We start from the raw sequence: 144,179 nt of genomic DNA on the forward strand, positions 1-144,179 counted from the left end.
CCACATGAGGTCTGCACTGCCTGGCTGCTCATTCTCCCTGGCTCTATCATAAAGATGGCTGCTGGCAAACTGTTAGCAGCTGCTGGTCGCATGCCACCCTAGATGATCAGCGAGTGACAAAGAAGGTGGGTGTTTGTTAGGGATGTGCAAAAAATTTCGGGCACAGAACGATCTGTGCCCGAAACGAACAATTTCGGGTGATTCGGGGCCGAACCGAATCACCCCAATGCCCCCCGAATTTTTTTGGGCACGAGCCGAATCACCCGAATTTCAGGCACAAAAAATTTGGGTGATTCGGTTCATGGTTGATTTTTGGCGATTTTTTAAAGTTTTAGTGACTTTGGGGCAGTTTGGGGGCATAGCATGGGATTTGGGCAAAAGGAGTGGGGTGGGGTGGTAGGGCCTAATGGGTGCAGGCTACCACCCCAATTTCAGGGGGATTGGGCAAAGGGCTGATTTTTGGTGAATTTCTGAAAATTTCATGTCTTTGGGGCAGATTGGGGCATATTGGGGCAGAAAGTGGGGGCTGGGGCAGAATAGTGGGGTGGGGTGGTAGTGCCTCATGGGTGCAGGCTACCACCCCAATTTCAGGGGGTTTGGACAAAGGGGTGATTTTTTGAGAATTTTTGAAGTTTTGGTGACTTTGGGGCAGTTTGGGGGCAGAAAGTGGATCTGCCCCAAAATAGTGGGGTGGGGTGGTAGTGCCTCATGGGTGGAGGCTACCACACCAATTTCAGGGGGATTGGGCAGAGGGCTGATTTTTTGAGAATTTTTGAAGTTTGGGTGTCTTTGGGGCAGATTGGGGGCAGAAAGTGGATCTGCCCCAAAGGAGTGGGGTGGGCTGGTAGATAGTGCCTGATGGCTGGAGGCTACCACCCACCCCCAATTTAAGAGTGATTGGGCAGAGGGGTGAACTATGGTGAATTTATTTGTATGAGGTTTGTCTTCATAAGGTGAAGTGTGCTAAATTGATTACTTCCTCATATTATTCATAGTAAAGGAAAGTGTGAAAAAGTGAAAGTGGGGTCATGAGAGTTGTTTAATTGAGAAAAATCTCATTTGCTATGATAGAATGAGAATTCACACCTCAGAAAAAACTTCTGAGGTGTGAATTCTCATTCTATCATAGCAAATGAGATATTTTTCAATTAAACAACTCTCATGACCCCACTTTCACTTTTTCACACTTTCCTTTACTATGAATAATATGAGGAAGTAATCAGTTTAGCACACTTCACCTTATGAAGACAAACCTCATACAAATAAATTCACCATAGTTCACCCCTCTGCCCAATCACTCTTAAATTGGGGGTGGGTGGTAGCCTCCAGCCATCAGGCACTATCTACCAGCCCACCCCACTCCTTTGGGGCAGATCCACTTTCTGCCCCCAATCTGCCCCAAAGACACCCAAACTTCAAAAATTCTCAAAAAATCAGCCCTCTGCCCAATCCCCCTGAAATTGGTGTGGTAGCCTCCACCCATGAGGCACTACCACCCAACCCCACTATTTTGGGGCAGATCCACTTTCTGCCCCCAAACTGCCCCAAAGTCACCAAAACTTCAAAAATTCTCAAAAAATCACCCCTTTGTCCAAACCCCCTGAAATTGGGGTGGTAGCCTGCACCCATGAGGCACTACCACCCCACCCCACTATTCTGCCCCAGCCCCCACTTTCTGCCCCAATATGCCCCAATCTGCCCCAAAGACATGAAATTTTCAGAAATTTACCAAAAATCAGCCCTTTGCCCAATCCCCCTGAAATTGGGGTGGTAGCCTGCACCCATTAGGCACTACCACCCCACCCCACTCCTTTTGCCCAAATCCCATGCTATGCTCCCGAACTGCCCCAAAGTCACTAAAACTTTAAAAATTCACAAAAAATCAGGACTTTGCCCAATCCCCCTGAAATTGGGGTGGTAGACTCTACCCATTGGGCACTACCACCCCACCCCAAAATTTTGCCCCTGGGCCCCTTTTTACCCCCCCCGAATCGATTCGGATTCGGATTCGGATTAAATCCAAATCCGAACCGAATCAAGGGTGATTCGGGTGACCCAGATTCGGGCACAAAACAGAACGGGGGTGATTCGGCTCGGGTCCGAGCCGAATCACCCGAAAATCCGAATTGCACACCCCTAGTGTTTGTCTTCCTACCTCATTTGAAACCTGGGTAGCCAATTAGGGCTACCCAGGAGAAGAGCAGTGGGATTTGGAGTGACCCTGCAGCCCTAGACAACCAGTCCTAAGTGGGTAGGACAGGGCTGGCCCAGGTAGGGCTGGTCATGAGCATGCAGTCTTTTTCTAAGAATTTTTGGTGATAATTTTTAGGAATATTGGCCAACTTGATGTTCATTGGCAATGGTGGTATTTGCAGTGCTGTTGTTGCAGACCCTGAAGCAGTGGTGCTGCTGCTGCTGCAGAGAATTGGCAGTGGTGCTACCAGTATTACCATATTTATCCCTATTGTCATGAATGCCAAAACCTGCAGTAAAATTCCTATAGCAACCACCTGTTCTTTACAGCAGTGCCCCTCATTCCCAGTATCCAGCAGAGGCAGCACCACAAGTCCCACCATCATAATTAGGATTGCAGATCATGTTGTCCACTGTAAGAGAACGGGGTGTTTTCTTGCTGAGAAGAAAGAACAGAATAAAACTATTTTGTCAAGATGGTTACAACCATCTTGGACATATTGCTCATGTACTCTGATAAAATCAAGATGATAACATCAGGGGATCACCTGGAAATAAGGCATTGCCATCAGTTGCTTCAGTCCAGTATCGAAGATCCAGGTACAGGAAAAGACTTCTTCATGCACCAGCAAAGTGTTAATGTGCATCTGGAGGTGCACTGACGTTGCTCATTTGGTTCCCATTGAATTGGTTGACTGAATCTTTTGATGACAAGAATGCACATTCCCACTGAAGCCCCACTAGTTGAACTTAGCTAGAACTGATGGAGGCAGTTCTAGCTGATCTCAGTGAACGTATATTGTGGAGTACATGTATGAGCACATACTTGTATATTGTGACGTACATGCACATGCATGTACATACATGTACAATGTGGCATGTACATGTACATTCGTGAAAATTTCAAAGAAGGCTGCAAACATGGGACAGAAGTTACTTACACTTGCACTCAAGACCATCACACTCAGTCTTCAGTCTTCATGAATGAATGTAGGGGTTCCTAACCTTGGGGCCCCAAATGTTGTTGGACTACAACTCCCATTGTTCCTAGTCATAATGGCTTCCAGCAATTTTGACTAGTTTGGGAACTGTTGAGAAGGTACATGAGAAGATGACACCTCCTAGTGATTCATGGCTGGCAAGATCAGTTGGAAATCTCTGGGGTTGAGCATGTTTGGTATGGAAATTGTGACAAACATTAATCAAGGTTTGTTCAGAGTCCGCACAATATAGCTTATAACAAGAAATACATTCAAAAGCATAATGTTGGACTAGGACTGGGGAGATCCAAGTTCAAATCCCCACTCAGCCATGAAACTCACCACGTAACTCTGGGCCAGTCATTTATCTCTAGCTTAACCTACCTTACAGGATTGTTATGAGGATAAATGTAATCTCTGTGGGCTCCGTGAAGGAAGAGCAAGCTATAAATGTAAAAATAAATAAATAAGTAGATGTGTTGCATTGAGTTTACATCACCAAGAAGTGTTACTTATGTGAAGGCAAAGATTCACTGAATAGTTATTAAGGAATATTAAATTAGATGGTTGAGTCCAGAGTGACAAAATATAACTAAGCCAAATATAGGTATAGATCTGTGGTCACCCAATAATTACAACAGCACCAGATCTGGATGGGAGACAGGAAGAACAGCTGAAAAATAAAGACTCTTTTCTTGTCCTTTGACATCACAAATAGACCAATCTGGAGACACATAATGGTCAAAATTCAAACTAATATTGCACTTATGGAAGAACATTTATGTCATGCAAAGGGAAGGGGTAGTTTTCAGTAATCCTTTTCCCCCTCTGCAGTCATCTGTGCCTCCTGAAAATATGTCCCTGAGGACCCCGCAATCCTCAGGGCCATATATATTTTTGGGGGGAAAGGTGGCAGGTCACCAAAAATCAAACACCCCAGCCAACATAAAACACGTCTTTATGAATGTGACATTAGTCTGGATGTCAGCCAATGACTCAAGTCATGCACGTGATTGATGAGATATAAGAAGCCTAACTGAGAATGGCTGTAACCAATATATCTTGGTCTTTGGGTATCTAGGTTTCATATTTAGAGTTTAATGATAAACTCACACAATGAATATTTCTGGCTATCTTTCTAAGCTTTGTTAGCTGGTATTTGGAGCAAATATTGGTAGCTTCAGATTTTAAATGTGCTTCTTCTGTTTGGGAAAATGTGAGTCTTTACTCCCACCTTTTGATGGTGTTGTAATTATTGTGCCCTGCCACAAGATGATGGTGTTTTAATAATGTTTACTTGAGCACACACAGAAAAAGAAAAATGTGCATGAGCTACAAGCCTAGTGGGCTGAATTTGTCTCGATCTTCAGTGAAGAAGAACCCATTCAACAACATGGGTTTCAAAACAATCCTGCATGAACCTTACATGGTGTAGTGATGTGCCGAAATGTGATTCAGCTTCTGAATCACCAGCACCATCCCTTTAAAAATGATGGCTTTCACTGTCCCTTTAACAAGGAGGAGAGCAGGTCCATACCTGCTCCTCCTCTATTCGCCATTGCTGTAAACCCAGTGCTGATCCTGGATATTTCCAGGTGCAGGCCTGTCCTTAGGGCAGGGCAATCAGGGCGATTGACCCAGGCCCCGTGCTGGGGCAGGCCCTGCAGGGGAGCAGCCTGCCCTGCAAATAAATAAATAAATAACAATTACCTTCCTCCCCTCTCCCAGCTCGACCAACTTGTAGAGCTGCAGCCTGCAGGAGCCTTGCGCAGGCTAGCCTGCTATCCAAAGGCTCACTGCACAAGAGGAGATGCTGCTACAGCTCCCTTCCCCTGACTGACTCTCAGCTGTTTGGTGGGTAGGTGGGTGGGGCTTCCAAGGGCTTCTCTGCTAGAGCAGGCCTCTCTGAAGGCCTCCCAGTTTTCTGAAGCTCTCTCCAGTCCCTGAAGCTCTCCAGCCAGGAGGCAGAGTGGCCAGCACTGGCTATTCACCAGAGCACTGTGCACACCCTGTCCTACAGCCCTGGGCTGTGCAGAGAGCTTGTGCCTTCCTCCTCCTTCTCAGAGCCAGCAATGAAAAGTATGGGATTTCCCTTTTTTCATAATTCCCCACCCCCTTGAATATTTATGGAATGGCTTCCTATAGGGCTTTGATATCGGGCATAGATATTGGGCAGGGTGGGAGGGCTCTGAATATTGAAATTGAAATGGATTGCAAAAATTGCTCATTTTAAATATTTTTTAACTTAAAATTGTTTTTAGAAAGTCCTACAAGCGGCTTGTTTCATGGCAGAAAATATTGCAGTAAAGCTGCCAGAAAGAGTTCTCTCTATCCATAGAGCACAACTAGCGGAAGTAGGGCTAACTGTTAACATCTAAATAAACTTTATTTATTTTATTTGTACAGCACTGTGCTCAAGTTGGTTTGCAATCCAGAATGTCAGAGTGAGAACTGTGAAGCAAGGGGGATGTGTTGTGCTTTTAACTCCCCCCCCCCCTCAACAAATGAAGTAATGAACTATACAACCAAGCTGGTTGGACATGTCCAAAAACCTCATTCACTTACTCACTCACAGTATGTACACAGTATGTCATCAGTCAGTATAATTTTGTAATCATACAAAATGTTAAGGGGGCCCTGCACATGCTGATTCACCCCCAGCCCTGCACCCCACTAGGGATGGCCCTGTCTATGTGTCAGTGGGGTGTTTCCCAGCTACCCCTGTGTGTGATGCCAGAATGCAGGGCAGCTGGGAAATGCCAGCATGCAAAGATATCCGGGAACAGTGCAGAGATTATGGCAATGGCAGTGAGAGAAGGAGGAGCAAGTACAGTGGTCCCTCGACTTACGAACTACTCGACATAAGTATTTTTCGAGTTACAAACGGCAGTTTTAGATCCGGTTTTAGATGCGTTTTTTTCGAGTTACAAATTTTTAGATGGGGTTTCCTCGACTTACGAATTTTACATGCGGTTTCCTTGACTTGCCTGCCTGTTTACTGCCTGTTTATTCTTGAAAAGAAATGTTCCTGTGCAGTTTGCAAGCCTTACTGGGGGTCTGGGTCTTTTTTCTAGGCTCCGGAACGCATTAATCCGTTCCCAATGCATTCCTATGGGAAACCGCTTTTCGACTTATGAACTTTTCGACTTACAAATGTGCATTCGGAACGGATTAATTTCGTAAGTAGAGGGACCACTGTATTGTGTTTTGGCACATCCCTAATATGGCAGTCCACCAGGGATTTCATGAATCATCTGGTTTGGCTGTCTACCCAGAAAAACAGGTAAGGATGTCAGCTATGTCAGGCCCAGGGTTCCCCAGGGATCTGTACTGGGACTGGTGCTTTAAAAATTATTCATAAATGATCTAGAAGCAGGGGTAAGCAGTGAGGTGGCCAAATTTGCAGATGATACCAAACTCTTCTGGGTAGTGAAATCCAAAATGGCTTGTGAGGAGCTCCAAAAGGATCTCTCCAAACTGGGTGAGTGGGTGACAAAGTGGCAAATGCAGTTCAATGCTGGCAAGTGTTAAGTGATCCACATTGGGATGAAAAACTCCAACTTCAAGTATATGCTGATGGGATCCGAGCTGTCGGTGACGGACCAGGAGAGGGATCTTGGGGTCGTGGTGGACAGCTCGTTGAAAGTGTCGACTCAATGAGTGGCAGCTGTGAAAAAGGCCAGTTCTATGCTAGAGATCATTAGGAAGGGGATTGAAAATACAACTGCTAATATTCTAATACCACACCTGTGAGGCCACACCTGGAGTACTGCGCACAATTCTGGTCACCACATTGAAAAAATGACATTGTAGAACTGGAAAAGGTGCAGAAGAGGGCAACCAAGATGATCAGGGGCCTAGAGCACCTTTCCTATGAGGCAAAGCTACAACACCTGGGCTTTTTAGTTTAGAAAAAAGATGACTGTGGGGAGACATGATAGAGGTCTATAAAATCATGCATGGTGTGGAGAAAATTGATAGAGAGAAATTGTTCTCCCTCTCCCATAACACTCAAACCAGGGGTCATCCCATGAAATTGATTGCCAGGAAATTTAGGACCGACAACCGGAAGTACTTTTTCACACAACGCATAATCCACTTGTGGAATTCCCTGCCACAAGATGTGGTGAAAGCCAACAATCTGGATGGCTTTAAGAGGGGTTTGGATAACTTCACGGAGGAGAAGTCTATCAATGGCTACTAGTCGGATGGCTATAGGCCACCTCCAGCCTCAAAGGCAGGATGCCTCTGAGTACCAGTTGCAGGGGTGTAGCAGCAGGAGAGAGGGCATGCCCTCAACTCCTGCCTGTAGGCTTCCAGTGGTATCTGGTGGGCCACTATGTGAAACAGAATGCTGGACTAGATGGGGCTTGGGCCCAATCCAGCAGGGCTGTTCTTATGCCATCTCTTGAAGTATGGTATCACTTGCTGTCTTTAATTTCATTACTTGGTTATACAACTCATGCTGGATATTAACATATAGTCTACACTTCTATATAATTCAGCATGCTTTCTGATAATTTGGAAGCAAGCTTTTGGAAACCTTCGACTATAAGCTGACCAGGTGTTGAACTGTGCATGCAGTCTAACACCTTCTCAGTGCTGTATCCAAACCTGAACATAACACTTCAGCAAGATTTCCCCAATGCTGAGGAGAGCACTACCATTCTTTTAAACAGAACTTCGAATATGATGCTTATGTGAATGCCCTCAAATTGACTCTCTGAAAAATGTGTATGAACTATTTCAAATTATGTAGGAAAAGACATTTGCTTTTACATGTTTGTTTACTTAGAAGTTTACATTCTAAAAGGCATACTGAAATACATGACTGGGAAATAAACATCAAGAAAAGACAGGAGAATTGTCCTTTGTTAACTTAGATTATCCTCAATCAGACTTTAATAGACAGGGACAAGAGATTCCAGTTCCCCCAAACTGGCCACTATTCTGAAAAGTGCTAGGATCAACAATGATTCAGGACAATGAGGTTAAAGGAAAATCTTCAGGGACCATAAACCACATTATCTAAGATATCACCATAACTGATGAAGTAAATTCTGAACAACTGATAGCATAGAACAAATCATCAACAGATATCAATTATACTAAAAAAAAAAAAAAATCACACACGGTGGGAGAGCTTCTCAGTTCTGGATGTAACTATGAAATATAGCAATTTCCCAATATCGCCTGTAGGGCATATTATCTTTTGGCCAAGGATTAAAAAATAATATTGCAGTCTTGATCCAGTCTTCCTTTCCTGTAGCTGCTTCATTATAATGTTATCCAGTGTCAACAAAAACTGCCTTGCCGGACCAATCCATCTCACACAGTTTGAAAGTCCTTGCCTCTCTTTTATCAATGCTCTGATCGGTAGGTTGGGAAGGTTTCTGTTCGATGGATCTTCAATGGACTATCTTCTCCAAATGAGATCAAATGGGTGGAAGAGAAACAGCAATAAATCAGTAAAATATCATAAGTTCATTATCTAATAGATCTGACTAACGACCCTAACTCTTGAGCAGAGCTGCATTAAATTTCTGCACTTGAACATTGTTAAAGAGTAAAGTTAGTTATAAGTTTATTCGGTCATTGACCAGCAAATAAAGAGTAAAGTGTGCTTTCCAGAAGTATGGAAAGCATCTCAAAAAAGCCTGTTCCTTTTCCTTTTTTGGTCATGGCTGTTCACAGCCATTGTTCCTGTCAATCTGCTGCTTTGGTGCTGTATTTTAACTCTAATGGGGCTTCTTCTTTGAGGCAAGTCTCGCGATCAGTGAGACTCACCTCTAGAGGGGTTGCAGGGAGAGCGGGCTTAGCCTGCTCTCCCTGCAGATGATCAACGGAGCAGCCCTGAGTGGCTGGATCGGCCGCCCACACAACTGCTAGCTCCATCATGGAGCCAGCGGGGGTTGTGGGGATCAGGGGCCACATGGCCCCCAGAAGTTCCAGCATGCCCAGCGTGAGCAAGAGTGCCCCGAGCCTGGGAGGCTGCTTGTAGCCTCCCGGCTGGGGGTCTCCTCATGTGTTAACATGGTGTGGAGCTGTGCCGCAGCAACAGACAACCAAAAAACCCAGGTTAGCAGAGCGCTCACTCTGCTAATCTGGGCTAAGGGGAGGGGGAATTAGCGGGGTTTGCTGTTGGGAGCCGTGCTCCTCCCATTGCAGCACACGGCCACCAAAAAGCGGGCTAGGCTCCCTTAGCCTGCTTTTTGGTGGCCGTGAGAATCGCCTCTTTGTCTGTCTGTACATGATTCTAGCCAATCAGGGATCTCCCAGTGAACATAATGTTATTATCGAGTCAGTCAGATCTGGCTACTCAATAACTTCAGTGAGGTCCAATGGAGCTGCATTGCCCTTATTTTGAAGTCCCAAACCAACCTGTCACATAGAAATGTGTGTTGGAATGCAGAAATGGATGTACAGTGGGATATCCATTTAAACTGTGTCCTGGCAAAACAGGGAGCCTGGTTGCTGACGCAATGGGCTGCATCCCTTCTTCCTTGCACTGCCATAGCCCTTCAAGTCTTCTCTCAAAATGCTAAAAATGGGGGGAGGTACATTTAAGTGGTGTGAAAGTGCTTGTGATCTGGTTCAGGTCAGGTGTGGACACGTGATGTAGCAAAGGTAAAGACGCTGCCACTTGTCTGCTGGGGAAGGCAGGCAAGCTCCTGTCTTCCCCTAGACCTCTGTGAGTGGTGGCATGAGGTCATGTGCTTGGCCTCATAGTCAATTTACTGGCCCTTGATTTCACTGCCACACAAACAAACCTATCCTCTTTAACTTCTGCTTGTATAGTTTAAACCAGGGATTCTCAACGTTGGGTCCCCAGGTGTTATTGGACTTCAACTCCCATAATCCCCAAACAAAGGCCACTGGGGCTGGTGATGATGGGAGTTGAAGTCCAATAACATCTGGGGACCCAACGTTGAGAATCCATGGTTTAAACTGATTTTAGCCAGAGCAGTGTTTCCCAAACTCTTTAAAGGGGCACAAAGTTGTGTTAGATTAAATTGAGAACCACATGCTTTCACCTAAGTTCACTGCTTCACAATGAGGTGGGTCTCATGATCTGTGAGACCCGCTTTGTCCGGGTCAGCAGGCGGGTAAGCCCGCTCTCCCTGCAGACGATCGGGACGCCCTGCCAGGGTGGCCGGATCGGCTGCCCACACGACTGCCAGCTCTGTGACGGAGCCGGCGGGGGCTGGGGAGTTCAGGAGCCGCGCAGCTCCCGGAAGCTCCAGCATGCCCTGCGCAAGTGCGCAGGGCACGCTGGAGAGACCCCCGAGCCAGGAGGCTGCTTTTGAGCCTCTCGACCAGGGGTCTACTCGTGAGTAGCCACAGCGCGAAGCTGCAGCGTGGCAATTCACAAGCAAAAAAACTGGGTTCGCTCCGTGAACGCGGTTTAAGGGGAGGGTTACTTGAGTGGGTTACCCGCTCAGGAACCACCGGGCTCGCAGCCGAGCCTGGTGGTTCACACAGTATGCAAAAATCGGCTAGGCTCCCTTAGCCCGATTTTTGCAGACCGTGTGAATAGCCTCATTGACTGGCAAATTACATGGGAAACTCTTAGATAAACAAGAGCAATTGAGTAGAATAATACAGTGCCAGGACAAACAGCTCTGCTTCAATTGTTGTGGCAACAAGAGGTAATAATGGAGGCAAAAATGATGGCATTTTATCTTTATCTTTTTTTATCTTTATCTTTTCTCTTCACTGCATTTGATCCTCACTACTGAGAGCAGGGATGTTCACAATACCAGAGGAAGATTTATTGGAAGGCTTACTAAACTGTCACCAGTTTGTAATGAAGACTATGGAGTCAAAAGACTATGGGGGCAGAACACCAGTAATTCAAGGTGTTTGCCTTTGTTGCAGCTGCCAGCCACAATGACAACTGGAGCATGAATTATAGATTTCACACTCCTCAACAGAACCACCTGTTCTACTCATAGCTGCCATTCTTTGAACCTTCCTAAAAGGATTATGCCGAAGGACTTTTGTGCTTGCTGAATTGTATTATCAATGGCATATGGTTCTTGCATTGTTGTCGAAATGTTGCTGCTTATTCTTGCAAGATAGGTTTAATGCTTTTATAGTACAGGTGCTGTTGTATATCAGAGAGGTTCTCATATGATTACCATACTTTGTGAAATGTTAATCTCAGATGACCACTGATTCTAATTTGAGTGGTCATTATGCAAAGTAATTATGAAACCTTAAATTTGTGACAGTGAGGCTCTACACACAATCCATGTGTGGAGCCATTTAGGGTTCTGCGGGGAGAGCGGGCTTAGCCCACTCTTCCTGCAGACGGGCAGACACTTGTTGCTGGGTGGCCGAACCAGCCACCCACACGACTACCAGCTCCATCACGTTGCTGGTACGGGTTGCAAGGATCAGGGGCCACCCTGCCCCCAGAAGTCCCAGGATGCCCCACGCAAGTGCACGGAGCATTCTGGGGGGACCCCCCAAGCCCAGGAGGCTGCTCCCCCCAAGCCCAGGTCGGGGTCTACGCATGTGTTGCCTCGTGCTGCGGGGGCACACGAGCAAGAAAATGAGATTAACAGTGTGCTCGTTCCGTTGACCTCATTTAAAGGGAGGGTGAATGAGGCGGGCTAGCCCTCCTTGGAACCACCAGGCTCACCTGCGAGCCCAGTGGTTCCCATGATCAGTAGAAAGCGAGCTAGGCTCCCTTGCCTAGGCTTTCTACCAATCATGGGAATAGCTTCATTATGTAAGAGCTATCTGCCTTGACTTGTCTTCCTTTCCCCTCCTTTTGTATCACAGCTATAGATTGTAAGCCATTATTTAATTTATTTATTTGACACATTTCTATACCACCCCATATGGAAATCTCCAGGCAGTTTACAACTTTGGATTGTACAACTTTCTGCATTGGCAGAAAGTGGTATATAAATATAGCAAATAAACACACAATTTTATATATTAGGGCTATTCCCATGATTATCAGAACAAAGGCAGGAGGCATGAAGCCCAGGTTTGCAAGCATGTGTGAACCCACAGACATTCCTCCAAGCCAGCTTGCTCAAATCTGGGTAGCCAACTTTTGTACCTTGGTCTTTACCAAGGTACAGAAAAAGGATGAAAATAGGATCCCTATCTTGTTGTTGCAATCACATGTGCATTCATCATTTATAGAGGTCCCTGGGAGCAAGCGGCCATGTATGTAATAGAGAGCTGTGGCTAGAGGGGCTGCCATCTGTGTATGTGCCACTCTTCTCCAAATACAAATAACATGGATTAATGATTATGCACTTGGAATATTTTTTTATTCACTTCCTATGCCTTACACCAGAATCAGCATTGAACTGAAAAACAGAGATGGAATTTTTCACTAGTTATCCTTAGTCTAAAAATATTCTCCATGGTGGGATTTAGAAACTTGAAACAGCAACAGGAACCTACACCGCTGTTAAGCTAGGAACACCCAGGTTTCCAGCCTGAGACAAACAAGAGACAATACTGAACATCAAAGAAGATGCTTTTCTGGCCACTAGATGTCCTTCAGAGATCATGAGAGAAACCATTAAGTTAGCATACTATGTGATGAGAAGCAGCAACAATGTGTATAATTTTCTACCACTAGTTGAAGTAATGTTATGAAGAAAACGATTTATAACTTTCATTGCAAAAATCTCCTATGATTGTGTATGAGGAAACTGGAGCTAGTACATGTGCAATGCTTTTTGCGAATGACTAGGACAATTGTGGAAATGGAAGAAATAAGCCGATCTCTCTGCTGTGAATAAATGAAAGAATGTTCATAGCAAGGCTGATGAACCTTGAGTTTGTTAATACAATGGATTGGGTTTAGGATGCACACATTATTCCCATTAACTACAATGGATATAGAAGATATGTAGCCAACAGAGAATAAGGAGTGGGGAGCATGAGGAAGTATTTGCAAGTTCCAGTGTGTTTTGCCATCCTGTTGTGATGAAAACATGGGACGTCCTTGACAAGAATGGGACAGGATTTATTATCTGGCAGAAGCAGGTCCAATGCTGTAGCAAATGCCCCCTTTCACTTTTGCTGGATTCACGGGTTGTGGTGATGTCTTCTTGGACTCTGAGCACACAGAGATCGTTCCAAGTGGGATAAGCAGTTTACACGTAACAGCGCTCCATGCAGGACCTCCACTTCTCAGCATGCTGCTCCTAACCTATGGGAGGGCCATTTTGCAACTGTATAGTGGAAACTGGAGATGCACCCACTTAGCGCATCCTAGAGACACAGGTTGAGCCAGGACAGGTCATAAACATCCAATATAACTGCTGGGGAGAACATGCAAACATGGCACTCTCTCAGTAGATCAAGTAATTGACCTTCATAAGCTCCACTTGACCTAAACTGTGCACTGAGAGAGCTGAAGAAAATGCAAATAACACCACTGCCTCCAGCTGAGTCAACCCTGACATCAGCTAACCGGTGGGGAGGCCTCATGATCATTATTGCAGATGACTGAAATCACTCCTCAAGTTTTTTCTTTCTTTCTAAAAGGAAAATATTTGTATGAGGACCAGACATCATGTTGTAAATATGACAACAGATGGATGGTATTAATTAATTTGCATTTTCGGTGAGGAAATGAGGCTGTTCTCACTAGTGGCCAAACCCAGGCTTCAGCAGCAAGCTGAGGTTTGGCTGCACGTGAGAACCACCAAGATCTGCATGGATCCCAGCAGTGCTTTGGTCCTAAACCCAGCACTGAAGCCTGGCTGTTAGTTGCAGCTAAGGACACAAACATGCCCTTAAACCGGCTCCTGGGATCATGTCTCAGTGCAAGCTGCTTGCAGCTCACATTGACACGGAGACGGGTGAGCGTCCTTTGTCTCGGGGAATCCCCCAGTGCATTGTGCTTGGGCTTGGGTTAGGCTTAGGGTTCAGAGCAGGGGCTCAGAGCAGTCATCTGGGGGAAGGTAGGTTGAACCCTGGCTCCACCCCTCCCCCTGCCTGCCTGACTACACATTTGTGGCCATGTAAATAGCCCCAATATCTTCCAAACAATCAGGGTGGTTCACATCTAAGAATGCCTCTTTTTTAGCCCTCATCTTCCTCCACTTGCACACTATTCTCTCCCTGGTTTCCTGGTTAATCAGAAACTATAGTTTGCTTTGTGCCCAAATGAACAAACCATGGTTGATGCATTTCCACCAAAGCCTGATTCAGAACAAGCTTCAGACAATGGTTTCCAGTTCTGGTTTAGAGGGCAAGCACACTCTATAGTGTGCTGATGCTGATTTGACAGCAAATTATGGCTTGCCCAAAATCAGAAGTTGGAGGGAATCAGAGCATGTTTTGGGGGAGTGGTAAGGGGAGGAGGATGTGTGTGAGCCTAAAGATCACTCATAGAAGTGACAGCACATGAATCAGCACAGTGTCAAATCTACGATACAAGGGCTCAAATCATACTCTGGTCCTCTGTTCTTATGGAATTGAAGCCTCCTACCTTGTAGGCCAAAGAGTTGTCCGGTGCTATGTTGCCGTGTGATGTGGTGCCAGTATGCACTGCGGGGCAAGGGGACCATGGTACCAAGAGAAACAGCTCGCTCACTCATTTTCATCTGTAGCTGAAATAAAGCAGGAGAAAGGCTGAGATGGGCATGTATCGCCATTCAATAAGAACATAAAAACAGCCCTGATGGATCGGGCCCAAGGCCCATCTAGTCCAGCATCCTGTTTCGCACAGTGGCCCACCAATGCCGCTGGAAGCCCACAGTCAAGAGTTGAGGGCATGCCCTCCCTCCTGCTGTTACTCCTCTGCAACTGGTACTCAGAGGCATCCTGCCTTTAAAGCTGGAGGTGGCCTATAGCCCTCTGACTAGTAGCCAATGATAGACCTCTCCTCCATAAAGTCATCCAAGCCCCTCTTAAAGCCCCTCCATAAAGTCATCCAAGCCCCTCTTAAAGCTCTCCAGTTTGTTGGCTGTCACCACATCTTGTGGCAGAGAATCTCAAAAGTTGATTATGCGTTGGGTGAAAAAAAGTAATATTAAATCATATTCAAATTCCTTTTTAGGTTTCTACAGGCTGTGTGTCTGTAATATGCTCTTTCAAAAAAGCACACTTCAGAATACTGATGGATATTAATGATGGACAGCTGCAAGTTGGGAATGAACAAATGCTTAAATATTCTAGTTTTGACAAAATTAACCTATTACATGATTAGGGCCTACATATCTGTTGTTGTTGTTTTTTAAAAAATTAAATAGTAACTGCATGAGCCCCAACCCAGATCAGGAGCACAGCATGAGGAGGAAGGATTTAACCTTGTACCCTCACTGCATCCCAAACTGGATGAAGCCCTCCATGGCTGTTATTTACCTGCCCAGAAAGCTCCCATGGACACGAATGGAAGCTTTCCTCCTGATGCTAATGGCAGCCACAGGGGAAGGCTGATCAGTACTGGGACTGTGGAAGAAGCAAAGCCCCCCTCCATCGATGCTGTGATCCCAATCCATATTGCCCCCCCCACCCACATGTCTGCGAGTAAAAAACAAACACCCAGCTCCCAATCATATTATTTAGTTTGGTCCTAAGGTTTACCTTTTCTTGCCTCCTCTATGGCTTATCCATCCCATCCCATACCATCCATCCATTGAGCACTTCTATTTAGCCTTTTATGTCAATTGAATTCTACGGAACTTGCTTATACAGACTTAAAAGCTAACCCCTTCCACAGGGAATCTTGGGAGTTCTAATACTGTGGGGAGGGCTACTGATCTGTTACAGCAGGGGTTCCCAACTTGTGGTACTGCAGATGTTGCTGACCTACAACTCCCATCATCCCCAGTCACAATAAATAGTAGCTGGGAATGATGGGATCTGTAGTACAGCAACATCTGGAGTACCATGTCATTGGGAACCCCAAGATTCCTTTAAAAAAGCCATGAAAGGAGAATGGAAGCAATATAGGTCTGTAATGTGAACAGACCCACTGATAACCCCTTTAAAGAGATGGTCACCCAAACTATTCTGCAGTTACTGAGAAAGCACCACCATGACTGACAAAACACGATGAGCATATTCACACGAGTAGCCCTACCTCGGCTTGCACAGCCCTACCTGGATAGCTGTGCAAGCCCAGAGTAGGGCTGCTCGTGTGGAGAGCCAGGATCAGTTCTGAACAGTTCCAATCCCGGTAGAGAGGTGCGAACACACCCTTCTTCCCGAATCCCCAGTTGTATGAACGCTTGGGCTGCCTGCAGTCCTAACTTTCAAGGAGCCGGGCAGTTAGGCACCGTGCTCTTTGAGCAGTGCATTGTGGGATTTCTGGAAACCAGGTTTCAATTATTTGGCCTCCAGATGGCTGCACCACTCGCTGCAGCATGGCTTGTGTGGGTATGCAAGTGACATGGCCGAAAACAAGCCCAGATAGCCTGAGGAGAAGGTAGGTTCAATCCTGCCTTCTGTCCACCCTCCCCAGCCCCACCAATAGTGGTCGTGTGAACCACCTTAATGTATGTTCACACATGGCTCTATCAACAGCTAGGTTCATAGGGAAGGCTAAGGAATTCACTACTTATGGGGACCATCTGAACCTCCATCTGGACAGAGAAAAGAGCAAGGTATATTGAGAGGGGTGTGTGTCCCAAGTATACACAGCTTATTAACATCCCATCATAACAGACAATCTCTGTCACAGAATCTGAGAGTGGATTTCTAAGATTTGTGGCTGGGTCCATCCCCCCAAAGATCCAGTCAAATTCTGGGATACCCAAACAATCTTTGCAAAGTTTCTCTTCAGCTGAGGAGACCGCTGGGTGAGGGAGCTCTTGAATAGGCTACTACTGGCCTGAGAGACACCAGCTGAGACAAATTCCTCTCACTCATTTCTGAAGACTACTTAAAGAGTTGCATGGTGTACACTGAGGGCAAGGGAAGAGAGGAGAAAAGTTAGCTCCTGATGAGTCCATCAGATGGCCTGAGAGAATTTGGCTGTTTAATTAGGCAGCTTCACATGTAATGGTGGCAAGTAAATATAGAAGAACCAGCAGTTTCCAGTTGAACCAGTTGAGTGCATGCTCCTGCTGCTACCACCACTTCCATGTTGCGTGAAACCAGAAATGTCATAGGAAGCTGCCATCTAATGAGTCAGACCATTGGTCCATCTAGCTCAGTACTCAATCAATCAATGTTTTAGGGATGTGCGAACCGGCTGGAGGTCGAGCCAGTTCATCATAGAACCGGTCCGGCTTGAAGGCTCACCCTCGAACCGGATTGGCCCCAGTTTGGCTCAAGGTTGAGCCAAACCCCACTAGGCCAGTTTGGGGCCGGTTGAAGGGTTCTTTTTTTTTTTAATATAAATTAAATTGTTAACACTCACCGCTAGGTACGGTGGCCTCAGGGGGTGATGCTCTCAGCCCTGTTTTGGAGATGCCAGAGAGGGAACTAGGAACCTTCTGCATGCCATTGCAGTTGGAGAATGTCAGCATGACATTCAACACTTGAAATTAGCACAACAAGGTTTGGCCGAGATGGATCACCAATATTCTCTGCCCAAGAACCAAAGCAGCAGCAGGGAAGGCAGGATCAGTAAGAACATTAACGGCCCATGAGTGCCGCTCCGGGGGAGGGGGCAGTGAGGGTGGGAAAATACTGCTTTAAACAGTGGCAAACATACCCACCAACTGTAACCAAAATGTTCTACGGGGTGGAGGCACCTGAGTCTGCATCCCACCGGCAGGTTGCCCTTCTCCTGCTGCTCACTGGCCTCTGTGCATGCATGGTGGCGCAGGGCAGCCTGCCTGTGGAACCCTGAGTTGGGTGCCTCTGCCTCACAGAGCATTTTGGGTATGGGTGGTGGGTAAGCTGTTGAAAGTGGTATTTTCCCAACCTCACCACTTCCCTGGAGTGGTGCTGGGTAGGAACCAGCAGTTCTTATGTATTTACTTGCTGCCATTACGTGTGACGCCACCCATTGGGGCTATTCTCACGATTAACAAAAACCGAGCTAAGAGAGCCTAGCCCGGTTTTTGTTAATCGTAAGAACCACCGGGCTCGCTTGAGCGGCTAACCCACTCAAGGAGCCCGGCCCTTAGCCCGGGTTTGCGGAGCAAGTGCACTGTGCACTCACGCAGGGCATACTGGGGCTTCCAGGGGGTGTACGGCCCCCGCTCCCCCCAGCTCCATCACGGAGCCGGCAACCATGTGGGCGGCCAATCTGGCTGCCCAGGGTTCCCTGCTTAGTCATCTGTGGGAATAGCAGGTTTAGCCCGCTCTCCCCCCAGTTTGGAAGAAAGCGGGCCTCACGGATCGTGAGACCCGCCTCATTGTTTCATAGGTTGCATATTTTATCTGAGTATTTTAAAATGTAGACCATTGGGTGAATGGGCAGAAGGGTATTATATCAACACATTGGGGCTATTCCCATGATCAGGCAAAATCAAGCGAGCCCGGTGGCTTCCAGGTGGTTAACCCACCAAACTACCCCTCCCCTTAAACCGGGTTTGTGGAGCGAGCGCTCCGCAAACCTGGTTTTTCTAATCGTGAGTTTCCGCAGTGTGGCTCCGCACCGCAGCAACTCACAAGTAGACCCCCTGAACCAGGAAGCTTAAAAGCAGCCACCTGGCTCGGGGGTCTCTCCAGTATGCCCTGCGCAATCGTGCAGGACATACTGGAGCTTCTGAGGGCCATGCGGCTGATCTGGCCACCCAGGGCTACCACCCTGCTCATCTGCAGGGAGAGCGGGCTTCTCCCCACAACCCCCCTTAGAGGCTCTTTTCATGGATCGTGAGAAGAGCCTCATTCATGTACATCCTGTCCTTTCCATGGAGCGTGGGACCCACCGGGCTCGCGGGCAAGCCGGGTGCTCCCAAGGCAGCTAGCCCACCTAAAACACCCTCCCCTTAAATGAGGTTAATGGAGTGAGCGCTCTGTTAACCTCATTTCGTTGCTTGTGTGTCGCCACGGCGCATGGTAAGTAGACCTCGGGTTGGGAGGCTGCAAGCATCCTCCCGGGCTCGGGGGTCTCTCCAGGATGCCCCGGGCACTTGTGCGGGTCATCCTGGGATTTCCGGGGGCTGTGCGGCCCCCAATCCTCGCAGCCCCCACCAACTCCGTGACAGAGCCAGCAGTCATGTGTGTGGCCGATTCGGCCGCCCAGCTACGAGTGGCTGCTCATCTGCAGGTTGAGTGGGCTAAGCCCGCTCTCCCTGCAGAACCCTGTCAGGCGCTTCGCACATGTTGTGTGAAGCACATCAGAGTGATGTATATGCGGCCCTTATGCGGTCTTCCATCCATAAACCGACTAAGACCAGGCCTGCTTATCTTCAGCAAGGTTCCTGCATCAGCACTTTCAGACCATGTCCTGGGAAGTCCACTTCTACCACACTCTGCAGTGCATTCTCCTTGTGAAGCCACACACTCTATTAGCAGTTTTGTACTTCATGCTGGAAAACCCTGAGCTAATGCTTTGCTTCCTCTCTCCTTACTTTGATTTTGTCCCTCTTTGGAAAAAACTGGCCTTTCTTTGCCATGAAACCTCTCATCATTGTAATGACATTAAGTCATTACTTGTAACAGTTGGATGTTGTAAACCTTTTGTTCTAGGAACATACATTTTATGCATTAACTAAAATTGATTTCATTCAGCCTTTCATGTTCTTGCCAACTAGGGAAGGAAAATGGGTTATTAACCTTTGTACAGAGTAAAAAGTACAAAGGAAACAAAAGAAGTGTATGCCACTTGCTATAAAGCCGATTCCATAAAGGTACCATAATCAGGAACATTATCTCAGATTTCTGTGGGGGGGGAGTGGGGAACTTTCAGACACTTTGGGCTGGTTCTCATGATCAATCTCATGTTAGTTGAGGACTCAGGGATCTTCAGGGATCTCAGACTGGGGCTGTGCCACCCCAACATGCAACTAACATGGTCAAGCCAACTTCAGATCCCGAAGTCATTCACACAGTTAAAGGACCGGGTCTCACAATCAGTGAGACCCAGTTTGGGGCGGTGAGGGAGCCCTGGGTGGCCAGATTGGCCACCCACACGATTGCCAGCTTCATGATGGAGCCAGTGGGGGCTGGGGAGCTCGGGGGCCGCACACACCCCGGAAGCCCTAGTATGCCCTGCACAAGCACGCAGGGCATACTGGGGAGACCCCCGGAGACGGGAGGCAGCTTTTCACTTCCCCTCCGGGGGGCTACTCATAATCAAATAGCCCAGGTTTGCGGAGCGCTCGCTCCGCAAACCAGGCTAAGGGGAGGGGTACTTGAGCGGGTCACCCACTCTAGAACCATCAGGCTTGCAGCCGAGCCTGGTTGTTCAAACGATTAGCAAAAATTGGGCTAGCGGAGGCTAGACCGATTCTTGCTGATTGTGAGAATAGCCTCAAAAACTGTGTTCTACCCAGGTTTGGGAGCTGTGTGTGCTCACAATTTTTGGTTGTGTGGAAGCAAAGTAGGAGGAAACCCTGGGTATAAGTGACTGAGTCTATTCACACGTGCATGCAAAACTGGGCTAAGGGAGCCAAGCCTGGATTTGCACGCAAGCGTGAACCACGAGGATCAGGTCAAATCCCAGCGGCAACATGCTGCCAAACCCACCCATGGAGCCATCCTTCAAAATGAGGTTAAGGGAGTGAGCACTCCCATAACTTTATTTTTTTGGCCGTGTGTCAGCCTCAGCTACAGGCAGCCGCAGATGGGCTGGCAGACTTGCGGAGGGGAGGGTGAATCCCTATAATGTAACATGCACTCACATATTAGATGAACTCTGGGGGAGGGGCAACATGGGGCAACGCATCCCGGTGAAAAGCCACCTCCCGGCTCCAGGGGTCTCCCCAGTATGCCCTGTGCACTCGCCAGTATGCCCTGTGCACATACTGGGGCTTCCGGGTGCCGCGCGCCCCCCAAGCTCCCCAGCCCCCGCTGGCTCCGTCATGGAGCCAGCAATTGTGTGGGTGGCTGATCCGGCCGCTCAGGGCTCCCTGCCTGCCTGTGTGTGGGGAGAGCGGGCTTAGCCCGCTCTCCCCATGCACTGGAAGAAACTGGGTCTTAATGATCGGGAGACCCGGTCCATAGACTGTAGAACACATTGAAGCTCTTCTCACGATACGTGAGAAGAGCTTCTGTTGAGTCTGTGAGGAGAGTGGGCTTAGACGATCGATGATTGCAGGTGATCGAACCTGTAGCCCTGGACAGCTGCCCACACAACTGCTGGCTCCATCATGGAGGCAGTGGGGGCTGTGGGGATCGGGGGTTTCATGGCCCCCCGAAGTTCCAGGATGCCCCGTGCAGGCGCGGGGGGCACCCTGGAGAAACCCCTGAGACCAGGAGGCTTGTTGCAGCCTCCTGGTGGGGGTCTCCTCATCAGGCACTGTGGCACGAAGCTGCACTGTGGCATCTCACAATTGGGTAGACAGGGTTAGCGGAGTGCGTGCTCTGCTAACCTCATTTAACGGGAGGGGTGGTTATGGAGGTTAGCTGCCGGGAGCCGCGGGGATCCCATTGCAGCACACGTTCTCCCAAAAGTGGGCTGGGCTCCCTTAACCCGCTTTTGGGCGATCATGGGAATAGCCTCATTGATTTTATGCATGACCTCCCCGATTACAAATCTGAGTTTCATGTCAGTTTCATATTAGGGATGTGCGTTTCGTTTCGGATACAAAATGTTTTGTGAACAAAACAGGCCATTTCGGCTGTTTTGTAGCCAAAACAAAACACTCAATGCTCAAAACAGAAAATTTTGTAGCCAAAACAAAACGTCCCTGTTTTGGATACAAAATATTTCGTTGTTTCGGCTGTTTCGGAACTCCATTTTGCAATAGCAAAAAGTCTTTCTCCTTCAGTCTCCATTTTTAGTTTTGACATCTGTTTGAATTTCCAGCCCTTCCAGCCCGCAGATTGGCCAGCAAAAGCATGGGCTGATCTGCTAGCAATTGCCTCCTTATTCCTTTTAAGCAAATTTAAGGGTAAATTTTACCCTCATTGGCCAATGGGGCAGTGTGCATTTCATTGTTGTTGTTTCACACTGTTGTGTGTACATCAATTGCATTTCGGGCGGGGGGTGGGTATGTGGATGTGCATGACCTTTGGAAATCTGCCTGATTTTTTCCAAAGCTCTGCTGTTGTTGATGTGTGATGTGATGTTGATGTTATTTGGGTTGGATTGGGAGCAGAAAGGGGGCTTTAGGGGCAGAAGAGTGGTTCAGGTGGTAGTGCCCCAATGGGTGCCTGCTGCCACCCAGATTCCAAAGGAATTGGGAAAAGGGTTGATTTTAAAAGAATTTCTGAAGTTGACATGTCTTTGGGGCAGATTTGGGGCAGAAAGGGGGCCTGAGGGGCAAAACAGTGGGTTGGGTGGCAGTGCCCCAAGGGGTGCCTGCCACAACCCAGATTCCAAAGGAATAGGGCAAAGGGCTGATTTCTTAGGAATTGTTGAAGTTTACACTTCTTTAAGGTTCCCCCCCCCAGGGAATAATGGAGGTTTCAGCAGACCCATAACTCCACCTGGGGGGCACTGGCGTGGCCGGGAGTGAGTGGTGGTGTAGTGCACATAGGGTGGCAACCGCCCCCATGGGTTGCTAACCCATGAGGGGCTGGGTTCTGTTGTTTCTGAGGTGTTCTGAGTGTAGGTTCTCTGGTAGCATATGAGATTTTCAATGACAAACCATGAATCCACTCTCATATGCTACCAGAGAATCTGAATCTACACTCAAAACATCTCAGAAACAACAGAACCCAGTACCCCATGGGTTAGCAACCCATGGGGATGGTTGGCACCCTATGCGGTCTACACCACCACTCGCTCTGGGCAACCCTGGTGCCCCCCAAGTGCAGTTATAAGGCAGGAATTATGGAGGTCCATCATTCCCTATGGGGAAGAACTTTACAGACATGCGAACTCCATTACATCTTTAAAAATCAGCCTTCTGCCCAATTTCTATGAAATAATTCTGGCAGCTTCCTTGCCCCCACTGGGCACTACCACCCACCCTACTCTGTTCTGGGCCACCCCTTTCCCCCCAACATGAAGCTATACTTTTGCTGAAACCTCAATTCTTCCCTAAGGGAAAAATCCTATACTTCAAAAATTCACCAAAACCCAGACCTTTGCCCAATTCCTCTGAAATTTGGGTGGTAGTTTCCACCCATTGGGCACTACCACCACCACCCACTAGTTTTTCCCTGGGGCCATTTTTTAAAATCCAAAATGTTTCGGATTTGGATTTTGCAATTTTGAACAAAGAACAAAATTGGGGTGTTTCGGATTGGCTGGTTTCGAACAAAGAACAAAACGGGGTTTTTTGGATTCGGGCAAAAATCAAAACAAAAAACAAAACAAAATGCACATCCCTATTTCATATCAGGTTGGCTGGGGTGCATCTGAAACTCCTAAAAAAGTCTAAGTTCTCACAACATGCTCCACTCTAATGTGAGACTGATTGTTAGTGTATAATCCAGAGATGTAGCAGCTCTGAAATCATGCTGTAATTGGTGGAAGTGTGGAGCATGCTCCCACATAATCAGCACTGCTCCGTGCTGTGCGGAGCAGGGAAGATTGCTCCTGGCCTCTGGGTATCCCACTTAAAGGTATCCCACACAGATAAACCCTGCAAGCAGCCTCCACTGACACCTCCACTGACATCTAGGCAGCTGGGTTAAGGGTACACTTGCACCCTTAACCTGAGCTAAGAGCCGGGTTTCTGTGCGGAGTTTGGTCCTGGGTTTGGCCGCTCATGAAAACAGCCTCATTGTCTTTTAATAAGGCAGGACGAGCATCCTACCCAAGTTCAGGAACCCTGCACACTCATGTGTTTTGATCATGTGCTCTTAAAAAAGAAGAAAGGAGGGAGAAGCGATTGTCTACAAGGCTGCCACTGGGTAGGAAGGCTCCATCCTACTTAGCAGCAGTACACCACTGTTTAATGAGGTAGGAGGAGGAAAAACCCTCCTACCCAGCAGGAGCCTCTCAGACCATCACTTCCCCACCAGCTCCTTGGTTGTGAAAAGCACATGGTCACAAAACGAGAGTGTGTGCAGTTCCCAAACTCAGGTCGGATGCTTGTCCTACCCTACTCAAGAACATGTGAACCAGCCTTATATCTTGTTCAAAGATAAGGAGGCACACTGTGGAAGCATTAGTACTTTTCTAATTATGATGACGAGTCATCAGGCTCAGAAGGAGAGCCGTGCAGAGCAATCATATATAGGGGCGTAGCAAGGTTGGAGTGGGCTCAGAGACAAGATTTTAAAATGCTCCCCCCTCCATCACTGAAGCTCAGCTCATGAAGTAAAGAAATCTTAAATGAGGCTGAATAGTGGTAACAAAAAGCATAGTAAAATTATCTATATCTATATCTATCCTATGTGCCACAACAGAACATCATCCTAAATTATTCTTTAAAAGGTTTGGTAAATTGTGGATGATGCAAGTCATTTAATGGTACTAGAGAAAGACCTGCTGTTCTGGTAGCTCCAGGTCTTAACACTCACATCAATTTCGGAGGATGAATTCAACTGAAGGAAGCCCAGGCGGGTGCGCAGCTGGGGGAGTCAGTCGTGTGACTTGCCTCTGGGGGCCCCCCAAGGCAGTGGGCCCCCAGACAATTGTCTCCCCTTGCCCTGTTATAGTTACACCCCTGAATTTACATGTTTCCTCAGAAGGAAGCCCAGGGGTGACCCTTTCATGAGGGAAGTTGAGGCAGGTGGCAAGTTGCTCTCCTCACGGTTGCCATTGGTGCAGCTTTTGGGGACGTATCTGACCCTTGCAAACTTTTCAAGGAGCGCCCCTCCTCGCTCATCTTGGAAAGCCTGCAAGAAGCAAAAGGAGAGGAAAGGAAGCTGCTAGCAAGCTTCCCTCCTTCCTACTCCACATACACTTTCAAAGCTTGCTAGGGTTGGTTTTGAAAGAGGTATGGGACAAAGCAGCTAGGGATGTGTAGGAACCAAGGTTCATGCACTGGTCTGGTGCCAAACTGGTTCAGACAAGGTTCGAACTGGTTTGGTGCTGTGTGTGTGTGAGGGGTAGGAAGCAAGATCTTTAAGGAAAAGGAGAGCAGGTAAGGACCTGCTCTCTGCCACCATATGCAGCTTGCTGCTGTGGCGGTGCTTGTCCCAAGCCCACCCACCCCCCGCGTGGTACCAGACTGGAATGTGGCTCAGCCTTTGAGGTATGTTTGTCCCTGCTCAAATAACCCCGATATAGACATAATTTAAGCTGTAAATGTGCCCTGCAGCTAGCTAGGGGCACATTCACGCCATACTAGACTTCCCAGAAAAGTTCAGCTTTTCTGTCTGGCTAATCTGAAAGACCGAAAACAACTTTGAAATCAGCTTGTTCTCTTTAGCACCCACATCGATGTTACTAATACTGAATCACTCCACACAATAGATGCTTCCACCCACACCATTAAATAAATATGGTCCCTCCACAATAATGCTTCAACAGAACTTGCAATGTTATCCTACATTCTAGTGTCATGGAAACAAACAACTAGCAATCTATTTTAGGAATTGCAGAACTCTGTGGAACATTGTGATTTTTTCTCCCCTCCCTGCACACACCATGGCATCCCTCATGATTCACATTTAGCAGTGCTTCTCCAGAACAGGAAGAGTGAAAATGGAATTGCAGTAATCACTCTTAATTTGAAAATAACATACAGTTTGGAATTCAGATGTCTCTGTGGAAGAAAAAGGCGGCGAAAACCATTTAATCAAAAGAATAAAGACTGAAAGGAATCCAATACGAGTATTTTGAATACTAAAACAAGAAAAGAAAGAGAGAAATAATGCTATGCCCTAAGAATTACTACTATAATTTACAGATGATCTCATATATCAGCAAGATCCCAGCACATAGCCTGATAGTGCCTGATGCAGGCAATCTTGTTGAAGCTAAGCAGGTCTGGATCCGGTCAGTGCCTTGATAGAAGACCACCTGTGAGCCCTGTGTATGCTACCATGAATTCCACAGAAGAAAAGAGGAATATAGATGGAATGAATAAATGCTATATCAATTTCCAAAAGAGCTGGAAATGTTATGATTCTTATGGACACATAACCAGAGCACCAGTGAGTGAGGTGGGCTTCAAAAGAAGGGGGGTAACCCACAAATATGTCAGTTTAACAAACATCTGTAGGAAAAAAATGGGGGGGGCAAAGAAACCCTCAAACTGCCACAATGTAAGTCAATGGAGTAGAATGTTCGCGGACTGAAAGGACACTTAACAGACAATCAGGTAGGCAGAGCTAATGGAACCCGGTGGTGAGAAGCAGAGGGTGGGAAGGGCTTTAACAAAAAGAGTGGAACATTTCTCAGCTCGAAGAATACTCTCTCAAGACCGTCACACACCTTTCTGTTTCTGCGGGGTGGAAAGGTTCTTAAAACTGTCATCACCTCAGGCAAAAGCATGTAACACATATGCATTAAGGATATACAGCAACATTTGGTTGTGGGCCCATACTTGAATATCCCTACTCCATAAAGAGATCCAAGTAGATCAATAGATCAAGGGGAAGATGTAATTCAGACAAGATCCAGAGCTAATTCAAATGTGGTTCAGAGTTCCAACACAAGCAAATTTCTCCACTCAGAGCAGGTCATTGGGCAGTATTTTTCTTTGGGGAGATGAGTTTGTCCCCTGCATTAACATCAAGAGAGAAGTCCATAGGGGCAGGTAAGCTCCATAAGATTACTAGAGCTGCAACATTTAGTCAATCAATTATAAAATCCTTAAAAACCTTTGGGTTGAATTTTTAGACAAACATTTGAGCTTACTTGTTCATACAGGCTTCCTCACTGATGTGGATGTCCTCAACTAACTTTTAATCTGTTCTCCAATATTTATATATATTTTCTATGAACTATTTTTAATACAACAGCTTATAAAAACTGTGGGCAACAAACGCCATCACAGAAGAGGCATTCTATCACTAACCATGGGATGCCTCTTCTAAGACAGGTCCCTGCTGCACCACTTGTATGCAGAATCTAAAAAGAAAAAAGAAAAAGAAGTGTGCTCTCCTCTTCAGAAGTACTGCTTCACTCCTATGCAAATGAATGCAGATCTAATCAATTAATCAACTAAAATGAATATGATATCAGAACAAGCTCTCTTTCTGCGGGTGACGGCCCCGGAGCTAAGAAATAATAGGTAACAGATGCCATTTTAGCTGCTGCAGTGTAGGTTCTCATCTCTATAATTCAATAGAGTGAGCCTGCTTGCCATTCATCAAAGAACCTGTATAAAATTGGAAACAAAAAGCAAGTCATGATGTGGGGTGACATCCAGACTAAAGCAGTGTGAGCACCAACAAAGCTGTGCACACACAAGGTCGCATAGCTGTGTGGATGCTAAAAGCTGCACAATCTCTTCTGCTTTTCTCTGCTAGCACAAGCATGCTTGCACAACAAGAAAAAAGGAGCTGATCTTGTGGTAGGAACTTGGAATCATAAATTGTCCCCTTTGCTAAGCAGGGTCCACCCTGGTTTGCATTTGAATGGGAGACTACATGTGTGAGCACTGTAAGATATTCCCCTTAGGGGATGGTGCCGCTCTTGGAAGAGCATCTCAAGCAGAAAGTTCCCAGTTCCCTCCTTGGCATCTCCAGAAAGAGCTAAGAGAGACTACTGCAGTCTGCAGCCTTAGGGAAGCCGCTGCCAGTCTGTGTAGACCACACTGAGCTAGATGGACTGATGGTCTGACTTGGTATAAAGCAGCTTCCTATGTTCCTATGACAGCGAAACAGAAGCTGTTCTCCCACCCCTAATGCAAGTGGCAGAATTACAATAGTCCACATCACTTTTCAGCCTCTTGGCTAAGAAGGCTGAGCGGTTCAGGGCGGTTAATGTAAACCGCCCTGAGCCACTTTAAGAAAGGCGGTATATAAATTGATCGATTGATCAATCAATCAATCAAATAAATACATTTAATTAAATAAGAAAACATTAGACTAATGCTTCAGACATTAGAGACTGTGTTAGACTAACGCAGTACATTAATCTGCAACACACACAAAACCTGTGAGAGTGTTTAATTGGCCTGGATGTCAGCCCCTGTTTCTTATCATGACGCTGCTTACATTAGGCTTGTTCACACAACTGTTAACTGGATAGGATAAGCATCCTACCCAGTTTTGAAAACTGTGCATGCTCCTGATTTTCAGTTGTGTGCAAGCAAAAACCAAGGCAGGAAGCAGGGAGTATGATTGTCTGTGAAGCGTTAGCTGGGTACAACAGGCATGCCCTACTCAGATTCTGCCTCCAGCTTTTGAACAATGTAGGAGGAAAAACTGTCCTGCCCAGCTGACGCTTAGCAGAGGATCATGCTCTCCACCTCTCATCTAGGTTTTTGCTCACAGGCAACCAAAAGTCAGGAGCGTGGACAGTTCCTGAAGCTGGGTAGTATAATTGCCCTACCCAGTTAATGGTCCTGTGAACAAGTCTTTTGTATAAATGTGGAATTTGAAGCTTGGGTATGATGAAGGATGGTGACATGAGAGACAACACAGGAGAGGCGTTCTTCGATATATGTGGGACCTAGGCCATGATGGGCTTTAAAGGCTTAACACTAGCACTTTGAATTGTTGGACTCAGAAGCTTATTGATAGCCACTAAGAGTGTGCAAAATCAGACTGGTAAAATCAGAAAATGTCTGCTTTTACCAAGATTGGAAGGGTTTGGAGAGAGTCCAGACCTGAACTTGCATTGCCCAGTTGGGACCAGACTTTTCTGACTTGGTACGGAAAAAAGTGAGAGCTTTCTGGCACTCCAAATGGTGGCACTTTTCTTTTCTTTTTTAAAGCGATCACAGCTGGTGGGAAAAGCCATCTTCTGCCTTCTATCTGCCCACCTGCCCATACGTATCTCCTTTTATAAAGTCATGGTTTTTCGCTTATGTTTGACTCAAAAACAGCCAATTTCCAGGTTTTTCTTGCGATTCTCTGATGTAACATCACTCCCCACGCAATTCTCTGGTGTTAGGTTACTTTTCTCTTGGGTTCACACTGAGTATCCTGGTTACTTTTTAAAAAATTCTAAGATTGGTCCTACCTGACCCTGATCACAACCCTGATTCCAAACCCAACATTCAAAAGGGACCAGAGTCAGGTTAAACCCAACCCTGACATGTGAATTTGTGAATAAGCCTATATAAGAAAAGCCATGCTGGATCAGGTCCACGGCCTATCTAGTCCAGCATCCTGCTTCACACAGTGGTCTACCAGTTGCCTCTGAGAAGCCCACAGGCAAGAGGTGAGAGTATGCCCTCTCTCCTGCAGTTGCTCCCCTGAAACTGGTATGTAGAGGCATCTTGCCTCTGAGGCTGGAGGTGGCCTATAGCCCTCAGATTAGTAGCCATTGGTAGACCTGTCCTCCATGAATTTATCTAAACTCATCTTAATGGCTTAGTAGCCACCACCATTGGAACAAGATCTCTGTTGAATCTTAGCAGCAACTTACCCATAATGCTCATGTCTTGCCTTGTCAAGAAATCCAAAGCAAGCTGTTCCTTACCTTGCTAGTTAATTCAAAAGAAAACCAGCATTGTTGACTTGGCCATTAAACCAAGAGCTTAAACTGAGATGCTGAATGAGTTAACAAGGACAAAAGGAAAGTAAACTCATGCTCCAAAGTGTTTGCTGTCTATGAAATCAAAAGCTGAACTCATGCTTAGGACGGTGGCCTATGGATTTTGTGTCATGAATGTTGACTGTTGGAGGATGACAGGCATAACTAGGGAGCATACCATGGAGTTTTTTACACTCTGTAACAAGTGGTCGTGTTGTTCTGCTATGGTCAGAGCTGCCGAGTGAACCTTCTGATAGATTGCCTCCCCGTCTCTCGTCTGAAAGATGAATAGTCCTTCCCCTGTATCACACATCCTGTCAGAAAAAGAACAGAGCGGGGTTCCTTGTGATCAGACTGATTTATACACATGTATCTGTAGCAGTGTTCATGCAGGAAAATAACAAAAAGGGATAAGGAAATGGCAGTAGCAGTTTAGAATTTGGCGAGTCAGCCATCAAACGTATCGGTGTTTCAGGTGCAAGTGCATATTCACCACTGGCAAGCGCATATTATTTCTGGTATTGTATACTGTATTCTGTACATGCTCACCTTAATAATAATTTTAAGCCTGATCAATCTGTCTAAAATCCTTGTGAAAGTATAAAACTGCTGTAGATTGAGGCACCCCATTGGCCTGACTGTCTACACTGATTGGCACTGGTTCTGTAGGGTTTGGGACAGGAAGCTTTCTCAGCCCTATCTGGAGGTACCAAGGACTGAACCTGGGTGTGTTCTATCACTGAATGCTGTACCAGTCAATCTAAAGAATATCAAAAAAGAAGAAGAAAAAACTCCCTTGCCCTTGTGTTTTATTTTGTGCTAGGGAGTAGAATGGTGCTGTTAGAAATACCACAGTGCAGTGGTTAGAGTGTTGGACTAGGCTCTGGGATAGCCCCGTTCAAATTCCCACTCTGCAGCTCCAGAAGACAGGAAAATTATGTATTCTGAAATGTGTTGTTAGGAACATAGGAAACTGCCATATCCTGAGTCAGACCATTGGTCTATCTAGCTCAGTATTGTCTTCACAGACTGGCAGCGGCTTCTCCAAGGTTGCAGGCAGGAATCTCTCTCAGCCCTATCTTGGAGATGCCAGGGAGGGAACTTGGAACCTCAATGCTCTCCAGAGCGGCTCCATCCCCGAAGTGGAATATCTTGCAGTGCTCACACATCAAGTCTCCCATTCATATGCAACCAGGGCAGACCCTGCTTAGCTATGGGGACAAGTCATGCTTGCTACCACAAGACCAGCTCTCCTCTCCTCACCTGTTCTTCAGCAGGTGGATTTGAACCTACATGTGCATCACTAGTTACTGCCCAAATCAGCGGATCATGCCAGCAGCATGGTCATCATTTTATTCTTGTTTATTTGTTGGGTGGTTAAAACAAGGAAAATGATGTGAAGAGAAAGAGAAAAAAGGAGAGAGCAGGAGGGAGGGTGAGAGAGTAAAAATACAGAAAGGGAGGGGGGAGGAAAAGAAAATAAGATGTACATGATTTTAAAAAAATGGTCCTGTGTAGAATTGGTTCAAAATGAACCCTGTTCAATTCAAACCAGCTCAGTTTGAGCAGTTTGAGCACACCCCCGCACTGAGCCGGTCCGAGTTTGAACCAAGCGAGGCCTGATTCAGATCGAACCGGTTCAGCTGATTTGGCCTTGCTTGTAAAGGGGAATCTGGTAAGGATTCCCCTTTACAATCAAAGGGGGATTCCCTACCTAAAATGGTGTTTGAGGGAGGGGCAGGGGAGGTGGGCAAGAGGACGCTTTACAGGCCGCAACGGGGGCGGTTCCACAATAGCAGCCCCTCTTGGCTGCTGCCAGTGCTCCCCCTACACTATGGGTTGGTAGGTGGCCTGGTTCTGCATGCAAGAAGGCCAGAACCAGGCCGGCCACCAGCTTGCAGTACAGCAGGGAGCGCTGGCAGAGCCAAGAGGGGCTGCAGCTGCTGGTTCAAACCGGTTCACGGACCAGTGATTTGGTTCAAATTAGGTTCAAATTTGAACTGAACCGCTGCTGGTGGTTCCATGCACACCCCTAGTCCTATGTTGTAGGTTGAGGTTATGAAGAATCTATGCCTTAATCCTAGCTAGTATTCCAGAGCACTGAGAAATTTCTAGTCCATCCCTGTTCTTATAATGTATATGGTATTCAAGCACAGTTTAATACGTTAAATACAATCCAACCTCTAAAGACTTCTCTTCCATCTGGCCACTGTTACCCATGCCTTAGTCACATCGCAGCTGGAATGTTTTACGTTGGGCTGCCCTTGAAGAATATTTGGAAACTTCAGTTGGTGCAGAATCCAGCTGCCAGGGCTCTCTCTGAAACTGCTCGCTCTGTCCATATTACACCTATTCTGAAAGAGCAGCACTGGCTGCCAATTTGTTTCTGGATCCAATTCAAGGTGCTGGTTATTACCTTTAAAGCCTTTAACATTTGGGCCCTGGATACCCAAAAGACCACCTGTTCCAAAGGGTTTCTGCCCATCCAATAAGGTCAACAGAGGGCCCTTTGCTCTTTGTGCCGGTTTTGAGAGTGGCTAAATTCTGCACATTGTCCTGCCCATTGGACAGGGCCTTCTCTGTTGTTGCCCCCAGTCTCTGGAATGCTCTCCCAGTGAATGTCCACTCTTTGACATCTGTGGCTGCTTTTAAAAAAGAACGAAGACGTTTTTATTTGTTCAGGCTTTCACCCCTTAGGGGCTGCCAGGTCTCTTAGCAATCCTGCATCTGTCCTCATTATGGTTGTTGATTTTTGGTGTCTTATAGTTTGTACTGTTTAACCGATTTTAAGGTTGTAAATGTGATTTTTATGGAATTGTATTGTATTTTAACTTTTGTAAACTGCCTTGGGATGCCTTATTGAAAGGTGGTATAAAATTTGAACAATCAATCAATAATTAACTTAAGAGAAATCCTGTTGCGGACCTATATTAAGAGCCTTGCCCAAAAGGTGTATTAAACTGTGTTAATCAGCCAGTTATTACCAACACCTGTGTGAAGTGTTCCGACAGCACAAAGAATCACAGAACATAGAACAGACTAGTCCAACCCCTGTGCAGGAAACCACAACTCCTGTGCAGGAAACCGCACAGGGGTAGGCAATCTTGTCTCTCCAGCTGTTGCTGAACTACAACTCCCTGAGCCTCTCTATTCGAGCAGTGTGGAGGGCCTAACTGGGCTCAGTGGGGTAGCGAGCTTAGCCCGTTCTCCCTGTACATGAGCAGGGAGCCATCCCTGGGCGGCTGGATTGGCTGCCCACATGATTACTGGTTCCATCACAGAGCCGGTAGGAGTGGTGGGGATTGGGGGTCATCTGACCCCCAGAAGTCCCAGGAATCCTGGGGAGAAACTCGAGACCGGGCGGCTTGTTGGAGCCTCCTGGTCAGGGTCTCCTCATGAGTTGCAGCGCACAGCTGTGCTGAGGCATCTCACAATCAGACGAACAGGGTTAGCAGAGTGCTCACTCCTCTAACCTCGTTTAAGTGGAGGAGTATTTTTGAAGGTTTGCTGCTGGGAGCGGCATGGTTCCTGTTGTAGCCCACGACTGAGTGGAACCGCGCTGGCCTCCCTTAGCCTGGTTCTGCGCGGTCATGCGAATAGCCTCCCATTTTCCCCAGCGCAAATTTACTGTGCAGCTTCCCTCTTAAAATTATATTTAGGGACACAGAAACCAGTACTCTGGAAAAAGCCAACCTGGGAGTTGCTCCAAAAAGCCAACTTGGAAGTTGTTCTTCTACTTTGTGGTGTGCAGACGGACACCTAGGTAATTTTGGAGCCTGGACCTAAAGGCCTTTGGAGGTCCCTCCACTGCAAGTTAAGCACCATTTTTAACACATAGGTTCTCGAGGGCACAAACCACACCACCCAGGAAAGACTAAAGACAATTTGGGGGCCCCCGGGGTGTGAAGCCCTGAAGTCCAGGGGTAAGAGCGCCTCTGCTTGTACAGAAGCAGAGAAATTAAAGTTCTCTACTTGATCGCAGCCTTTGGAAGCCCCCAGTTTAGCTATTTTGACCCAGTGCATAGGTATGAAGAGGCTGAAGTCGCACTGTAAAGTATCCACTCACCTGCCGGCTTCAAATGTAAACCAAGTTGAATCCCGGCCATATCGTCGGAGGGCACTCAGAGGCCAAGAGACGAGTTTTACTCTGGGATTCTGGATGTCCCAAAGACAGATATTCTCAAATGTTATCTGCAAGGTACATTCCCCATGCACATCTAAATTAGGGGATGGCATCAAATACACATTGAATCTCTCTGGGAGAAAAACAAAAGATTTAGACTAAAATCCTTGCAAAATCAACAGTGCAGACAATGTACAATTTCATAACAGCATTCAGTACTTCTGTGACATTTTCCAATACCCAAAGGGCTTTGTAATGCTCACTTTTCGAATACTTATTTTCCTAACAGTCCTACAAGACAGGAGAAGCATTCTAAACATTATGCAGGATGATACTAAACCATTTCCATAGGTTCAGGCTCAGTGCTCATGACCATGACTTGCATGTGTCCTTTTCAAATGGTGAAATAGATACAGACAGATTTGCTGCGGAGACAGCCACCACAGTATCACCACCACCCCACCACCACCACTGAGCTCTTATGTGATTCTCCAGTAGCAGCCAGTGCAAGCACTGCCAGAGGGGTGGTGAGAGACCCGTTTAAGTTAATTAATACCTAATTAATAGGTATTAATTAATAATAATTATTTATTAATAAATAATATTAATTAATTAATTAATAGGTATTTACCTCCGTTACCGCTGCACCTAAATGCTGCTCCTAGCAGCAGTGCTCCACCCAGCACTCCCTGCGGCAGGGAATCATCTCCGCCACTCACCTGGCCACCAGCGGGGAATCAGCTCCGCGGAGGCCAGATGAGTGGTGGAGGCAATTCCCTGCTGCAGTGGGTGCTGGGTGGCGTGTTGCTGCTCGGAGTAGCATTCAGGTGCAGCGGTAGCAGAGATAAGCACCTTTTAATTTACACTTAAAGGTGCCTCTCTCCACCCCACTCCCTCGGCGGAGCCCACACTGGCCACTACTGTGATCGTCATATGAAAAAGGCTATTAGTTTGAGTGGGTAGAATGAAGAACCATAGGGACATTTAAAAAAAGCTCTGCTGGACTGATCCAGCATCCTGTTTCACATAGTGGCCCACCAGATCATACCACTGCAGAGGGCACTCCTGTTTTTGAATGTCCCCTACATTTTAAAAAATGATCCCTGCATATAGAGAGCTAGGACATGAGGGATAAAGGTTTTGTGTACTGTAGCACATCCCTCGTTTGTGCTCGTTTTCTACAGGTAGAAGCTTTGTAGGTGGGAAAGCATTCAACGATATGACCCACCCACTCCATGGCAGTGTGAAGAAATGCAGCTTAGAATTCTTCTGACTCAGTCTACTGACTCAGTCGAATAGACCTCATACACAGCCTGTCCCTGAGGTCATTCACACAATCAAAAACTGTGTTCCACCTGGGTTTGGGGGCTGTGTGTGCTCCCAGTTTTTGGTTCTGTGGCAAGGTATACCAAAATCAAGGTAGGAGGAAAACAGGGTTTGCTTTCATCCTATCTTGCTTCCACACAATCACTTCTAGTCGAAAACTCGGAGCACACGTAGCTCAAAACCTGGTTAGAACACAGTTTTTGATTGAGTGAATGACCTCCTTGACTAACTGAGGAGCCAATGTGGAGTAGAGCAGGGGTGTGCAAATTGATTCAGGTACAAATCTATTTGTACCCAAATCTAGCTGATGGGGTGATTTGGAGACAGAACAAATCACCCCTGTGGTCCATTGGCTAGATTCGGGTCCAAATCGAATTGTGCCTGATTTGATTTGAATGGATTTGAGATTCAGATCTATCCTATTAATTCCCTCAGATTCCCAGCTTTCATTTTTTTAATATAAATATTAAAAAAGCTAAGCTCTAGCCCTTATAGGAGTGGAGTTATGAAGCAAAATGTGTGGTCACTATTTGTCAAGCACTTGGATTCCTTGGTTTATAATAACTTTTCCTCAATGAATCTCTAGTGGGGTCAAAATGAACAGAAGAAATGGAGGTGTGTAATGATGACAACAAAGAATATAAACACTTCAAAAATTCCTAAAAAATAAACTGAGTACCCCAGTGTGTGTGTATGTGCAGGGTGGGGTGGGGTGTAGTTGACACATGGCAGTTGATAGTTGGCACTGTCCAATGACAGTCAAAATGAACAGAAGAAATGAAGGTGTGCAGTGAATCATCATAGGGATTCATTATGAGGGAAAGTTATTATACACCCAAGAATTCAAACACTTGAAAAATAGTGACCACACATTTTGCTCCATAACTCTGCTTCTATAAGGGCTAAAGCTTAGCTTTAAAAAAAGAAAAAGAAAGAAAGCTGGGGGTCAATGTTAGGGTTAGGATAGGGCGACTTTGAATCCTCATTATATCCTATGGTGGAAATATACAAAATTAGTAAAAACTTTTTAAAAAGAATTAAAAATCAACCAAGTGCCTTACTGCCTTGACATTTGGTGGTAGGTGGCAACCATGGAGACCTACCTACCACCCAAATTTGGTGCCCAAAGACCATTATAAGTGGTCCAAATTGATCTGTATCTGAATCGAATCAAATCAAATACAAATCGAATCTGGAGTGATTTGGGGGGTAGATTTGGACACAAAACAAATCAGGGGTGATTTGATTTGGACACAAATCGAATTTAAAAAAACTGATTTGTGCACATCCCTAGTGTAGAGGTTAGAGCAGGGCTGCTCAACTTCGGCCTGTCTGCAGATGTTGGCCTGCAACTTCCATAATCCCTGGCTATTGGCCACTGTGGCTGGGGATTATGGGAGTTGTAGTCCAACAACAGCTGGAGGGCCACAGTTGAGCAGCCCTGGGTTAGAGTGTTACACCAGGAACAAGGAGACCTGGGTTCAAGTCCTCTTCAGCCTTGAAGCTCAGTGGGTGATCTTAAGCCAATCACATTCTCTCAGCCTAACCCACCTCATAATGTTGTTGTGAGATGATGTTGTGAGGTTTATTTCTCTATGTAAACCACTTTGGAAATGTTTTTTGAAAAGTGGTATATAAATATTTGTTGCTGTTGTTGTGAGTATAAAATAGTGGATGAGAGAAGGCCACACATGCTGTCTTGAGTACTCTGAAGGAAAGGCAGGATAATAAATAAGCAGAACTACTAGACAGCCACTCAATACAATCCTGGTTTCATACCCTAATGCAAGCTGAAGTTGCCTTAGAACTGAAAATTTTGAAATATCCTTGCTGATAAAGTATCTTTACTCTGTCAGTTTGACAAGCTGCAGCAACATGAAGTAATTCACATTAATAGCAAAATCTGTTATCACTTTAGAGAGGGTGAAGTCTAAAGGCGTTTGATGTGGGCAGGCACATATCAAAATCCCTGAAATTTTCATTGCTATTAGGCTTGACAGCAGTTCAAACAACCCATGTTTACTAGTAATACAGTACAACCCTATACCAAGAAACCCAGAAAAATGCAACAGTACAAATATACAAATAGCAAATGCAAGTCATATGGTACCCACGCACATCCCTACATGAAATATCATCTCATCTCATGTCATATCTTATTATAGATCAATTTCACATCATTTCTACAAAGTTATTCAAAGTTCAGAAGTCCTCCAAGTTTGATAAATAGCATAGAAGTATGTTACACAGTGGGGCTATTCACACGCCCCTGTGTGCGGTCGGGTGGGCGGGGGGAAAAGCAGTGTTCAATCTTACCCCAGACGGCCACTCTGAACCCCTGCGGTGTGCAAGCTGCGTGCCCACATGACCAGCGCTGCCGGGAACTGCATGGATGACTATCTGCACTGCTCCCGGAAATGAGGGTGAACAGAGGCCAGGACTTGTTGTCCCAGCCTCCAAGAATCCCGCAGTGCACCAAGTGGAGATTGCCCCGGGGATGGGTGCTCTAGGCACCCGTCTCTGTATCAGCGTGAGCTGAAAGTAGCTCGTGCTGACACATGATCCCAGGAGCCAGATTAAGGGCATGTTTGCGCCCTTAAACTTGGCTAAGCACCGGGTTTTGGCACTGGGATTAGTACCGCAGCACCACTGGGATCTGTGTGGATCCTGGCGGTTCTCACGGGCAGCAAGGCTTGGCTAATGAAGCCTGGGCTTGGATGCTCATGAGAACAGCTTCAGGGAGTGGAAAGAATTAAACGTGCAGTGGCTGGTGATTGCATGTTCAGAGTAATGTGTGAATCTGGCCTGAGCTCAATTTCCAGAGTCATCTGGAGTTACCTGCTCTGCAGGTGCATGGATAGTTATGCTCCTTGCTGGGGGCACACCGCAGGCTGAATTAAGCAGGTCAATCTGTGTGGAAAATCCTGTTGTGAGGCAAGGTGTTGGAGGCAACGTCCTCCTGGTTCACTCCAAGTTCTTTTATCACGGGATGAAAACACAGGGCCAGTTTCTAGTCTTGCAGTTTTGCCATGTAGATATGCATGAGGCTATAAGCCCACGTGGAAAATGGCTTTCATGCTAGCTTGGATCATATTAAGACTCTAGGCAGGATCTAGGTTAGGATTCTAACCGAAACAAGCTGCACAATCATTTCACGAAGGAGCAGGGCATTTCTGTGGCTGTGGAATGAGCCCCCAAAGAGGTGTACCACGGCTTAGAGACCTATTCATGTGTTAGGTTCAATACTGGTATCATCTATGTACGGTGTACCCAGGTACATGGACACAGGTATAGCATGACATGCTACCAGAGGGCCTTTTTTAGAGCAAGATATGACATGTTACCTTCAGCAGTGTTCTCGGGGAGGTCTCTGGGGATTCCTAGGGAGGATAGATTATGCCCATGTGGTATGGGGGAAGTCAAATCCATCCAACCTGTTTTGTTGCACTGTCCATTATATAGAGATTTAAGATGTTCCTTATTAAATCTTCTTCTGACACCCTTCCCAGGTTGCTCAGGAGATTTTTATGTTTCTTATCTTCTTGCGGATAGAACTTTAGATGTCACCTTTAAGGTGGCCAAATTATGTTCTATTGCAGTATTGTTATGGCAGCAAGCTTTTCTTTGATTAATTTTAAATTTGTGGATATTTATTTACATATTTCCTTTTCCCAATCGTATCTTCCTGTGTTATGAAATGTTTTGTTTATGTCATGTTATGCTGACCTTGGGTTGTAAATAAAAAAACTCTGTACTCTGTACAGGTATAGCAGTATACTCCCTATCTATTAGGGATGTGCGAATCAATTCGGGTACAAAACAATTTGTACCCAAATCTACCTGTATTAGGCAATTTGTGGACAAAACAAATTGCCCCTGTGCTAGCTGGCCAGATTCAGGTCCAAAACAAATCGTCCAGATTTGGGACCTGAAAAATGTGTAGATTCAGACCTCCATTTTGTGGCAATCTCTCTTGCTGTCTCCATTTTGTGTCAGGAAAGAAAGAAAGAGCCAGAAGAGCTTTGCTTTGCCTTGCTTGCCTGCTGCCTTGAGTGGATTCTCTGCTTTTTGTTCCTGCTTTCCTGACTGAGGAAAAGAGAAAAGAATTTTTTTCCACCCCCTTCCTGGTGTTAAGAAAATCACTTCGTGAGCCTGCTGTCTGTGCAAATCAATTTGAGTACAAGACAATTTACACTCGAATCTACCTGTTTAGGGAGATTTGGGGACAAAACAAATCACCCCCGGACCCAAAACAAATCAGGGGTGATTTGATTCAGTTACAAATCAAATCGGGGGGAAATCGATTCATGAACAGTCCTACTATCTATAGCCTGCATTTCAGAAAGCCTGCACTCGAGAACAGTCATTCACATAAGCCTGATTCAGACATTATGGTGTACAAGTGTACAGATGTCTCTACAACTGTACCTGTGTTCATTTTAAAAGTGAACCTGGATACAAGCCCTTCAAATGCATGGTACAGATAGGAACTGTACTTCTGCACCTGTGTTCAACATAACATGCAAATGACTGTACCTGTGTATAGATCTATACCTGTGCACACTATAAACTCATATGAGTGTTGACATAATGTGTGAATGGGCCTATAGACACATGTGCTTGTATACAAACAGCTGAATGCAGGTTCAACATAATTAATGTCTGAATAGGGCTTATGTCTTCACTTTTTCAAAAAAGGCAGAAGCAGGGTTGTGCACGAATCGAGATTTGTGCAGGATTCAAAGGGGCAGTATAGGCACTTTTAAAAGTGAGGGAAGCAGGTCTGTACCTGCTCCTCCTCCACTCACTGCAGCTTCCTGCTGTGGAGTCGTATCCCCCAGCACCCCTTAGGTGGTGTGGGAGGGGCGTGATGCTGAAGCAGGAAGCTGTGGCAAGTGGTAGAGGAGCAGGTATGGACCCGCTCTCATCGCTCTTAAAGGTGCCCAGACTGACCATTTGAATCATGCATGAATCTTGATTTGTACACAACCCTAGTCAGAAGTAGTTTTTGATGCTTTCAGGGATAAGTGACTGTAGAAATGATTGGCTGTGTTGATCAGTGTTTTTTTCTCTTCTAGTTTTACAGAACTTTATTGGTTTACTGGTTAGAAACTTGTTGGTTTATATACCTCCTTGCATAAAGCTGCATAAAAGTGTGTATGTTGTGTGTGTGTGTGTGTGTGCGTGCGTGCAGTAAACGGGACTGTACACTGAGTGAGCAGCAGCAGCCACAGATCACATAAACGATGGCATGGAAGAATTTAATCCTCTGCTCCAGCCCACAGTCCTGGAGTATTTCTGGATTTTATGAGCACATCACAGAAGCACCCTCACCGTTTCTATTTGTAGTTGTGTATAAAATGTATTTACATACCATTTTGTTCCCTCTCTACACCGGAAGCCAATAGGTCAGGTTCTCCAAGGCTAATATCATTAATATGAGTCCCCAGGCACTCCATCTGTAAGACTTTGCACCATTCGTCCGCTTCAAGTTCTGCAAAAACAGCCAACACTCTGCATGTTGGTACAGTACATTTATAATATGTGCAGCGATTGTAAATGATTAAAGAGAAGAAGAGGATTGTGCCTTTATACCAACCTGATTCACAGGCAAATGTCCTGGATGTGTCATCATTAAAATATATCCCTACAGCATGCTTCCGTGTGCCTTTGGGCAACCGTACTATATTCTTCACGTGATTAAGTTCTGTGACCTGGAGTTGGAAAATGTTAAGATATAAAACAGCAACTTGGCATTATCATTAAAATCCTTGCATAAAACGTTTTGTAAAGAGCAGAGCTAAACATCTTCAGCCCTCCTGCAGATGCTGGACTATAATCCCTGACTACAGTATTGGCCACTGTGGCTGGGAATTGCAGTCCATCAACAGCTGGAGGGCCAAAGATGTGCCACCTTAAGTGGCGCAGCAGGGAAATATTTGACTAACAAACAGAAGGTTGGTGGTTCGAATCCCCGCTGGTACTATATTGGGCAGCAGTGATATAGGAAGATGCTGAAAAGCCATCATCTCATACTGCACGGGAGATGGCAATGGTAAACCCCTCCTGTATTCTACCAAAGAAAACCACAGGGCTCTGTGGGCACCAGGATTCGAAACTGACTTGACAGCACACTTTACCTTTACCTTTAGGCAATCTTATTGAACTAAAGATCCCATCATTTCCAGCCACAATTTATTCTTGCAGCTGGGGATGATGGTGCCTGAGGATGATGGTGGAGAAGAAATTAAAGAACAAAAGCATTAATCCATGCATGCAATGAAAAAGAATCATTTTGGCATCACATCTATCTGGCAGTGGATGGACCACAACATAAATCCTCTCAAATCTTCTCCACTTGGAAGTTTTTCATATGGGGCTTTTGAAGCCCTTTAATTTACATCTCCTCTGGAATGGCGAGGGAGCATTAACGTATCAGCCAGATTTACCCCAAAGTCCCTGTGAGTTATCGGGGAGCAGTTCACACACAATTTGGGTTTTTCACAGTGCGTTAGAGTGTAGTCCGATTTATATCTGGGGTAGAAAAATCCACTATTTGTGTCTTTTCTGGGGACAACTTCGAGTTCGCAGTAAAGCCTCCCAGTAAACGGGTGGTAAAGCCTGCTGTGTGTAAAGGTCCCTGGCCAGAAAAACAGTAAAATAGGGGGGCGGGGGGGACTCTAGGGTCTGATGAATTCCACAACCTTGACTTCACTGATCAGCCCTGATTACAGTTCAATTTGTACCCAAACCAACTCACCCTTGATTTGTTTTGGGTCCAAATCTGCCTCACCGAATCACCCCAGAATCGATTTGTACCCAAATTTTCTGAATCCAAATTGATTCAGGGCAAAAGAGTGTGGTGGGTGGTAGTGCCCAATGTGTGGAAGCTATCACCCAGTGGATTATGGTGGGTGGTAGTGCCCAGTGGGTGCAAGGAAAATCACCCTTTTGCCCAATTTCTTTGAAATTTGGGTGGTTGCTTGCACCCATTGGGCACTACCACCCAACCCACTGTGGCCACAAAATGGAGGTCCAAATCCCCAAATTTTGGGGGGTCTGAATCTGGGTGATTTGTTTGGTAACCGAATCTGGGCAATTGAGCACAGGGGCAACTTGTTCTTTCTACAAATCGCCCAAATCAGCTAGTTTCGGGTACAAATCATTTTGTACCCGAATTGATTCGCACATCCCTACTAATTACCTGGGCCCCACCCTTATTCCCCATTGAAATGTTAAGAACCCTTTGGTTTAAGAGAAGAGTTAAAGAGCTTACCATTTTCATTCATGCCTATAAAAGCATGAACATTGCAAGTTAAGGTGGTTACCTTAACTTCTGTACCATGTAAGCAGTAAAGTCTTCATACAGTCTCATATATTATGCTGGCTTTTCCAATTTTACCAGTTAGGCTCCATGCACCCACACATTGCTTGGTCTTTCTGCTTGACATTGGGCTGGGGAGGGATGTATATAGGCAGAAATTCAACAGATGTTGAATAACTTGCTAGAGATGCACCTGATTAATTTCTGCCTCATTTACCTCTACAAGATACAGTGCTTCCCCCAAATGCCGCCTACTATAGTAGCTTCTTAGAAGAAAACTTAATAGTATGGTATATCCCCCAATATCTACTGCTGTGGGCAAATAATGGGAAGAATAGTTGCCTTCATGTCTTGCTTGTAAGTTTCCAAGAATCCCAGTCTGGGTCTTGGAAACAGCACAGGTGAAGATAGCTCTTTGGTCTGTCCATTAAAACTGTGACTATGCTATTAAAGATGGGATACAACTGTGATTTTAAATCTGCCTTTGGACTGGCTGCTGAATTGTAGTCTTAAAACTGTCTTTTTTCCACACATCTTTCTCAATTGAGTCAAAACATATTATTGCTTCTCCCCTTCGGTAAAAAGAATACTTTATATTTTCTAGACAGCTTAGGTCCGAATTCTGCTTCTAAACACTTCTTCAAGCACTCTGTGAAGGTAATGGTATATAGATGAGGCATGGGCTCCTGGCTGCCCATGATAGCTTTATGCTGTTTGGGAGGGGGGAAGTAATAAAAGAGAGACGTTACTAAATTTATTCACATTATCAATTCATCCTTAAAGGTCAGACACTGAAAGAGCAACTGCTCTGCAGAAATCTGGAAGGCAGAGCAATATATTTCAACATGCATCTTTCAAGGCTCAGTTCACACTTGAAGCTTCAAAGTTCATCCACCTGAAGAGTGAAATTTGTTTTCATTTGGTTACTTTTTCCTCCCACATTTGCACTTCTTGATGGCATCAGTTCATAAAGCAGACAATGAAGATTGTTCATCTCCTAGAGCTGTTATTTCCATAGTGCCAAAGGTCTGGATTTGCAAATATCAAGAAACATTAATTGATGTGAACACAGTCAATTCTGTTCTCCACAACAACAGCCTGATCCGAAGACTTGTGAGCCACTGTCTGTGTGCATTATGGTGATATATAACCAACAGCTGCTAGGAATGCAAAAAGCTGCCTGACTCTGCTCTGAAAGGTTATGGCGGAATGGATTCATTCTGATCTGCCAAAACTCCACAGTAGATTGTGGTGTCTAGAATAGGTTCTGTAGGCCACTTTGTAAATTTGCAGAAAGGCCTAGTGCAGCCTAGTGGTCACAGCATATGCTATGAAATTTTCAGGCATGCAAGTTGAGGCCTAATATGACTTAGTGTCATTACTAGGCCATGCTAGGCCTAGGGATGTCAACTCTCCAGGAATCGCCACCAGTCTCCAGGTGATTATTAAAAGCATTTTAATGGCCCCATTTTGTGAAAAATATTGGGGGAAATACTGGCTGGAGAAATCTCCAGCCATAGTTTCAGAGTTGACAATCCTAGCTAGGTGTCAGATTCCATTCCCAGAGAACTCCAGCCAGGACGTCAGGGCGGTGACATTAAAAACCCCTTGCTGTGCCACAGGCCTCGGAGCATATGAGGCCTGGCCTAGAGCAATCTGGAACACAAACAGACCATGCAGCTCCTCACCTAGAACAGACTCAGAGTCCAATAGAATGTGACAGGTCTTGGGTCTGTTCCAGAACCGAACATAAGAACAGCCTTGCTGTATCAGGCCCAAGAGGCCCATCTAGTCCAGCATCCTGTTTCCCACAGTGCCCACCAGATGCCTCTGGGAAACCCACAGGCACGAGGTAGAGGTATGCCCTCTCTCCAGCTGTTGCTGCCCTGCAACTGGTCAAATTCAAATCAGTCTTCTTCTAAGCCTGGAGACAGCCTATAGTCATCAAGACCAGTAGCCACTGATGGACCTGTCCTCCATTAATTTGTCTAAGCCCCTTTTAAAGCCATCCAAGCTGGTGGCCATCACCACTTCCTGTGGCAGAGAATTCCATCAATTAAGACTAGGAGAACGGGTCTTGTGGTATCAAGCATGACTTGTCCCCTTAGCTAAGCAGGATCTGTCCTGGTTGCATATGAATAGGAGACTTGATGTGTAAGCACTCTAAGATATTCCCCTTAGGGGATGGAGCTGCTCTGGGAAGAGCATCACAAGGTTCCAAGTTCCCTCCTTGGCATCTCCAAGATAGGGCTGAGAGAGATTTGTGCCTGCAACCTTGGAGTCTGCCAGTCTGTGTAGACAATTTTGAGCTAGATGGACCTATGGTCTGACTCAGTATATGGCAGCTTCCTATGTTCCTATGTTAATGATGCACTGTCTGTTTCTAGACCAAGTTCTTGTCGGGGCAAAATTCATCTCTGTCTCTCAGGTCAAACCCATAAAGCTAGATAGACAGATATTTTATTTACGGCCAATGGCCAAAACAGATAAAGCTATGTTATACCAAATCAGACTATGAGCCTACATAGCTCAGTATTGTTTGCACTGACTGACAGCAGGGATTGTACCTTCTGCATGTGAAGTATTTGCATCACACAATCTATATAATGACCGAAATCCTAACTATGTTGTGTATATGGAAGCAAAGAAAGTGTGTGTGTAGCAGGGGCATTCTCTCTTAAGCAGCCTGTGTACTTGCATAAACAGGTTTGTGCGATTTTCACCAATCTCCTCTTTCCTCTGAAGCACTCTGGGCCACCCCAAAATATGACCCCAGGGATTGTGTAGGCCTAATGCAGTCTTCTAGGCTCTATTGGATGAAATCCATCATGGCCTGTTTCTCAAGAGCAAAATAACTGCCTTTGTCTGACAGTCAAGAACCAGTTTCTAATTTAGGGGGAAAGCATGGGGGGAACTGGTACGAAAAACAAGAGAAATGGGGCCAAGAATCTGGGCTGGGACCAATAAAGATGCTCTGACTTTCATTAGGCACCAAGGGTAAGTCATGTGGGGCTGGGGGCCCATGCCCAACAAACCCAACCAATACCTACAGCTTCAGTACCCAGCTTCATGCACTGGAAGCAATAGGGTTTAGCCTCTGGCTGAAAAACAACCGCTACCACTATCTTCTCATGCCCTCCTCCCCATCTGCAAATGGGCTTCCTCCCAGAGGACCCTGCAATTATGCAGCAATGGCAGCAGCTTCCCCTCTTCCAACCCTCCCCATCAGCAAACCGGTTGGGGGCACATCACTGGCTATCATTTCCGTCCACCCTCCAAGTGTGAGAGCGGAGGAACTGCCACTACTGGAGAGGACCTGAAGCCGTGGGAGTTAGAGCTGCCGTTGCCAAAGTTACTACCAAAGAAGATTTCTTCCATTCACTGATTTCCCCATCAGGGGATAGAAGGGAGTGCCATTGCCAGTAGATTTCACTACCAAGTGGCGCAGTGGGGAAATGCTTGACTAGCAAGCAGAAGGTTGACAGTTTGAATCCCCGCTGGTACTATATTGGGCAGCAGTGATATAGGAAGATGCTGAAAGGCATCATCTCATACTGTGTGGGAGGAGGCAATGGTAAACCCCTCCTGTATTCTACCAAAGAAAACCACAGGGCTCTGTGGGTGCCAGGAGTCAAAATCGACTTGATGGCACACTTTACCTTACCCCTCTGAAGGCAGGAGGAATCAGTGAGTGGAGGGGACAGATGTTAGCTCCAGTATGGTAGCTCCAGATAGCTCCATGGTAGATCCAGGTAGCAGCTTCTCGCCATTCATTCATGGTGGGGAGAGTGGGAGAGAGAGTCACTAGGCGTTCATGTGCATGTGTGTGCACACATGGATATGTACACACACACACACACACACACTCAAGTTTCAAGATAAAACTGCTTCCCAAGAGAGTCCACACAAACTTGGAGCCCTCCCTAAGCAGAATGTCTGTCACTCAATGTTTCGAAAAGGTTTACACACATTTCCAACCAATTAGAATCTAAGGAATCCAAAGGGACTGTGACAAATGTGGAAGTCCAACTTTTTAGACTTCAGAATGACCAATGTGAAAAATGTTTGGGATTCCAAAGTGTAGTGATTTCAAACTAGTACCTGACATCTGCATAGAATATTGGCATTGCAGTGCCTGTATAATGGAACAAATGTTTACAAAGGCCCAGGAAATCTCTATTTATAGGGACAAGATACAAGTGAATCGGTTATAGATTTTAGGCAAGTTCCAGAATCACTGTTAATGGTTTGTATTGCTCCCAAGATACAGAGAGAGGAAAGGTGAGTATTATAGTGGTGAAGTGTAACATAGCTTACACTGCTAATGGACTGTACCTAATCAGAAACAGCATTCATAAGAGAGGTATATACTGAAATATTTAACAGCAAGGGATGAGAGAAATGATCATAAAGAAGCATTTAATTTGCTTTTAACACAACGATGTATTAAAAGATTAGAGAAACAATTCAATTTTCCACATGGATTATTTTATAATTCAACAAAAAGAGTTTTTAAAATTACTTTGGTGGTTTCAAAGGATAATTAATACAATTAGATTTAAAATTCTGAGCCCTTAGATGAAGTAATACATTCTTGTCCACCTTCTGTAACATTGCTGTTGTACTGGAGTATTTAGGACACCTTTGGCTCCATGCAAAAATCAGAGAGCATTTTGACAAAACAAGAAATGTGATTTCCGGGTATTTTCTCCAAACATGCCTTGTTTGTTGGTGATTATTTATTTATGTTTACTAAATAAGGATTTAGAGAGATGCCTAAAAGGCAACCTTCTGCCCAAACATTTGTAGTTTGTAGCCTAATTATATTTTGTGCCTTGTGGGACAAAAAGAATTAATAGGGAAATTTGCTTCAAATATGCTAATGAGTACAGTGAGTACTGGAAAGCTTCATTCTTACATTAAGAACTCATTGAACAGCTGCTTTAGTTACACACACAGGAACATATTTCGCTGCTTTATACCAAGTCAAGTCATGGGGTCCATCAGGCTCAGGACTGTCTACACCAGAGGTTCCCAATGCTGGGTCCCCAGATGTTGGTGGACTACAACTCCCATCATTCATTGTGGCTGGGATGATGGGAGTTGTAGTCTAACAACATCTGAGGGCCTCTGGTCTACACTCACTTTCCAGCGTTTCAGAAAGGGGTCTTTCTCAGCACTGAACCTGAGACCTTCTGCATGCCGAACATATGTTGTACCATGTGAACTATAACCCCAACCCTGAATTTCCTAACTGTAACAGGTGTTCAACAGTGGAACAGTCTGCCTCATGCTGTGGTGAGCTGTCCTTCACTGGATGTTTTCAAACAGAGGCTGGACAGCCCAGGGATGCAGACAGGTCGGGAGACGGGAAAGCTTGAGGAGCAACTCCTCACTTAAATTTCTTTGGTTAAGGGAGGGAAGATATTTGTGGGGGAGAAAAGAAACACTGAGGAGGGTCTCACGGTCCGTGAGACCCGCTTTTTGCAAAACTGCGGGGAGAGCGGGCTAAGCAGACAATCTCCGCAGACGATCGGGCAAGGAGCCCTGGGTGGCTGGATCAGCTGCCCACACGATTGCCGGCTCCGTGACGGAGCCAGTGGGGGCTGGAGGGAGCGCGGGCTGCGCGGCCCCCCAGAAGCCCCAGTATGCCCTGCGCGAGTGCACAGGGCATACTGGGGTGATCCCCGGAGCCGGGGGGCAGCTTTTCGCCTCCCCTCCAAGGTCTACTTGCGAGTAGCCATGGCACAGAACCATCTTATTTATTTATTATTTCTCTGTGTAAACCGCCCTGAGCTATTTTTGGAAGGGCGGTATAGAAATCGAAATAATAATAATAATAATAATAATAATAATAATAATAATAATACTCACGACCAGATAGCCCGGGTTTGCAGAGCACTCGCTCCTCAAACCCGGGCTATGGGGAGGGCTACAGGAGCGGGTTAACCACTCGAGAACCACTGGGCTCGCAGCCGAGCCCGGTGGTTCTGACGATAGGCAAAAATTGGGCTAGTGGTCAGGATGCAGAGGTGGAGGGCCGGCAGGCAAAGCCCCTCCAGCCAGAAGAGGTGGGTGGATGGTGGGCGAAGCCCTGATGGCCAGGAAGAGGCGGTGGCGGAAATAAATGATGGTGGTGGCGAGGAGGTGGGCAGATGGCGGGCAAAGCCCTACCAGTCAGGAGGAGAAGATGGGAGGCGGCGGCGGATGGCCTGGCCCTGGCCCGCCCAATGGGGAGAGCTGCAGGGGGAGAGAGCTGCAGGGGGAAGAGCGAGCGAGCTGTAGGGGGGAGTGTGAGCGAGTGAGAGAGCAAGCGAGCGAGCTGCGGCGGGGGGAGAGTGAGTGAGCAAGCTGCGGGTAGATGTCACAGGCTCAGTGCACAACTGCACAGATGCTCTGTGCGGGGTCAGCTAGTATATATATAATTCTCTAAGACGTACCCATGGCTAATCCCATGCGTGGCAGCTCTCGTGATAGTTCGCGAGCAGCTTCCGGGAGAGGAAGTGGCTGAAGGGATGTGGGGCAGTGGGGAGAATGAAGTGTCTGGAGGGATGTGTGTGTGGCGGGGTGGGGGGGAGAACAAAGTGGCTGAAGGGATGTGGGTGGGGAGAACAAAGTGGCAGAAGGGGTGTGTATAGGGGGGAGAATGATGTGGCTGAAGGGGATGGAAATGAAATGAAGACGGGGCAGGGAGCTGGATCAGTTGCTGCAGGGTGGGGGTGGGGAGACAGGGAGAACTAGGGGCGCAGAGTCGGGTCAGCTAATAACTTTAACAAGGTAAAGTGTGCCATCGAGTCAGTGTCGAACTTTAAGTACAAGGAAATGCAAGGAGAATACAAAAAACACAAGAAAAAAATAGAAATGTTTGTATAGCCCTTATTCAGCATGATCTTCTGCAATTAAGAGTTTCAGTTTCCCCTCATGGCACAGCAACCCATTTCAAGGTCCCCCTGCCTAGACCTTGGTCTCCTCCTCCTCCTCCTCTTCCCCTTGGATTGGCCTTACCAACACCCTTCCTCCATCTAGGCCTCCATCCATCCCCAGGCAGAGCTGAGAGGAAGGGCAGCACAGCAGTATGCCAGCCACCAGTGGTCCCTCTAAATTTTCTTCATCTCTGTGAGGAATGAGTTTTGTTCTGGGCGGCTGTATCAAGGCAGTGTGTGTCCACATGCGCATTCAGAATGGGGCCTTCCTGATTCAACCTGAATGGGATCTTAAATTAAATGAGCAGACATAAAAAAAAAACTTGTGAGAGCGCACACGTGTGCATACCTTAGAGGGAAAATTTCACATAACACATAACCCACCTGTGGTATTCTCTGCCACAAGATGTGGTGACAGCCAACAACCTGGATGGCTTTAAGAGAGGTTTGAATAACTTCATGCAGGAGAGGTCTATCAATGGCTACTAGTCGGAGGGCTATAGGCCACCTCCAGCCTCAAAGGCAGGATACCTCTGAGTTCCAGTTGCAGGGGAATAACAGCAGGAGAGAGGGCATGCCCTCAACTCCTGCCTGTGGCTTCCAGTGGCATCTGGTGGGCCACTGTGTGAACCAAGATGCTGGACTGGATGCGCCTTGGGCCTGATCCAGCAGGGCTGTTCTTATGTCCTTATGTTCTTAAAATTGCCAGCCAGCCATTTGATCTTCACTTTACAGTCCAGCACAGATAGCAGGTATGTAGTCCTGGCACTGAGAGGGGAAAGACAGAGTATGGTGGTAGCGGTTACTGTGTTCACCAGCCATAAACTCATGTCAATGAGTGGAAGCTTATTATTTTGTGGTTGGTTTGTTTTTAAAATCTTTGCTTATTTGATAGTATTGTCAAACGTCGCCTAACTAATATTAGAAGCCATCAGTCACCACAAATCCTCTTTGTGACAAAAAGTGAAATCTGAGTGATTTGTTTACACAGACTGTAACACAATCTGCGTACACAATGGCATAAACCACTACAATGCCTTTGGGCTGATTGTTGGGAAATAAATGTTTGGAGCCACTTTGCAGTGCAGCAGTAAGGAGTGATAAATGGAGTTCCCATGAAAAAAGCAAACCCCAACATAAAACAAAATTAAAAATGAGAATTATTAATTTGGGGGTGGAAGTTCAGTAAAATGGGTGGGTGGGTGGGTGGGAGACAGGGCTCCTCAAGTGCTTAGGGGGAGATCTGTACCCTTGGGACAGCCATCTCTCAGGAATGCTGTAACAATTTACAAAGCTGCCTTATATATGTCAGATCACGGGTCCATCTAGCTCAGTATTGTGTATATATTAAAAACTGGCTGCAGCTCTCCAATTATAGAGACAATCATACTTTTATATTTTATTCTTTATATTACTTCTTTTATATTTTGATTCTTTTATTATAGAGAAAATCATACTTCATATTTATAGAGAAAATCATACTTTCTAGTGGATTAAAGCACTGTATAGGCTTGGAGTTGATTAAAGTACTGTATATTATTATTTTTATTATTTTACATTTATATCCCGCTCTTCCTCCAAGGAGCCCAGGGCGGTGTACTACATACTTAAATTTCTCCTCACAACAACCCTGTGAAGTAGGTTAGGCTGAGAGAGAAGTGACTGGCCCAGAGTCACCCAGCAAGTCTGATGGCTGAATGGGGATTTGAACTCGGGTCTCCCCGGTCCTAGTCCAGCACTCTAACCACTGCACCACACTCTTAGTCTATAGGGTTGGACTAAGCACTTTACTCCCATGCAAATGTAATAGGGAGTTTAAAGGCAGCAAAAAAGAAGGGGGGGTAAACCCAGTTACACATACAGTTTATCATGACCACATATCAATAAAGCCAAAGTGTCACCGTTGTATGTAAGCATAATACATCACCAAAGCAAGCGGACATAAATCAAATGAATTAGTGCAATAAATCACCAAAGTAACAAGGAAGAACCAGTCAGAGAATATCAGTTCCAGGCTCTGTGGAATTAAACTCATCCTAAATCATTACCTGTGATGCTTCTTAGCATGTGTTTTAATTCCGAGAAGGCCAATAAATGTTTCATAAGTTTTATAACTCCTGAAGCTAACTCACAAAAGAAAGATAATGCTATTGTTCATGATGGCATAACCTATATTTCTAGGAGTCAACACCCCGACTCGCATTCATAATCTGGTTGCAATGCAGAATCTTTGTTCGAAACTGCATAGATACCAACTGCTATTATGTGAAAATTCCTGTGGCCCATTATGAGTCCATAATCAAGGACCTTCCCCCTCACAAACATCTTGGTGATATGTTGACAACATACTCAGCAGCCGGGTTTTCTGAAGGGCCATTTTGAGAAGCAAATGAATGGTGGTGGGCCAGAGATGAGACCCCAAACCTGGCATTACTCAATGAGGCTGTCCTTACGATCAGCCAAAACCAGGCTAAGGAAGCCAAGCCCCATCTTGGCTGATCGTAACTACTGCTGGGATCGCACCTGATCCCAGTCGCGCTCCGGCAGCAAACCCACCAAAGAATCCAGCCTCTTAAACAAGATTAAGAAAGTGAGCACTCCCTTTAGTCCAATTTTTTAAAATCAACTCCCGGCTGCTTGCAGTTGGGGCTAAGAGACTGCAGAGAATCTGCCTGTTGCTGGGGGTGAGGGGTACCCAGAATGCACTGTGCATTCACGCAGTGCATCATGGGTTTTCCTGGGTCTGGAACAATCCCGCCACACTGCATGGGACAGCAGAGGATCGTCTAGGAGTGCAATCCGTGCACCCAGCTCCTTCCATGGATTGTTTGTGGGGAAGGTAAGGTTAGTGAGCCTTCCGCTCCACCCACCCACCAAGCCCTTCTCACAGATCGTGAGAAAGGGCTCGTTACATTCTCCATACTTCTTATCACAGAGGACCAGATTTGGCTCTGGAGCATCTAATTGTTGACTCCCATGTAAAACAAAATACACCAGAACACAACATGGGCATCTCATCAAAACTAACAGCTTGGGGCCTATCTGAAGGACCACTTTCTATCACAACACCTTCCCAGAACATGGACTAGCTGGTTAGTTGTTTTTTATGGTTTTGTTTAAACATTATTCTGAGCTGTTGTCCGGGTTTTTTTTTATTGTACAGGTAGTGGTGTGTGTGTGTGTGTGTGTGTGTGTGTGTGTGTGTGTGTGGCGTATATAGGGAAAATAGCGCCTAGGGCAAACACTGAAATTGCGCCCCCTGTCCAAGTATCTGACACCCATCTTTGGGATAACTTTACCATAATATCAGCTGAAAAATACAAGTCAAGCTCGTTAATCTTTTAATATTTCAAAAACTATTTTAGCAGTGGACTTAGCCAGACCAAAAAATGCTGGAAAACTACAAATTTCAGTATGCTGGGGCTCATGAAATACCCAAATATTATGTGGAGGTGTACTTGGAAAACTAAACAGAAGTCCCTGTCTAATTCTCTACTATGTATTGTAGCATCACCATTACATAAGTTTTAAAAATAAATGGAGAATTTGACTTTTCCCAGATACTCTGTAAATAATTAAAGGATATGCAGAGTAAACTGTGTCACTGCTTGGAATATATTCTAGTCTTTCAGAAAGACAGTTAAAATGAGAGAAAGAGAGCAAGAAACTCCCAGTGGGCCTTAATATTAAGGATTTCACACTGATTCAAAGACAAATTCACCATTAATAGCCATATTAGCAAGACATCACATTTAACTCACTTATCACAAGAAGCAAAGTAAGAGCAAATGAATACAATCCTAGCTCATAAGCATCAGCTCAGTATTCACAAGCCCTGATTCTCTGTACATAGTGCCAATCTGAATATGTGTACAGTGACTTATATTATATATTATTATTTTTTTACCTGTAGCCCCTTTGGGGGGCTTCCTAAAGGCTGGGGTTTTTTTTTTGGCAAAGGTTCCTCCTCCCCCCACTGGCCTCTAGGGCCTTGCAGGGACCATTTGAGCATGTGCAGTGGCCATTTTTAAAAATCTTTTTTTAAAAAACGGCCACTGAAAACAAAATGGCCACCGCGCATGCTCAAATGGCCTCTGCAAGGCCTGACATGACCTAGGGCCTCACAGAGGCCATTTGAGCGTGCACGGTGGCCATTTTGCTTTTGGCAGCCATTTTTTTAAAAAAAATTACAAAATGGCACCCCCTTCAAGTGGCGCCCAGGGCAAGTGCCCTGCCTGCCCTACCCCTAGATACGCCGTGTGTGTGTGTGTGTGTGTGTGTGTGTGTTGGTGTGTGTTTGGGGAGGTTAAAAAAAACACAACTCTTCACCCATCACCGAAAGACACAATGGTTTTCTGATCTTGAAACATTTAAATTTTAATCCCAAGACAGATGCTGCTTAGCAAAAGGGACCATTAATGCTTGCCACCACAAGACCAGCGATCCTTCCCAAGCAGGCTTCTCAGGTATAAAATTACAGAGATCAGCTTTTTCTGAGTACAGCAGAATCTTGTTCCTGGATTATGCATGGGTAGAAAAAATAAGACCATTTTTGAGAGAAGAAGATACTCCGGTTTACATAGAATCTGCCTTCTGCTGAGTCAGAGCATTGGTCTATCTAGCTCAGTATTGTCTGTACAGACTGGCAGTGGCTTCTCCAAGGTTACAGGCAGGAGTTTCCCTCAGCCCTATCTGGAGTTGCCAGGGAGGAAACTTGGAACTAACAAAGCACAGTTGCAATGGGAGAAGCACCAGTGTAGCACCACTGATTCTGGAGCATTTCAGACTAACATTGTACTGTGGCACTGTGTGGGCGGGGTGGGGGAAGCAGGATTTCAGAGCACTCCCCTTCCCTCAGAAGCCCTGTTTGTCACCTGAAATCATGTCCCTGAGGGCTGTACGACCCTCAGGGACATATTTTCAGGTGGCATAGAGCACTTCCTGAGGAAGGGGAGGTAACTGAAATTTGCTCCACTGCTGAGCCAGCAGTAGAGTGGACTTAGCTGAACTTTTCAGCAGCACCATGAGTATACAAGAAAAGCCCTGCTTGATCATGCCCAAGGCCCATCTAGTCCAGCATTCCTTTTTACACAGTGGCCAACCAGATGCCTCTGGGAAGCCCATAGGCAAGAGATGAGAGCATGCTGTCTCTCCTGCTGTTGCTCCCCCTGCAACTAATATTTAGAAGCATTTTGCCTCTGAGGCTGGAGGTGGCCTATAGCCCTCAGACTAGTAGCCACTGATAGCCCTGTCCTGCATGAATTTGTTTAAGCCTCTCTTAAAGTCATCCAGACTAGTGGCTGTCACCACATCCTGTGGCTGAGAATTCCAAAGGTTAATGATATGTTGTTTGAAGAAGTGCTTCCTTTTGTCAGTCCTAGATTTCCTGGCAATCAGTTTCATGGGATGTCACTTGGTTCTAGTGTTATGAGAAAGGGAAAAAAATTTCTCTCTCTCCTCACCATGCATACTGTTATAAACCTCTACCATGTCTCCCCTTAGACATCTTTTTTCTAACCTAAAAAGTCCCAGGTGTGAGCCTTGCTCTGTAAGGAAAATGATCTTACAAGTCTTGCCTTGTTAGGAAGGTACTCTAGGCTCCGCTCATCTAGGTTGCCCTCTTCTGCACCAGTGCATCATTAGTCAGGATGTCAGCCTCTGGTCTTATATTCGGGCCCTAATTCCCCGATCATTCAAAGAGCAATGGACTTACTGCTTATACTTTGCATTTGGTGGGTGGAGAGAGGAAGAGACACAAGATTTACATCAATAATTTGTCAGCTCAGTATCATTAAAGATGACACACCTTCTATGCTGAACTGAAATTAAACTGTTCTAAATATATATCCTGCACAATCCCTATAGGACATCAAATGAGGCAGAGGAAGGGATTTTTCGTCTCTCTTCATGACTTTTGAAAATGGCCTCATATAAATTTCCATGAACTTCTATTTCAAGACATGACGAATGCGCCAATAGCCTCCAGGGTTTTATGACCAATTCCTGTATAAATTATGCATCAGAGAGTTGTAGATCGAAGCAAATAGATTAAGGGGATTCAAATTCAGTATTCCCACGAGGTTTATTCCTTAAACACCACTCAAGCCAAATAAGAACAGATCAGCAACCAAAAGCTTATCTTTTCACTCCCAGGCGCTAGAATGTTTGCACACCTAAATCCCAATTTTCTAATATATTAAGCTGTTACCAGCAAAGATTAAAAATTAAAGAGTCTATTATTGTCATCACCATGCCAGAGGGAATTACACATGTACCTTCTCAGGCACAGCGAAATCAGTACATGATCCCCAAGTGACTAGAACAACTCAGAAGGCTTATTGGCTTTGGCAGCAACTAGCAAGGATGTTTATGTAAACATGAAAGAAATTATACCAACTCCATTAGCTCAGGTGTTTTCAAAATGGGACATATAATTCTTATATTTACTTATTTATATGCCTATTAAACCTCTAGAACTTAAGGTGCCTTAGAAAACCCATTAAACACTCTGGGTATGGTCCATCATCTTCCACATGCACAACTGTGTATGTATGTATGTATGTATGTATGTATGTACTTATTTATTTACATGTTTGTTTGCTTGCTTGCTTGTTTATCATATTTTTATACCACCTGATAAGTACAGCTCTAGGAAGTGTACACAATGTAAGACGGGATTTCCTGAAAGACTCTGAGGAGATTCTCACGATCGGGCAAAAGTGGGCTAAGGGAGCCTAGCCTGCTTTTGCCCAATCGTCTGCTGCCACGGAAACCGCGTGGCTCCCGGCAACAAACCCTCCTAATCCCCTCTCCCCTTAGATGAGGTTAGCGGAACAAGTGCTCTGCTAACCCCATCTATTTGATCGTGTAGTGGTAACACATGAGGAGACCCCCGCCGGGAGGCTGAAACAAGCCTCCCAGCCCTGGGGGTCTCTCCACGATGCCCCGCGTGCTCATGCGGGGCATCCTGGAACTTCTGGGGGCCACACGCCCCCCCAATCCCCACAGCCCCCACCGGTTCCATGACAGAGCCAGCAGTCATGTGGGTGGCCGATCCAGCCACCCAGGGCTGTCTGAGGATCGTCTGAGGGGAGAGCGGGCTAAGCCTTTTAAAGGCGGGTCTCACAAACCCTTTTAAGGTGGGTCTCACTGATCGTGAGATTCACCTCTCTGTGTAATGATTCCCAGGGGTGACTCCATGGGGTAGAAGGGAGTGACACGCGCTCCCCCTTTCACTCCCCCATCCACCAGACTGGAACTTTACAGCAAAGTGTTCGGCGATGCAGTCAGAGTCTATTATGGTCCTATAGCTTGAATTACTTATTTTCTAAGGCCTCCATGGTTTAAAGAAGCCCCCATGCACTCACTCCTCTACCCCTAAACAAGCAGCAGAAGCCAGTGCCGCCAGGTAGGTATGAGATTTCCCCAGCCTCCTGGAAGTGAAGCCAACCCCTCTTCCTTCCTGGCCAAGAACTAGCATGGGTGAGATCATGTGTGCAAAAATTCAGATTCAGCTGGCCTGGTACTGACATCTCTCCCCACTCTATTCTTTCTTGCCACGTGGTCTGGGACAGGAAGAGAAAACTAGCCTGGAAAGAGGACAGGAAGGCTGCAAACTCAGCTGTCTGAGTTTGCAGACAGAAGGCTGCGATCCACGCACCCTGAAAGCTTCTGCTGCCTTCCCCACCACCCGCCCTCAAGCCCTCTCACACGATCGTGAGAAAGGGCTCAATATGTTTCCTTTCCTTAAAAAACAACAACACACCATATGCCTTATCTATGAATTCATCTGAAAAGGCTCCAAGTTATTGTTTAAACATATCATCCCCTAACCCAGTTAACATTGATTGTGGTGTCTGCATCCTATGGAAACTAATGCAAGCCATTCCACTGCTTTAATGACATCATGAATTGCATTGGCTGGAATGATGTCAAAGACTAGATTTATTGTGAATGTTATTTATGTGGATTGAGAATCATAACAGAGTAAGGAAATGTGAGAGAAGGCTACGTGCAATCAAGTTCTTTTTACCTTGTGATAGCATCTGAAATAAGCCGCACGCTCATCTGAAAATTTCTCCAATCTTTTGGGCCCTTTGCTTGATGCTTTCTTGAAGACCAGCCAGCATCTTTGATAAATCTGAAAACACAAAAGCATTATTGTTATTATTTATTACTGTTAATATCATTATTGTTATTATTATTAATAGTAGTAGTAGTAGAAGCAGCAGCAGCAGTAGTAGTAAATTTTCTGTTTATTGTAAAATATTTCCTGTTTTGTGTTATATCTACAATGATTTGCAGATCAGAGGCTACAGATTTCCTTGGCTAAGAGGTTTTATGGCTTTATGATTTACTACTACAACAACTATTAAGAATATTTATATACTGCTCTTCAAAGTAAGTTCTCAAAGCGGTTCACGTAGAAAAATAAAAAATGCATAAATAAGATGGTCCCCTATTCCCTAAGGGCTCACAGTCTGAAAGGAAACATAAGGAAGGTACCAGCAATAGCCACTAGAACGATGCTGTGCTGGGTTTGGAGAGGGCCAGTTGCTCTCCCCCTGCTAAATATAAGAGAATCACCACTTTAAAAGGTGTCACTTTACTCAATTAGCAGGGGTCAATTTACAGTTCAGCAATCATCTCTCCCTCTGGCATTCATTAACTCAGGCACACAGAAGCCTGGTTAAGACGCAACGCTAAACCATGGTAAACCAAGTTCAGTGTTCTGTGCGTGGGTTGTGATGTACATGAGTTTGGGCTGTCATGCAACCCCCTCTCTTTCTTTTCTGTGTGAGTGGAGTTAGTCATAGTCTGTGTGAGTGGAGTTAGTCATAGTCTTTATTGTTACGGTCACCGACCAGCACAAGTGAGTGAAGTTTGAAAGCTTCCATTCACAGCTTAGAACAGGGGTGGGCCAAGACATTTTGCTGCTTGAAGCAATGGTGCCCCCCCTGCCCAATCTCTGGTTGGGTGCTCAGCATTCTTGAGCCATGCTGCCAAAGCAGTAGTGATGGCATGCAGGCATTCTTGGACTATGCCACCAAGCCAGCTGGTGGTGGCAGTGGTTCAAGTTGATGGGTGAAAGAGGTATTCCCCAGTGGGGCAAGGAGAGGAAAATGAGCAGGGTGAGGAAGGGCAGTGGCAGTGGACAACAGGGTGGCACCCATGGTGGTTGGGGTCCTGCATTTGCCACCTGCATTTCTCCTTGCACTTGCCCCGGAGGTAACTACCTCACCTTGCCTTATTGAAGGGCAGCTTCTGGTTTGCAACATGGCTTCCTGTATTCAGATTAACTGAAAAGCTATCGTTTATCCAAAAAGTAAAGTAAAATATTTCCTTCCCTACACAGGAAGAATGGGGAACCCTTGAGCTATGCCACGGCTTACACACATAACACCAAAGTATGGTTTAGAACTACCTCTGAACCAAGTTAAATAGGCATATCCCACATACAGCCTAAAAAAAAAAAAAAAAGTTTACTGGAGGAACAGGCCGTTAGCCTTTCACAGGCTCTATGGCTTCCTCACAAATCTGTTCTCAGAAAAACTGACCGGACCGCCATACTGAACAGTAGAGCCACGTAGGAGTTTGAACAGATTTCTCATGCATAGAGCCATGTGTGGGCAACATACCCAGAAACTCTGATATATCCTTTTCTCTAGAAGCTGGATCTCTCTTGGTATCTAGACCTTGGGTAGATTATTTTGTTTGCTTGCTTTTTGCTCTCTCTCCTCATGGCTGTGTTTATTTCCTGATTCTAGATGGATTTTCATTGATACAGAACTCAGTTTGTTCTAGAAGCTAATCACTAATATTGGCACTGCTCATTTGTGATATTTTTAATGTCGTATCGGACTATATCAAATGCCATCTTATGATCAGATGATCATCAGATGGAGTTTGAAACAGCCAATACGATCTACAATATTGCATGGATGGGGCAGTGCCAATATTAGCGATTTCTGCATTGAAAACAATACAATGCAAACTGCTGCTGGTAGGTGTTGTATCAAATTGGGTCTGGTTATTTGCCAACATGCTCGGAACCATTTCAAGGCATTCCACAACAGATTTTGTTTTGCTGAAGCTAGATCAGACACAGAATTCTCCATATTTCCCAAGGGGGCACATATTAAGTAAACTATGCTGGCACAAGACAAAATAATGATTTAAAATATGTGTATGCCTATTAACCTCTGCAGAGCTGAAAGGGAAGAAAAAATGGTAGATATGATTGTGCAAAATAATGTAGTATCCCAGGAGGCCAGTATTGCCTAAGGAGTAGGTTTTATTGGCATTTAGAGAAGCTAATGATTGTATAATTAAAGCTGGCAGCACATCTTTCTCTCTCGTTATGTACCCTTGAGAAAGGAAATGAGGAACCTCATTTGCAGGACAGTGAACAGGATATTTTGTACTTGGGAAGAGACTGAAAAAAATTACCAGGCAGGAAGACACAATGGTGTGAGGCACTAGAATGAAGGGCCGTTGACATCGGATTCAGAGAGCTGGGATTGCTTTTGATAACTTCCCCCACTGTAGTTTCACAATATTCATCCAAGTATCACTTTGCAATACTTCCATTTCAAAGGACTAGATCCAGAACAGAAGCCAGGCAGAATTTATGATCGTTGTTGTATTCAGAAGATACAGAGAATTAACAGTGAAGTACAGCCCAGCATCCAGACTCCATTCCCTCTCTACCCTTGGCTTAGGAAAAACTCAGCTGCAGGCCTCCAGTAAAGCTGCTGCATATAATCCTATTTAATACACCTGTGGACCACTAGCTGGATAAGTAATCAAGGTTCAGCGGACAACAGAGAGTTCTCATGATCATTGCTATGGGCTAAGCAGGAATCCCCACACTTACTCCAGATCAACATACCTAGTTCAAATCCTAGATTAACAATCTGCAGTGAATGTGTGGTTGATGCACTGCCAGCCCCACACTGCCAATATTTCCTGGGTTCTCCCAACCAGAAACTGGGAGCACGTGTGCCACAGGAATCTAGGATTCCCTGAATAGGCCACATAGCCATGATTGTGAGAACCAGCCCATAGTGTTCCTTTAGTGCATGAGACATCAAAGTTGATGATTTTCCAAATTCTGGTAACAAGCTAGGCTTTGATTAGCCAATGCTGGATTTTTCCTGTTCATCCTCTCTTACCATTACCACAGGCCAGTTTGGATGATACCTCTGAACTGGTTTGCCAGGTGACTTGGGGATCTGATCTTCAAGAAACACAACCCCCAAATCCTTTAGGCCAGGGTTTCCCAAACTGTGATACTCCAGATGTTGCTAAATACAACTCCCATCATCCCCAGCAACAATTTCTTGTCACTGGGGGTGATGGGAGTGTAGTTAGTTCAGCAACATCTGGAGTACCACAGGTTGGGAAACCCTAGTTTAGGCATATGGAATTACGTATATGGTAATTGTTTTAATGGTCAAAGTTGCCTTAGACAGAAGTGGGCATTCATTCCATCCTTTTTGAACACAAAGCCATCCATTTGGATGCGACTCCATCCCCACTAGCTTGGATTCATGTATGGGGTGACAGGTTAGGTACCAAACACATACATCGTTGCAATCAAAGTATGGTCAAGTGTGGATGTAAAATACAATGCCACAGGATTAGGAAACCAAATTCTATTTCTCCAAAGTGCAAAAGGGTGTGAGCAGCCACTGCAGTCTGGTGGCATCATGTTCAGCAGCCAGGCAGATAAAAGAACAGCAAACAGCACAGGGAATCCAACCAGCGGACAAACAGTTTGTGTCTTACTAAAATAACCCTGGGATTATTTGCAAAGGTTAAGTGTGATTCTTTGAATCTGTAATGCTAGCAGCCAGAAGGTAAACATGCCTATTTGTTGAGTGTAATAATGGTACTGCTGAGCAGGGATGTGCTTTTAGTCAAAAATGACATTAATTTTCCCTTTCTGCAAATCTGCAGATCATGACTCCAGGGCCTGTTATTTAGAATCTGAAACCTTTGGTGGTATACTTTTGTTTATACTAACTGTGCCTTTGGGTAATTTGGGTGGCATTTATTGAAAGGATAGAAGACATGGCTGTATCCTTCTTTGAAAGCTTTTGATTCAATCCTTTAGAAAATACTTGCACACAACCCCCACTAAAATAAGTGGGAGTTTATTTAGCAAATTAATTGAATGATTCTCATTCGTTTAAATAGAGCTGGGCAGTGAAGAGCCCTTTGGTTTGTATCCTTGGTTTGGCTTCTCATATTTACTATTTGCCATTCTATATCTCAGCAGAGTCAAGATAATTTTACAGAGCAAGGGAAAAGAAGTTTAACAAAGGCATCCGTCAATGTATTTCTTAATAATATCATGCGGCTACTTTTCAATCAGACTTTTACAATTAGAAAAGCAATGCCTTTGATGCTTTAGAATGATTTTTAAAATATCAAAAATCAACAATTTTGCATGTTTGGTTATTTATACTAATACTGACGTACATACCACTCAGCATCCCACTCAAGGAAGAGCAGAAGTACATGCTGGCTCTCAGCCCATTCACACATTATGTTCCAGTGCTCACATAACAAGTGTATAGTGTACACAGGTACAGATCTGTACACAGGTACAGCCATTCACATTATGCTGAACGCAGGTACAGAAGTATACTTCCCATCTGTACCAAGCATTTGAGGTTCACTTTTAAAATAAACACAGGTTCATTACACATTCACAGAGACATGTGTAAGAAGAGTGTATAGATATCTGTACGCTTGTACAGCATAATGTCTGAATTGGGCTTCTGTGCTCATGCAAACTGCAGCCAGGCTGCTAGCTAGTGCAGAGAAGTTCAGTGGCTGTTTCTGGAGATTTTTTCCACCACCATCCTGCCCAAATATGTCCACAATATCAAGCCACTGAAGTCTTCAGGATTCAACTGGAGATTGGTGTCAATTCTTGTAGACCCCAGGCCAGTCCTAGAAGACTGGCAACCCTATTGGAATCCTGGAGCTAGCCCCAGCCAGGGACATATTTCTTGGCCTGCCAAGTGCTTAGCATTAGCAACCCCATTTTTGTGATCCCAGGCAGGCAGCAAAAACAGAAGCTTTATGGAACTCCATGAGACATCGATTCTTTGCTGGTGACCTTTGTTCAGCTTAGTGGGTGACAAACAGTACAGTCCTGTTTTGCAAGGAGATGAACTGTAGTGTGAAACACCTTTTCTTTGGGACCAGTGTTCCCTCTAACAGGGATTCCCAGATGTTGTTGACTACAACTCCCATAATCTCCAAAGGCCATTGCAGCTGGGGATGCTGGGAGTTGTAGTGAACAATATCTCAGAATCCCTGTTAATGGGAACAGTGCTTGGGACCAACATTTCGCTCAGCAAAATGCCAGCATTTTTGTAATTTACATTCATTACAATGCATCCTTTGAGACAATGCTGGTGCCGTAACGATTGTGTGTGCCTCGTTTTTAAAATTCATGTCAACTCAAATTGCTGCCTATTCAACAATTCCACAGCTCCTGGCCTCAGACTTAATCAGAAAAAAGGGAACTCAATACACTGAGCAAGTGAAATAGGTTCACAAATGTCTAATGGCAGCATCCTTCAGGAACATTTAGCTCTCTGAATAAAAAGTCTGAAAAAAGTGTGCATTAATTCATTGTTTCCCTGGCTGTTGTCATACCTATTCACAACAATTATTCAGATCAGCATTCCAGTATATAAAATAGGCTGTGTGTTCATTCCTGCTCAATGGGGAAATGAAACTGTTTAAACATACCTGCATAGAAGCTACTATACTGCATAGAAGCTACATAGAAAACCTGGGTAGCTTTTCTTCCTACCTTGCTTCGACACAGTCACTTCTACCCAGGTTTTTCACTTACCTTGCTTCCATACAACCAAAACTTGGAAGTGCACACAGCTCCCAAATGTGGGTAGAACACAGTTTTTGATTGTGTGCCTGACCTCTGTTCCTGGGCCAGTCTTGTCAGATTCTCAGTTTGGAATTTTTGTTCCAGAGCCTCATCATTCTCAGCTTTCATTGGAAGCTCTTGTACTGGAGTAGTTAGGGGAAAGTCTCCAAACTTAGGCTCAGTAAAGACATCATGCCAAAGTGTCTTTATTCTCACAGCTGCAGCGTAAGACACATCAACTCAGAAACATGCCCTGATGCAGCATCACTAGGAAATGTCATTTTTGCATGTTTAGTAATCTGGAGTCTCACTGCACAGGCAGGCCACAGGGAAGTCGATTTCCCCCAATCTCCTATCCCCTGAAAGTGCTCTGTGCCACCCCCCAAAAAATGTCCCTGAGGGTCACACAGCCCCTAGGGACATATTTCCAGGTGGCACAGAGTGTTTCTGGGGGGAAATTGACAGAAATCCTCCTCCATGCAACCTACTGTGCTGTGGGATTCTGGATTAGTAAATTCTGTACAGACAACTTGCACAGAAAGCCAGCGTAGTATAACGGTTAGAATGCTAGACTAGGACCAGGGAGATCTGAGTTCAAATCCCCATTCTGCCATGAGACTTGCTGGGTGACTCTGGGCCCGTAACTCCTCTCTCAGCCTAACCTACTTCACAGGGTTGTTGTGAGGAGAAATTTAACTATGTACACCGCTTTGGGCTCCTTGGAGGAAGAGCAGGAAATAAATAAATAAGAATGTAGATGGGGAGAAATGTGGGGTAGAAATAAAAAATGTTAAGTAAATGATGTTGCTCAACCCAAAAGCCCCAATCCAGCTGCAGTTAAGTCACTGTGCCTGTTCTCTCAAAACCATGTTGGGGTGGTCTGAAGGGGAGGCATGCTCCTGCCTTTTGCCTCCCAGATGACCCAAAACCCTGGCTGAGTTAACTTACCCAAGCCCCAGGGAGTTATTCACACATGGCTTCATGTTGTGGGGTAAATGTTGAGCGAAGCCACTTCGAATCACACTCATGGTATTGAGGGAAGCAGCCCCTCCCCTCTGCTCTCAGGTTTTGTTTTCATGCAAGTTCACATGGCATGCCTCCATGTTTTCCGTCTAGCCAATGTGGGGGGAGAGATTTCGAAAGAGCTCTATCTGCATTTCTAAAAAGAGTATCCCTCTTATCATGCTAATGATTCTACAGCAGTAACTCTTCCTATTTGCTCTGGTGTTTTCAGAAAAAGTAGCTTAAAGCCAGCCTTTTAAAAACCTGGAAATACACTGAGAGCTGCAAGAATTTGCAAAATGAAGCCCAATTTGTGTTTGGAGTGGGTCCAAGGATCTCGAAGGGACTTTGAGGTCCGTTTGGCTGGTGTGTGAATGCACACATTGAGGCTATTCTGACAATCAGCTGAAATGGGGCTAGGGGTTAGACCGATTTCGGCTGATCGTGGGAGCCACCGGACTCGCAGGACAGTTAACCCACCTAAGTACCCCTCCCCTTAAACCAGGTTTGCGGAGCAAACTCGGTTTTCAAAATCGTGATTAGCTGCGGCTACTCATGAGTAGACCCCCGGAGGGGAGGTGAAAAGCCGCCTCCCAGCTCTGGGGGTCTCTCCTGTATGCAGGGCACATTGGAGCTTCCGGGAACCGCGTGGCCCCCGAACTCACCAGCCCCCGCCAATCTGGCCGCCCAGGGCTCCCGCCCTGCTTTTCTGTGGGGAGAGCAGGCTTAGCGCACTCTCCCCACAAACCTGGCCAAAGCAGGTCTCACAGATCGTGAGACCCGCCTCACTCTCTTCTGAAGGAGATTCAGGGTAACAGCCCTCTCTGTAAAGCCTCCAAGCAATCAGGCTGCTGCACACTCCAGGAGAAAACAATACTCAAGCTGGGTCCTCTACTATCCCACAATGCACCATGCGAGCAGCAGAGAGGCACCCCTCAATACTGCAGCAGCTAAGCTCTAGCTGGCCCTCCAAGCCCAGAACTCTATGATAACCATGGCTGCTGGCAGCCGGAGCTGCATTTATTGAAGATCACAGACACAGATGACTGCAAAAGAAGGTAGGACAGGTTTTGTTATCTTCCTACCTCACTTCTAACGTGGATAGCAAATCTAGACTACCCAGGTTCAGCATGACTGGGTTGGGAGGGCTCCTCATTTCCCAGGCAACCAGGGATTCCTCTCCTACCCACAGACCCTCTCCTACCCAGGGATCTCTGTGTAGTATATGTGTCCTGTCTCTTTAAGAGTAGGTTGTGTTTGGTTGGGTGTGGCTTTCCTTTCTGTTTTCTAAGTGCATGCTGCCCAGAGTTTGTTGCAGTCTTGTCTGAATCAAGAAGACTCCTAAACCTACTCTGTCTCCTGCTCCTTCAGGCCTAAAGTCAGGCCAAGAAAGTGACTGGTTGTGAATATGCCTAACAACCTTACCTAGGGGAAGATACTACACTCTGGTTGTGTGAAGATCCTCACTAACCCTCACGGAAATAGAGCTTAAATCAGTTGCAACTAATTTATTTCATTAGCTTCAGTGGGTCAGAAGTTGTAAATTTAAGGTCACTTCCTAGAGAGTAAGTCCCATTGAGCTCACTGGGATTTCCTGAGTCAACGTGTTGAGAATTGCACTCCATATCACCATTAAATCAGTCTTTTAGTGCAAAAGAAAGGTTATTTTAGGATGAAAATGTAGAGAAATATCAATATCTAGATGGATCAATAAAACACATTGTCGAATTTCATTTTCTTAGCATAAGGATTACAGGAAAATGAGTACCAAGACAAAGACAAAAAAGCTTTAAATGCCTCCCTAAGTGCTGATTCCTCAAAATGATTAATTTGCTGCTTACATTAAAATGGAGCTACAGCAACCATTTTGCACTTCTGTATCGATCCCAACACATGGCAACTATTACAGCAGGATGCTTTTCACAGCCAAGGAGTCAAACAGTAGCAATTTGTTCTAAATGAGGAGGATCAAATGTCTGGAACATCAGGAGGCGACGGAATTGGGCCTTTTCACCCCCTTCAAGCACTTAGAATTTCTTCAGCTCAACATCTGGTTAGACAAACTGTCAGCAATCAGGGAAGTTAACACAGCAATAAAAACTGGCATCTTGGAAGTTGGACCAAGAAAGCAAGCAAGAAAGGATGTGTTCCATCACTAGCAGCGGGATCTTATAGCAGGCCTTGCACTGGCTCTTCGCCATGCTCTGTGGCAGATTCAAGTTGCTAGTCTCTGCTTTTAAAACACTTCTGTGCCTCTAACTGCGGTGGGCAGCTTTGCAGAAGGAAGCAACAGGGTGATGATAACCACTTTAAATGGCTCCCTGTGGCAGCTGCCCCCGGTAGGATTGCCAGAGTGCAACCCGGAGAGTCCCCCTTGGCCTTTCAATCTGATGCTTAAATGACAAATAAAGCAGCTGTGCTTCTCCTTCCTGCTTTCCCCTGCCGAGTCGGTTTGCCCACATCCTCTCCCTACTTAGGCTAGCGAGTATGATCCCAAGTATGTTGCACAACAAGCATGGAAGGAGGGCAGACAAGTATTAGTAGTAGTAGTAGTAGTAGTAGTAGTAGTAGTAGTAGTAGTAAATAATAGTACTAATAATAAACCACTTTATTTGATAGCTGCCCCATAAGAAATTGTTCTCTGGACAGCTCACAAAACAACATTAAAACATCCCATAAAAACACACAACACATTAAAACATAACAGTTGTGCCGTCGAGTCGGTGTTGACTCCTGGTGACCACAGAGCCCTCTGGTTGTCTTTTGGTAGAATACAGTTTACCATTGCCATCTGCCACACAGTGGGGCTTTATGACGATCTGCAAAAATCAGGTTAGCCTCTGCTAGCCCGAATTTTGTGGATCGTCAGAACCACCGGGCTCGGCTGCAAGCCCAGTGTTTCTGGAGCGGTTAACCCGCTCCTGTAGCCCTCCCCGTAGCCCGGGTTTGCGGAGCGAGTGCTCCGCAAACCCAGGCTATCTGTCCATGAATAGCTGTGGCACGGCTCCACGCCGCAGCTACTCGCGAGTAGACCCCCAGAGGGGAGGTGAAAAGCCACCTCCCCGCTCCGGGGGTATCCCCAGTATGCCCTGCACGCTCGCGCAGAGCATACCAGGGCTTCCGGGGGCCGTGCAGCCCCCGCTCCCCCCAGTCCCCGCCGGCTTCATCTCAGAACTGGCAATCATGTGGGCAGCCAATCCGGCCGCCCAGGGCTCCCTCTCTGCTCGTGAGACCCGGCTCACACCCTATCATGAGAGCTGGCTCAGAAAGCTCCTGACGGCTTAGCCCGCTCTCCCCACAGATGAGCAGCATCCATCACAGTGGAGGCTGCGGGGATTGGGGGACACCCAGCCCCCAAATATTCCAGGATGCCCCACGTGAGCACGCAGGGCATACTGGAGAGCCCCCCAAGGCTGGGAAGCTGGCTGCAGCCTCCTGGTCGGGGGTCTACTTGTGTGCAAAAGCAAAAAAATGAGGTCAACAGAGTGCTCGCTCCATTAACCTCATTTATGGGGAGGGGGAATTAGGCAGGCTAGCTGCCTTGGAACCCGCGAGCCCAGTGGTTCTGACAATCAGTAGAAAGCATGCTAGGTTTCTTTAGCCCGCTTTCTACTTATCATGGGAATTGCTTCGATACCTTTCAGCATCTTCCTATATCGCTGCTACCCAATATAGGTGTTTCCCATAGTCTGGGAAACATACCAGCAGGGATTCGAACCAGCGACCTTTTGCTCCTTAGGCAAGTTACTTCCCTGCTGCACCATTAGGTGGCTAAAACATAACAGACAAAAAGGGGGGTAAATAAAATACAAACTACAATACAATGGAAATTTAAAACTCTTTCAAAATCAAATGTAATTCAAAGTAGGATGAGGGACAGAATCAGTAGAAACAGCAGTCATGGTTGCTTTACTTTCCGGTTTATCTTTAAATTTAAGGGTAAGGGGGATTTTATTTTTACATTCATATCCTGTTCTTCCTCCAATGAGCCCAGAGTGGTGTACATGGTTATGTTTATTTTCACTTCAATCCTGTGAGGTAGGTTAGGTTGAGCGATAAGTGACTTGCCCGGAGTCACACTCTGAGGTGAGTCTCACGATCAGTGAGACTCACCAAAATGGGGTTTGTGGGGAGAGCGGGCCTAGCCTGCTCTCCCCGCAGACAATCCCCAGACAGCCCTGGGCAGACAGACCGGCCACCCACACAACTGCCGGCTCTGTTACAGAGCCGGCGGGGGCTGTGGGGATCGGGGGCTGTGTGGCCCCCAGAAGTTCCCAGATGCCCTGCGTGAGCACACAGGGCATCCTGGAGAGACCCCCAGGGCCAGGAGGCTTGTTTCAGCCACACGGCGGGGGTCTCCTCATGTGTTGCTGCGGCGTGGAACCACGCCGCAACAATGCACAATCAAATAGATGGGGTTAGTGGAGCGCTCACTCCACTCGAAGTATGTAAAAGTCCCAAGCCAATGCTCCTTATGCTGCCACGGACGGATTATGACATGCTGAGTGAGACCCTAAAGCTATATCAAACTTAATCCCATGTGTGGCAGCTCTCTTGAGATTTCATGAATGATGGGAGTGGGAGAGGAAGGCGAGCGGCCAGCAAGAGAAAGCATCACTCAGGCTGACTGCCGGGCAGCAAGAGAAAGCGGTGGCTAAGTCAGCCACTGGGCAGGGAGAGGAAGCGGAGGCCAGGTCAGCCATCGGAGAATGAACTGGAGCTGAAGGGAGGGGGGAGAGAGAACTGGGGCTGAAGGGAGGGAGGAGAGCTAACTGGGGCTGAAGGGAGGGGGGAGGGAGAACTGGGGCTGAAGGGAGGGAGGAGAGCTAACTGGGGCTGAAGGGAGGGGGGAGGGAGAACTGGGGATGAAGGGAGTGGGGAGAGAGAACTGGGGCTGAAGGGAGGGGGGAGGGAGAACTGGGGCTGAAGGGAGGGAGGAGAGAGAACTGGGGCTGAAGGGAGGGGGAGAGAGAACTGGGGCTGAAGGGAGGGGGGAGAGAGAACTGGGGCTGAAGGGAGCGGGGGGGAGAACTGGGGCTGAAGGGAGGGAGGAGAACATCTGAAGGGATGTGGGGGACAGGGAGAACTAGGGGCACAGATGCTCTGCACCAGGTTGGCTAGTATATATTATTCTAACAAAAAGAGCAATGGAAATGGAAATAATAAGCCTTTATTTTTACTTAGCAAAGCTCCAACAAAAAACTAATTATATAACAAAGACAGTTATCCTGCAATAAGCCTGTTTGCATGAGAAATCCCTTTAGATGAAAATGCATTGTGTAAAACTTGAAATTTTGTTATTTAAAAAAAATTTCAAAGACCCCCTCCTAATGTGAATGGATATAAAGGCCCTAAGCTGTAGCTTACTTAGCTTGTGCCTAAATTCAGCACTGCATGCTGCACTGACAGTGACAAGCCATTTGCTTAGTATGCAGGTTCAATCCTTAGTGTCTCCAGGTAGGCTTAGGAAAGAATCCTGCCTGCAACCCGGGAAAGCTGCTGCCAGTCAGCATAGACAATACCAAATTAGATGCACCAATGGTCTGACTTATAATAAGGCAGCTTCCTATGACCGTTTCTTTCCCCACCAGCTCCACACAGCAGATCATTCGCTTGACTTTAAGGGGCTTGGGCCAGTTTGGGGGAATTCCCTTCTTCCGCATGTCCCATCCCACTCTGTTCTTGAGGGTCTTCCAACCACCAAGAGAGACTCTTCAGATAACTTGGAGGGTTGCTATGAGAAGGAGCGGGGTGAGGGCATTGCCTTGTGCAAACTTCCTCACACTCATGGATCTTAGGATTCAACCTCCTGAATCTATAGTTATGTATTTAATTTATTACATTGGCTGCCTTCAGACATACGTGTAACTTCTTCTCCGTCCCCCAGCGGTATTGGATCAGGAATTGCAGTTTGGTTAAATTCAAAGGGGAGATCTGGTCTTAAGCTCACTTCATGACTTTGGCTGCCATGCCGTATGGGACAAAATGTTATTGATGCAGACTCTGCTCCTTCAAGGTGCATGGATGACCTTATGGAAAACAGCCTCTCCTTGTATTTATTCTGATGCTCCGGCTCAAAAACAAAATGCGCTGGGTTATACAGAAAATAAAGAATGTAAGAAATCTGACAGGTAAGACATTTTAGAAGTATTTTTTAAAAAAACTGAATGCCACTCAGGATAATATTCTACATACCTGGCTCAGCACCAGAAACTTGACTTTTATACACTTAAGATAAACCTGTAAAAATAGATGACCTAGAGACAGGACGGCAGCTCATTAACAGGGAATCGTTGCTACCCCTGTGTTCTGCTTCACTAAGATTTCTCTCTCCTTAAAAGGAAAAAAAAAAATTCCCACCCATGTAGAAAATTTTCTTTAGCAAGTGATGCAGCAGAGTTGGATATCCAGATCTTTCCAGCTGGGTTTTTTTACTAAACCAGATGATTATAAAGCTATTCTCATGAGCAGCCAAACCCAGGCTAGAACAACCCAGCCTGAGTTACGCTGCTTCTGTGCAGCACCAGGATCGAGGCCAATCCCACCACTAACACATCTCCTAACCTTACTTTTTACCCCAGTCTTTAGCCACGGTTAAGTGTGCGTGCACGCCCTGGTGCCAGGTTGTGTGTATGCTCGAGCATACACTGAGCCAGGTGGCAGGAGTGCCCAGCTGAAGGAGAACCACTCAATGCACCGAACTCCCTGTGCAGTGCATTAAGGGATGCCAGAGGACTTCCTCTTCTAGCTCCCTGCTCTGCCGCTCACCTCAGCACCAACCTTATGTCAGGTGAGCAGCAGAGCCTGGATGGGGAACTCTCTGTCTCACCAGGGATTGTGACTGTGTGCAGGATCTTTATGTCTGGAAACCTCAAGCCCATATGTAGGTTCTGATGGAACAAGCTGAAATCCGTGAGAAGTCATGGAGTATTTGGAGGTCCAGAAACTGCTGTTAAGTGGCACCATCAGGAAGCAGCCCAATGCTGCTCTCCTTAAGACTGCTGGACACTGCCCTGCACCATCTGATAGCTTGAGGGATGGGAAGCTCCAATAGGAATCTACAGGTGAAACTCGAAAAATTCTCATGAGCTGTACGCCATGATCATCACAATTATAACAAATTAAGGCTTGACTTATCTCGCTTTGCATGTAATGCGTCTATCTCATATATCAGTTTCACCTTTTAATTTGCATTACTGAAATTAATGAACTTTTGCACGATATTCTAATTTTTCAAGTTTTACCTGTATACATTTTTGTGCCATAGTGCCAGTAAGGCAAACTTCCTAGATATCTAAGAGAACAAGGGGAGGAGAACTGGTCTTGTGTAGGGAAGTGGGAACCAGCTTGAATTCAAGTGGCTCGATTTGGTTCAGGTCCGAACCGAACTGACTGGGCCGGTTCGGAGCCCTACCAGCAAAGGGGAATCTGGTGAGGATTCCCCTTTACAGGTAAATGGACAGCAGGAATCGGGGGCTTCTGAATGTGTTCTTAAAGGTAGGTAAAATGAATGAAAATTACTCAATAAAGGTGCTGCTGATGGAGACTATGGCAGCCGCTTGGTCTGACTTTAAACCAAGCTGGGGAAACTGGTTTTGTGCAGATCCCAGTAGCTAGCACTGTCCACTGTGCTAAGCAGGGTCCACCTTGGTTTGCATTTGGATGTGTGGCTCCATGTAAGTACTGAACTAAATTAGAGGATGGGGCCATAGATCAGTGGTAGAGCATCTGCTTGCATGCAGAAGGTCCTAGGTTCATTCCATGGCATCTCCAAATGGGGCTAGGAGAGACTCCTGCCTGGAACCTTGAAGAGCTAGTGTCAGTCAATGTGGACAATACTGAACTAGACAGAGCGATGGTCTGACTCAGTATAAGACAGCTTCCTGTGTGACATAAACTTGGTGTAAGAGCATCTGCTCTGCATACAGAAGGTCCAAGGTTCAATCCCTGGCATCTACAGGTAGGCTTGGAAATCCTCATCTAAAACCCTGGATTGCTGGTGCAAGTCAGTGTAGACATGACTGAACTAGATGGACCAATGGTCTGATTCAATATATGGTAACTTCCTATGTAACATACTTTTTATAGTCCTCCAGGGTTTTCCAAGGCAGTTATTTCAGGTAGATCAAAGTGGCTGCTTATCCCAGCTATCAGATTATTAATAGTGATGAGTGGAAAATACTTGAATTTGCAGCATAGCTGACTGTGGTTCCTCCAAGAAATGATTCCGTCCCAGCTGGTACCCAGGCTTCCAGCACAGATTTATTATTTATTTATCACACACACACACACACACACACACACACACACACACACACACACCTCTAGGCAGTGTACATAATCCAAATTACAATATAAAAATAAAATAAAATAAAAACACTTTCACAGAAAAAACAAACAAAAACAAAAGACTTTCACAGAAAAAAATAAAATAAAAACATATTAAATAATTAAATGTTATTTAATAAACATTAAATAAATAAAACACATAGTAAAAACAAAACAAAGCAATTTCACAGAGAAAACAATTAAACAGTTTAAAATTAATTTTAATTAAAAGCCTGAGGAAACAGGTGTGTCTTAAGGGTCTCTTTGAAAGCAGGCAGAGATGGAGAAACTCTTATTTTGGCAGGGAGAACATTCAAGCAGAGATGGAGAAACTCTTATTTTGGCAGGGAGAACGTTCCAAAGCCCAGAGTGCGGATGGCAGCTGCAGTGGAATTCAGCAACATCCTTAATATGGCAAGACATCGGTGCCCTTTAAGAGGCTGGAACTTGGCAAAGTGATCCTCTTCTGGTCTTCATATTGGTTAACATGATGAGGAAAATTACTCAAACTAATCCCATTGAAAAAAAAAAATTTAAGTGAGGCATTGCCTAACTTGTTCTTTTAATTTCAATGGCACTGCTTTGAGTAACTTTCCTTATCATGTCAGCCATTTCTTTCTCCTAACCATGCTTGGGGGCCATGCCTGCTCCCAGCTGCGGCTCATGAGCTGGGATTGTGTTTCGCCTGCATCTCACTCCAGTAGCTCCACCAGGCCCATCACCAGGAGGCTTTGCACACATGGCTTTTACTCTGAATCTCCTCCAGAATGGAGTGTGTCAGTCCACATATTAGCTGCATTTTCCCCGATGTCCCTGTGGGCTATCAGGGACCAGTACAGACAGGACTCTCTTTCCCCCCCGAATGATGGCTGCGCATTCTGGCTTAGTCCGAAGTATGTCCGGCTATTAAAAACCCTCTATTTTCAGCAGTTACAAAAACAAAAAAACTGAGGCTTCTGTTATGTCCAGCAGTTTCTCTGTGTTGTGTGGAGTGGCCACTGGCAGTAATTCGGCATTTTTCAAAACTCAATGAAGGGGAGTTTGACAGCTGTGTTGGGTGTGGTCTGCTCTGAGTGATTTGCAGTTAGCATCGCCCTGCCTTTACAAGCAGGGCAAGGCACTCCTGGCCACTGCTGAAAATGCAGCGCTGCCTGTAATTTACTTGCAAATGGGGCGGGCCACACCCCTTGCATATGAATATTCAACCAAAGTTCTCAAAGTGGGTTGTTTGATTGTTTGTTTGATTGATTGATTTTTATATCACCCTTCCAAAAATGGCTCAGGGTGATTTACACAGAGAAACAATAAATAAATAAGATGGATCCCTATCCCCAAAGGGCTCACAATCTAAAAAGAAACATAAGATGGACACTAGCAACAATCACTGGAGGGGTACTGTGCTAGGGGTGGATAGGGCCAGTTACTCTCCCCCTGTTAAATAAAGAGAATCACCATGTTAAAAGGTGCCTCTTTGCCCAGTTAGCAGTTATTCTCCAATGCCATGATGTTTCCCTTTTCCTGGTTTAGCAGAGTGAGCACAGCAACATCCCTAGGCTGAGGGAGGAGAGCTGGTCTTGTGGTAGCAAGCCTGACTTGTCCCTTTTGCTAAGCAGGGTCTGCCGAGGGATGCATTTGAATGGGAGACTATGTGTGAGCACTGTAAGATATTCCCCTCAGGGGATGGGGCCGCTCTGGGAAGAGCATCTAGGTTCCAAGTTCCCTCCCTAGCATCTCCAAGATAGGGCTGAGAGAGATTCCTACCTACAACCTTGGACAAGCCACTGCAGTCTGACACTGCCAGTCAGACAAAACTGAGCTAGATGGACCTATGGTCTGATTCAGTATAAGGCAGCTTCCTTTGTTCCTATGACCTGCATATGGACATATGCATTAGTTTGGTTCTCTAATATGCTTTGGACCTTGCTCCGTGTCACACCTAACAAAGAGGTTGGCCTCCAGTGCCAGAGGATGTAATACAGAAACTCTCCATCTATGCAGCACTATTTATATGCAAACGATCTTTGCGATCAGGATGATAGTTAAGCCCACAAGTAAAAATGCGAAGAAGTATCTTAAAATATGCCTGAAATTTATTAAGCAGAACACTGCTATCACCCTCCTGCTGCTACAAATGTTAGCTTTTCTCATTAATGAAGAAACATTCAACAGCTGCAGATCTAACTACACACATATCCCTGCACAGGGACAATCTCCATGAAGAAAAATATGAATTTACCCTAATGTGTGAAGTACAAAGTGAGAAAGAGGTGTTCCTGCCCCCTCCTGCTAACACATGGAATTAACTAGTGGGGGAAATATAGTGTTAAACAGCCCTTAATTTGGCCACACCTTTCATGTGTGGTGGCTCCAATATATCCATGAAGGCAACACTCACTTCTATAATGAAGGCAATACCATGGGAATCTTGCCACTAAAGATGCAAACAACATCCAAATGCTGCACTTGAGCAAAGATGTTGCGCTAGCTCGGGGCTGTTGCACTATTTAAGTTGCATTATGTCTGCAGCCTGCACTCAGGACTGGTGTTGTGCTACGGCAAACATGTTTGCACTTACACAACAACCCGAACAAACTTCCTATCTTTTAAACTTTTTAACTTTCAACTTTCCAATCTGTGTGTATTTGTGCATATGTATATGTATATTTATTTATTATTAATATTCTATATTAATTATTATTTATTATTATTAATAATATTACATATTATTATTAATATAAATATTAATAATATTGTTAATATTTATTTATTTATCTATTTTTATTATTATGAACAATATATTATTTATTATTTATATTATGTGTGTGTGTGTAAATTCTCTAAATGTACTCATGGCTAATCCCACGTGTGGCAGCTCTCGTGAGAGTTCGCGAGTGAGGGGAGGAGAAGAGGAAAATGGCGGCGGGAAACATAAGGCCAATGGACAGGCCAACAGACAGGCCAGTGAATGGGCAGGTAGGCAGGCAGGGAGAGAAAACAGCGGTGGCGGCAAGGGGACAGAAAGCGAAGGCAACGGTGCAGGAGAGAAAGCGGCGGTAGCCGGGAGGGGATGAAGCGGCGGAAGCAAGTGGCGAGTGGCCAGAAAAAGTGACTGGCCAGAGAAAAAAACATTGGAGGGGGGAAGAGGGAAGAGGAGGGGGAGGGCTGAGAACAAGGGGCCGAGAATGAGGGAGGGAAGCTGAGAACGAGGGAGAACTAGAAGCGCAGACGCTCTGTGCCTGCCTGAGCCAGCTAGTTTTACTTATTTTATGAACTGTATATTTAATAATTGTTTTTCCAGTTTTGTGGGCTGTCCTGAGCAATAGGGTGCTGGAGGGTGGGATATAAAGATTTTGATTAATTTAACTAGATAACATGTTTTGTAGGGAACTTTTTACGCAGTAGTACAATAGCGCAAGTCCCCAAATCCCCATGATTTAGTGCAACTAGCTAAGTAACCTTGCACAGGGGATAAGGTCACAGCTCACAGGGAAAGCATCGACTTTGCATGCAGAAGGCCCCAGGTTCAGTCCCTAGCAGCACCTCCAGACAAGGCTGGGAAAGACTCCTGCCTCAAACCCTGGAGAAACACTGCCAGTCCGTGGACAATACTGAGCTAGATGGACCAAGGGTCCGATTCAGTGAGGTTCCAGCCCTACCTGGGTAGGACAGGGTCAGCCCAGGTAAGGCTGGTCATGTGAAGACCTGGGGTCACTCCCAATCTCGCTGCTCCTCCCCTGAGTAGCACGGATCTGCTATCCAGATGTGAAGTGTGGTAGGAGGGACTTGCCAGTCACGTGGAGCTCCACGCTGAGGGCAGCGGCTCCCCGTCTGCCGGCAGCCATTTTTATCGTAGAGCTGGGGGAAAGGCAGTGATACTTGTGTAGTGCATTGTGCGATACCTGGAGCCCCGGCTGCCTCCCCCACCCCCAACTGCTGCTAGGCTTTCCACCATGCTGCTCATATGGGCACGCAGGGGGCGGAGCCCTGATTGAGCTCTGGCTGCCTGGGGGAAGACAGGTCGGTGCCTGACTTCACCGGAGCCCACCCCCCTTGTTGTCATGTGAATGCCCTCAGTATAAGGTGGCTTCCCAAGTTCCACCATACGAACATAAGAACAGCCCTGCTGGATCAGGTCCAAGGCCCATCACTGGTTATTCTGATGCAGCACCTTCCAACTTTAGGATTTTCTCCAGCCCATCCAATCCAGCATCCTGTTTCACACCGTGGCCCACCAGATGCCTCTTTGTGGCCCACAGACTAAAGAATGAGGGCATGCCTTCTCTCTTGCTGTTGCCCCCCTGCAACTAGAATTTGGAGGCACCTTGCCTCTGAGGCTGGAGGTGGCCACCAGCCACCAGTCTAGTAGCCACTGATAGACTACGAGTCCATAGTAGTCTATAGACTTGCACAAGTCAGTTGTGCAGGCACAGCATTAGTCAGCGGTTGGCTGCAACATGAGTGGCATTGAGTGAACAATGTGCCTGCCTACTCCAGAGTGCTCAGACTTTCTAAAGGAGGAGCACTGGGCTCCCACAGTGTCTCTTATACCTGAACTTTTGATCCAGCCGTCCTACATTTGTCCCAGCTCCCTAATGCAGCAAGTCCATCTTGAGCCTTTCCACTAATATCCATTCTGCTTCTATGGGAGCCGAGTCCAGACGCAAATTGGATGAGTAATCCTCACAGCACTGTGACCAAGTCCATAATGACAAAGGCACAGAAAAAGACTATTGATTCAGCACGATTCCGGCTACCCGAGTGGAGCTTCCACCAGAGCCGGTCAGATACTTTCTGGGGGGCGGGGGGTGGAATGAGTCAGTTCCTTAATAACATGGGCTGCCTGCCAGTGGAATACTTTCACTGAGTAACTCGTGACTAGACAGACTGTGTAGCTGGGGACTGAACCAGCTTCCCAATTATGAAGAAGGCCGCGGCATTTATGCCCCCCTCCCCCGTCTCCTACTTAGTGTCTTTAATTAGAGAGAAGCAAAGGAAGGGAAAGACTAGAGTTGTCTTCTGTGAGTGCTGCTGTAAATATACCTTGTACAGTGGGCTCATTAGGACCTCGATTTCAGTGGTATGCCACCTATTTCCACCTTTTAAGAATATGAGCTGGAAGAGAAATGACAAATACAAGACATGCAAAATGCTTCCTGCTTCCTGCAAGAAGATAATGGGGCTATTCACAGGACTGTGTGTGTGGCCAGGCGGGTGGGCAGGGAGGAAGGCAGGGTACAACCTACCTTCCCCCAAATGACCGCTCTCAGTCCCTGCTGTGCACAAGCCACACACCCACAAGACCCACGCTGCCGGAAGGTCTTGTGAAGAAACTTGTTATCCTGGCCTCTGCACTGAGCGTAGTGCACTGGGGGATTCCCCTAGGGAATGGGCACTCTAGGCACCCATCTCCATGTCAGTGTGAGCTGCAAACTTGGGCTTCGGTGCTGGGTTTGGCACCATGGGGCTGTTGGGATCTGCTGGGATCCTGCCAGTTCTCAGGGGCCAAGATTGGCTGTCTACGCCAGGCCTTGGCTGCTCGTGAGAAGAGCCTCAATGGCTGACATGATGAGGGAAATTTCTCAAAGTAGTCCCATTGCAATTCCAAGGACAAGTTAGGCAATGCCTAACTTCTCCTTTTAACTTCTGAGTAATTATTTTGCCATGAGGCAGGGGCCTCTGGAGGAAAGTCCATTCACTGAAGGGGAGCAGTGAAGCCATTACTGAAAGCCTCAATGAGGCGATTCTCACGAGCGCCAAAAAGCGGGCTAAGGGAGCCTAGCCCACTTTTTGGCAGCCGTGTGCTGCCACGGGAGCCGCGTGGCTCCCGGCAGCTAACCCGCCTAATTCCCCCTCCCCTTCGCCGAGGTTAACGGAGCAAGCACTCTGCTAACCTCTTCTTCCTGATCATGTATTGCTGCGGCGCAGCCCCACGGCAACACACAAGGAGACCCCCGGCAGGAGGCTGAAACCAGCCTCCTGGCATGCTCATGCGAGGCATCCTGGACTTTCCGCGGGCCACACGGCCCCTGATCCCCACAGCCCCCACCAGCTCCGTGACAGAGCTGGAAGTCATGTGGGCGGCCGATCCGGCCACCCAGGCCTCTGTGGGTGGTCTGCGGGGCGAGCGGGCTAAGCCCTCTCCCCCTGCAAACCCCCTAAAGGCAAGTCTCACTGATCGTGAGACTTGCCTCATGGGCTGCTTCTCCCCCTCGGAGAATGGGGGGAAGATGGCAGTGACTCCTGCTCCTCCTCCTTCTCCCTCTCTGTGCAGGTGAAGAGAAGGAAGAGCAGCAGCTGCTGCTACCCCTCACCACTTCCTCCTGTTCCCCCCAATCCTTAACATGAATTAGCAACCAGGGTCTGAAGGAGCTTTGCAGTTCTGGTGAAGCAGGAGCCCCGGTTAGTTTTCACTACAGATAAAACTGTTGCCAATGTAGTGCTTTAAATATTGTGAAGGAGGATCGAAGAATGTACTCTGGGGAGGGAAAGAGATGGGGTGAGAAGAAAACATACAATTCTATGGCTTGCTCTTGATCTCTCAACTGCCACTAAAGATAACAAGACTTGACACACTTTCTTTGGATCTAGGAGCAAAACCACAAATTTAGGAGCCCGACAATGGACACCTGACAAAATTACCAGACTTAGAGACGAACACTGTGTAATGAGAGTGTAAATGGGCTTCTCTTTATCCCCTTTACAAGTAACATACTTCAAACAGGAAAAGGGCTATCTGGGACAAATAGATATTTTTACTAAATAACCCTTTTTTTCTGAATTTCCAAGTCTGGGCAACATGGTTAAAATTTCTAGGTGCCATGGCTCCCTGGCGCCTGGGATTTGTCAAGCCCTGAAAGACAGGCCCTTCATTATTAATTAATGAAGAAGCAGGGCCCATATTGTATGTGAGGCAAATAGTGGCTGCTGAGCCTGAGATACTTGAACCCTACAGTATTCGAACCCAAATGCGTGAATTCTCTGGAATTAATCTTTTCTTCACTGACAAGGTAGCGCTTTCACTCAACCTAGCCAGGGAACAAGCAGACCTCAAATCACCAAGTAAAGAGTCCAGTTTTTTAAAATTCACTATAGAGTCACAGGGAGGAAAATGCTGCAAATATTCCGATTGATCAATAATTTCAGTGAAAACCAATGACAGTGATTTCAGTGGAACAAAGTTCTAAGTCATTCTAACAGCGATTACATTTGCTGATGACACAGGAAAAAGAAATTGGAATCTGAGGTCCATCTACTCCAAAAACAAGTGCCAAACACAAAGACAATCCAGTTATTAAGTTGCTGCTGCTTATACTTTTGAAATGGAACGGGATCTCCAAAGTCACCTAGGAAGCTGCCTTATACAGAATCAGACCATAGCTCCATCCAGCTCAGCATTGTCTACACTGGCTGGCAGCAGCTCTCCAAGGTTTCGGGCAAGGGTCTTTTCCAGCGCTTCCAATAGATGGCAGGGATTGAACTTGGGACTTTGTGCATGCAAAGCAGATGCTCCACCACTGAGCAACAGCTAACAAATGATTTGCTTTTAAAAAGAAAAGGGGTGGCATCTACTGAAGAGATGGATTAAAGGCACTGTCTACGTGCTCAGAAACAGCCATCATTATCTACTTCGTATTGCTGAGAGCTGATCTCTGGTGAGAACTGATTCAAATTAAGCCCTTGTCATCTGATCCAAACCCATGTCCTTTGCATACTATATACCCAGAGCATTCCTGACAGATGCCTGTTTGGTCTTTTCTTGGAAAGGAAATTGCACACACTTCTAGGCTGTTTGCTCCTGCGATGAACTCCCCCTAAATTACCATTTTACAACACAGACAACATTGCTTCTTCTAGCATTTTCAGTGGATCAAGTGAACAATTGTTCTTTCTTACGGCATTATTTTAAACATCTGAATAGATCCACATCGGGGGGGGTGGGGGGTGGGATCCATTCCTTGATCCAGACAGGTCTTTTAGAATGCCCAGGTTAATCACAGGGCTGTCCATCTCAGGATTTAGACAGGATCGGAAGGGCACGGGAAGTTCTAGAAGGAAGGATAACAGTCTCTGTGTTGCTATTTGCAGGCAAGGAACCTGAGCATTAAACCCTTCATGTGAAAGGCTATGCTGCTTCCAGCTTTCATTCCTAAGGATCCCTGGCTATAACTACTACAATAAGCATCTTGCAGACTGATCTTCCTAAACATCTTGACGAGCAACTGAGTTCGCAGTAAACATGCTTAGAGCTGCAGCCAGAATCTTATTTTTGGAGCTGCACACATCTAACTATTTCAGATTTTCCACATCTGATTTATCTTCCTGACCTTTTTGCATCACCATAACTTTCAAGAAAACCCCTCCAGTTTGTTGACTGTCTTTGCTACTGATGCAGAAAGTTTACATAACTGAAATGCCTGCAATCAGCTCCTTGGCTGATTTAAAGCAACATGATTGCATGTAATTGAATTAAGCTCTACCAATACGGTATATAAAGAAAACAGACAGTAGAATGCATTGCCATAAGCAACAACTGTCTGATTCCAGAGTATCTGTGTGAGCAATCTGTGTGAGGCTCCCCATCACCATTGCCCCTGCCATTTTGAGACAGATTAGAAAGGCATTGCTCAGAGCTCCATCATCATTATGATAGATTGGCATCTTCTTGGAGCAGGGCCTTCTCAGCAGTTGCCCCAACAATGTAGAATGCCCTCCACGCAACTCCATTGCTCACTTCTCTTTGGAAACAGACAGAAAATTAACCTTTTTGTCTAGCCTTTGAAACCTTACTTGATACATTGTTGCTGACTGCTTTTTAGTCAAGTGTGTGCATGTTGTTCCATTTGTTTTAACAGTTGTAGCTTTATGGTTTTATACCATGAAGTGCTTTAGCAGAAAGGACTGCAACAACTACAACAAATATTTATATACTGCTTTTCAACAAAAGTTTCCAAAGTGGTTTACATAGAGAAATAATAAAGTAAATAAGTAAGATGGATCCGTCTCCAAAGGGCTCACAATTTAAAAAGAAATATAAGATAGACAAAAGCAACAGACACTGAAGGGGTACTGTACTGGGGTGGATAGGGCCAGTTACTCTCCCCCTGCTAAATAAAGAGAATCACCACTTTAAAAGGATGCCTCTTTGCCCAGTTAGCAGAGAAAATAATTCCTCTAAATGTTTACATAGCCGATGAAGAGTAGTAATCTCCTGCTAAGGGAGCAACGAAACTCCTTTTAAAGTGGTGACTTTTCTATTTAGAGGGGATAAAGCATTTGTCCCTGTTCAGCCCAGTATACAGTTTTTGCAATGGCTGCCACAACTTTCTGGTATCTCCTTAGTATTTTCTTTCTTGATTGCGAGCTCTTTGGAGAGATGCAATCATTTTCTCTTTCTCCTTCTCCTTCCTCTTGCTATGTAAACCAGTTTGAGACCTTTTTGTTGAAAAGCAGTATAATAATAATAGTGGCCAACATCCTGAGTAATGAAGCACCAATGCTTCGTGAGGTGAGCTGGTGCAATGGACATTATTATTATTATTATTATTATTTTACATTTCTATCCCGTTCTTCCTCCAAGGAGCCCAGAGCGGTGTACTACATACCTGAGTTTCTCTTTCACAACAACCCTGTGAAGTAGGTTAGGCTGAGAGAGAAGTGACTGGCCCAGAGTCACCCAGCTAGTATCATGGCTGAATGGGGATTTGAACTCGGGACTCCCCGGTCCTAGTCCAGCACTCTAACCACTACACCACGCTGGCTCTTGTTCCCAACTCATGCAGTACTGGCACTTGGAGGGGGAAGTGTCTCAATTTCAGCAGCCTCCCCTTCTCCCGGAAGTCTTCTGCGTCACCCCCCCAAAATTCCCCAAGGACTATGTAACCCTCAGGGACACTTTCTGGGTGAGAAAGATTCGAGGGGAAGGGGTGGTTGTCAAAATTCACCCCCCACCCCCATGCAATCACCACCACGGAGTTTGCCTATCACATTTGCAATACCTCTCATGATGCACCAATGTTTGGTTCGTTGGGATACCAGCCAATAACAACGAGAGTTAGCACGTCACAACCCAGAAACCAGACATCCCCTGAACAAATTTCCCACTAGAGACAAGGCAGCTGTGACATCCCCTCCCATGACGAACTAGATCTGGATCCAACTTAGGGCAAACACAGGAGAGCAAAAGAGAACCACTCACAAAAACCTGCAAAAGGTTCAGTCCTGAAAAGAGCGCTGACCATTTTTAAGAAGCTCTAAGCTCCTTCCTCCCAAGGAAGCAAGCAAGTTTAAATAAATATTCATTTCTCTCATGCACATCAATATTTTAAAAGGCAAATATTAGACTGAATGCCAAAGATTACCAAATAATTCCTAACAAATAGTGATTCAGAAATAGTCAGATGTGTTTATTATCTCTGTTTCACACTCCCAAGACAGCCTAGGCAGCCAGGGCCAATTTAATAGTAATTGTTTTAATTTAAACTTATGTCCAGAACAAATTTCATCACTAATCTAGTCTATCGAACACATGATGGGCCATCTTACATAGGAACATAGGAAGCTGCCATATACTGAATCAGACTATTGGTCTATCTAGCTCAGTATTGTCTACACAGACTGGCAGCAGCTTCTTCAAGGTTGCAGGCAGGAATCTCTCTCAGCCTTTTCTTGGAGAAGCCAGGGAGGGAACTTGGAACCTTCTGCTCTTCCCAGAGCAGCTCCATCCCCTGAGGGGAATATCTTACAGTGCTCACACTTCTAGTCTCCCATTCATAGGAAACCAGGGCAGACCTTGGTTAGCTACAGGGACAAGTCATTCTTGCTACCACAAGACCAGCTGTCCTCTACGAGAGGTGAGCCCAGGGCCTCAGAGAGACCATTCGCGCATGCGTAGTGGCTATATATATATATATATATATATATATATATATTTTTTTTTTTTTTTTTTTTTTTAAAAAGGCCACACACAAAAAATGGCCACCACGCATGCACAAACCTCCATGGACACACACACACACTCGCTGCCCCAAGGAGCTTCAAACAGTTAAAAAAATGGGGGGGGGGTTGTGGGGGAAAAACCCGAACCAAACAGAACTGGGGTGATGTTCAAGGGGGTTTGTAACCAAACCAGCCTGGTCAGGTTCGAGTCCGGTCTGGACTCAAACTGAACTGGGCCAGTTGGTTCCATGCACACCCCTACTCTGCACATTAAAGCCCTTTCCAGTATTTTCCAATATAGTGCTCTAAGATTAACATTTTAAAAAATATTCTTTTGTAAATCTTCAGTGACAATTAGCAGGTTGTCTGGGCAAAGTTCCCTTTAAGATGATGAGGCTAAAACATAAATCCATAGAATCTGGGAGACACATGGCCTGGAATTACAAGTTATACATCAACCCACTAAGAATGAGCAGGATGTGTAACAAAGCATCTGACAGCAGCGCAATGAATATAAATATCACCGCTATCTCTCTCTTGGCTTCTCCGAGGTTTTCTAATAATTGAAAAACTGACAAATCAAACAAAGGACCTGTTTAAAAAAAGAAACCCGGCAATAGAAGAAAGCCCTAATTTACATTCTCAACATGGTATATTCAAATGCCAAGAGATAACTGGGGGTGGGGGGACCTTACTCATTTAAGGCTATGAGAAGGAGCAAATCTTGCACAACATGTGGCCCACCTAGCCAAACACAGCCCACCAGCCATGTAAATCATCCTTCCAGGTGCTTCTCACCACCGCCATCCACCTTTTACGGTCTGTTGCAGGAAGCGGAAGCAGGTGGTTTATCGATAATCACATGGACTGCCTCCACCCCTGATGGTCGATTCAGCTGGTCGATCACAAGTTGTTCATCAGGATAGCGGAGAAGAGAAGGAACTTGATGACTGATAGAAAAGAAACCAGTTGAGGCGCCATGTTGTGTGCTACCCACCACCGCCTGCTCTCCACACTAACAGCATTTGACTAAAGGGACAAATGTCACATTCATGGAGAGATTCCTCCTGTGATCAGAACACTGAGATTCCTTCTGTGATCAGAACACTGGGGTGCATTCTGGTCACTGGAGGAATCTCTCCATGCAGTACAGAGTTCATCATAGGGAGGATCTCTCCATTAGTATACCTCTCCAGACAAACACAGTAGTTATGAGGATCTCGGAATGGGGTTTTAGCACACATCATGAAGGAACAGGGTTTCCAAGCAGAATCCCAGGAACACTCCTCAGGAGAGGAGAGCTGTTCTTGTGGTAGCAAGCATGACTTGCCCCTTTAGCTAAGCAGGGTCTGTCCTGGTTGCATATGAATGGGAGACTAGAAGTGTGAGTACTGTAAGATATTCCCCTCAGGGGATGGAGCCACTCTGGGAAGAGCAGAAGGTTTCAAGTTCCCTCCCTGGCTTCTCTAAGATAGGGCTGAGAGATTCCTGCAACCTTGGAGAAATTGCCGCCAGTCTGTGAAGATAATACTGAGCTAGATAGACCAATGGTCTGACTCAATATATGGCAGCTTCCAATGTTCCTAACACTGTATACGAGTACAGTATCTCTATGTTCTGTGACACCTGAACAAGGCCAGGAGTTTCAGCCAATCTCAGTTTCCTCGGGGGAAGTATGGAAATCCAGAGCAGGGCTGCACAAATTCAGCCTTCCAGCTGTTGCTGGACTACAATGCCCATCATACCCAACCACAGTGACCAATAGGATTATGGGAGTTGTAGTCCAACAACAGATGGAGGGCTGAAGTTGTCCAGTCTAAAAGAAAAGGATGAAATACCTGAGGTGAGTGGGATTTAGAGAGATAAGGGGTGTCTTCTGCCCCATTCAATCAAGATCTGGATAGACTAAATGCCTGCTGGCAATGGACCTTCATTGATCTACAGTGGGTTGGGGCATGGGACTGTATTGCCCCATCATCCCAATGTAGTCTAAGAAGAAAGAAAAACTTGCTGGCTTCTTCCAGTGGTTCCTGGTAGATGGTTGATATGTGGCTGGCTTTAGGAGGATTTCAAAGCCATCCTGTCATCTCTCTCTTCTCATGTCAGTGTTGCATTACGATCCCAGTCCATAGATCCCCCGAGGCAGCAGCAGGCTGTATGCACACACAACTGGATACACTTATCTTTGCACATTCGCCTTGGAACAGATGATTGGAGTTGGCAAGGGAGGCAGAAGGATTCTCAAGTGGGCAAGTTCCAAATGTCTGAGAAACACTGGACTAGAACAACAATTCCAGTTGTATGTAAAGAGTATATCAAAATATATTGCCTTGATTTAAAAAGCAGAAGATAGAATGAATAAAATTCAGAATAAAGTAGACTCATTGGAGACAAAACAAACAAACAAATGGATATGCACAAGAAACTGGAGAAGTAAGAACCATCCATTAATACAGAAGTTCTCAAATTTGTGTCCCCAGATGTTTTTGGACTACAACTCCCATCATCCTAAAGGCCTCTGTGGCTGGGGATGATGGGAGATGTCTTCCAACAATATCTGGGGACCCAAGTTTGAGAACCCCTGCAGCAATAAGTTAGAATTGAGAAGTTGGGTAATGAAGCCAGGAAGAACAATCTGATTGTAGTGGGGAGTTCCCAAAGGTGCTGATGGTAAATAACTGATCTATTTGGTGGAAACAGGAATATTGTCCTTTTTTATGCCTGAGGAAAGAAAACACTAGGAGTTGCTCAGAATACAAATTCTGTTTCAACTAAATGTTTACCTAATTAAACGGTATGGTAATATAGTAATTTTCTTAAAACTTTATCCTGAGACACTTAATGAGAAGAGATAGTTAAAGCCTCTTTCCTCAGTCTTTCAACAAAAATCATCTGATTACATGTGAAGTTTTGCTTTTATGTTGAGTTGTTTGGGCTGTCGCTTTGTATGCAGAAAACCCCTGATTCAGTCCTTGGTAGAATAAGGAAAGGCTCCTTTCTGAAACCCCAGAGAGTTTCTGCCAGCTGGTGTGGATGAAACTGAACTAGATGAACATCAGGCTAGGCATCTTCCTAACGTTAGGTTTTTAGTAGAAAGACAGACCATTTTGGTTGCTGGATGGAAAGAAGTAGTCCGAAGCAGATGTTGCTTTGCCTTTTTAATTCTGTGTGATGCTAAAGTTCAGTGTTAACAGGAGAGTGTTACAGTAGGTATCATAAAAGTTTGGGGATTAATTTGTAGAATAAAACAGTTGACTTGTTAACTGTGAGGTTATGTTATGAACTTGGACCTGTATATTTAAAATTTTGGTTATGTTTCTTAGCACTGGTTTTTGTTTTTTAATGTTGCTGGATTCAAAATAATAAAAAGAACAAATGCATATTTGCAAATGTGCATATTGTGTTACATCTGTATGCTGACATGCATGCAGTTTTGCAAGAGTGCAGTTGTGTGATAGCGGAAATTGCACAAAACACATTTACATACGAGTCATTCATTCCAATGGGGTTACTCATGAATAAATGAATTTGGCATATGGCACAATTTCCGCTGTTGCACAACTGCGCTCTTGCAAAATTGCACACAAAAATGTGCACCTAGCGTTTGTACCGTATGCCAGCCATTGCATTTTATGATCTATGAAACATCTTGCATTAACACAGAAAAATGTAACGTGTGAATCAGTGTAACCAGATGGAATGTATTAACCAGAACAGTTTACTGGAGGGGAACCAAGTGAATATGAATGGATAAGCAATTTAGGCTCCTATTCATAGAATCTAATATCCCTGAACATTATATATGGTGCATTGTAAAATACTAACTTGAAATGCTACTAATTCACCAAATAAACCTCTAAACAGAGTTCATACAGGTCGCTGTACCTATATTTGGAGCTATATGGACCTGTACTGCTGTGAAATATTCAAGAGTGTTGAATTTTCTGGCAGTCAACTTGATGGGTCATGAGGTCTGCTCTGTAAGGTATTCTCACCATCAAATGAGCGTCTGCTGTCCATAAAGCTTTTTATTGTCCCTTTCAAATACTCTTTGCCACCTGAAGCTAGCATATACCACCTAAACTGTCATTGGCAGTAGTAGTGGAAGTAGCTGCAGTAGTAACGTCAAGATTTATCAGCAGCGGGTGGCTCTAAAACAGTTTGTGAGCACATTTGGTGGCTTGTTTCCAAGATCTGACAGTGGCAATGCCAGATCTTGACCTTAAACTGCCTCGTTAAATAGGATATCAAAGATGCAGGAAGGAAGTCACGATGGAATGTCCAAGTCTTAGCAGCTAACACTCTATATATAACAGAGGTATCTCCACTTGGGACCATTCTTCATGTTACAGTTGGTGGCAAAACACGATGGCGTTTCTGAATGCAGGAACACCTGGAGGATGTGAGGATGTATTTTGACAAGCGATACAAGATTCTTAGGAGATCTGCAAGGATTATTCAAGGCCATATGAAAGGAAGCCAAAAGACTAGATATGGAAGGATGACATGCTGATAGTTTTGCCTACAGTAGAACATATGTCAGAGGTAATAGCAACTAGTACAGTAGTTCACTCTATGCCCTGAAGGTGGACAGGAACCTATGAAATTAATCTACAGATAAGCAGACCAAAGTCGCAGAAGGTGTCGTTTTCATTCAGTTTTCACCACCTGTGTGATATGCTCCATAGCATGTTGCATCTGCAACATACTGTTGCAATCAAAGCTGTTTCAGTATCATTAGCTGTTTCAGTATCACAGGGCCTTTTCAGTGGTGGCCCCTTGGCTTTGGAACACCCTCCCCAAAGAGCTCTGGCATGCTCCAGTTTAAAAAACCAAAACCAAAAAAAACACATCTTTTTAAAGAGCCTTTTAAATGTTTCATCTGCTGCTTATATATGACACGTTCTTTCGTTTTTATAGCTCCCAGTTTTTGGCTTTTTAAAATAACTTTTAATTTGAAACTTTTAAAAAATGTAACTTTAATTTTGGTTTTTGCCTGGTCTTTTAACTTCTTTAATTTGGTTAACTTTATTAGTCTTATTATCCATTGTATCTATTTTATTAATGTCATGAGCCACCCCAAGCAGTAGTTTACTGGAGGGGAGGAGTCTAAATACTCTAAATACATACATACATAAAATACTACGTAATTAGCACGTGTAGTATCAGCAGGGCCGCAAACCTACCAGAATTTTATGAGCCGCATGCTTGTAATAATGTAGAGCAGAGGCATGGGAAGTTAGACCCTGGGACAAAAAGTGAAGATGGACCCCGGCCTCCCACCTTCTTCTTCAGAGATCAAAAAGCAAGCTAACACATAGTCAGCTGGCAGGACCCCCCCAGGAGTCCAGGGACATTTGTCCCCCTCCCCCTTGTTTAATTCTAGATATGCCCCTGGAACAGAGCTGGTGTGCTAGCTAGGAGGGCTATGCAGTCAGATAGGTCCAACAGGCATGTCTGACCCAATCTGCCCTACATTGGCCACTACTGGAACGAATCCTGTAGTGTCAGGAAAGAGCTCCGACAGACGGAACTCCTACTAAATTCTCTCCTGCCGTTTTGGAATTCTGTCAGAGTTCCATCATGGGTGTCGGAACTCCCCTCCCTGCACTGCCTCCTCTCCATCCCGCTCCCGTCTCCTGCCCTCTCCCTGTTCCCCTCCCTTATCTGGACCAGAGGACAGCAGCACAATGTCTTCTTCTGTAGGCAAGAGCCAGCCTCCTGGCCGCTTGCCTCTTGCTGCAGATCCGGTTTTAAAAGGGCCTTTTTCTCATTAAGGTCTTTAGGACCCCCCAGCTGGTAGGGTGGATTGTGGGAATCGTAGTTCTTTTAATGGGTGCCACCAAAATATTGGTGAAATTTCGGCTCCATTCCAATCCAACTCCTGAAGCTTTGGTGAAATCATGTCGGCCGTCCCAATAACTTCTCTGTTGGGGCGTATCAGAATGGATCTGACATTTCTCGCCATGCACAGGCCTACTGGTGGAGCTTTCCTGATGTGTTGCAATGGAGCTACAAATAAGGAAATCCTAGGTTTGAATTTCACCTCTGCTTTTAATTCACTCGGTGGCCATAGGTAAGCCACTCCTATTGGTCCCCCATCTGTAATTGGAGGATAATATACTCACTTACTTTATAGGGTTGTTATATGGATTATAATATGGTAATATATGTACCACTTAGTGTTTTGAACTAGGAATGTGCATGAAACTGTAGCGGGGCGGTTCGAAGCGGGTGGGGGTGCCGCTTTAAGAGTGGGGGAGGGGGCACTTACCCCTCCTGCCACTTTCCCCCCACCAGCTTCTTTGTTTAGAAAGCTGATCGGGGCGACAGCGTACCTCCCTGCAGCCCCATTGCACCCATTGGCCAGACATGGCTGGAAGTCCCCGACACGCCTGCGTGTGCCGGCACGCACACGCACACGTCGCTCATGCACGTATGTCACCGGCATGCACAGGCACGTCAGGGACTTCCAGCCATATCTGGCCAATGGAGGCAACGGGCGGCAGGGAGGTATGCTGCCGCCCCGATCAGCTTTCTTAAGAAAGGACGCCAGTGGGGGGGAAGTGGCAGGAGGGATAAGTGCACCCTTCCCCGCTCTTCAAGTGGCACCCCGCCACCTTCAAACTGGCAGAACTGCCGGTTCTTCAAACCGGTTCAGAGGCCCATAAAGGGTCCGTGCACATACCTACTATGTTCCGTGCACATACCTACTATGAACAATTGCAAGTGCTAAATAAATGTTAAGTATTAGTAGGAGATCTCCTGGGTCCCAGAGCATAGTCTAAGGGCACATGATTCATCCACCTTGCTGAAGCTAAGCAGGTCTGGGTGTGGCCAGTGCCTAGATGGGAGATGCATGTATGCCACCTTTGGGACCATAGCTCAGTGCTAGAACATCAGCTTTGCATCAGAAGGTTCCAGGTTTGATTCCTAGCATTTCCTGGTAGGGCTGAGAAAGAACCTTGCCTGAAAATCTTGGAGAGCTGCGACCAATCAGTGTAGACTATGCTGAACCAGACGGACTAATGCTTTGACTCAGTATAAGGCAGTTTTCTATTCTCCTAGCAGCAGCTTGACTAGGATTAGGTCCCAAGGATGACATTGGATGCCATAGAATAGAGCTGCTGCTAGTCAGTGTAGACAATACTGAACTAGACTCAGTAAAAGGCAGCTTTCTATGTTCCTATGACTAAAAGAAAAGAAAGAAAGAAAGAAAGAAAGAAAGGAAGGAAGGAAGGAAGGAAGGAAGGAAGGAAGGAAGGAAGGAAGAGCCATATGATGAGAGGGAGATTGCACTGGCGTGTGTTTACATTCCTTCCCCCATGCCATTTTCCTCATTGAAATTTCCCCTCTCCCCATATAGTTATAAGGGTTAAACACCTTCTTCCTGAGCACTGCTACCCTGATGCAGTTCAGAGCCTTACCCAGTCCCCTATGGCTGCTTTTAAGAATTTTTTTTTTAATATATAAAAATGCTGAGAGATTCATGAGTAGATTTCTCATGTCACATGCAACATTGCAGGTCAATCTAGAATTCGTAGCCGACAGTCAGTAATGGAAGATACAAGGCCATCCCATCCCATAATATTCCCAATCTCCATACATATGAAGGGGCATTCCCTTTCCCAAGGCAAGGCACTCTGTACAAGCTCAAGGGTATTTGAGATCCATAGGCCTTCTTTAAGTGCGGGGGGCAGGGGGGGCTATCCTTATAAGGTTGTCCCCTGTAGGAAAACAACTCTGTGCAGAGAGGCACTCTGAGGTTAGGAATACAAAACAGAAGGAGATCATAATGATTTTTGTCTTGGGTGAATTTTTAATAGGAATGGCTTAGAGATGTACTAGAGTAAATTTACACCAGAACATATCTTCTTTAAATAGAGGAGGTTGTCATGCAAATGCTGCTATGGCAACTATTCTTTTTTTAAAGTATATCAGGTTTTTTTTATTATAGTTGGTATGTAGGTTTTTAAAAAGCTATATTGAATTGCTCTTCACTAGCAGCAAATAACCCAAATCAGATTTTTAAATTAGCCATCAGCTATCACCTCTGTAATTCCTTTTCCTGTTGCATGTGAGTACCTGGCTTTTAGCAAGGAGTTATAATTATCTGAGTTTGTGTCCTATTCTTTCCTGGCAATTTATTAGGTATAAGAACTGTAGAACTAAGAAAAGATCTCTTGTATTTGTGAGATCCATGTTCAGATCAGAGTGTATTGATCAACTCAAGCCCTATTCCCCCCTTATGTTTAACACACATACAGTCTAGCTCTGTTCAGATATTATGTCATATGTGCATAAAGCTGTCTGTACACATGTACATGCTTTTGTATGAATCACTGTACAAGCATTCATTTTAAAAGTGGACCTGGGTAACAGCCCCATCAAATGCAAGCTATAGACAGGAAGTGTACCACTATGCATGCATTTAATGTAATGCATGAATCACTGTACATGCATGCAAATCTGTACATGCATACACTTACGCAAACACAGAATGTTCATGCATTGAACATAATGTATGAGTATGGATTTTGTGTACAGTGTACAGAGCTGTATGCACGTACAGTTATTCATATACATAAACATATAAAGTAGTAAACTTCTTATCTGTAGCATGCATTTGAGGGGCCTTGTACCCAGAGCGTAAGTTCAGGAGTCTCTGCCAGATGACTTGTGCAAGCAAGCCAAGCCATGTGCAAACTTCTTTTGGGAAAACATCACTTTCCAACTCTTTAGTGGAGTAACTACAAGGGCTTCCCTTTATCTACACAGTGCTACCTAAATAGCTCAGCGATAGAGCCCAGACATTGCATACAGAAAGTGCCAACTTCAATCCCTAACTTTGCCAGATCAGGTAGAGGGTGAAGAGGAAGACCTTTGCCTAGAACTCTGGAAAGGTGCTGTCAGTCAAAGCCGACAGGACTGGGCTAGACAGTCTGATTCAGACTAACACAGTTTCATTGTGCCATATACCAAGAACAATCCCAATTTTCTGGTGCTAGTCCAGCATCCTGTTTCACACAGTGGCCCACCAGATGCCACTGGAAGCCTACAGCAGGAGTTGAGGGCATGCCTTCTCTCCTGCTGTTACTCCCCTGCAACTGGTACTCAGAGGCATCCTGCCTTTGAGGCTGGAGGTGGCCCTCCGACTAGCAGCCATTGATAGACCTCTCCTCCATGAAGTTATCCAAACCCCTCTTAAAGCCATCCAGGTTGTTGGCTGTCACCACATCTCGTGGCAGAGAATTCCACAAGTTGATTATGCGTTGTGTGAAAAAGTACTTCAATTTGTTGGTCCTAGATTTCCTGTCAATCAATGTTATGGGATGACCCCTGGTTCTAGTGTTATGGGAGAGGGAGAAGAATTTCTATCCACTTTCTCCACTCCATACATGATTTTATAGACCTCTATCATGTCTCCCCGCAGTCGCATTTTTCTAAACTAAATAGCCCCAAGTGTTGTAGCCTTGCCTCATAAGAAAGGTGCTCTAGGCCCCTGATCATCTTGGTTGCCCTCTTCTGCACCTTTTCCAGGGCTGCTCTTATGTTCCTCTTTTTGCTGTTGGAGAATGGCATCCTAAAATGTTAGTGTGAGTTGCCATAGTTGCTCCCTCTCCAGGATCTCCAGAAATGGATGCATTCCTGTGTGCTAACTCATGTTGGAGGAACTACAGTTCAGTGGTAGAGTACATGCAGAAACAACCAGGTTAAATCTCTTGCATCTCTAGGTAGGGGTGGGAAAGACCTTTCTCTGTCCAAGACCTGATGAACAGCTGCCAGTCAGCATAGACAGTCCTCTGCCAGTTGGACCAACAACCTGACTCAACCTAAGACAACATCATATGTTCATATATCAAGTGTCAGTGGCTGACACACTGCACAACATTATGCATGTGCTGGCCCATTTGTGCAGTTGCAGAAGAGGGCTGTTGCAGAAGTGCAAAAATTGCAGAGTTGCACGACTGTGTGCAGTTTTTACACTTGCACAACAGTCTCTTGCACAACTGCACAAACATGACGTTCTACTGCGTGTGTGACATTGTGCAATATGTCAGCCAGTAGGTATACATGTACACTGAGACCCCAGCCTGTCATTTCACACACACTGCAAAAGTTTATTACTTTTGAACAATTGTGTTTTTTTCTAGAATATCTTTCATTAAAAGAACAGACACTTTGGGGCAATTCTCACGATATCCCCAAGCAGGCAGGGAAGGCGTGGGGTGGAGTGGAGGCTATTTTCAACTTATCTTCCCCCCAGATGACCAAGCAGGCCATCTTTGGCATGCCTCCCGCGCACCCACATGGGCAGCCCTGCTCGGACTTGCACAGAGCAGGATGGAGGGATCTGGGGAGCAGAGGAATCCGCAAGCATCCCGCTGCTTCTCATGACCAGCCTAACCCTGCCTGGGCTGCCCCAGCAGGGTTACACTGGTCGTGAGAACAGCCTTCTTGTCTTTTTCAATCACTGGGAGACAGGCGACTGAAGATAAATGAACTCAATGTATTCTCACGACCATACAAAACTGAGCTAAGGGAGCCCAACCCATTCCACCAGGAACCGGTGTGGCTCCTGGCTGCTAGCCCTCCTAATTCCACCCCACTTAAACAAGGTTAGTGGAGCTGGTGCACTGCTACACTCGTTTCCCTGATCATTAGTTGCCATGGCGCGGCTCCACGCCGTGGCGACTCACAAAGTGCCTCCCAACCAGGAGGCTACAACAAGCCTTTGAGGCTGGAGGTGGCCTATAGCCCTCCGACTAGTAGCTGTTGATAGACCTCTCCTCTATGAAGTTATCCAAACCCCTCTTAAAGCCATCCAGGCTTTAAGAAACCGATCAAGCCTCCCGGTGTTGGGGGGGCTCCCCAGAATCCCCCTCGCACTCATGACGGAGCCGGTAATCATGTGGGTGCCCGATTCGGCCATCCGGGGGGGGGGCTGAATGATCATGTGCGGGGAGAGCGGATCAAGCCCTCTCTCCCCGGCAAACCCCTTCCAGCTCTCCACACTGCTCGTGTGGAGAGCCTTAATATGTAGTAAGTGGAGTAATCCTTCAGCAATGTGCAACTGTGCTGGGCTTGGGCCATGATTCTTGATCTGAGAGCATTACACAAAGATGTCTCTATTTTTCCCTGAGTCTTTGTTTGGATGACTTTCTTGAGAAATTGATAAGCGAGTTTAGACAATGCAATGCCTTTGTCCTGCCCCCACCTTCTGTATGAAAGCACTTTGCACACTGAGGCTACACTGCTATTGAAAGGACTTCATAAGTGGATAATAACATCAAGTTAGGAACATAGGAAGCTGTCTTGAACCGAGTCAGACAATTGGTCCATCTAGCTCAGTACTGTCTCCAGGGCTGCTCAACTCACTCACCTCCTGCAGATGTTGGCCTACAACTCCCATAATCCATGGCTATTGGCCACTGTGCCTGGGGATTGTGGGAGTTGTTGTCTAAAAACAGCTGGGGGGCCAAAGTTGAGCAGGCCTAGACACTGACTGGCAGGGGCTTAAGAACATAAGAAGAACATAAGAACAGCCCTGCTGGATCAGGCCCAAGGCCCATCTAGTCCAGCATCCTGTTTCGCACAGTGGCCCACCAGATGCCGCTGGAAGCCACAGACAGGAGTTGAGGGTGTGCCCTCTCTCCTGCCATTACTCCCCTGCAACTGGCTTCTCCAAGATTCCAGGCAGGAGTCTTTCCCAGCGCTTCCTGAAGGTGCCAGGAAATGAACCTGGCACCTTCTGTATGCAAGCATGCAGATAATGCTCTTCCAATGAGCTATGGCCCCATCCCCTAAAGGGAGTATCTCACAGCTTTCACATGTAGCCCGCTCTCCTTCCCAAGTTCATTTGACATATTATTATCTAAAGTAAAAGATCCAGAGAGAGGCTTCATCGTCTGACCTCGGAGCTATTTGTTCCAGCTGAAATCAATTATCTTCCTTCCTAGCGGCAACACTTCTCCCACTTCACATGGATTTGATTCTGAAATATTTACTGTAATACAATAGTAAAGGCTGCTTCAGATGAGTGCAGCTCAGCACACCTGATAAAGCTGGGGGCACGCCAAGGCCCCAGTGCCACAGGAGGACATTCCGACATCCCTTATTTATTTATTTATTTATTTATTGTTCAATTTATATACTGCTTTTCATTAAAATCATCTTAAAGCAGTTCACAACATACTTAAAACAATACACAATTAAAATACAGAAAGTACAGCGATTAATATAAATATAAAAATAATCTCCATTTAAAAATCTAAAGATCTATATACAACAATAATATAATCGTGTAAGGAGCCATTCATCTGGATCTCCACACTGCTCCTAAACCCTGATGTCCACCTGTGAAGCCAGGGTGGGTGTGCTTTTGGCGGGTCCCTGACCTTATCACATGGCCCTTTATAAATATGACTTTAACACTGAGAGTCCACTTTGCTATAGCAAATTCTGGCACTCAATAGGCGATCCATGAAGAGCACTGGCAAATCTGTAAAAATGGTACATGCAAGCACCACGGGCTGGTCCGGACGATACCATTCCTGCCCACACAATCAGAAAGAGGGGGGCGCTGGGACTGTGCCCTTTGTGACATCCTCCACAGACATCCTGATGTCCTCCTGGCAATCCCCTTATGTGGTTGGGCCTCCCCACCCTCCTATGCCGCCTTCTTCTTCTTCTTCTTCTTCTTCTTCTTCTTCTTCTTCTTCTTCTTCTTCTTCTTCTTCTTCTTCACTGCAAGATACACCACCACTTCCCTGGGCCTAGAAACACCACCTCTGCCTCCTTCTCCTTCTGGTGGCAGAGACAACTGCCACTACTACCTGGCTTGACATGCACCCTCCCACCTCCTTTGCATGCTGCTGAAAGGCTATTACAAAAAAAGGAAGCAGAGCAGGAAATGACATAAGAGCAGAAGAGTACGTGAGGTGCTCCTCCCAGCGCCCACTGTACTCTATGGAAAGGACAGCAGAGCACCAGACGCTCTATAGAGCACCACCTGTACTCCACTGGCCTTTCATCATTTCTTCTTCTTTTGTATCCTTCTTTTCATTACTAGCCTAGCAAAGGAGGTAGGGAGGTTTATGCTGGGCAAAGAGGAGGAAGAGAAAGAGGAGGAGATAGCAGAAGACCACCTTGAAGCAGCTCTTTGCTGAGTGGTGGCTGTGGTTGGTGAGAAGCAGAAGAAGCCAGGTGAGAAGAGGGCAGGGGGCATCTTGCCATCCCATGGCTCCCCAAAAATCAACTGCTTGAAGCAACCACTTCACCTTGTCTCATGGCATGCCTGCTCCAGCTATGCATGATCCACATCCTGCCAAAATGGAGGCACTGAACACAAGTGAGAGCCAGCATGGTGTAGTGATTAGAGTGCTGGACTAGGACCAGGTAGACCTGAGTTCAAATCCCCATTCAGCCATGATGCTTGCTGGGTGACTCTAGGCCAGTCACTTTTCTCTCAGTCTAACCTACTTTATAGGGTTGTTGTGAGGAGAAACCTAAGTATGTAGTACACTGCTCTGGGCTCCTTGGAGGAAGAACAGGATATAAAATGTAATTAATAAAAAAAGACCAAAATAATCCTAGTGGTAATTGGCACCCTAGGTGCAATTCCAAAACAACCTGAAGAGCACCTTGGCACCATAGGGGCCACAGAAATCACCATCAGCCAATTACAAAAAGCAGCTTTACTGGAAACAGGCTATATTCTGCGACGATATCTATAACAACAGCAACAACATTGACAATAAAATTCAGCCATCCCAGGTCCTTGGGAAGGACTCGATGTCTGGATAAAACTAACCAGTCAATAACACCTGTCTGACTGTGTAAACGATAACAATAATAAAGCAGCCACAGAAATCATCATTAGCCAATTACAAAAAGCAACACTACGGGGAACAGCCTATATTCTACGACAATATCTATAATAATAACAGCAACAACACTGATAATAAAATTCAACCATCCCAGGTTCTTGGGAAGGACTCGGTGTCTGGATAAAACAAACCAGTCAATAACACCTGTCTGACTGTGTAAACAAGAAATAATAATAATAAATAAGTGGGGAGCCTATGCACATTCAGGTATATGGATGGTCAGAGTAGGGGCCAGCAGGCAAAATCTCCATATTAGTGTGTATGCTCAACAGCCATCAACAAAGGACTTTTCCTTCCCATGAGAAGAGCTAATTCAATTTATATGGGGTTCCCTCTCACAAACTGGTGAACATGGGATTGTCAGTTTCCATCAGAACCTCTTGAACTTGAGGAAACTCTTTTTTCGGGTATAAATAAAAAAGGGGGGGATCTTCTGGTTGATAACAATAGTAACACTAGTGATAACTCTTTTTCTTATCACTACAGTAGGATAGCATGGGGTTCCGTGACTCCAGACAGAGCTGTGTGTGTATGCTAGTGTGGTTGTAGTGGTTAGCATATTAGTATTGACTGGGGAGAAGCGAGTTCAGATCCCCATTTAGCCCTGAATCTCCCAGGGCAACCTTGGGCCCATCACTCTCATCCTAATTTACCTCACAGCAATAATTGTGCAGATAAGGTCGAGTAGCCTTCATTCATTTATGCCACTTGACAATCAGATGAAGGAATGGAGAGCTGCAAATAAGACGGAAGTGATCCCTCCGAAAAACAACAAAATTGCAGACTATGATAATAGGCACAAAGATCAACTGTCTAAAAATCACGTTTGCTTAGTTTTAATCACGTTTCTCACCCTTCTGGCTGTGAAGATATTTTTGCAATCTCACGAGCAGCCTAACCCAGGCTAGGGCAGCCCAGCCTGGGTTAGGCTGCTCATGTGCAGCGCCAGGATCTGCACGGATCCTAGCACTGCCGGCCCACCTAACCTTACTTTTGACCCCAGCCTTTAGCTGGGGTGAAGTGCATGAGCACAACCTTAATCCTGGCACAGGGGTCGTGTGTGCACCTAGAGTGCCTAACTCATGGAGATATCCCCCAATGCATTGTCCTGGCCTCTGGAAATCTGCACTGCCAGGAGCAGCACGGATCATGTGGGCACACGGCAGAATGCCAAAGAATGGACTGACACTCTGGATCTCTGGAGGCTGGGATAATGCATCCCGGCCTCTGGATATCCCCCAATGCACCACACAATGAGCATGGTGCGTTGGGGGATACCCCCATGAGTCGGGTGCTCTAGGCACCCAACTCTGTGTGCAGAGTCTAGGCGCCCGACTCTCTGCAGGCAGCCTGAACATACACATGACCCTAGCGCTGGTGTTAAGGGCATGCTCATGCGATTAGCCCAAGGGCCATGCACACGATCAGGAGGCTGGATGGGAGGGCAAGTGGCAGGGAAGGGAAGGACGAACCTTCATTCCCCCAGATGAGTGCCATTCCATTCTTTGGCGTTCTGACTCACGGAGGTATCCCCCAATGCACCATGCTCACTGGGTGGTGCACTGTGGGATATCCAGAGGCCAGGATGCATTGTCCCAGCCTCCAGAGATCCAAACTGCCAGGTGCGGCGCAGAGCATGTGGGTGCATGGTGGAGTGCCAAAGAATGGACCGATGCTTGTCTGGGGGAAGGTAGGTTCATCCCTGCCCTCCCCCACCCCCAGTCGGGGCGGGGGGAGGTGTTTCACCATCAAATAAATACTTACTCTCTATGAAATACATAGCCAGAATAACTTACTGAATGACTGACTTATTTACTATATTTATACCCCACTTTTCATTTTTAAAATCACTAAGTAGCTTATAAAAGAAATTACCATAAAAACAAGTTAAAATACACCACACTAAAATGGCACAGCAGTGGGGAAGATAAAACAAGTGTAAAATAAGTGTGGTGAAACATCAAACACCTTTTGAGATGGAAAGTGGTTTTCCACTTCAATTTGAACATGGAGAAGGAGCAGACCAGCCTAATCTCCCTGAGGATGAGATTCTATAAATGAGGTGCTACCACTGGAAAGGCCCTGTCACTGATTACCACCAACTGTATTTCTGTTATCAGCAGCTCAGAGCACAGAGCCTCTGTGGCTGATCTTAAAAGCTAGGCAGGTGTGTATGTTATGCAAGACAACAAGGTCACTCACACACAATCAAAAACTGTGTTCTACCCGGGTTTGGGAGCTGTGTGTGCTCCCCATTTTCAGTTGTGTGGAAGCAAGTTAAAAGGAAAACCTGGGCAGAAGTGGTTGTGTAGAAGCAAGGTAGGAGGAAAAGCTCCCCAGGGCAACCTTGGGCCCATCACTCCCCAGGTTTTCCTCCTACCTTTCTTCCACACCACTTAAAATTAGGAGGGCACACAGTTCCCAAACCTGGGTAGAACACTGTTGTTGACTATAAGAATGACCTCAACATCTGTCGAATCAAGTTTCAAAATAAAAATTCCTGTGCACGCGAGTTGTGCATTTTGTGTGTGTGTGTGTGTGTGTGTGTGTGTGTGTGATGGTGATATCATGGGGCATTTCCCCATTGCCATGAGTGGATTGGCTCCTTTCATGCCTGGCCTGCCTGGGGATTGATACATGCCAGGAGTGTTTCCTTGGGCACTAAGAGAGCAACTAGTTGGTCCACACCTTTCTGGGTATTTTTTTTTAATTGCCCTTATTTTCTTCACCGTCTGGGAGTGCATAGGACCCCAACTAAGCTACACTGAAGTTAAACTGGTATACGTGGCCACCGGTAACTGGGATCATCAAATTGCTCTTCCCAATACTGCAAACAAGTGTACTTGGAAATGCATCCCATTACAATGACAGAGATTCTACTTCTGTGTCTGGTTAGGATTCAGCTTCAAGGTATTCTCTGTACATTACTCTTGCATTGCTTAATATGCCTCCCACTATATACAATGTTCCATAACCAATTTTACATCACATCCCCCTTCTGCCTGTAAAAATCCTCCACTTCAATTACATTAGCAACAACATTTATGGCCAAATTGAGAAATGACATAATAAAGAAAGCAATTCCTTTTCAGATTCCTTTTCAAGTATTCCATGTTTTATGGAGTCTGACCAATACAGTATATTAGCTAATAACTAATCACTCCACTTGCTAATGAAAAATGTAGATTATTCCCCTCCAAAAAGAGTTAGAGGGTTTCCCTGGGATACGAGCCCATTCCACATGGTGTCAGTACCCATAATTTCCAGAGAAGGAGCTGTGTTAGTTGCAATGAAAACAACAGAGTCTGGTGGCACTTTAAAGATGAATAAATTTATTGTGGCATAAGCTTTTGTGGGTTAAAGCCCATGTTGTCAAAAATAATATTTTCACAAGTTAGCTAGGGCTGTTCATACCGTTCCCTCCCAATACATTAATACATCACTTGCATAGCACATATATCAGCTATATACTGCCAGTCCTACAGGCTGGATTATATTTCAAGTTGTTATATAATTTTTTTCAACCACTTCCCAGACTTTTCTTTATCGCTGTTCTCTTCACACTGCGTTAAAAGCCTTTAAATTTTAGCATGGAATTAAATACAAAGGCAGGGGGTGAAATGCTGCCTTTACTACTTTAATTGAAGCATGCCTACTAATTAAAACTCCAAAACAACAACTTCTTTTCCCAAAATAGTGCCTTCTAGCCCTCAGATATTCTAGAAGAATGATTGTCATACTGTAGCACTACAAAAAATCAGAATAATGCTGAATTTATATACTTCTCTTTCTGTAAGATATCCACATTTGTCTATAAACATAAGTATATAAACATAACACAAGTAAAAACTACATTAATCAAAGTAAAATAGACACAAAGAATTGTAGGGGGGGGGAATATCTGTAGATAAATATCAAAAGGATCCACAGACACTGGCTACCACAGAGAAGCTAATTAGCTACCAGTTATTCTATTAGCTCTATTAGCTCTATTTATTCTAGAGCAATCCAAAATAATATAGCAAGCAATTTAGATTCTATAGCAATTAGTTAGAAAGTATTGTGCTTAAAACAGGTCTGTACTTCCACTTGTATAAGTCTTGAACCCTTGTCTAGACAAGAAGTCTCGGTTCTTCTTAGAACTGGTTTAAAACATCCATAAACAGCAGAAGAAATATAACTTCTCTTCTGTCCCTTTTGCTACGATAGCAGCAGCACTGACCGCACAGCTGAGTTTGCCTTGAACACATTTCTTACAAGATGACAGTCCAAATCTGAACTATGACCCAAAGAATGTTGCAAGGAACAGCTAACACCGTTAGTAGCACTGATAAACACAGCCATTAAGGACAATTTACCCACTCACAGAGGTGACAATTTTATGTGAATACTGATTTGGGGTTAATGGTAATGGGGTCATTTTAGCTGATTTCATTATGACCATCGTGATGTATCATCTCTATAAGACTTAATGAGCAGAATACCCTTAGCAAACCTTATCTCTTTCCTCCTCATAGCATACTATCTTTCTCCACTTCTGTTGGGATTGCTGTTTCTGTGGATCTGACCTCTGCTCAGTTCTGGAGGTCTTCTTGCAGGTGAGAGCCACCACTCCCAATTTCACATGTTACAAGCTATGAGACACACACCACTAGCACTTATGAGTCCTCTCCCAAGATATACTACCTTTTCCGAAATAGCATGGTGGCCCCATTTTGATGATGGAAGAACCATGATGGAAGAATGGCAAGATTGAAAGTGAAAGGTCTACCGATGGAAAAACCAAGAGGCGAGATAGTAGTTGCCTAAGGCTAATGTGAGTTCATCACCTAAAGGGTCATAATTTGGACTCAAAACTCCCAGGAACCAAGTCCAATATCCCATTTATTGAAGCAGAACTGCTTGGCTGTCTGTGTGCATATAGTTACCTAGATCAATAAAATATTTTATATAGGAACAAAGGAAGCTGCCATACACTGAGTCAGACCATTGGTCTATCTAGCCCAGTATTGTCTTCACAGACTGGCAGCGGCTTCTCCAAGGTTGCAGGCAGCAATCTCTCTCAACCCTATCTTGGAGATGCCAGAGAGGGAACTTGGAACCTAGATGCTCTTCCCAGACTGGCTCCATCCCCTAAGGGGAATATCTTACAGTGCTCCAACATCTAGTCTCCCATTCATATGCAACCAGGGTGGACCCTGCTTAGCTAAGGAGACAAGTCATGTTTGCTGCCATAAGACCAGCTCTCCTCTCTCTACTACTATACTATATATAGTAGTATATACTACTATAAATGTTATGAACCGAGAAAACAAAATGTAGTGGCAATGTAAAATAAATGTAGAAGAATTAAATACATGCTTAAACATAAGATGGAAGTCTATTTAGTTACAATTGGGACCATCACAGAAGGTCTCAGGTTCAACCCCTGGACCAAAGGTCTAACCCAGTATAAGTTAGTTATAATATAGGAGCCCCTGGTGGCGCAGTGGTAAAACTGCCGCCCTGTAACCAGAAGGTTACAAGTTCGATCCTGACCAGGGGCTCAAGGTTGACTCAGCTTTCCATCCTTCCAAGGTCGGTAAAATGAGTACCCAGAATGTTGGGGGGCAATATGCTAAATCACTGTAAACCGCTTAGAGAGCTTCCAGCTATAGAGCGGTATATAAATGTAAGTGCTATTGCTATAAGGCAGGTCCCTATGTTTGTATTTGTGTTGCAATGAATAAGGGACCAGGGAGATCTTGCAAAATGTTCACATGCTCTCTCAAGGTATTCCTTTTTCTCATACCCTTTCCTAACTGCCCAGACTTTATACATACACACACACAAACAAACACACACACACAACCGAGAGCTCTGTACAACACCAGACTCACTGGACTAGCATGGGTTGCTCCCAGCTGAGCTCCCATATCAAGAGTAGATTTGTATGTTCACTTAGTACATCAAAGCCATTGAGTTTCCCCTTTCCCATGCGTGTGCTATTCTTCACCATATAAAAAGTCACATGTGAGGGGGTCATTTCTGGTAACACACCTTTGAAAAGTAGTTCTTTTCAGTTAGATGTGTTTTGGTGATGTGGTATCTCCATATAGATTGCAGAAAATGTTCCCAATGTGTTTGTGTGCGTGCGCCTTTAACAACTGTGGGTCATTAACCATTTAAGAGAAATAGCGAACATCATCATTACTCTATTAACCACCCCTCAACCGACCCACTTTTGGAACAGATCCTCCTGACCCAGAAACCTTCTGACCAGATTATGATATTCAGGCATAGATGCTAAAGCAGCTGTGGAAGAATCATGGGTGCACATGTCTAACGGACACATGCCTCCATGATCCTTTCACAGAACCTTTAGCATCATGCCAGAATATCATAATTGTCATTATGATCTCGTGTATGTTAACATGGGTTAGAAGATGAAGGGAAACTGAATGCCTATTATAGTCAAGGTAGGTTTTACGTTTTCACTGTAGGCTGATATACATCAAAGTTGACTTAGCTTCACATGTGAAAACAACCATAACAAAGCAATTCTACACTTCTTGTCTCCAGAGGAAGCATATTGATTTCGTCTGCAATCCCATACATAATCAGGAGCAAAAATGGAACTCAGTGGGACTTACATCTGAGTAAACATGTATAGGCTTGGGCTGAATATCTCTAAAGCACCACATCACTCTCAGGACCCAATCCACAAAGAAGTTCTCTTGCACAAGCCCCCAAAGAAAAAAATAAGATCTGCACATAGAACTGAACTGTGCCCAAGTCATGTTGCTGCCATATACACACTCTGTTCAGACACACTGTAACTACATTCAGATGTCTGTACACTTGCACTTGTTTTTGTGTAAATAACTTGTACCTGCATTCATTTAAAAAGTGAATCTAGGTACAGGTCCCTCAAATGCAGGGCACAAAAAGGAAGTGTACTGCTGCACCTGCATTAGTAGTTACATGGGAAAACTGTATGGACCTTATACTGGTCCATCTAGCTCAATATTGCTTACAATGACTGGCATTGCAACATTACATTCAACATTATAAGTGAATAAGCGCATCTGTCTACACTGACTGAGTGTTTTAAACATAAGGAGTGAATAGCTCTATAGTCTAACAGGGCTCCTCTTCTGGAATTCACCAAAGCAGAAAGTTAGTGACCGACACCCAGCGATTTGGAATCCTCCTCAGACAATTCCAATATTCCCAATCCAAGCATGCTTCCTTTCTGAAGTATTTCGAAGCGAACCCTTCTCCCCTCATCCCCACACCTGCGCCAATTCCTGTTTGGGCAAGAGTTCTGCGAAATCCAAAAGCTGGCGACGTTATCGGTTGCCCTGCAAAGGTGTGTGCCCTTAGAAGCACCGCGGATCTCATACGCTTCCCACACAGAGACACACGCATGCACCGCTGTTGCATCCCGAAACCTTCCCCGCACGCACGGCGAGCTATTTCTATATTTATAATGCACATGGCAGTGGCGATCTGGAACGGACCGGCTCTTTCCCACGTAGGGCCAGTTAGCCACACCACCTTGTTTTCCATTTCCCCAACTACCGAGCAAAGCGAGCACGCCCAACCCACGTGGCGGAAGAATGTGTGGACGCTGTCCGGCCGCCACAACCCGCCCGCCGCGGAGGTCCCCCCATTTCAAACAAGCCAGCCGATAAATGGGGAGATGGCAGCGATACTTACGCCTAAGCGCCTGCTCCGAATCTTGACATAGCCTTGCTTCACGATGTCATTAAAACTGGAAGCCATCCTGGATCGGCGAGGAGGCGACTAGGAGGGAAAGTTGCCAGGCAATCCAGCTTGGGGCTGCGGCTTGCGGGCTCTTTGGTTCGCTTCGGAAACCGCACCCCCCCCCCCAGCCGACCCGCCTTGGGAATAGATCCGCCTGGCCCCGAAACCCGCCCGCCAGAGTTCTTAATCCACTTGGGAAGTGCGGGAGAGCGTGAATGAGACGGAAGGAAGCCTCCCCTCGTGGATCAGCTGACGGCGAGGAAGACAGCGCGCCGCTGACTAGCTTGTGGAATGAGATCAGAGCCGCCTCCTCGGCCCAGATTCCCCCCACCCGCTCCCTCCTTCCTTGCTGTGGGCGAGGAGATCCGCGCTTGCTGGCTGCTTCTAAGCTGGCAGAGCGAAAACGCTGCTGTTGCACTCACATGACGGCGCCCGGTGCTCTCCCTTTCCCACTCTGACAGAGCCGGAGAGCACTCGCTGAGCGCGCGATGGATAGGATCTTCTTTTGGAGTCAAAGAATTCGCCGGGATGGCTGTGCAGAACCTCCATGTTCCGAGGCAGTCTCTCTGAACACTCGTTGTTGGGGGAGGGGCAACAGCACGGAAGCTTCGCTGCTCACTGAGCAAAGAGAGACACCTTTTAAAGCGGTGATTCTCTTACATTTAGCAAGGGGAGAGCAACTGGCCCTATCCAGCCCCAACACAGCATCCCTTCGGTGGCTGTTGCTGGTATCTAGCTTATGTTTCTTTTTTAGACTGTGAGCCCTTTGGGGACAGGGGACCATCTTATTTATGTATTCATTATTTATTCTATGTAAACCGCTTTGAGAACTTTGGTTGAAGAGAAGTCTGTAAATATTCATAGTAGTAGTAGTAGTAGTAGTTTCATACCTTGCTGTGCTTCTGCTTCTCAAATTTGGTTGACCACTGTGGGAAAGCAATGATTTGGTGTGATGATCCAGTTAGGCTTTTCTTAAAGTGCAAGGTGGGGCCGGGGTGCCACCATTTATAATGCCAACCCCTATTTAGGCATTCTGTCGTAGGGGTGCACAGATGTCTCTGTATACTCATATATGTTCTTATATGAATACCTGTCTGCATTTTAAAAGTGAACCTGGATACAGACCCGGATACAAATAGGAAGTGTACCGCTGCACCTGCATTCAGCATAACGTGTGAATAGCTATACTTGTGTTCAGTTCTGCATCTCTGTACTCTGTACACAGGAGTGTACAGATATGTACAATGTGTGCACAGACTGGATAAGTGTTGGACATAATGTGTGAATAGGGCTATGATATTCAACACATGTGCAATCCCTGTGTACAGTGTACGCAGGTATAGATCTGTATGCAGGTGCAGTCATTCACACATTATGGTACAGTAGCACTTCCTACCTGCACCATACATTTGAGGGGACCTGTAGCTAGGTTCACTTTTAAAATGAATGCAGGTACAGGCATTCACACAACAGTATGCATGTGTGTACAGACATCTGAACACAGGTACAGCATAATGTCTGAACAGGGCTGAGGAGCCCCTGGAATGTACGCAGTAACAAAGCACGTTCGCACCATCACCAACTATTTAGTCATTAGTTTCGAAAATAAAATTTAAAAAGCCTTCCCTTCTCACAAATCACTCAAGCTGGCTTACAATCAGTTTTTGAACTCACAACAATAAAACAAAGCATCTAACAATTAATTATACCAGAAAAAAATTAAAAACAAAAGAGAAACCAGAGAGAGTCCCTAGACATGGTTGCAGAGAGGGGAGAGCAATGGAAGAAAACTGTCCTGAATGTCTTGGTTCATAGCAACTAGGAAGCTGCCATATACTGAGCCTGACCATTGGTCCACCTTGCTCAGTATTGTCTACACTGACTGGCAGTGGCTCTCCAAAGTTGCAGCCAGGAGTCCCTCTGAGTCCTATCTTGGAGGTGCCAGGGAGGGAACTTGGAACTTTCTGCATGCAAGCATGCAGGTGCTCTTCGCAGAGCAGCCCCATGTTCTAAAGAGAATTTCTTACAGTGCTCACACATGTAGTCTCCCATCCAAATGTTAACCAGGGCAGACCCTGCTTAGCAAAGGGGACAATTCATACTTGCTGCCACAAGACTGACAGCATCCCTCCAGAGGCTGTTGCTGGTGTCTATCTTATGTTTCTTTTTTGGATTGTGAGCCCTTTGGGGACAGGGAGCCTTTATTTATTTATATCTATGTAAACCACTTTGGGAACTCACGTTGCAAAGCGGTATATAAGTATTTGTTGTAATCATATTAGTATTTGAGAGGGGGTACTTTTCCCATAATGCTGGGAAAAGCTGAAGGAAGGAGAAGAGGATGACCAGCAGCAAGGTGGATGGACTCGTTTCCGACAGCAATGAATGCACCACTGAGAGACCTTAAAGAGCAAGTTGAAGACAGATCATCCTGGAGAGAATCTAGCTATGTGGTAGCTAAGAGTCAACACCAACTTGACGGCACTTAATCAAGCAAGCAATCAATCAATCACAGGAGGAGGGCCCCGGGACTGTGTTTGCCCATAGTCTGGATTACCCTGGGTTGCATCCCTGCAGCCTGTCCAGACACCTTCCTCCTCCTCATTTGCTAATGCTAACTGAGCAAAGCAGCACCTGGTAACTTACTTGTATCAGATAAGTTACAGTATCTAGTTAGGAGGAGAAAAGTCTCCGGCAATGCTCAAGATGCTATGAAAAGCTTGCTGAGCTCTTCAACCACTATGTGGGATTCATGTGTACTCTGAAGTCCTGAAGGTGTCCAGTTTGAGAAACGACAAAACGAGATCATTCACACAATCAAAGAGGCTATTCTCACGGTCATACCAAATCGGGCTAAGGGAGCCTAGCCCAATGACGTATGCCTGTGAGAACCACCAGGCTCGCAGCCAAGCCCAGTTGTTCTCAAGCTGGTCACCCACTTGAATACTCCTCCCCTTAGCCAAAGTTAGCGGACCGAGTGCTCCGCTAACCCAGCTTTTTTTATCATGAGTTGCCACGGCACAGCTCTGCGCTGCAGCAACTCACTAGGAGACCCCCAGCGGGGAGGCTAAATGCAGCCTCCCAGCTCGGGGGGGGGTGTCTCTCCAGCATGCCCTGCGCACGGCGCACTTGCAAACCCCATCTCAGCGGTTCCCACTGATCATGGGAACCACCTCAAGAACTGTGTTCTACCCAGGTTTGGGAGCTGTGTGTTCTCCCCATTTTGGGTTGTGTGGAAGCAAGGTAGGAGGAAAACCTGGGTAGCTTTTCTGCCTCACAATCACTGCCCAGGTTTTCCTCTTTCCTTGCTTCTACACATCTGAAAAATTGGGAACACACAGAGCTCCCAAACCCAGGTGGAACACAGTTCTTGGTTGTGTGAGTGACCTCAACGTGGAGTTTGGCGCTGCTAACTGGGCAAAGGGGCACTTTTCAAAGTGGTGGCTCTCTTATATTTAGCAAGGGGAGAGCAATGGGTGCTATCCAAGCCCAGCACAGCCCCCCTCCAGTGGCTGTTGCTGGTGTCTACCTTGTGTTTTTGTTTTTAAGATTGTGAGCCCTTTGGGGACAGGGAACCTTTTTATTAATGTTTATTTTCCCTATGTAAACCACTTTGAAAAATTTGCTTGGAAAGCGGTATATAAATATGCATAATAGTAGAAGTATTTACAAAAGTCCCTGAAATCTACTAGTGCTGCATAGAAATTAACTTAAACAGACGACAGCCTGAAGGCTTCTAATCAGACATCAGAGATTAGGGGGAATGCAAGTCATAGAGGCTATTCACACGATGGGGCGAAATCGGGCTAGCGGAGGCTAGCCCGATTTCACCCCATCGTGTGAACCACTATGTTCGGCTCCGAGCCCAGTGGTTCCTAGGCAGGTAACCCGCCTCAGTACCCCTCCCCTAAAACCAAGTTTGCGGAGCGAGCACTCCACAAACCTGGTTTTAAAGATCATGAGCTCCGCGCTGTGGTTACTCAAGAGTAGACCCCCGGAGGGGAGGCGAAAAGCCACCTCCCAGCTCCTGCATGCTCACGCAGGGCATACTGGAGCTTCCAGGGGCCACGCGGCCCCCGAGCTCTCCAGCGCCCGCCGGCTCCATCACGGAGCCAGCAATTGTGTGGGTAGCCATTCTGGCCACCCAGGGCTCCCTCCCCGCTCACCCTTCTAAACCGGGTCTCACTGATCATGAGACCCAGCTCATAGAGTCGGAAAACCCATGTTAGCAGAGTGCTCACTCCGCTAACCTGGGCTTAAGGCAGAACAATTAAGTGGGTTACCCACTTTGACTGAACCGGGCTCGGCTGTGAGCCCGGTGAGTCTCACGATCAGTGGGAAGTGGGCTAAGCACCCTTAGCCCGCTTTCCATTGATCATGAGAATAGCTTCCTGGTGTGGTGGTTCCAGATAGATCTGATGTCCCCTCTGGCTTTTTCTGTCACTTAAGCACAGGGCGAGAGGAAAGCAGAAAAGCCATAGAATTTGGAAACTGGGGAATGGGAGGGAGGCTCCCGTCAGTGGGTGACAGCCAAGTTAAATTACTCAGATGCAGTCCCATTGAAATTAATGGGGCAAGTTAGTCATAACTAATTTGCCCCACTAATCTCAATAGAACTACTCATAAGTCACTTAGTCTGGATTTCAGCCACTGTGACACTGACCACTGGGGAGCAAAAGAATATTTGTATGTTACCTCTGAATACTGGAGGAAAGCCACAACAAAGAAAGCCTATTGTCTTTGCCTTCTCGGGAGGACCCGAGTTCAAATCCCCATTCAGCCATACTTGCTGGGTGACTCTGGGCCAGTCACCTCTCTCAGCCTAACCTACTTCACAGGGTTGTTGTGAGGAGGAACTTAAGCATGTAGTACACCGCTCTGGGCTCTCTGGAGGAAGAGCGGGATATAAAATGTAAAATTTAAAAAATAAAAACCCTGCTTGAGGGTTTCCCAGAGGCCACTGTGGGAAACAGACTGCTAGCCTTGTGGCCTGATGCAGCAGGACTCTCTCATGCTAACAAACTGGACCTGTGTAAGTATTCTGTCAACAACAGTCATACTCCTCAATAGCTGAGTTTAGAGTCTGAGTTAGGAAGCAGTATTCCCAGGCCACTGTAAGGAGACAGTGAGGCACTTCACACGACCCCTGTGAAGCACCAGACAGCTTGGCGGAAAGAGCTTAGCCCACTTTCCCCACAGACGACCCAACCCCTAGCCCTGGACGGCCGGATCGTCTGCCCACATGACTACCAGTTCCATCACAGAGCTGGCAGGGGCTGTGGGGATTGGGGGCTGCCTGGCCCCTGAAAATCCCATGATGCCCTGCGTGTGCATGGAGGGCATTTGGGGAGGACCCCAGAGACCGGCAGCCCACTGGTCGGGGGTCTACTCATGTGTCACCGCGTGCCACAGTGGCACACAATTAAAAAAGGAGGTCATTCACACAATCGAAAACTGTTCTACCCAGGTTTGGGATCTGTGTGTACTCCCAATTTTTGATTGTGTGGAAGCAAGGTTAGAGGAAAGCCTGGGTAGAAGTGATTGTGTGGAAGCAAGGTAGGAGAAAAAGCTATTCAGGTTTTCCTCTAACCTTGCTTCCACACAATCACTTCTACCCAGGCTTTCCTCTAACCTTGCTTCCACACAATCAAAAATTAGGAGTACACACAGATCCCAAACCTGGGTAGAACACAGTTTTCGATTGTGTGAATGACCTCAAGGTTGACAGAGTGCTCACTCTGTTAACCTCGTTTAAGGGGAGGGGGAATTAGACGGGCTAGCCACCATGGAACCACCGCTGGAACCACCAAGTGGTGGTTCCAACGATCACTAGAAAGCAGGCCAGGCTTCCTTAGCCTGCTTTCTAGTGATCATGGGAATAGGCTCATAGATTCCCTACTGTAAGCTGCTTGGGGGCAGGGGGCCACACTTCCTTGCTTATGGAACAAGACCGTGTACTTTGAGGGTGCCATATAAATAAATAGGAATAACCATTGGTGCAAAAATGTTAGCAAAATTCAAATACAATGCATAGGACAGTTTTCTAGGAGCCATATTAGAGGGAGAGAGGAATGGAGAGCTGAGCACATGAATGAGAGAAGGATCCTCTTCTTGGAAGATTCTGGTCTGTTCCTCCCACCACAACCCCTGCCACTGCCCAAGTCACCTCAAAATCTAACTTGGGCGCTCTCTAGTAGCTGCTGCTGATGGGATTCATCCAAGCTAGGCAAGGTTGAATCAAGGACATGGTGGAAACTGCTGGCCAGGCCTAACTATTGTTTTACAGGTACGTAGGTAGGTAGGCCGTTCACACAATCAAAAACTGTGTTCTACCCAGGTTTGGGAGCTGTGTGTGCCCCCAATTTTGAATTGTATGGAAGCAAGGTAGGAAGAAAACCTGGGGAGCTTTTCCTCCTACCTTGCTTCCAGACAACCAAAAATGGGGAGCACACACACAGCTCCCAACCCCAGGCGGAACACAGTTTTTGACTGTGTGAATGCCCTCAAAGATAGATATTTCGCTCTGTAAACCACTTTGGGGGCTTTTGTTGAAAAGTGGTATATAAATATTCATAGTAGTAACAACAGTAGTTCAGCCACCTCTAACGGAAGAAGGAAGCATTGAAAGCAAGTTGCACAGGAAGTAAGGTGTAAGGGAGACAGCTAGAGAAACAGAGAAATGGTCTGGGTCTGCTTTCAGGGACAGCCCTTGCTTGAGGCAACGTGAGGCAGTCTCCTCAGGCTTTTACTGGGTTGCCAGCAGGGTGGCAAGATGGCCCCTGCAGCTGCCACTGGAGCCACTCTTCGGGTACTAATCCGACCCTTGCAAGTTTTACAAGGAATGCCCGTCCTCACACTCCATGCAAAGCATGCCAGAAGCATGAGGGGAGAAGAGGCTGCACTGGCAACCTTCCCTCCTCCCCAGGCCCCTCTGCTTTCAAGGCTTGCAAGAGTCTGTCTGGAAAATGGTCTCCACCAGGGCCGTGCAGCAAGGCAGTGTTGGGCCTCAGGCACTGCAACACCTTATACTCAATTCAGGACCCTGACTGGCAGTTGCTCTCCAAGGTCACAGAAGGAAGTCTTTCCTAGGCCTTGTTCCTGAGATCTTTGGTGGGTGGGGGAGAGATGGGGATGGAGAGACCTGATCGAACCTGGGACCTTCTGGAGCAGGTAGCAAAGGCTCAGAGAACGTTACCTAAGTCCTTGGAAGATACTGTGCTCTTTCTCATGATTACAGAGAAAGGGCTTGAGGGAGAGCAGGGAGGGAGCCCTAAAATGCTTACCTCCTCACAGATGATCTTTGGCACCTTGCTCGGTGGGCAGATTGCCTGCCCAGATGATTGCTGGCTTCTGCTGGCAGCTGGGAAGTTTGGGGAGCCAGAAGGCCCCTGGAACATAAACATAATATACTGGGCTTCCTGTTCCATGTATTCTGCAAGCTCCAGTCTTGAGTGGGAACACACGTTTTGTGTAAGCTTTTCTCCACAATAGCTTCATTGTAGTATCACAAAATTGTGTTTGCATCTCTAATTGTGAGAGAGCCAAAGGTCACTTTGAAGTACTAGCCCTGTTATTAATAATTAAAATGGGTAATAATTATGAGGGTATTTTAGGAACGCAGAAGAACGGTTCATGGTGTGGTGTGCTTTTGTATTCCAAAGGATCGTTCTTGCTGGGGAGAGGGGGCGTGCAGCATTGCAAGAAAGTGACATTAGACATTAAGATTGGAGAGGTGAGCTTGTTCCAGAGACCTCAGAAGGGCCTCCTTGCCCAGCTGTGCTTGTCAGTCTTCCTTGGATTCTCCTCCTTAACATGGACTGGTGAATGAATCTGACACTTGTAACTGTATGTGAAATAACTAACATTTTTGTTTGAACTGAAAGCATTATGGGCAGGTTCACACATACAGGTAACTCAGCAAGCAAAGTTGCCACGAACCACCAGTTCTCCCCAGGCGTGCACTCCTCACCAGTCATTTCATCCTAACCCAGAAATATTGGCTTATCCTATTGCACTTCCCTCCAGCAAACCGGCATCTCTAACCTACTCAGATTTGAAGGGATGGTCCATAGCTCAGTGGTAGAGCCTCTTGCTTTGCTTGCAGGAGGTCCTGGTGGGTTCAATACCACCAGCATCTCCAGAGCTGGGAGATACTCCTGCCTGAAACCTTTCGCTGCCAGTCAGTGTAGACATTACAATACTGAGTTAGATGGAGCAATGGTCTGACTCAGTATAAGGCAGCTTCCTATGTTTCTGTGTTGGGTTGCCAGAGGGAAGTCCTGCAGGATAAGCCAAAATTTCCCGGTTCAGATGACATGACTGGCAGGAAAGTAGTGGCTTGCACGATCTCTCTCACCACCACTGAGAGGAGAGCTGGTCTTGTGGTAGCAAGCATGACTTGTCCCCATAGCTAAGCAGGGTCTGCCCTGGTTGCATCTGAATGGGAGACTTGATGTGTGAGCACTGCAAGACATTCCCCTCGGGATGGAGCCGCTCTGGGAAGAGCAGAAGGTTTCAGGTTCCCTCTCTGGCATCTCCAAGACAGAGCTGAGAGAGATTGCTGCCTGCAACCTTGGAGAAGCCACTGCCAGTCTGTGAAGACAGTACTGAGCTAGATAGACCAATGGTCTGACTCAGTATATGGCAGCTTCCTATGTTCCACCATCCAAGTTATCCATGCCCTTATCAGGGCTGCCCAGCTTCGACCCTCCTGCAGATGTTGGCCTACAGCCCCCATCATCCCTGACTCTTGGCCACTGTGACTGAGTTGTAGTCTGTTCTGGATAATGCAGCAGGTGCATAGATGAAGCGGAGGGAAAACAGGCCTATGAGAAACCTCCGACTGTGGACTCTGTCCCTATGCCTCTGGAATGGCATTTGGGATTATTTCCAGGCCTAAGTGGTGTAGCGGGGAAATGCTTGACTAACAAGCAGAAAGTTGCCAGTTCGAATCCCTGCTGCTATGTTTCCCAGACTATGGGAAACACCTATATCAGGCAGCAGCGATATAGGAAGATGCTGAAAGGCATCATTTTTAAAAATTGTTTATTGTTGAATTTCTATACCGCCTTTCATTAAAAACAACCCCAAGGCGGTTTACAAAAGTTAAAAACATATCATCTCACACTGCGCGGGAGGAGGCAACGGTAAACCCCTCCTATATTCTGCCAAAGAAAACCACAGGGCTCTGTGGGCGCCAGGAGTTGAAATCCACTCAACGGCACACTTTACCTTTTACTTAGGGAATAATGACCCCAGGGTTATCTCTGGGTTAGGGATCCTGTGGAAACGCTGGGCCAGAAAGCAGAAGTAATTGTATGGATGACGTATTCTGTCCAAATGTGTTTATCTATGTGATTCATTCCCAAAGTCTCGATGCAGATGGAAAATATGATGTAAGAGATATAAAGAGCTCAGCAGCTCAAACAAATGGAATAACCCTATAGGCCTGGGGTTTTCAAACTTGGGCCCTCAGATGCTGTTGGACTACAACTCCCATCATCCCCAGCCACCATGGCCAAGCTGTGGTGGCTAGGGATGATGGGAGCTGTAGTCCAACAGCACCTGGGGACCCTAGTTTGAGAACCTTTGCTATAGGCACATAGGGCAGAACACTGGCATCCGCATTGTGGAATGTGCTTCTAAAGGCTGAATCTGCAGCAGAATGAGAAGTTATGAGATTTTTTTAAATGGACTGTATCACTTTAGTCTATAGGTGGGAGAGGCCACTTTTGAATTCTCTTGCATGTAACAAAAAAACGACAACAAGAAACTCGGTGCAGATAGAAACCTAGCACATGAGGAAGAAAAGTTGTACTAGTCTCTTTGTCTGCTGTGCTCATTTTCTAGCTGCAAGGAATTTTTCATGTAGGGGAACATTCAAACACATGATCTCCCACTTGCATTCTGGCACATTACACAGCTTTATCTGAACATGCATTCCAAAGGGTGTGTGTGTGCTGGGGTGGGGGTTCCATTCTGTCACTTTGTTCTGCTTCATGCGCATAGGCCAAGCCTGAGGAGATCTGCACTTCACAGTGAGATAGAAATATTGTTCTGTTCGGAGGCATGTTCGGATAAAGCTGTGTGACGCACCAGAGTGCAGCTTACAGGCTTTTTGTGCAATGTCGCTGGAAACATTTCCACTTAAACTAGTTTACATTTCTGTATGCTGAAAAATTACTCGGCTTCCATTTCAGCCAGATTATTTTTCATGTAATTTACATGGAAACACATTGCCAATTCTGTGTCTATTGTAAATTATTTCAAGTCAGGATTCATTAACCCAAACAACTTTGCTGTCTAAGCCTCAAACATCTCAGTGGAAGCAGGCGGGGGGGGGGGCTCTAGCCCAGTGGCAGCGTAGTATTTTGCATGCAGAAGGTCTCAAGTTTAATCCCTGCTATCTCCAGTCATAAGAACATAAGAACAGCCCTGATGGATCAGGCCCAAGGCCCTTCTAGTCCAGCATCCCATTTCACACAGTGGCCCACCAGATGCCGCTGGAAGCCACAAGCAGAAGTTGAGGGCATGCCCTCCCTCCTGCTGTTACTCCCCTGCAACTGGTACTCAGTCATGACAGGACCAGGCAGGATCTCCACTTAAGAGCCCAGAGACCAGTGTTCCCTCTAAGGCGTGCACACGTGTGCGCGCTCACATGTTTTTTGATGTCTGCTCAGTTAATTTTAGATCCCACTCAGGTTGACTCACACACACTGCCTTGATACTGCCACTCAAAACAAAACTCATTCTGCACACAGATGAAAAAAAATTAGAGAGAACAATGCCAGAGACCCACCTCCACTCATAATAGATATAACTGGGCTAGAGGGACCAATGGTTGAACTCAGTCACAGGAAGATAGGAAACTTCCTTATACTGAGTCAGACCCCTGGTCCATCCAGCTCAGTATTGTCTGCACTGACTGGCAGCAGCTCTCTAAGGTTTTAGGCAAAGGCCTTCCCAGCCCTACCTGGATGCACCAAGGAGTGAACCTGAGACCTTCTGCGTGCAAAGCAGACGCTCTAGCACTGAGCTACAGCCCCATCGAAGAAGCTTCACCCAATGCCCCAGGGGTCACAAACTATGGCCCTGCTGCAGATGCTGACCTGCAATTCCCAGGGGATGATGGGAGCTGTAGTCCAACAACAGCTGGAGGGGTGCAATTTAAGACCCCCCGGTTAGATGAAGGATGCATAGTCAAAATCCTAACAGATCTAGACATAAAAATAATACAAAATTTCCAGCTAAAAACACCTCCCAGTAGATCTGTTCTGAATACTGATGTGTACCAAAACCCAATCTGTCCCCTTTGCAAGGCCTTACACCTCAATCCTAGGCATGTTTCCTCAAATGCAAACCCTTTGATGTTCAATGGGACTTAATTCCAGGTCAGTGTGCAGCCATAATTGCCTATCTGATATTTAATCACAAACCTAACCTTGACACCATTGCTGGGGGAAAAATCATTACAGGAGTCTACATTTCTTCCTTTCCTCTAGACAGTATTGGATAAAGAGATATTGGGGCTCAACTCAGCCTTCTTACACTTAATGTTCACACTTCTGCTTCTATATTGGCAAAGTCAGATGCAAGAAGATGGTCCTCTTTCCTTCCTACCTACCACAAGTGATTATTCCTCAGGAGTTACTTGTATTTCTGGCCAACTCATTGGTTATACATTCTGAGGATCAGATGTTTATTGAGCCAGGGAGACCTCTCCCCTCTACTGTGCCCCTAAAATGATGTGGGTGCTCCACACAGAGACCTGTACAGTAGGTGCAGCCACCCCATTTGTACAATCTACACACACACAACACTCTCTCTCTCTCTCTCTCTCTCTCTCTCTTTTTAAAAAAAGGTTGCACCCAGTAAATGTCCAAACCAAAGTTGTGTTGTCTTCCTTTTTGTTAAGACAACTTCTTATCTCTTTCTCAGGCTTTGCAGTATGCCTTGTTGCCTGTGGGAAATGCAGGTTTGTTATGTGAGAATAATGAAGGTCGACAAAACTTCTTTGGATCTAGGAGAGAGCCCCCAAAATTAGGAACCAGACAATGGACACGTGACAAAATTTGTGATGGACATAGACTTTGTGATGGATATAGTGGAGTGTATTTCCTTGCAGCTTACCAAACTAAATCATTTCATGTACAATAGAGCATACTTTGTACATAAGTATATACATAAGTACAAGTTCAGATGCTGCCTTATAAAACAGGTTGCCTGCACATAGGGGAAATGACAACAACACAACTCAAAACATATTGCCCTTACCACCATCTGATTCAGTTTTATGCAATGCAGAATCTAAAAATGAACAATATGGTGGTGAAGGCAATATGTTTTGGGTTGTGGTGTTGTCATTTCCCCTATGTGCAGGCAACCTGTTTTATGAGGCAGCATCTGAACTTGTATCCTGCCTTCTGAAGGACCATCTGAAGATGAACCACATGCCATGTGAAGTAGAAGAGTCCAGAGAAATGGTTACCACATGTTTCTGGGGAACTAGTAAACTACTGGGCCTGAATAAGGAGGGAATGAGGTGATTGACAGAATGCTGAGGTGGTAGAATGGGCCAGGCCATTTATTTATTTAATACCATTGTTTATTGCCTACTAAAGTCTCAAGGCAGTTAACAAACAAATAAAAACAACCAAGAAATTTAAAACAAATACAAAAATCAATAAATCAGTAAAATTCAAACCTGGCTGAACAGCTGTATCCTTGTTTCCTAAAAGCCAATAGGGATGGAGGAGCTCTCATTTCAGTCTGCAGATGAAGAAGGTTACTTTCAAATGCTCTCCCAGATAAAAATCCTCCTTGCATACAAAAAAAAACACACCCAAGCACAAAGGAAACAAGCGCACCAATTCCCACACCAGGGAGAAAGCTCTCTTCCTACTGTTGTGGTTTTCTATTGGCAGTGAGTTTTTTAAGTGTGGGGGGACTCTTTCCCACAGCTGTAGTCAGTGGTGCTCTTTGGACTGGACTTCCAGGCGGTGGTCCAGTTTGTTGCAGGCCTGTGGAGCCTCCTAATGCTGGTCTAGGGGGCCTCCAAATGCTGAGTGGCCCACAAGTGGCAGGATTGTCCATGCGAAATGTGGTATCTTTCTGCAAGTCAATGGGAAATATCCTATTCAGAATATCTTCTTTTTAAAAAAAGAGTTTCCAGCTTTCCCTGAGCATATTCTGGTGTAAAAAATAATGCATTGCAGCTTATCTATTGGCAGCGGCAGGGGCAGTAGGTGACTCCAAAAAGGCCTTTAAGTCCAGGGCAGGCTCCAAAATTCCCTAGGTGTACTTCTGGTTGTAATCTGAAATTGCACAGTCCATTCTACCACCTCATTATTTTACCGCTGCATTATTCTACTGCCCCATTCTGTTCATGGAGTCGGTGACTGTAAGCTTGTTAAGGCAGGGGCTTGTGGAGGCAGTTCTCATGAGCAGCCAAGACCGGGAGAAGGCCATGAAGCCTGGGCTTGGCTGCCCATGAGAACTGCCAGGATCCACGCGAATCCTGTCAGCACCACAGTGGCAAACCTGCCTACAGAACCCACCGGTTTGCAAGCTTGCCCTTAACTCAGTCTAACTGCTTGTGTGTGAGTGATGGCTGCTCTCAGCAGGCACTGGAACAGGATCAGGCTCCCGGTCATTGGCGGGGGAAAACCCCACACTCTCATGGTGCATTGTGGGATTTCTAGGGGCTGGGACAGTGCATCTCAATGCCTGCATCTCCACACTGCCTTGGTCATTGTCTGCGGGGAAGGTAAGTTTATGCAGCCTTCCTTCCCGCCTGCCCTCCTGCCCTCCCAAACAGTTGTGTGAATAGGCCCAAAGTTTGTTTGTTTATTCAGTATATTTGTACATCACCCCAACTCACGTCTCTGGGTGGTTTACAACAAATCAAAACATTAAAACAGTTTAAAACTACAATTCTAGTTGAAGCGCTTGGGTGAATAAATACATTTTAGAAGCCTTTCAAAAGCTGTAAGACATGGGGAGGGTCTTGTTTAATCAGGAAGCGCATTCCAAGGCCTCAAGGTGGCAACAGAGAAGGGCCATGCCTGAGTAGCCAACAGATGAACTGGTGGTAACCACAGATGGACCCTAATGGGTGGCAGGGCTCCTAACAAAGACATCCTCTTAAATACCCTGTTGCTTTTCTTCAGGGCCGGGTCCAGAATTCAGGGTGACCTCGGTGAATGGCCCTCCATTGCCCTTCTCCTGCCTGGGTCAGAAAGTCACTCCCTCACCACCACACACAAAGGTTATGGGCACAGAGAGATCAGCAGTGTGCGTTTCTGGTCCCTAAGACGTTGCCCAGAGATGGTGACCTCTGATCCAGCCCTGCTTATCTTATTATGTATCATACTGACCAGACTAACAAAACACCAGTGCCATATGAGAAATGCTGGTGCTGCTGATGGCCTCAACCATCAGCATCAGCGCTCACGTGGTGGGGGGGGGGCACAATTTGACAACCTCCCCTTCCCCCTAAAGTGCTCTGTGCCACCACAAAATGTTCAGCCCCGGGGACATATTTTCAGGTGGCACAGTGTGCTTCTGGGGGAAAGGGGAACTCGTTGAACCACCACACCACCACCACCACCACCTCAAGCATGCTGGTATTGCATTAGTTGAGAACTCAGCAGCAGTACCAGTGTTTCTCAAATAGCACTGGTGCTTCATTAGTCTGGATGTCAGTCACTATGCATGCTGATGGGACTTCGGCTGGCATTCAAAGCAAGGATGCACCACCGGTGGAGTGAGAGAGCAGCCCAGCAGCACATCCCATGCAACTCTACCAGTACAGTGGGGAAGTAGCCATTTTTATGCCCTTCCCAAGGGCACAGCAGGGTTGAAGTGGGCCTTGTGATTGCGACAAGAAGTGAAGATGGTCCCCTGAGCCACCACCTTCTCCCCCACCCATATCTTGGCTGCAAAAGGACTATATGTACACTGTGGTGGGGGGGTATTATCAGCATGCCCTTTTTTCATTCCTATACAAATAATAGCACACACTCTCCACATTCTGAGCAACAGCCAACAGTTTGTCAATGAGTCAAGGAGGTGGGAGGAGAGAGGAAAGAGTGGGGATGTTTCCCAGGTAGCACCCCCCCCCGCATTGGCCCAGGAACATTTCCTTTCCCCTTTTTCAATCATAGCTATGCCCCTCGCTCTTCTCCTCCCTAGGGAACCCTCTGTGCCACCTGAAAATAAGTCCTTGATGGTTGTACAGACTTTGGGGACATTTTTTTGGGTGGCACAGAGGACTTCCTGGAGAAAGGGAGGATGCCATGAGAACATAAGAAAAGCTCTGCTGGATCAGGCCCCAAGCCCTTCTTGTCCAGCATCCTGTTTCCCACAATGCCCACCAGAGGCCTCTAGGAAGCCTAGAGGCAAGAGATCAAGGTGTGTCCCCTCTCCTGATGTTGATAGCCCTGGAACTGGTGTGGGGCTGGAGGCAGCCTATACCCCCAGACTAGTAGCCAATGATAGACCTGTCCTCCATGAATTTGTCTAAGTCTCCATTAATTTGCCCCAAATTGCCACTTTCCTGCTGCAAAGGTACAGTTAGCAGGGAAGTTGTACTAGGCCGCTCTCTCACTGCACCAATGAATCCTTGCTCTGTATGGCAGCCAGTCCGGTCCTCCTCCTCTCCTCTCCTCTCCTCCCCCCCCCCCCCCCCACCACTAGCCCTCAGTACAGGAAAGAAATCCAAAGAGCTTTACAAGCCTGTCTGAGCAGCTACTGAGACAGAATCAAATAAATGTTTCTCTCCTCTCTGTCCTTCCCCCTGCTTCAAGTTGTCTTATTCCTAGGAAAATGCTTACTCCCATCTGTACACACCAAAGCAGGCTGCAAGGGCTTGTTTCATCATTTAATGGCCACCTTATCAACTTGAACGGTCTCTTCCTCCTGGTGTGTCAGAGAGATCCAGGAAGAAAGTGGTACCCCAAGGATATTTCACCCACACAGTTATGACATTTCATACTTTATTGTCTGCATCAGATAATTGCTTGTATCTGAATTTGCAGAAATACTTTCAGTTCTATGAAGAGCCAATCTATTTTCTAAAAAAGAAACACCACAGTCCAGCTCCTCTTTCATTGCATATTAGGACTTATTTTTTAAAAAGCATTTCCTGTTCTCCATATTCCTCCTGAATGCAAACATTCTCTGGTGCTTGCTGAAGCTTAACCTAACAAAGCAATCATGACAACATCCTAATGAACTGGTTTTGCTAATGAGTGTGCCAGACTTTGGCAATGGCAAACAAACAACATGAGAGCTGATTGAAGCTGAATCCAGACAAAACAGAAATAATGACTGTCAGCAGATTTTGCAAACAGCCGGTGGCGAAGGGAGTGGGGGTTCATGCATCATTGATGGAGTTCACTTTCCCCGGGTCACTCCATTTTGCAATTGCTGTCTTCTCTTCAGGCACTCCTAGACTCATCACTGTGCCTGGACCTCCAGGTTGCAGAAGTGGTTGGAAGCCCTTTTCTATGAAACCAACAGGTGAGTTCAACTCCACTCCTCCAGACTGTCCCATCTGCAAACCACTTTCTTGGAGAGAGGCTGGAAAGGGGGAAGTGAGCCCATCAGCTAGCTGGAAAGGGATTCAAGAAAGAGTGAAGAAGAACCATGGGGTAAGATTTCCTTCATGTTTTCAGCCCTTCCTTCCATCGGACTGGCTGAACATTCAGTGAGTGAGGGGGATCGCATTTCCGGCTGGACAGCCATCTGTCTGGGATGAGGTAGCAGTTTTCAGCACTGAGCAGAGAGTTTGACTAGAAGGCTTCCACAGTTCCTTTCCATTCTAATATTCTATTGGCTGCTTCTCATAATCAAAAGGATTGTCCAGCCAGGCTTCCAGACTCATGTGAGCTCCTGAGAACTGGTTGGTTAAAAAAAAGCCCACAAGAAAACTGCATAGAAAAAACTCCACTGTCATAAAAGCGCACAAGAAATATGGACACATGGAGCATTGCTCACACGGAAAAATGCCCATATGGAAAATTGCCCACACGGAAAAATGCCCACATATATACTATGTTCCAACACAAGAATTCTGTGTGGGCATTTTTCCATGTGGGCATTTTTTGATGTGAGCAATTTTACGTGTGGGCATTTTCCAGTGTGGGCATTTTTCCGTGTGAGCAATTTTCCATGTAGGCACTTTTCCGTGAGAGCAATGCTCCATGTGCTCATTTTTCTTATGCACTTTTATGACAGTGGGGGTTTTTCTGTGCGCAATTTTCTTGTGGGCTTTTTTCATGTGTTCCCCCCCCCCCTAGAACCGAACTGGTTGTGTGTCAGCAAAAATCAAGGCAGGAAGATAGGGGAAGTGATCATGTGCTAGCCGCCATCTGGGTAGGATGACATGGCATATCCAACATTTTATCTAGAGTGGAGGAAACACACATTTTGCACCATCCTACCCAGATGGCAGCTAGGAGGATCCCTTTCCTCTTCTCCTACCTTGATTTTTGCTGAGACATGACTGGTTCTCAGGAGCACACACAGGCCTGGAATCCTGGCTGGATGCTCCTCCTACCCAGTTTTTGATCATGGGAACCAGTGATTCTATAATTCTATTTTCAGTTTCTGTAAACCAAAATGGTGGGGGGAAAGGATGTTGTGGTTTTCGGTTTTTTGTTTTGTAACGAGTGACACAAATAATGGTAAGTGCCACTAGAAAGCTGGTGCTGGCATGTGGTTTCATTTTCTGTTGCCAATGCCTGACGTACTAATTAGTATATGTTTATAACTGGCCCTATCCACCCCCAGCACAGTACCTCCAGGGACTGCTTCTGCTGTCTATTTTATGTTTCTTTTTAGACTGTGAGCCCTTTGGGGACAGGGATCCATTTATTTATTTGTTATTTCTCTGTGTAAACCACCCTGAGCCATTTTTTTTACCATTTGTGGTATAGAAATTGAATAAATACATACAAATATATAGTGAACCAGCTCATTAATATTTTGTCTTAATTGCTTTGTGAGGTTGAACCTCAGAGACTGTTCGTAGCACTCAAGCTTATGGAGAATAGATATTTTTTCCTCAGAACAAAATCACATAATGTGGATGAACAGAAGTACATGCATTCACACATAATCAGAGAGGATCAGGGATACAGCTGCCTTTCCCCCATATAAACCCCCATCTTTTCGCCCAAGCTTTCTCAGCTTCCTAAATTTTTTGGCTTTTAATCTCTGGTTTATTTTTAAACCGTTAAATTGTTTTACGTTTTTTGTATATGTTTTTAACTGGTTTTATGCTATTGTAAACCACCCAGAGACGAAAGTTTGGGGTGGTGTACAAATTTGATAAATAAATAAATAAATATAAATATATACATGTATGCAGCAGCGGCCAGTGCGAGGCGGCGAGAGGCATCTTTAAGTGTAAATTAATAGGTGTTCCGCTACCACTGCACCTGACCACTGCTTCAAGCAGCAGCAGCTCTCCGCCCATCGCCCCCAGTGACAGGGGATCACCTCCACCACTCACCTGGCCTCTGCAGAGCTGATGCCCCGCCAATGGCCAGGGGAATGGCGGAAGAGATCCCCTGACGCATGGGGTGATGTGCAGGCTGCTCAAAGCACCGTTCAAGTGCAGTGGTAGGAAAGGTCAAGCACCTATTAATTTACACTTACAAGTGCCTCTTGCTGCCACCCCATTGGTGCCCACACTGGTTGCTACTGCGTGTATGGGGATTTGCTGCTTTCTTCAGCCTGCCACAAAATAGCCGCTGATGAGACCGGTGCATTGGTGAGATGTGGTGGTGAGAGCAGCAAGAGAGACCTTGTGAGAATGCCCACCTTACCCACTGCAAGCACCCAGCATACTTAGGGAACTGATGGCCAGCATGGCACCTTTTCACTTCAAGAAGGATCTCTTTCTCTCTTGAGAGAATGGATAGATTGCAGTTCCTTGTAAACTGTCTTTCAATCTGGAAAAGAGTAATGACAATGATCAGTCCAACCTTTAACCAGGACAGAGGTCTTCAGTGACTGGTCTGAAAAGGCCAGTGGGCTAGGAAGGGAACCAGGCAGCTACTTCCATTAGCAATCAAGGGCTTACTTTTTAAGGGTCTTTTCCCACGACGGTGACATTCCACATGTCCTCAAGCAAGGCAGCCATGTTGAAGTACAAGACTTTTTGTTATGAGTTTGCTTGTGGGAAACTATGAATTGCTTTCAAGCCAAGGCATTTTCATTAAGGCAGTTGACACAATCAAAAACAGTTCAACAGTCTATAACACAATCCAGACAGGTTTGGGAGCTGTTTGTGCTCCCAATTTTCAATTGTGTGTTAGAGCAAACAACTAAGTCAAAGGAGGCGGGAGTGGCTGTGTGTGAGGCAGGAGCTGGGTAGGACAGCTTTCCCCACTACTTAGGTAAACGGCTGGTTATTAAAGTTGGGTAGGACAGTGTGGTGTTTTTGGTTAATCCATTCTGTGACCCAGGCCAGCTTTTGAATGGAGCTTTAGTTACTTGTATTCCAGTCCTGGAGTAGAGGCGTCGCTAACAAAACAGCCAGCAGCAAGAGCACTGAAAATCCACCTGCACTTGCCTCTCTGTACATACTGAGGCTCTTCTCAATTTCTCAAGAAATTGGCTGCCCTCATGACTGCCGGCTCCTTTATGAAGCCAGCAGGGGCTGGGGGGATTGGGGGCCGTGCGGCCCCCAGAAGCTCCAGCATGCCCTGTGCAAGCTCGGAAGGCATGCTGGAGAGACCCCCAAGCCGGGAGGCTGCTTTCAAGCCTCCCGGTTGGGGGTCTACTCGTGAGTTGCCACGCTGCGGAGCAGTGCCACGGCAACTCACACTCATAGAGCCCGAGTTAGCAGAGCACTCACTCTGCTAACCTGGGCTTAGGGGAGGGCTACTTGTGGGTTAACCGCTTGGAGGCCACCGGGCTTGCCTGTGAGCCCGGTGGTTCTCACAGTCAGGTGAAATCGGGCTAGGCTCCCCTAGGCCAATTTCGCCTGATCGCGGGAATAGCCTTATTATCTATTTCATTAAACCATTAATGTTCCTGATTCAACTCCACTGCCTTGTCCTTGCATACCACAAACTCTTTCCCTTGGATTCTACAGATGGCACTCTCAGGAGTGGAGGGAGGCCAGCGGCGGCTCAGGTTATGCCACCGCCGCACGCACCCTAGCCCTGCCCCCGTGTCAGACATCAGACACAGGGAGCATTTAGCCATGCCCCCCGCATCTGATGTCAGACGTGGGGCCATGGTTTAGCCCCGAAACAGGGCCATGCTTCCTTTAAAAGGCAGGGAGCGTCGCTCCGGCTGTGCTGTGAATGCAGCGCTGGTCGATTAAGCTCAAAAATGGGGCTGCAAACCCTGTTTGGGAGCTAAATCACACCCCCTGCATCTGATGTCAGATGCAGGGGGGGGTGTCTAGGGCTTGAGGCGCAGCCCCTGAGGGGCGGCGGCCCAGGTTCTTTGAACCCGTCCACTCAATTTTGGCTCCACCCCGGGGCACTATCTTCCCCATCTCCTCCCACACACACAATCACTTCCCCTCCTCCTACCTAGTTGTTTGCCCTCACACAAGTGTAAATTAGGAGTGCACACTGCTCCCAAATCTGGGTAGGACACTTGTGAGAATTGCCTTATTCTCTAGGAAAGAAACCAAATGGCTGTTTTCTTTATCAATAAAACACTTACCTCAGTGTTGATGATGTTATCTGAAGTTTTTCACTTCCCATTTTCTGAAACAGTGCAACGAGTTATGTTCCTTACCTTTCATCATTCCTTACCTTGTGCCACAATTTTTGTTATGAGTTTATTTTCTTAAACTTGTCAGAATCAGGGGTGGGGGGTGGCAAGCTTTTCCAGATGATTCCCAAAATGAATATTGTCTTATTGTTGTCCATTTGTCTTTGGTTTCCTGTTCAAAATGGTCTATTTCCAGGTTGTAGAGACTTCTCCAGGCATTGTAGTATCTTTTCCCTTACCACCTCTAGAATTAAGCCTTGGTAAAGGTTATTGACAGAGCTAAACAAAGGAAGGAAATGCAGGAATTTGGCATTTAGAGATGCTGAGATACTTGCCTCATCTGCTGGATGGCTTGGTTTCAAACTGCCTCCAGCCATTACAAATTCCTGCTGTAGAACAGAAAAATACTTCATACCTGGCAGCCTTGCCACTCATTTGTTTGTTTCAAAGGAGCACAACTGCATTGCCATGATTATCCCATCTATTCTTGGGACAGGAGGAGGAGAACCAAGGTGCCCCTATGAGATGCTGCTTCTCCTCCTGCATCCTCCACACACCAGTGGGTTTGAGCCATCATCCAGGAGACAATGAGCACATCATAATAGAGAAACCACCGGCGATGTCATAATTGCCACCTGCAAAGGTGGGGGCAAAGTGTCATCCTTCCACACTGGGAAGAGATGTAGCTGCTGGGCACCTGTCTGCATGATAAACATATATGTGTTTTATACCAGTCCTGTCCTGGGAGTTCTGTTTTGGAGAGAGTGCGGATAATAGTCAGATCCCCAAGACCAGGTGTTCCCAGTCTTGGGTCCCCAGAAGATGATGTCAGACTACATAACACAGAGACCAGAGGCCATTGTCGCAGGGAACGATGGGAGTTGTTGTTCAACAATCTCTGGGAACCCCTCCTGTAGACTTTTTCTGCAGCTGTGTGAGTCGATTATGGCAAAAAACATCCAATAGCAATTGGGGCCAACAGCAACTGTAGCCCAAGATCTGGGGACAAGCATGGAGGGAAGCCAGTGGGGGCCCGGGTTCTGCCGCCACTGTGGCCCCCCCAGCCCCACCCCCAGAGTCTGACATCAGATGCAGGGAGCATTTAGCCATGCCCCCCACAACTGATGTCAGATGTGGGGGCATGGTTTGGCTCCCAAAGGGGGCCAAACAGCCCCATTTTGGAGTTAGATTAGCCAGCTCTGCAGGGAGAGCCACTACAGGTGTGCTGCAAATGAAGCACTGACCCCATTTGGGAGCCAAACTGGCCAATATTGTGTTTGCAGCGTTACCAGTGCTGGCTGATTTATCTCCCAAATGGGGCAAAGTGGTCCCGTTTGGGAGCTAAATCACTCCCCCCGTGTCTGATGTCAGATGTGGGGGGGGGGTGTCTGGGGCGTGAGGCACAGCCCCTGAGGGGCAGCAGCCTGGGTTCTTTGAACCCATCCAGTCAATGGTGCCTCTGCCCCTGTACGGGGATGTAAAATGGGAAACCCTGCCCTAGCCTAACCTTCACTGAACTGCAGTTCCCAAGGTTTTAGGAGGAGACAGGACAACAAACCAAATTTTAAGTCTATTGTCTATTTAAATCCATTCTGTGTCACACTCAGAAATCTGAAATACATCAGTTGTGGGGAGAAGATGAATTCCACTACCCCAGTGGATGTGCTGTGAGTCTCTAAGCACCAGCATCTGTTTAGAAAAGAGAGATTAAATGCAAGCTATCACTACCCATGATATTAAATATGTTATCATCGTGCTCAACTGTTGTGCTTGCTCAGCAATCCCGTGAGAGAATAAAATATCCATTTCCGTTAGGATACAAACAGTTTCGAATACACAGGGTTTCAGAACCCTTCCTCATGGGTCCTAATCCTGTCCTCGTGGGTCCAAAATGGCTAATTGCTGAAAGGGGGAAATGTGTGTGGTAGACAACTGGCAGGTGGGGTGATGAGACTGAAGGATCTACTTGCCACCTTTTGCACCAGGTGTGCACAACTCAAGGATGTAGCTGAGCTAGAGGGAATGGTGGCCAAGCTAGAAAGGCTGGATAAAGTGTCACGCAAGGTACAGCATGCCAAATTATTGATGGGTAAGATAACGTGCTATGCACTGCACAGCATGCCATTTTTTGCCATTGTTTTTAGAGAAGGAAGATCGACAGGAAAAGAGGGTGAGCGAGAAAGAGGAAAAGAAAGACAGCATGACCAATTCTAAGCAACAAAGATCAAGCAGCAAAGGCAAGTAGGCCCTCTTCTCAACAATCCTCCTCACTGGGATTCTTTCTCGTCTCCTCTCATACCTCTGCTTGTGTCTCATGTGCCCCCAGGGGTACATGTACCACACACTGAGAAATTTTGCCCTAGATCAGAGATTCTCAATGTTAGGTCCCCAGATGTTATTGACTTCAACTCCCATAATCTCCAACCAAAGGCCAGTGGGGCTGGGGATTATGGGAGATTAAGCCCAATAACATCTAGGGACCCAGTGTAGAGAATCCCTGCCCAAGATTACCACTAGGTACTCCCCTGTAGAGGCTGCTATGGTTTGAGGTGGTAGGGGCTTCAAGAGTCTTTTAAACTTCAAGCATGACAAATATTTTGTCGAATCAATAAGGATTTATTGCATTGAGCAAATCTTCACTTATCCTGTCTAGCAAGGACTCAAGGAATTACAATGTTGATATTACCTAAGACTATTTTCTTTTTCCAGATGATTCCCATACTACTTGCAAAGCTTTTAGCTGCAAACTGTCAGGCTATCCTGGATAGCTATGAATTCAATGAGAAGACGCACAAAATGAGGTGGTCAGGGAGTGCTGATTTACAAATATACTATGATTCATGCCTTTTGAGAAATCTTTTTAATTGCATTCATAAAGATAAGAATCCTTCATGTCTGCACCCACAGACATGTGTTATACAGGAGGCCACTCTTCAGAGGAATCTGTGGCAAACTAAAAATGTGAGACAAGGTCTCCCTTAATACAACTTAATTCTTTTCTTTCCTCAACATGATGAGTCTGGAACAGATGGAGAAACTTGCTCCTAAAGGGTCTATAACTTCACATTTTCTTGGACATTTTTCTCCACCGGGAAGGGTTCCAAAAGTCTTTATGTCCTAGAGACTGAATTCCTTACAATGTTTTCATTCAATTATACTGTAGACAGTGATGGTATTGTATCTAGGGCTGTTTCCATAGAAAAAGCAGGTCACCAAGACATCCCCTGGTTTGAAATTTCCACTTTAGACAGCTCCTAACAGATGTTGGCATCTTACTGCAGTTCAAGTGAGAGTGAACAGATTCTGAAAAATTGTTCATGGAGAGGTCACAAGGGTTTAAAGGCTTAATTACTAGAATTTACAGCTCCCTTGGTATGCTAAAATGGCGGGGGGAAAGTTCCACATGGTTATGTGAGAAGTTGAGGGAAAGGTTTAGGAGTTGAGATAGACAAATCTCTATGGTCTAAAGGTCTGTTTTTTCATCTTCCTTAAATGTAAGCGAATCTGCTCATAACATCATGTCCAGATGGTACAGAGCACCTGCAAAATTCTTATATATGATTCCTCAATATTCAAGCAAGTGCTAGGAACTTTGTGGTCGAGTGGGATCATATGTGGTGGTCTTGCCAACAAATTAAATATATTGGTGTACAGTAATTCAAAATGTTAAAGAAATTACATTTGTGTTGTTGCCATAGCAACCAGAAATAATTTTGCTAAATGCATTTGAGGAGACATCAGTTTCTGCTTTAGGGAATTGATTATGCTTTTATTATTAGCAACGAAACTTTACATTGCCGAATAATGGGAAAGGAGGAACCTTCCAAAAAATTAAATCTTGGTTTGATAAATTCTGGGACTTCCTGGTAGAGAACAAGCTTTCTTTCCAACTAAAGATCTCTGCTTATCTTGACTATAAGTGTTTCCTTTCATTACACTGGTTACCTTTTTAAAACTATATTGATGCCCCCCCACAAAAAAATCAACCTTTCAGGTCTACATATACAAGAACTGAAGGAATTTATTTTATTTTTTTATAATTGTGATATTCTAAATGTGAAGGAAATACAGAGAGTGAAATTGAAGAAAGAATTCAGACCAATAGAGTAAGGGTGTGCACGGAACCAGTGTCCTTACCTCTGCTGCCGTGCTTCCCCCTCCAGTACTGTCTCAAAAGCTGCTGGTGCGGGATGGCTATATACCCTCTTGCTGCCCTGGTTGGCATAATACCGGAAGTGGCTTGCGTGCATGCGTGGCATTGTGAGATTTCTGGAGGCTGGGACGAGTGCCAGCTTCGAGAAATCTGCACTCTTCTGTGCAGCACGGATTGTGTGGGTGTGCAGAAACACACCAAAGAGGACCTTCACGGATCATCTAGGGGGGAAGTAGGTTGAAGAGATTTTGTTATCAATAAACAAAGATAATAGGGGTTTTTTGAAGTGCTTGCTCAGCCCAGCCCTTCAGCGCCCTGTGGTGTTTCTAATAAATCAATTCCCTGATCCAAGCCAGTTCTTGAACAGTGTTTTAAATTAATTACAGTTTAGTTCAGCCCTAGACGGCTGGTGGGGCAGATAGACTACAAGCAGGAGAATAGGAAGGCAGTCTGCTTTGCCTTGCTGTACCAAGGACTTCATTAAATTCTTGGTGTTAATTATATTCCACTGCCTCATCCTTGTGTGCTACAACCCTTCCCTCTCTGACTTCTACACTTACTTTTTCTCTTTCAGGGCTTTATCTAATGTGTGAAAGAGTCCCAGGTACAGGGATGTCTCCAAGGAGTAGGAAGGGGCAGCAGGAGCTCCACACAAAGTATTTCCCACTCACCCTTTCATCCCCCCACTTCCACCAGACTGGAATTTTACAGCAAAGGGTCAGACAGTACAGTCATAGTCTATTATGGACTTGAATTAACTGTTTTAAAAGGTCACCATTATTTAAAGATGCCTGATTCACTCACTAACTCCTCCAGAACAAGTAGCAGAAACTAGTGCATCTGGGTACGTAGGAGACTCCTCCAGACAAGCCAACCCACTTAGCTTCCTTCTTGGCCCAGAACTGGACAGGTGGGCGTGTGTGTACAGGGGTATGCATGTGTGTGTGCAGATTTCAGTTTGCCTGGCAAAGACCCCTCTCTGCACTGCATAGTCTTGCACAGGGGCAGAGGGAGGCCAGTGGCAGCCCGGGTCCAACCCTAACCCTAGCCCCGCCCCTGTGTCTGATGTCAGATGCTAAACCCCACCCCCTGTGTCTGATGTTGGATGCATAGCATAGCCATGCAGCTCCATTTGCAAGCAAAATCCCCAGCCAGCACCGCATTCACAGCGCAGCTGGTTTAGCCTGCAAATGGGGCCACGTGACCCCATTTGCAAGCAAAGCTACACCCCCTGCGTCTGACATCAGATGCAGGGGCATGCCTGGGGTGTGAGGCACAGCCCTGAGGGGAGGTGGCCCAGGTTCTTTCAACCCATTTGCTCAATAGTAGCTCTGCCCCTGGTCTTGCACTGCAAAAGGAAAAATGGCTAGCAGACTGGAAGGTATTTAACATATAGCAAAATCCTAATAATATTCTTTGTCATTCCTTTGCTCCCCCAAACAAATTGTTCAAGAGTCACCCCTGCCCATGCTATTTATTTAAGGTTGAAGAGATTTTGTTATCAATAAACAAAGATAATAGGGGTTTTTAAAAGCAAAATCCATGTCAGTTTTCAATCTGTAATTTCAAGGACAATGTTATAGTAAAGATCTTGTGAACACAGTCATGTCTTGTGAGCATGACTCATGAAATGAAAGAGCGCCACAAGAATGAGGGGGAAATACCAAGGATGCAGGGAAGTGCTCATTTATTATTAAATCTGGGAAATAAGTGACATCTCCACTTTCAAAGCTGCAGTGTTCTTCGGGGGGAGTTATTTCAAATTATGTATAGCAATCATCTGTACTTTTTGGCAGCTGAGTTTGTTTTCTCTGTTTGTCTGCTGATGACCTTTGCTGTATTTTGAATAAAATCATGATCCTGAACCAGAGTGACTCAGAGGCCAAGGACTATGCCAATAGAAGGAAGCAGCTTGATAGAAGCACCATCCAAGGTGCAACAACCCCTCAGACCTCCTCAGGATTTTGCACTCTCACTGTGAAGCCAACAATTCAAACCACTAACAGCCTAACACACACACCCCTTCCATGTAGTGGACTGACTGCGACATCCTAAGGAATAGATACACGTTTCTCACAGCACAGAAGTGCAAGACTTTTGGCCAAACAACAGCCCCTGTCTGTTCCTTACAACTCTCTTGAAGGCCAAGGGGAAACCAGCATAGTGTAGTAGTTAGAGTATTGGATTAGGTCCGGGGAGACCCAAGTTCAAATCCCCCATTCAGCCATGAAACTCACTGGGTGACTCTGGGCCAGTCACTTATCTCTCAGCCTTATCTCCCTTGGAGGGTTGTTGTGAGGATAAACATAACCATGTACACCACTCTGGGCTCCTTGGAGGAAGAGCAGAATAGAATAAAAACAAACAAACCAATAAATAAATTAAATAAATCTGGCTGGCAATAGGAAATAAGGTCTCCGTTATCCTGGCAAGGCAAAGCATTGGGTACTTTGGAGCTGTCCCCGGTGCTAAATATCCAGTGGTTCAGGCCACAACTGGTAAGGGTTCAGGATCCTGAGGGAGCTCATCGTTAATCAGGGCCAGAGACAAGTGACACAGTTCAGAGCAGGCAAGCATCAAGTTCTGAAAACTGCAATCCTAAATCACAAGGCTGGTAAGACAGTACATCTGGAGTGGGTGGGAGACAGAGTTCCAAAGGACGTATGGGGAAAGGCAGCAGGAGCTTCACCTGGGTCTTCTCACAATGAGGCAAGTTGCATAGACTGAAGAAGAATGGAGATTTATAGTCCTTATAGGCATCAGCTGACATTCTGTGGAGTGAAAAGTCAGTGTTAGAGACTAGGGGTGTTCACAAAACCTGCTTGGCCTATTTGGTTCAAATTTGAACCCAATTAAAACCAGGGTAGGTAGATTCAATTTTGGTTTTGCTTGAACAACCACTGCCCTTTGTTCACTTCAAATTTGAATCCAACTTGAACTGGTTCTAAAAGGTTCTACATAGGGTATAATGGGAACATGAACTGGCCCATTATTCCCTATGCAGAGCACCTAGGGGCACAAAACTGGGGTTGGTGGTAGGCACCCATGGGTGCCTACCATCCACCTAACTGCAAAGCAATTGGACATTCATGCAATATTTAATGATTTTCTGGAGATTTTTTTTTTCCATTTTTTGCATTTTCACCATAGAGAATAATGGGGATTTGAGAGTACCCCAATTGTCCCCCTGGGGGTTGCCTGGGCACCAAAGTGGGTTTGGGGCAAGGTGGGTGAGGTCATAACTTCCCCTGCGAGCCCCAAGCTGATGGGGTTACATGAGAACATAAGAACAGCCCTGCTGGATCAGGCCCAAGGCTCATCTAGTCCAGCAACCTGTTTCACACAGTGGACCACCAGATGCCGTTGGAAGCCACAGGCAGGAGTTGAGGGCATGCCCTCTCTCCTGCTGTTACTCCCCTGCAATTGGTACACAGAGGAATCCTTCATTTGAGGCTGGAGGTGGTCTATAGCCCTCCGATTAGTAGCCATTGATAGACCTATCCTCCATGAAGTTATTTAAACCCTTCTTAAAGCCATCCAGGTTGTTGGCTGTCACCACATCTTGTGGTAGAGAATTCCACAAGTTGATTATGTGTTGTGTGAAAAAGTACTTCCATTTGTTGGTCCTAGATTTCCTGGCAATCAATTTCATGGGATGACCTCTGTTTCCAGTGTTATGTGAGAGGGAGAAGAATTTCTCTCTATCCACTTTCTCCACACTATGCATGATTTTATTGATTTTATCATGTCTCCCCGCAGTCATCTTTTTTATAAACTAAATAGCCCCAGGTGTTGTAGCCTTGCCTCATGAGAAAGGTGCTCTAGGCCCCTGATCATCTTGATTGCCCTCTTCTGCACCTTTTCCAGTTTTCCAATGTCCATTTTGAGATGTGGTGACCAGAACTGTATGCAGTAGTCCAGGTGTGGCCGCACCATAGTTTTGTATAAGGGCATTATAATATTAGACGTTTTATTTTTAATCCCCTTCCTAATTATCCCTGGCATGGAATTGAGCTTTTTAAAAAGCTGCTGCACATTGAGTCGACACTTTCAGGGAGCTGTCCACCATGGCCCCAAGATCTTTCTCCTGGTCAGTCACCGACAGCCCAGATTCCATCAACATATACTTGAAGCTGGGGTTTTTCGTTCCAATGTGCATCACTTTACACTTGCTAACATTGAACCGCATTTGCCACTTTGTTGCCTACTCCCCCAGTTTGGAGAGATCCCTTTGGAGCTCCTCACAATCCGTTTTGGATTTCACTACCCGAATGAGTTTGGAATCATCTGCAAATCTGGCAACCTTGCTGCTTACCCCTACTTCTAGATAATTTATAAATAAATTAAAAAGCACCGGTCCCAGTACAGATCCCTGGGGTACCCCTCCTCTTACTTCCCTCCATTGTGAAAACTTTCCATTTATACCTACCCTCTGTTTCCTGTCTTTCAACCAGTTAGCAATCCACATATGTACTTGACCCCTTATCCCATGACTGCTAAGTTTCCTCAGCAGTCTTTGATGAGGAACATTGTCGAAAGCTTTTTGGAAGTCCAGGTATACTATGTCAACAGGATTACCTTGATCCACACAATGGATGACACTCTCAAAGAACTCCAAAAGGTTCATGGTTTCTTTTTTTATACTTAAATAAATATTTTAGCTTGTTCCAATGCAATGAATTGGAATTGCTCTTCCATTTAAAAAAGAACAGCATGTGACCTTCCTTCCTTCTTTCCATATACCACCCAATCCATAGACTCAGGGTGATGTATACAAACAAGAACAGCATCCAAGCTTTTTTAAAAAATAAATAAATAAAGGGCAAGCACCTGGCAGAAAAGAAATGTCTTCAATAAGGTTTTAAAGGCTGAAAGGGAGGCGGCAGACCAAATTTGTGGGGGGGAGAATTCCAAAGTGAAGGGCAGCAACAGAGAAAGCCCTTCCAAGGGCCCTAGTACTTCAGACCTCTCTGAGACTAGGGACCGAAAGAAGGGCAATCTGAGAAGATCTCACATGACAGGACTCGACTCGACTCGCCAGGAGAGGGGGGCCTAAAGTTAAACAGGTGCTAAGCCCTGGAGCATTTTAAAAGTGAGAACCAGCACTTTGAATTGGACCCAGAAGCAAATAGGTAACCAGTGCAGCAACCGCAAGGGAGGTGTCACACTGTAATATCTCATAGTGCCCATAAGCAGGCGGGCCACTGCATTCTGGACCAACTGAAGCTTCCGGGCTGTCTTCAAAGGCAACCCCAAGTAGAGCGCATTACAGTAATCCAGATGAGAGATGACGAGGGCATGAGTTACCTTTGTCAGGGCCTGCCAGTCGAGATAGTTACCCCCTCCTAACTGGGCAAAGAGGCACCTTTTACTGTGGTGATTCTCTTTATTTAGCAGAGGGAGAGTAACTAGCCCTACCCACCCCCAGCACAGTAGGAACATAGGAACATAGGAAACTGCCATATACTGAGTCAGACCAATGGTCTATCTAGCTCAGTATTGTCTTCACAGACTGGCAGCAGCTTCTCCAAGGTTGCAGGCAGGAATCTCTCTCAGCCCTATCTTGGAGAATCCAGGGAGGGAACTTGAAACCTTCTGCTCTTCCCAGAGCGGCTCCATCCCCTATGGGGAATATCTTACAGTGCTCACACATCAAGTCTCCCTTTCATATGCAACCAGGGTGGACCCTGCTTAGCTATAGGGACAAGTCATGCTTGCTACCACAAGACCAGCTCTCCTCTACTTCCAGTACCTGTTCTGGTGTCTATCTTTTGTTTCTTTTTAGATTGTGAGCCCTTTGGGGACAGGGAGCCATCTTATGTGTTTGTTATTTCTCTATGTAAACCGCGCTGAGCCATTTTTGGAAGGGTGGTATAGAAATCGAATTAATAATAATAATAATAATAATAATAATAATAATAATAATAATAATAATAGGTGCTCAAATGGTGGATCAGTGAAGCTGGGTAAAGGCACCTCTGGCCACAGCCTCCACCTGCTGCTCAAGCAGGAGCCACAAGTCCAAGAGGACCCCCATGTCCCAGACCATCTCCTTCAGGGGCAGAGCAACCCCATCCAGGGAGAGACTCAGACTCGGCAATTGGCCAGATCAAGGAGTAAGCAAAAGCAACTCTGACTTGGAGGGATTAAGTCTGAGCTCGTTTTGGCCCATCCAGAGCCTGACAGCCTCCAAACCCCGGGGAATCACAGAAACAGCATCTCTGGAGTGGCCTGGGGTGGCAATATACAACTGAGTATCATCGGCATGTTGATGGAATCTCACCCCCCAAACCGACGGATGACCTGCCCCAGCGGTTTCATGTAGATGTTAAAAAGAATGGGTGCAAGAACTAAGCCCTCCCACAAAGGAGTGGCCACAGGGCAGAGCACTCGCCACCAATGCACACCGACTGAAAGCGCCCACTAAGGAAGGAACGGAACCACTGCAAAACCTTGCCCCCAATAGTGCACTCCAGAACAATACCATGGTCGATGGTATCAAAAGCCACTGAAAGATCTAAAAGGATCAAGAGAGAGGCGCTACCCTCATCAAGGTCACGTCACAATACAAGTCGTCAACCAGAGCAAACAATGCTGTTTCTGTGCTATACCATGGCCTGAAACCCAACTGACAAGGATCTAGAAAATCAGCTTCATCCAGAGCTCTTTCAAGCTGGGCACATACAACCTTCTCCAAAACCTTTGCAAGGAAAGGAAGGTTGGAGATTGGTCTATAATTATCAAGGATCTTAGGATCGAGAGAAGTTTTCTTCAAAAGAGGGTGCACCATAGCCTCTTTTAAGACTGCCAGCACAGACTCCTCACAAAGAGAAAGAATTCACCAACTCCTGAAGCCAGGATCTTACATTCCTGCCGGCTACTCTAATAAGCCAGGAGTGGCAAGGGTCCAGGCTACAGGTCGCAACACCCATACCAGAGAGAATCCTGTCCATGTCCTTGGCCTCAGCAAGCTCAAAGGTATCCCAGATGACATCACAAGATGAAGTATCCATCATCCCATCAGATCCTGTGCAATTAGAGTCCAGCTCCCGCTGAAGGTGAGTGATTTTATCAGCGAAGAATCTAGAAAACATGTCACAGTGGCCAGATGGAACCTCCACTGGAGCCGCATAAGACCACTGGACGAGAGTCAGCTAATGCAATAAGAGCAGAGAAGTGAGCAGACTTCACTGCCCTTATCACCACGGAATACTCCCGAAGATAAGAGAGTAAGAACATAAGAACATAAGAACAGTCCTGCTGGATCAGGCTCAAGGCCCATCTAGTCCAGCATCCTGTTTCACACAGTGGCCCACCAGATGCCGCTGGAAGCCACAGGCAGGAGTTGAGGGCGTGCCCTCTCTCCTGTCATTGCTCCCCTGCAACTGGTACTCAGAGGCACACCCTTGAGGCTGGAGGTGGCCCACAGCCCTCTGACTAGTAGCCATTGATAGACCTCTCCTCCATGTAACCGTGCTCAATCAGTAGTAACCGTGCTCAATCAGCTTTGGCATTAGTTTTCCTCCAGCAGCGCTCCAGACATCTCTTAAGGCACTTCATTTCCCTAAACTCCTGAGTAAACCAAGGCAGCCAGGTTCCACAACTCTTGAGAGGCTGCTTAGAGGCAGTCTAATCCAGAACCCTCGTGGCCTCGATGTTCCAGGCCTCAATTACCTGCGCTGGAACAGTGCCCAACAAATTGTTGGGGATATCCCCAAGAACCCTCTGAAAACCATCAGAATCCATAAGGCACCTGGGGCAGGGCATCAAAGTAGGTCCACTGCCCCTGCGGAGGCAAGGAGCAGCAGTAATCTGCATAATCTGAGTAATCTACTCAGAGTTCACAGCAATTAAGGTCACTCACTGTTCTATTCAAAATGCCGCCAAACATCGCTACTCTGGGTGGCCTCGGACATCTTGGGCCTCTTTGGTGATGGCGGTGCTAGGGGGGCTGCTGGTGGTCATCTGCCACCATCACCCACCCCCTTTCCACCCTGCACAGAAGAAGTGGGGGTCAGTCTTCGGCTGAGGGGACACCTTGGCAGCAGACCTGTCCTCCTCAGAGCCAGACTGGGAGGACCCAGAACTGGACTCCACCATGACCAGGGCATCATCGCCCCCCCCCCCACATTATGGGGGTGCAAGAGGGAGGGAAAATCTGGTTGCACTGCCGGCTGTCAAGCCCCTGGCCTCCACCCCCACCATGGAAACACATGGGTGGCAGCACTGGCAGAGTACCTGATGGACCTCTCTGTCTCAGTGGCAGCAAGTTCCTCCAGATAGGAGAGGCTTCATGCCACCACCTCACCTGGGGCAAAGAACTTGCCAATGGGGACCTGTGGGACCACATATCATCTTCTCTGCCCCCCCACCCCAGCCTCCCGCACCAGCTTAGGGACCCCTCCCATCTCTGCCTGCCACCCTACTACCACCCACACGAACAACACAATACAGTACAATAAAATAGAATAAGGGGCAACTAAGTGGGGACCTGTAAAAACAAGAGACAACCTGTAAAGAAAAGATACAGAAAAATACCTGCCCCAACCCAAACAAGAAAGGAGGCCCTATTTAACAAAAGCTAAGGACAAAGGGGGCACCAATAAGAAAGCACTTTCCCCTCATTGTCCTGAAGTCTTCTGCCCCACACACTGGTCAGGAAAAATGCCCTCCCTGGCCAGTGGCAGGCTGACAGGCCGGGGGTGGGGGGGTGGGGAGGGCAGAATGAGCAGCCTTCCAGCAACATACCCAAACAAACCAATTCAAACAGAAACACTGAATGCAATAAAATGAAAAGCTGGTGGGGGAAAATGTGCTGGGGGAATAGGTGAGGGGGGAAAGGGAAGGGAGAGAAAAAGGACAGAGGGGAAGCAGCCACTGCACTGGAGTCTGGAGCAGGCGGTGAGTGCTAAGCACAGCAGGAAAAGGGCTACAAAAGAAAAGCACCTGCTCCAGAGAAAACGAGAACACCCCCCACCGCCCACCACCACCACAAAAAAAACCCAAAATGAAATAAAGCAAACAAGGCTGCTGCTGAGTTGAGGACTCTTCAACTCAGCCCAGAAAAAAGCAGCCAGCCAGTGCAAAAGCAAGAAGGAAGCGGGGCAGAGGATGAACCAGGGGGGAAATGGGCCAGAGGTCTCTGAGGCCCAGCCTGGCAGTGGGCACAGAGCAGGAGAGGAGAGGAGAGAGATAGTCAGTCAGTCACTCAGAGAGAGAGAAAAAATCCAGCAACAGCAAACACACACAAACACACACACACACACAGCCAGAGAAAATCACTTTGGAGAAGGAGGAGTGGGGAGGGGGAAAGCAAAAAACAAAACCAAAAAAACCCAAAAAACCAGGCAGAGGGGACTCAGGGGGGGGGTGACATCACCACCCAGCACAGAGGCAGGCATGCAGGCAGGCAGGCAGGCATCACAAGAAGTCTGCAGCCAGATCCAGACTCTCTCACCAGCAACAGCAAGCTGTAAGAGTTATTTTTGAAAGCCCAGGGCTTGCCTTTAAATAGAACTTGAAACTCCCTCCTTTTGGAGCCCCCACCTTTCCCCTCCCCCCTGGCCAATAGGGTGCCAGTTCTCCAGGACTGGCACCACTGGGAAGCCTACCAGAGAATCTGGTCAATCAGTGAAGCAGAAGCGTTACAAATGAAATCAAGGGAGATAAATGATGACACAAAATGGCCACTAGCACCTAAAATGGAGGCTCAAGCTTTCAAGCCTGTTTGAACTGGTTTGTACGATTGGTTCAAACTCTATTGGTTCGAACTCGGACTGTCATTGCTAATGAAATGCCCCGTTGGGTCTGAATTAAAACCTTTGAACCTAACCAGTTTGAATCTGAACCTGTTTGCACACCCCTATTAGGGACCCGCCTGGGCTGCTGCAACATAAAGGTAGCCCTGGTGGTGTTTCGGAGGCAGGAAGTTGGGCAATGACCTAAAACAGTACAGAGGCACTTCTGCAGCACTCCTTCCATTGGAAACAACTTTATTTGAAAGGGCTGGCCTTCCAATGTTTTTAAATTATTTTTTAAAGTATTTTAATTGGTTTTAAATTGTATTTAATTATTTTTGAGTTATTTTTACATTGTTTATAGCACTGTGTCTTAAATGGTGTGTGTTTTTATGTCTTTCTAAATTTGTTGTACACCGCCCAGAGCCTTTCGATGGGGCACTTTATAAATCGAATAAATAAATAAATAAATAAATAAAATTTAACTGTTTTTAGCTGTTTTAGTTGTTTTAATTGCTGCTTGTACATTTGTAAATTGCCTTGGGATAACTGATGTAGTTGGGATAGTAATGCAAGAAATCAATTTAAATAGGTAGCACAATGCAAGCTCCTGTGCGTTTTTTTAGGTCATTGTGCAGCTTTCTGCCTCCACAACACCAGTAGGGCTGCCTTTCACATTGTACAACAGCCCCCGTCAGTCGCTAACCTTGGCATTCCATTGCATGGAATGTTGGCCACTAATAGGTCATTGTGGTCAAGAATGAATTCAGTCAGGTGGCATAACTGGTCCTGAAGTCTTGGTGGCATCCTCGAAGAACAGAGCTCAGTCTTCAAGGTTTGTGACAGGAACCAGGTTGCTGCTTGTGATGTCAGAGTTGTGGTGACAGAGCTTAGCTACTGAGAGCCGCAGTTTGAGACCTTCCCCTTCTGAGTTCCATGTTTATTGTTTGCGTATTTTACAGATGTATATACCACCCTTCATCATTGATTCCAGAGAGTGCTCAAATTAATAAAAATAATCCTTTTTTAAAAATCTAAAATCAATCAATGAATCTAAAAACACCAGAGCAAATAATAAAAATAGAATAGCAGCAGTAAAAACATCCATTTAAACAACAGCTTCAGAGGGCACCAACACACCATACTCCAACATACCGGCCTGTGCCTTTGAGATTCATCAACCTATTACTCTGATTCTTTTCCTCTTTTTGCCTGCTGTCACATGTCATTTCTCAGCAGATCAGCCTCCCCTTTTCTTACCCACCCCTATGGGCCTGACCTACCCAGAACAGAAGTGCTTGCACTTCACTCTATGCTGACATCAAGCCCTTACTGCTTGACTGGCATCTCAGTGCCTCACACAACCCCTCCCTCGTTCCCCTTCCCTGCTGTTTTTATTCCACATTTTTTGTACTGAGAATATGCAATGACATTGTGAGGATGGATGATCTGCAGGGGGAGATTTAACACTCAAAGCTAAATTTACCATAGAGGTATAAAAATGGTGCTATTAGGGAAGACTGTCACAAAATGATTAATACTGGAAGGTTGTGATCATTCCTTTCAGCCTTCAAACTAGTGAAGCCCATTAATCTGAAATTTGTAGTCATGCCAAATGCCACTTGTTCCTCTGTTTATCCAAGGAAACCACAATGTCTTCATAGGGAAATCAATATTGAATGTGACCAGGGCTTTGTTCACCTAATCAAAATAATGGCCATCTGCAGGTGTGTTTCCATGTGGATCTAATGAATCACTGGAGTTATTGGCACCACTAAATCAATACTGAAAGGCTGCAAGAGCTGCACATTAAAATACATGTAAAATCCTTTAGATATATCTTCCCTAGTTTGAGCTGGAACAATTGTCCATTTAGCCTCCTGCTGTCTACTCTGACAGTTAGGAGCTCTCCAAGGTATCAGCGCTGAGAATGGAGATGCCAGAAAATGAACCCAAAACATATACAGGAAGTACTCAGGTTTACAACACAGTTGGTTCCTAAAGATTATGTCTTAAATAGAAATATCTTAACTCAAAACCTATTTTCCTTCTGGAAGCAATGTAATAAATGGGGCTTTGTTTCCTGAACCAGGGCAGGATACTCTTTTTCCTGTTGGTGGTATGTCAGTCACAGACATGCCGCAGAGATGTTGATGTTGTGAATCAGAACTTGCCACCTACTCCTTTTCCAGTAGCTCCTCCTCCTCCTCCTCCTGGTCAACAGTTAGACAGGGAAAGAAGGAGGAGAGGGATGAAGTGATATGTGAGCTGGGATTGGGCCAGGCTGCCTCCCCCTCACTGTCACAGCACCACAGCTGAGCCTGGAGGATGAGGCAAGGAAGCAGCAGCAGTTACAGCAGGATGCAGCAGCCTCAGATGCCACCAGGACTACCAGCCTCTATGACAATGTGACCTAAACCATCATTACTGCCTCCTCCTCCTCCTCCTCTCCAGCCCACGCATCAGCAGCCATCTAGCTGAGCCTCCTCTCCCGTAGCAAGTGTTGCAAAGTTGAAACACAATTGTAACACTGAAACAAGGTGGCAACTTTAAAAATTCTTAAATGCTGTTCATCTTAAGTATACTGTCTTAAAGAGAAGACATCCTCTCATGTGGTCTCCTCATTACAATCATTCCTGGAGCAGCGTGAAGAGCAACTATAGCACAAAGGTAGTGGGAAAAACCTCTCTCACTTTCTTCAAATCCATTTTCATAGTTCCTCTTTCATGTCTCTGTGTGTAACACATTTTGCAAGTACAGTATGTGTAACAGCTATTGTTCACATTCTTCCCTTCCTATAAACTGACATGTACGCTGATGGTGCAATATGTATGCGTGTAGGCATGCATTCATGAATGCATGCATGAATGAATGAATGAATGAAGCCAATGCTTTTAGGATAAAGGTGTTATTTACCATCAAATTCCATAGTAAGGCAGTTCACACAATCAATTAATTGGGTAGGACAAGCAACCTACCACAGCTGAGCCTGGAGGATGAGGCAAGGAAGCAGCAGCATAATTAATTAATTGGGTAGGACAAGCAACCTACCCAGCTTTGGAAGCTGTGTGTGCTCCCAGTTATTGATAGTGTGTGAGCAAACTAGATAGCAGAAGGAGGGAGCTATTGTCTGTGAGAGAGAGGAGCTGGGTAAGGCATAATGGGTGCTACCTACCACCTAATCCACCAAATAAATGGGCAAGAAGGTGAGTTTTAACACATTTTTAACCTTTTTCCCAAACCCCCATAGGATCCTTGGGCCTGCTTGCCCATTTCTTTTGTGGGTTGGATGGTAGGTAGCACCCATTATGCCCTACCACACAACACACTTTGGTGTCCCTAGGAGCTACCCATGGGGAACAAGGGGGTGTTTCGAGTTTCCTCATTTTTCCCTATGGCCAGAACAAGCTGCACTTATAGAGTGCAACATAAGTTTTGCATTACAGTTTGCAATGCATTTTGCAACCCTGCCTAGAAAAACATTTCAGAAGCACATAGTAAAGGGGAATCTATCTCTCCCAGCATAGAATACACATTTCAAACACAGTCCAAAAAGGGCAAAAAAAGTATCACTAACCCAGAATCCACTGCCAGCCATAGTGCCTGTGCTGAAGTAACATCATTGGCACAAGTTGCTCTCTCACACACATCTCCTTAGTTCCTAGCATTGCCACAGCAGTACCCTTAGAAGCAAGCATTGCCATAAGCTCTGAACATTTTTTATTTGTAATTGCTGTTTAAATAGTTAGTTTTGTTTTGCTTTTATTGTGTTTGTTTTTCTGAACTGCCTAGTGCAGGCTTCCCCAACCTGCGGCCCTCCAGATGTTGCTGAACTACAATTCTCATCACCCCAGCCACAATAAGTTGTAGCTGGGGGTGATAGGAATTGTAGTTTGGCAACATCTGGAGGGCTGCAGGTTAGGGAAGCCTGGCCTAGAGCCTTTGGAGTCAGGTGGTATAGAAAACAAACAAACAAACAAACAAACTAGAGCAACTTCAGCCGCATTTTGACTGAGTACACCTTGCAATGCAGAATGCAGAGCAGACAAGAGCAGTGAGTGAAGCACAAGTTTGTCTCAAGGCCAGACATGGACCTCATCACTGTAATCACCAATAAATGTTACATACAGAGAGAGAGAGAGAGAGATGCTACTGTCCATTTCTCACCACAACACTATCTCACAAACAAAACAAACCACTACTCAAGGAAGGAAGGCACCCAAGTTCTGCCTTGGTCAGTCTGAGATCTAGCAAAACCAGATAGTTATAGCACAGTGTATTATACTTGGTGCTGAGAAAAACCACAAAATCAAACCTTCTCTCA

General features: G+C 45.9%; 1 protein-coding gene and 1 long non-coding RNA gene across 3 annotated transcripts; both read right to left on the reverse strand.

Annotated features, from left to right (window-relative positions):
• Positions 1-7,941: 7,941 nt before the first annotated feature.
• Positions 7,942-105,663, reverse strand: DOK5 (docking protein 5). Of its 2 annotated transcripts, none has more exons than XM_053249214.1 (8): positions 105,176-105,663; positions 57,444-57,551; positions 40,764-40,878; positions 40,539-40,658; positions 33,782-33,932; positions 29,894-30,029; positions 14,647-14,767; positions 7,942-8,593 (listed from the first exon to the last, which is right to left on the reverse strand). In XM_053249214.1, the coding sequence occupies exons 1-8, from the start codon at positions 105,239-105,241 to the stop codon at positions 8,535-8,537; spliced, it is 876 nt and encodes a 291-aa protein (XP_053105189.1). In that variant the 5' UTR covers positions 105,242-105,663; the 3' UTR covers positions 7,942-8,534. The 2 variants fall into 2 exon arrangements, with proteins under 2 accessions (XP_053105189.1, XP_053105188.1); XM_053249213.1 differs by having other exon boundaries at positions 33,782-33,971; positions 105,176-105,655.
• Positions 105,664-132,495: 26,832 nt separating this feature from the next.
• LOC128324074 (uncharacterized) lies at positions 132,496-139,762 on the reverse strand. The gene is made up of 2 exons (XR_008306626.1): positions 139,730-139,762; positions 132,496-132,889 (listed from the first exon to the last, which is right to left on the reverse strand). It is a non-coding gene; the product is annotated as an uncharacterized LOC128324074 (long non-coding RNA).
• Between the last annotated feature and the right edge of the window lie 4,417 nt (positions 139,763-144,179).

Source organism: Hemicordylus capensis, chromosome 4 (assembly GCF_027244095.1).
Source record: "Hemicordylus capensis ecotype Gifberg chromosome 4, rHemCap1.1.pri, whole genome shotgun sequence".
Taxonomy (NCBI): domain Eukaryota; kingdom Metazoa; phylum Chordata; class Lepidosauria; order Squamata; family Cordylidae; genus Hemicordylus; species Hemicordylus capensis.

What these genes read in the sequence shown, in the direction of transcription:
- DOK5 (XM_053249213.1), bottom strand. Translation starts at nt 105,241, where the DNA reads ATGGCTTCCAGTTTTAATGACATCGTGAAGCAAGGCTATGTCAAGATT. An exon ending in GACATTTGCCTGTGAATCAG is followed by an intron (nt 40,659 to 40,763) that starts GTTGGTATAAAG and finishes CTGTTTTTGCAG; the next exon opens with AACTTGAAGCGGACGAATGG. An exon ending in ACAACTCTTTGGCCTACAAG is followed by an intron (nt 8,594 to 14,646) that starts GTAGGAGGCTTC and finishes CATTTGGAGAAG; the next exon opens with ATAGTCCATTGAAGATCCAT.